We start from the raw sequence: 115,838 nt of genomic DNA, 5'->3' as shown, positions 1-115,838 counted from the left end.
TACACTTATCATACACAGGCAGTCCCCAAGTTACAAACAACCGACTTACAAACAACTGATAGTAAAGAGAGACAACAGAAAGTGAGAGAAATCTATCCCTAGGAAGGGAAATTCACTCATGAAAGAGTTATCATGGGGAAAAGGTGTCTCCACTGAAGCTTTATCACCAATCCTTGTTTCCACAACAAGCCTTTTTTTCTTCAAAATCCAATTATCACAGAGACAGAAAGTGAGGTGAAATCTTCTGAACAGCGGCAGAAACAGCAAAACAAACATGACAGGGGTGTTAGACCTTTCCTATGCTATCCAAAGCTTGTGTGTGTGTGTGTGTGTGTGGCTGAAGTTATGCTTAAAAATGCACCTGTTCTGACTTACATACAAATTCAACTTAAGAACAAATCTAATGTTCGTAATTTGGGGACTGCCTGTACATGGAGAGAATGCTTTCTGTGCTTTCAATTTCAAATCATACATGCTTCAAAGATTTGTCTAAAGCAGAGCTTTCCAATCATTTCATGTTGGTGACACACTTTGTAGACATGCATAATTTCACAACACAGTAATTCAGTTTTACTAGCAAACTGGAGGTTAATCCAACTCCTTAAAAGTGATATAAACAGATACAGAAATTATAATAACAAAGTGTATGGGGACACAAAATATCATGAAAACTTTTCATTTATATATATTTAAAATATATGATTGTGATGTCCCATGGCCCTCTGGGTCCCTACCCTGGCGCCATTATGGATCACAGCGATGAAGACATGGGATTTCTGCCATTTCAGCAAGAGGCTGTTCCGTTCCAGATGTCTTTTGTTGACAATTTTAGGCCGGAGCTCATTAAAAAGGACCTTGAACAGGAGCCTATTCCCAGCACCTCTCCCCCCTTTGCGAGAAGGGAGTTTTGGGAGGCTAGCCGCTCAGAAAAAGCGCAAACACGGAAAAGCGCCCGATTAGCAGCCAGACAGAGTGTTAATTAGCTCGTTTCCCCTGAGAATTTTCAGGGAGGATCGCATCTGGATGAAGATGTTGGTTCAGCTCTTTTCCCTTGGGAAAAGGAGCACTGGACACCTGCTTTGAAGAAAGATTTGAAGTTCTTTAAAAGTTCCCCGCACTGGCTAGTCCTCGCGGAGTCAACAAGTCAGTTGAAGGATTAACTTCGGTTCCAGCCTAGTGTGGACTGCGTTTTAAGTCCGCTAACTTCCAGTCTCATCGTGCCTTGCCTTGTCGTGTTTCTTGTCCTGTCTTGCCGTGTTTCCAGCCTTGCATCTTTGTGTCAAGAATCCAGTCTTGTCTTCAATTCCTTGCCTTGGACTTACTTTGAACTCTAGAAAATCTTGGACGTTTTCCCCACTCAAACTGCTTGGAAGGTTGAGTGTGTTTCGGTTTGGATTATAATTTTGAACTCTAATATTATATACTGGACAATATTTTACTGGACTATATTTGACCTTCCCTGGAAGGTCTAAAGCTGAGCTATATATTCTGCTTATTTTTGTTCTAATTTACTAATTCCTTAATAAAGATATTAGACTGTTATTGGCCTCTGTGTATTGGTTTCCAGTGCTCCGCTGCCAGGGCATGACAATGATTTTAAATATAACATACATTTCCAAGAAGAAGAAGACAATACAATCAGGAATCTTTGTCCACATAAGCTAATAATATGTCATAATAGAAGAAAGTAGACTTTCTGTATATATTTTAAATTTCAATATTAATGTCAAAAATACATAATATGATTTTAAATAGGCTATGTAAATAACACTTAAGTTAAAAAACCTTAAAGATTAAATAACTAAAAAAATAAAATAAGGTGTTAACACTAAAATAATCTGGGAATCTGCTATTGCAACACATCAAATGGAAGTCACTGCTGACCATCATCTTGAATTAAAGTAGATAAAGAAAAGGCCACCGCATGTTTGAGAAATAGATTTACTGGGACAAGAAATTAGTTTCATGGGTCAAAACTAAGCCTAAAGGTCAAAATGACATCAGAAAATAAAAATCATTAACACTACAAAACTGAGGCACACCCTAGGACCTCTCCACATGAGGAATTTTTACCCCAATTTGCCACTTTTATGAGCAGCAAGGATGGGGCCTGCCATGTGCCATGACACGATGCACAGCAGGCCCCAATGTGGAAACTTAGGATGTTGAATGAAAACCTGTATGGTATGTTCATGGAAATGTTTCATACACATACACACACAGCTTTACGTATCATGACTCATGTGTAACTGAAACTGGATTTTTTAAAGGTAATCTTACAAATGGATTGCAAAACAATCTTATCAAGGAGACTGCTTTTGACCTTTCTCACAACCTAGCTTAGAAGCCTTTCATCTATTATTTTTATAGCACTATCTGCAGGGCACTTTATGAAGAAAAATCTCTGTAAAGAACTCAGAGGTCAGCAATAGTACAATCTTTTTGTTTGTTAGTTGACTGTATTTTGCTAGGTTACAGTGACCTTTTTCTTTTGACTAGATTGCGTATATACTGAGGAACGAAAACCATCTCTGATGCACTTCTACCCCAGCTTCTTCATTTCCACAATCCTTCCATATAGACAAATTGGACTGCAGTGCTTACCAAAGGAAGCAAAAATTCAAGAACATACAAAAGAATCCACAGAATAAACAATGTATTTCAAAATGCTCCTAAGAAAGTTTCTTTATAATAGAAAATCCCATCATGGTTTGACCTGTGTGGGCTGTCCATACTAATGGATTCTACATTCATTGTATTCAACAAAACTTAAGCATCCATGGAGTTCGGTAACCATGGAGGGTTTGAAACAAACCATCGCAGATAGATACCATGGATCCATTGTGCTTTTAAGTTCTTCAGGGACTGTATAAAATGTACCAATGTAAGAATTATTTTATGTGATGTGATATGATGTAGCTTTTGAGTTTCTTGAGATGTGTCTCTTATTGCATCTGTTAACAAAGGACCATTTCAATTGTACTAAGCAGTTAATTGATATATCTATTTTAATTATCTCTTCATGAGAATGAGTGATTTTCTTTTGAACAGGATCTCCTATTGTTGTTGTTAAATGTTGCCAAGTCAACTTAAACTTATGATAACCTTATGAACCAGAAACCTTCAAGTCACCCTGTTATCCACACTGCTGAAGTTTTGTAAATTCAGGATTATGGCTTCCTTGACTGAGTTTGTCCAACTGTAATGTACCCTAGTCTTCTTTTCTTACTGCTTTCTACTTACCAGGCATAATTGTTTTTTCCTAATAGTAAATGTCTTATGTACAGGACAGCCTAGCATCCATTGACCTCGTATCCCTGGTTTCATTTATCCATGTCCAACAAAATATGTTCTCTCTCGGCATTTTTAGGTCCTCCAGTTGGTTCAACTCTCCTGGACCAGAAATCTTTTATGCACAATTTTACATATCAATGAGATCCCTGTGAAAGTATTCACCATGGAATAGTAGTAGTAGTAGTAGTAGTATTTGTTACCCACCATCCCTTATTTAGTTAGTTAGTTTACTTACACCCTGCCCTTCTCACCCCCGAAGGGGGACTCAGGGCAGCTTACAAACTATGGCAATAATTCAATGCCAGATTCAGACAATAATAGTATCAGTAAAACACAATGTTATAAAACTATAAAAACATATAGATATCAATTAAAATAGTCTTTCAACAATTAAAACATATAAAACATATCAAAAGTATAGACAATCTAGCACCAACTGAGCTTTGTAAATATTGAATCAATTGCTTCGCCGTTCCTTCATCATACTTAAGGATCATATTAGGCTTGCTTAAATAGCCAGGTCTTAAGATTCTTCTTCAAGTCGGGATACAACACAGTTAAAACAGCCACATAAAATGCAATACCATAAAATACGTATATTAAAATAAATATTAAATTTTTTAAAACACAATTCTAATAGATGTAAGTTTAAATTTGTAATTTAAAATTGACTGGGTATACCTGTCAGAAGTCATAGGTCTCTCATTGTATCTTAAATTTTGACAGCGCATTTAGCTGTCAAATCTCTTCCAGCAGGTCATTCCATAGCCATGAGGAGCCGATGAAAAAGGTCCTCTGGGTGACAGATGCCAGTTGGGTTCTGGCTGATCGAGTAAAAATTCCCCAGAGGACTTAAGTGATGGAGACGGGTCATATGGGAGAAAGTGATCCTGTAGGTAACATGGATCCAGACCATGTAGGATTTATTTATTTATTATTTATTTAATTTATACACCGCTCTTCTCCCCTGGGGATCCAGGTGAAAACCAATACTTTGTACTTTGCACAAAAACTATTTGGTAAACAGTGAAGTGACTTTAATCTGAGTGTAATATGCTAACTCCTAGATGTTCCTGTGATTAATCTGGATACCATGTTTTGAACTAACTGGATATTCCAAACTTTATCAGAGGTAGACCAATGTACAGCACATTACAGTTCAATCTTGAGGTGACTAGTCCATGCACTAATATCTTTAGGTCTTCTGATTCTGGGAAGGGGTGCAGCCCACCTACCTGGGCTGACATTTGGAGAGACAGATCTAGGAGCACTTCCAAACTGCAAACATAGTCTTTCGGGGGAGTGTAACCCCCTCCAGAACTGGTTAACACACCTCCAAATCCCTTGATTAATACCCTTGATGGCAAGCACCTTTTGTCTTATCTGGATTCACTTTCAATTGGTTTTTCTTAATTTATCCCATCCCATCAAGGCATCAATTCAGAATAGTCATGCTATCCTTAGCTCAGGCTATTTTGAAGGCATGCTGCTGAGAAGTCTAAAAAGCATCAACTGGTATAAGGAGTAAAGATGGAGATAACCCATTTAGATGACCATAGCAGATTCAACTCCGTATCCTGTTCTGAAGCTGGTTTGAAATGGGTCAAGGAAGTGTCATCCAAGACTGCCTGGAGTTGGAGGGCTTGCCCTCTCAGTCACCTCTCCCAAGAAAGGAAGATTGGACACTCATGTTTAATTATTAAGGTCCAGGGGATCTAGGGAGGGCTTTTTCTAGCTACCTGATACCGGGACACTACAGTATGTCCCAAGTACGATGGTCTTAGATTAGTCATCTTAGCTTCTAGGAAGCCCTCCCATATCCACCAGAATTCTGGTGCAAAGATCTATACTCTAATATATTCACTCATGTTCCAAAAAGTAGGAACCAGAGAGAAAGGGGTTTTATTATTTTGAAAGTGGCAGTTGGATGAACACTGCAAAGCACAGCAAAAAACCCATATGGCAACAGCTTTGAGCTGCTCAGTTTAGTCAGCCAAAATGGTTTGAGGTGCCAAAAAACAACACCCATCCTTCAGCAATAGGTAACAGGCACCGTAAAAAAATTCTGTGATTGCTTTAAATAGACCCAGCACCCTGAGCAAATAATCATCTTGCTACTTGTTGTACAAAGCATCATGTTTCTTCAGTAGTATCGTAGTGCGGAAGCTTAAAAAACAAACCAATAGTTTATGTTTAAATAACAATGTTTATGCAAATGAAATGACAATTGGCATTCAGACTGCACTATAGGCTTCTAATGAATCTATCACCCAATTGGCAGTTATTAACATTTTAACAGTTAATACACTGGGTTACATCCAAAGCTGTTTGATCTACAGCAAAAAGGAAACCACTAGTGGAACAGATTACCTCTTTCTTTGTTCCCTCTCCAGATATGCTCCAGTTGAACAGATTTTGGCAGTGATTGTGCTGTAGGGTAGGGTGGGATATAAACAAGGGAAACTCCACTTGGATGATACTGGAGTTGTGTATGTGCATAGTTAGCTTTGGAAAAGATATTCATCCCCAGCAAAGAACACAAGGAACCTCCAAGTTCATTGTGAATCTTTTATGTGAAATTTGCTTGCAACTGGCTTAGGTTCAGACTATTTGAAAGACTTTTATCTCCTTATAAGAGCCTGACCAAGTTTTAAGATGATCAGGGAGGGCTTTTTCTCCTACCACCACCCTAAGCATGTCTGGTGCAGAGGGCATTCTTGTTGGCTTCTCTGAGAATGGAATCCCTTCCCATGAGAGGCTGGGCTGCTCCTCCACCCTTCTGCTCTCTCTATTTAAACAGACTTTCAGATGTTAGCACACTGTTGCATGGCATTTAAGGGGTGCTGCATTTTTATCTATACAATTAAGTGTTTTTAACATGATTAAAATGTATTAAATTTTTAAAATTTTATTGTAATGCATGCTATAAGTCATCTTGGGTTCCACATTGGGAAAAAAGTGGAATATAAATTGATAATTGATTTTTTTTTAGTAAAATCATGCATTAAAATAGATATGAAGCATGGTTGTTTAGGGACTCGGGAAGAAGACAGGGATAGTAAGGGGGAAAAAAAAAACCATGACAGACACCTGCTCAGAAGCAGGAACAGCTAGCAGAGAGCCATTAAGACCAAGTTTCTTTTCCGGTCCTCAACTCCACCTAAGAATTACTTCACAAAGACTAGAAACCTGGTCATTGATACTGATAAACAGAAATGCATTGCCCATGACAATCCACTCCGATTTTGTTCTTCCACATTTCCTTCCTCACAGGCTAGAACAGAGGAATGGATCAAGGCACAAAGGCAGCCTAATTCTATCCATTATTTACCCAGATAAAGAAACAGCTGCCTCCCCTTGACAATAAAGATGAGCCCCCTCCACCAACAAACACTTGATTAGTTACACACACAATCGCTGGCATACCCAAGGCTAATACCCCACTTTGGAAATGGCAGCTGCTTATGAGTAACTGAATATATTTTGATGAAATTCTCTGCATAATCTTCATTTGGGAAGACACCACTCATTCCCTAAGACATCAGTTCCCTTCAATCAAATGCGAATCTACTATATCAATACAATGTGGTAAGGTAAAGGTAAAGGTTTTCCCCGACATTAAGTCTAATCGTGTTCGACTCTGAGGGTTGATGCTCACCTCCATTTCTAAGCCGAAGAGCTGGCATTGTCCGCACTTTTCCAAAGTTATGTGGTTGGCATGACAGCATGGAGCGCTGTTACCTTCCCGCCGGAGCGCTACCTATTGATCTACTCACATTTGAATGTTTGGTAGAAGTTGGGCTTAACAGTGGGAGCTCACCCTGCTCTCCGGATTTGAACCGCAGACCTTTTGGTCAACAAGTTCAGCAGCTCAGTGGTTTAACCTGTTGCAGCTATAGCTACTGCAAAGAATTTGTCCTGCAGCTTGTGTCATCACCACAAAAATATTCTGGGTATACTTCAGCTTTCTTCAATTAAATGTGGGGCCACCATTACTAATGATGGCTGCTATCAAATGGCAACATGCATGGATTTTCCCACTAACCCAGTTTCAAAACGTTAGTGTATCCTAATGTAACGTGACAATGGATGGACCCCACTTTGAATCGCTGATGTTGTTGGAAAGAACACAGAAACACAAGAGTCTTTGGGTGTGAGAAAAATTTACATGATTTACAGCCCATCAGAGGCAAGAACATTGCTTATTGGTATTTGAATAGTTTAATAAATGTTCAAGTGTCATTCAGAAGAAAACACAACATTGATAATTTCTAGGTCTTATTTCATATTTAAGAGGCAAACAAGTTTACAACACACGTGACACCTGAACACACTTTTTTGGGCTCTGAAACCTCTGAACAATTTCCATAAGATCCCCAATTTTTTCACATAATTCATATGTTCATGCCGTTTTTGACTCCAAACCCTTCAATGCATCAAAATATTCTTATGAGGTGGGGCACAATTCCCTTCAACATGAGAAAACACAACTACATTCCAACCCCAAGTACCCACAGTACCATACTATCTCTAATATCACCATTTTTTCCTCTGTAGTCCTCAAAAGGGTAACAAGAGACACATCATTTCCTGCAGAGGAAAACAAGTAGTAGGGTTTGATATGTGGGTGGTTGGCCCATAGGATGGTCTGTGGAGGGGATACTGATCCCATGTGTGAACACTCACCCCTATGATAAGAGGATTATGTTTAGAAATGAAACTACTAAAAATACAAATAAGACTCTACACAGCAATTTTATACTAAAAGAATAAAGATTTTTATTAAGCATTGTAAGTTGCATTCAATAGCCTTCAAATACACCACACCACAATCCATCTACAACCAATCAAACCCAACAGTAGTTCATTCTTGCACAATCCATGAGTTGGGGCAGAACTCCCTTCAACTTACATTAAGATACCTACTTAGCTCTTGCGGGCAGGGAATGGGGAATTACACCTCATTTCTGATCACTAATGTGTGATGAAGAGCATCAGGAGAATTATATGAAAACGAATATAAAGAAATGATTCTGATTTTGAAGTACATTAAGTTTGGAAACACTAACAAAAACATCAAAATGATACAGGTATATTTGCTTATACTAAATTCTTGATGGGAAAGTTCTCAAGAACAAGCCATTTGTTTCCTGCTACAGAAGGGGGGTATTTCTTGAAGATCAAAGCTTTTTTTCCACAGAATTTCATATTTGCTAATATGAAGGCATAAAACAGCAACAGAGAACAATAATGCATACAGCAATGAGTACACCAGGGTAACGTTGATATTCAAAACGGCTAGATAATTTTTTTGTTTTAGAATAAATGCAACAGAGGTCAATAATCACAAAATTTTAAGGTTAGAGCAAGATCAGTCAATGACTAAACATAGTTAACATCTTTTATAGGACTATTACTGATTATTAGCTTTTTTTGTTTTGCAAATGGGCACAGTACTTGTAAGAATGGAAGAAAGAGGACAATAACATGCATAATATTAACTACACACTTTAAAAATTATGAACCATGCAGAAGTTTAGCTCAAATAGTAGTACTAATGGTCTACGTCTGATTCAAAACCACATAGTTCATTGATCACGGATGCATGGTATTAGTCACAAAAAGTATCAGAACACATTGTGTGTATTTTGAAAAGGTCGTTTGCATCTTCTATGATTTTCAAGTTAAATCCATTTTAACTTGCTTGTAAAGCATGTATGATGTATATTTAAAATCAGCAGAACTCCAATATTACTCTATACTTTTTGATAGTTTGCACATTTTAAACATAAAAAGAACCACATCAACAGTGATGAAATTTAAGAAAAAGAAAGAACTGTGGTTGTGCCTTTCCCCCCCCATAATCATGAAATCAAAGCCTTAAAGAAAGCTTTGTGACACAGTAATGCAAAATCAAATATAATGGCATACATATGGTGCCAAGTACTAAAAATTATATTTTAAGCTATATATACTGAAAGACTGCCAAAATTTGTTTTTCTTTTAATATATTTCAAGAAACAAAAACTACCAAGCTTTTGTCATAACCAGTTTAAACTTTGTGTATACTTCATTTTAAGTGCGGGAGTCAAATGCTCTTCATTCTCTTTCATTTTTGTGTTGTATTGTAGCATTTTGACTACAACTGGTTAAAACTAAAAATGTGTTCTTTAAATCTCTGACATCCAAGAGGGATCCAAATTTCCAAAGTTCTCATTTTTCTCTTACGGAAAGGAAAAAATGTACGTAACTGTAGGCTCTCTTTCTTTCCAGATATTCCTAATCCTGACCCTTCCAACATCCTTCACCCTCTATAAAAAATAAGTTTACTCTTCTTTTTTTAAGACAGTGGCCTCAAGAGCATCATCTTTATGGCAAACACTGTCTGTATTTAGTGCATTTAAGTGAGGATTTGTATTGCACGTTTTAGAGTCATTACTCAAGGCACTTTCAGACTGGTTGGAAGCCCTGTCGTCTGCTGTATTCCCATTCAACTGGGAAGCTGGTTTCTCCTCGTTCACTACTCCGTTTTCAGCCAGGGATCCTTCTGAAGACACAATTGAGGATTTTGATTCCTCTGATTTTGACTTAAGTTCTTTGGCCACTTCTTCTGCTGAAGCAGCATAAGGAGGTTTACCCTATTTTAAAAAAACAAACAAACAGAAAAAGGAGGCAGGATATGAGCACAACTGAATAAATCACTGGTTATACAAGGCAATATTTAGCTTCAGAGTATTGTGAGTGCTTAGAAAATATTTCCCCAAGAATTTCTCCTTTTCTTGACCAAGATTCCAATTTCAAGCCATGACCAGGAAGGAAAACTTCAACACTCCTAAGTAGAATATGGTGTCCTACTCTCACAGATTTGTCCAGTCAGTTGGGGAAGGAACGTGAAATGATTAAGTGCTCTAACACAGATTAAGTGCTCTTTAAAACCCCAAGATTATTTGGAATATAAATAGCTTACATACATGCACATGCCAATTTTTCAACATCAAATGTTGAAAAAAAATCTGTCTCCAATTCACAAGATGTCTTCTGCAATTCTCTCTCTCAAACTCTTATACAAATACACACACAAAATGCATGTATGTTGTTCTGTTCATTATTCAGCCCACCTAGTTATCTGATATACATGGCATCTTTTGTCCTGATACATATGTGAACAAAACTGTTTTATCGTGCACTCCTGACAACTTCGTCTTCTAATGTTGGGAAATTATATTACCTACTTAATGTAACCTTCCAAACTGCTGACCAAATGGAATCAGAGTGCAACTAATAGAGTGCAGAAATGATGAAGTAAGCAAATCATATTGGCAGTAAACACTATGATGCTTTGGATACTGAGCTAAAAAACAAAAAAGGCAAGATGTGGATTACATTCTGCACTGTTTCTAGTTACTTCTCCACTTCAGAATGTAATTCACACCTTGTCCTTTTTAAGTTCAGTATCAAAAGGATAACCAAATGCAGTCCACAAATTATTAAGGAACAAGTAAAGAAGATGGGGAAAGCCGAACAAAACCACAATATATTTTTAGTTCTATAGTTCTTCCTATTTCATCCCTTCTGCTCCCTTGTTGACATTACCTCAAGAGATGTCTGTTAAGACTCCCCTTCCCCAAGTATAAATTGATCCAAGACCCATATACACGGTGTCTACTCAAGTTATTATCCTGGTCTCACCTAACTTTTAGAAGTTTCCAAAAGTATCAGTAAGAACATGGACAAAAGGGGATCTACTTGACATGGCTTCTCTTACGGACAAATAACAGGCAATGGAAAGAGAGGACAGGAACAAACTGTTCTCAGAATAAAAGTAATGCAAAAGATTTGCACAGGGACAAGTACTTCTTCGTGATCTGGAGGTACTGGTAAGCAGTGAGATGCCCAAATTTGCGGATGACACCAAATCATTCAGGTATGTGTTGGAATACTGGAAAATAAAACAACTTTTGTACAAGTCTCCTTCGTTATTAGTGTTGTTCAGGGCAGACAAAGCAAGTAGTTCCTTACAAGGTGTATAATCAAAGCTGCAGTGATAGTTACCAACTAAGACAGCTTTAAAACATTTCGTGAACAAAGCAACCAACATCTACCAATACTTAAACTAATCTTCAACCATTGCTGAATCTAGGTATTATAGACGAGGCTATTTCGAGTACCTGAATTGTTCCCTGGTTCTTGTAAGCTCTTCCATAGTATCTTCCTCCTCTGCCAAAAGTTCTTATCACTGGAGTGGAAATAACTCCTCTAGGGCGCCTAGATAGAACATGATGTGAGTTAAACATTTTATTTGTTACAATATCTCACTAGACAGGATCTCAAGGTAAATTTACGTTTACATTTAAAACTAAGAGGAACAATTTCAACTATAAAATATATTCAACAGTTTAATATTAAACCATTTATACAATTTCAGGCAAAATCATTATATCACACATAAATCTAGAAGAAAAATACTCTGTGTGAATATGGGATACAAAACAAAACCATTTCACATGAATCAATAGAAAGTTGTTAAAATATCTGGTTTTCAGAATAAAATCTATTTACACTATCCTTCTGTTTACATGTGTACCTTCTAGTCAAACACTAACAGTCTCATATATACAGGCTGTAAACTTGTTTTCATAACAGCTGTGAAACTGTCCTCAAAAGCAGAACATTTTCTAAGAATAGAAAGAACTGGTTTTCTCCAGAATGGGATTTGACATGATCATTTTAAACAGCTAATTTACTACTTAGCTGTCAACCTTACAAATCTTACTAATTAAACTACAATGATCTAGGCTTATGTGTTTCACAACAGTACTACTTCCCTTTACTAACTCCCTGAATGGAAAAGTCTGGCTTTGACACAGTGCTAAATCTTGGCTTGGCATTAGAAGAGTTGAATTCCAGCAGGCCTCTTTCAGCCATAAAGAATTATGAAACGTTCACTTCACTTTCAGATCAACTGCAGTCTGTTGTGTTGTCTACATTTGACTGTCAAGAACCATAGATTACTACCCTTTATGGTAAGCCATGTAAATGTATCTCCTCAGGGAAGTGCCTTCTCAATGTGACTCAGTTCCACCCAGTGCCCATGGCTCCGTCTGAGCAAAAGGAGGGAGTATAAATGTCTTTTTTCTTCTATTTGATCCTTCCCTTCAAGCAACAATGCCTGCTCTAGCGTGTCTTCTCAAGCCCAGTCCTGCTTTGTAAGTTTGAACTGAGATCCTAATTGCTCTTGATTTCTCACTCTGTACTCAGCAGATGACTCTATCAGGACCACTGCCCTCAGACCAGCCCTGACAAAATTGTGGTTTGATCTTAATTATATTTTGGGGTGGCAGGGAAGCTTTCAACTTTCTTATGGCACTGTTTTCCATCTGCCACTGTTAAAATTAATAGCAGTTCAGGGATCAGGCTGCAACATAAATTGCAGTAAAACCACAACTTAAAGGCGGAGACTTGTGGCAGCACTTGGGGAGAGTGGAGGCCAAGGCTGATGCTCCATAACCCGCTCCAAATCAGGGCAACATAGCTGTCTTAACAAAACAAGTTGTCATTTAGAGAACTAGTGATAACTGTTAAGACTAAATAATTGTGCAAGTTGACTTTTAACATTATAATGAGGCCAAAAATGACTGAGTGAAACTGCATCTATTTTAAGCCAAAAATTCAGAAATAAAACATTGCCAAATATCAATATTTAGAACAGGTAAATTCAAATTAAGGGAAAATGTATCTATTCTAGCACAAGCAACGTTGTCGCTGTTGCTGTGTGTCTTAAAGCTGATTCCAACTTATGGCATCCCCAAGACAAACCTATCACAGGGGTTTCTAGGATTGAGAGAGTTTGACTTGCCCAAGGTCAGCCAGTGGGTTTCCATGACTATGTGGGGAACTGACCCCTGTTTTCCAGGCATACAGGGTGTTTGAAAAAGAACTCCCTAGTTTTAAGTTAAAACACATTAAAACTAGGGAGTTATTTTTCAACCAAACTGTATTATACCATGCTGCCTCTTCTAAAGTAATTATGTGCAAACCCCCTCCCCCCCCCCAAAAAAGCAATGCCAGTTTTACCCTCAAATTGTAAATTATAACTGGTAAAACAGGATCCCCTGCTAATATAAAGGATGGCAACCAGGGAAGAACGACAGATAAGCAGATTATCTTTCTTCTGGCAAGCAGCTCCAGAACAATTTTTCCCAGAGAGCAACCACTTGGAACAATCTTCAATTTTATGAGGTGGAGTATAGAGGATTGGCTTTATATATATAATAGAGGATTTTTGAAATTGCCAGAATTGTAAAGGCTTTTATTTTCATCTGCCACCAAAATTATGGAGGATTCGAACTCACTACCTCTACTAATGCTGCCACCAATGTTATATTCAGGAACCTCCTCTGTAATTAGGATACTGAAAGAGTCACATGAGACACTTTATGTGAGGAAAACAAGAAGTTGTTGTTTATTTGTATTTGAGCAGTAAAGAAGCATAGTGGTTTCAGTAACAGTAAAGATGCGTAGTGGTTTCAATAACAAGTTAAGAGTTTTCTCTTGTAAAAGATGGCTTTATAACTTGGATTCTGTGTAAATATGTTCCTTCACCAAGGAAACACAAACAGGACAATTTCAACTTTTAAATCCACTTCCCCTGGGATTTAACACCAACACTCTAGACTATAAAGCCACAATATAGTTTTCAGTCCTTCCTTTTCTGAAGGCATTTAACTATATTCCTCAAAGAGGCTTCCTTTTCAAAACATAGTTCCCAAAACTATATCTCTATCTTCACATTTCAAACTCCAACCCCCAACTGAAAAAGAATTCTTTGGCTGCCTGGCTCTGTCACTTTGGCTTCCTCATTTGCATCAGCCAATCAGATTGCACTCACTGTAATGGCTGCCTGATCATCCCTCCCCCTTGATCTGCTGAGCTTTTGAAAACAAGGCCTGCAAAATGGCCGTACACCAGCCCTGTAAGGTAGGCAAGATCTGTTACATGAAGGACCACTAGAAATTTAAAAAATAAAAAATAACAATGACCTGATAACCTTAAATATTATGGGAAAAACTGCTAGGTGTGGATAATTTTTGTGCCATTTTTTTCTCATGCTAGGGAATTGCCCTAAAAAGTACTAAGGACTTACTAACTGCTACTAACATGAGATTCCAACAGGAAAGCAGCTAATTAGAGTAACAGGCCAGTCATGTATGCCTTAGATGGGATTAGTACTCTATGTGATCTATAAAGATCTATAAAGGTAGGCAAGATCTGTTACATGAAGGACCACTAGAAATTTAAAAAATAAAAAATAACAATGACCTGATAACCTTAAATATTATGGGAAAAACTGCTAGGTGTGGATAATTTTTGTGCCATTTTTTTTCTCATGCTAGGGAATTGCCCTAAAAAGTACTAAGGACTTACTAACTGCTACTAACATGAGATTCCAACAGGAAAGCAGCTAATTAGAGTAACAGGCCAGTCATGTATGCCTTAGATGGGATTAGTACTCTATGTGATCTATAAAGATTAAGTAATAGTTGGAGCTTGCAACTTGATTCAAAACAGTGCAGCCACTGACACAGCCAAAGGCTTCCTTCACTTTGACATATATAATTTTATTGTTGTATCAATATTAGTGACTTTTAATATATTGCCAGACTCAATTCAAAGTGCTAATGGTCACTTGCTTAGGCTTAAGGTATTTCAAGGATTAGTTACTACCAGGACAAACCATCAGAATGTCTCTTCTGCATATTCCTCTACCTTCAGTAGTAAAACTGGGTGGAACATATAGCAGACTCTCTTTATGGTAGCACACAAAGAGAGTATACTTTTGGGCTGTGGAAGCTCTTTTTCTGACAGAATTGGTTTCAGCTGGTGTCAGATATGCAGACATCAAACATAACTTGTGTATCTAGATGCTCTATTTCCCAAAGAGAACTCAGTAATGTAATCTTCATACTGATCAACAGGGGGGAGGATTTCTTACCAGTTACTTTTAAGTGCAGAGTCATATTTACCTTGTGGAGGTCGAGATGGGATTACTACTGTATTCTCCCCACCACCACCCATATGTTTGCTTTCTGTGGTTTCAGTGACCTGTGGTCAACTGCAGTAAAAAATGTTACTGTTATAGGATTAGTACTACTTGTGCTTTCAGGCATCCACAAGGGAGCTGGAAAGATATCCCCCATGGATAAGGGAGGGGGGCTATTTTATTATGCACTCTATTGGACCAACTTTGAAAAGTAGTTGCAACTTGCAGCTTAGTGTAAAACAGTGCAGCCAGAATCATGACCAAATCCTCCTAGCCCTCCATATAAAGACAGGACATCTTAGTCATTGTTGTAGCTGAGCCTGAGCTCGAGATTGGGCCCATTCAGCCAGTAATTGTCCCTGCACCTGCTTTGCCAGAGGACTCTGGATATGGGCCTGACATGCAGCCAGTTTGGGCCTGAGATACAACCAGAGTCTGTTCTAGTGGATTCTGGGACCAGAGACATAATGGTTGCAAGCAGGCATTTTGAACCACATTCCTCTCCGCTGCCAAAGCCAGTTCACCAGATGTCAGATGGACATTCTAGTTTAGAGGAGGATAATGTGTTTGACAAGAGGGAGGTAATAAGAACCAAAGGAGGGAAAGAGAATGTTTATGAAAAAGTAAACAACTCCTTTTGAAGCGCGCTAATGAATAGTTTTCTCATGAGAGAAAAAGTTTTCTCATGAAACAAAGACCTTGAATTTTCCTTAAATGCCTGGTCCCTCTCTGCTATAGCAGAGGTAGCAACATTGCAATTCAAGAGAGAAAGATCTTTGCTCCGTGTTCCTGTATATTCTTGCAGCCATGGATTTTGTTCAAGTTCCAGCCTTGTTTTGCCTTGGAATCCAGTTGAATGTTCCAGTAACTTTGCCGTTTAGATTTCTATTACCTTGGACTACTTTGGAGTTTAATCCTGCATTCTAGTCTTGTTTCCTGTAGTTCCAGTTTGTTCCATGCCTTGGAATTGAATCTTGTTGGACTATTCTTGATGCTTTTTGTGGGACTGTGTTTGATATCTAGTTTGGACTATGTTCTTTGAATGACTTTCCTAGACTCTTGCTTTAAGATTTTTAAGTACACTGTTCTTGTGGATTTAAACCCATTTTATTGAATCTGAACTTTATTAGCTTGTGCTTACTTATAACCATCAATAAACAGCTTGTTTGCTTATATTCTGGGGCTCTAGTGTGGTTTTAAGGTGCCTACGCCTAGGGGTGCAACAGTCATTGGGTACACCCCTGCTGACTGATGGAGACCACTGTCCAAGGCAACTATTTATTTATTTACAACATTTTTACCCCGCCTTTCTCACCCGAAGGGACTCAAGGCGGCTATCTTGTTGTCATTTGTGCATCCAGAGCAAGCAGAATCAAGGCTTCTTTCTGCTTACCCTCTCGCTGCTCCTCCAACAGAAACCACCTGCAAAGGAAACGGCCCTCTGCCTCCTCGACCACGTCTGCTTCCAGCCCAGTGGCCTACCACAGTGCCAGCTATTTCAAGCTTCCCTCCCTGAGAAGGAATAGGTTGGACACCTAAACAAAGAAAAACAACAACAGAAATGATAATTCTGAGAAATGGCACTTTTGAAGAATAGAATAGAGACCCATTAAACCCATTCACTCTGCAAAACATCTCCCCTTCTGAAAACTGATTTCTAAGTATTTGGATAAGGAATTTTAAAAAGTCTATGAAGACTGTGTAAATGCTCTTTGAGTATTATTTTAAATAATCAGTTAGATGATTTCAAGGTAGTTTTACAAGCATTGTAATCTTGTTCATAAACCCCAGTTTAGAATTAAATCCTATTGATATCAGTAGAGAATAGCTAAATGTGCTATCTTCATGTCAATTTATCTATGGTTAAAGTTAAGGATTATAAATTCTAAACTGGATGCTATACTGCAATCCAGGTTGAGGAAGGAACAGTTTCATAATGCAATGCATTTCTCAAGTTAAGGCAGAATGAGTACTTTCTAAGCTGTAAGGCCTCAATCTAAAGGTGTCTCTTCAAGACAGTGGAAATATGCTTTTGTGCATACAATGCAGCACAGATGAATTGTGGAGTCTCCTATTCTGTTTCAACTCTTTTTGCCCAGGAGCAACTTGGGCTGAGGACATGTATGCAAAGACCCACCTCTTAGCCAGGGAAGTCACACTGTGTGGTGAAGGTCCCATTCCTGTTGTAGGAAATGTGAGATCTGCCATTCACTTATAAACCAGGATTATTTATTTATTTCGTGTCAAAAGCATTGCATAACAAATACATTTTAAAAATGATAAAAAATAGAGGAAATCAATAAACCAGGATGCAATCCAACTATTTTAATTTTTACTGCCACCATTTGAAATGTATAGTAATCTTAAATAAAAATAGTAAAATTGTTCCAACTTGCTTTCAACTGTGCTGCTATAATCCATAAGTCCACATGTCTGAAGCAACAATTGTCTGGTTAATGTTTGAGCACTATTTAAAAACACTTGCTCTTTATTACTTTTGTATTTCACCATGCATTTCAACTTAAATTTTAATATTCACATGGGTCTATTTGTAGAGTAATGCTATCAAAGATCACAACAGTCATTTAAGACAAAGAACATTTGCCAGACATGAGCAATTAAGCTAACAGCAATGCAAGGGTTAAAAATAAGTAGAAGCAATGTGGTTACAAGTTATGCCAGAATCTCAACACATTAATTCCTACAGCACTAGCAAAGGCAGGGAACTGCATCCTTCTCTATGCTCTACTATCAACACACCAGATGCTTCATGAGGCTACTGAGATTCAGCAGCATTGGCTATTAGCCAGAATTTTGATATTAGAATGTGTTGGTATTAAATAAAGTGCAGGGATTTCCTGTTCTATTAAAAAGGAAGACCTTTGAATAACTTTTCATCAGGAGTTGTTTTTCAATATGAACTCCTATGAACAATGGTGACATAAAAAACCCACCCAAAACTATATTGGATATCACTCTATATCCCACTGATATCTACCACTAACCTATTTCCAAATATTTTCAAATAAGTAAAATTTCCAGTATTAAGTATACACATATTGCTTTGCTGATACAGAAAATTGAAATGTGATTTTAAACCAGAGGTGAGGACTGTGCAGTCCTCTAGATTGTTGTGGAATGCTAAATGATTCCTGCTCCTACTTCAAACCATTTTTAAAAATAACTATTTTTAGGGGCAGATGTGTGGCAACTGTACTTTGCTGTAGAAATCTTCTAGCCAAGTAACTGCAGTTAGTAAATAAGGTGACAGCAGTCTGCGGTGCAAGTTGCAGAGGATCTGGCAGCTGCAGAGAGTTAAAAGGGGGAGAAGAGGCAAAGGGAGAAGAGCAAGGAAGCTAGTCATTGGTGAAAAGCCTCTGACCAAAGTGAGAGGAAGGAGGCTGTTGCTGGAAGCTCTAAGAAAAGGGGATTGGTATAATTACCGCCCTGAAACTTGCTAGTCCTGTTGCTGTCATTGCCAGAGAAGCCTCCGGAGTGTCCTCCTGCAGCAGCCACCCGGAAGGCCCGATAAGCGCCTGTTGCTACTGTTTCCCCATAAGGGCCTCCAAAGCCATAGACTCCTGTGAGACCCGGGGTAAAAGAGACAGGGGAAAACTGTGAGGGGGAGGGGGACAGAGAGGAATTGCCCCCCAAAACAAGCTGTGGATGTCTTCTTGGAGTGAACACAAGGTGCCTCTTTTTAAAAAAATATCTTTGAGAATATGCTGGCTTTGTAGCCAAGGAGAAAAACATGGAAAACCCATCTCCTAGCCATAAGTGGCTTAATTCATAAAATTTGTGAACAGCTTATAAACTTACTATCCACTGCTGGATGCAGAAACTCTAGTTTGACCCCCCCCCCCCCAATTTTCTCTCACTACTGCAGACATCTTGAGAGCCAAATTCTACTACAAACTATGTTTAGATTAAATTGTTTTTTTTAAACCTGAAACAGCTTTTGCTGAATTTATATGATGTAACATCAAATACAATACTAACCTCTCATGTTGTCAAATGCATGGATCCATTATTTCATCAGAAATTACTATAACCTGAAGAAACTTGATAAAAAATAAATATCTGGGGAACACACAAGCCCCCTTTCTTCTAAGAGTAAAAAATATATAAGGGATAGTTCAATCTGTATTTTCAAAGCCTACACAATTTAATTCAGCTAAATGCTTGGTGTGGTTTTCTTTAACCTTGCATTTCAATTTCTTCCTACAGTTTTAAAGTCCACTTGTTCAAAGAACCGGGTTCAAATGTCATTTTATCAGCTTTATGATTAAGTTTAATTTTTTCTTCCAAAACACATGGCAGCATTCCCTTATGAAATTACATTTACAAATATGGTGTTGAATCCACACAAAAACTACCTTCTGCTTCATACTACAAGACTATGCATTAAAAATAAAACAAAATCAAGAGAACTTTTGTGCAACCCTTGGAAATGTAATAAAACAAAAAATGTTACAGTTCATGCCAAATACTACATGAAGCCTTATAAATGTGCTTGTGGAGAAGTTTCTACCTTTGTTGCTCACCATTACTTACTTTCAGACATTTGGAACAGAAGGATGACTTAATATCTCCATTTACTCTGATTTCATTTTCCACAATCCCTTAAATGTAATTTATTTGCTTATGTCAAATGTGTTGAATTCATGCAACACACTACTGCAAATGATGTAGTTATGACAAATGATATACCTGTAGGAATTTGTGTATGAATTACAACACAATACAGGGTGTATAAATCTCACATGTATTTGTACATGCACCCAATACTCATGAGATCTGTTCTGAATGAAATGCTACATGTTTCAACAGAGGCACACTTACCAGGAAAGCCCCTGCCCCTGCCCTGAGGTGGTGGGATTGGCCCAAAATGCCGAGGATATACAGATGCTGGATAGAAAGGCATAGCAGGTGGTGGTGGAAAAGGGAGCGGGTGGTTCTGCCTGGAGAAGTGTAAACCTTCAAGGATGCTCTGACGCATCTTTTCAACCTTGGCAGCCTGTTCAGCCTAAAATAATAATAATTAAAAACGGGACATCAATGTATTGAGATTATTAATGTAAAATACATCCATACATACACTGTATTAGTAATAGTAGTACTAGAAGCACCAGCATATTAACAGAGCCTGTGTAATGTTGATCCAGGTTTGAGTGTTTTTCTAGAACAGGGGTTCCCAAACTATGCCTTGGGGGCCACATGTGGCCCATCAAAGTCATTTATCCAGGCCCCGCAGTGGCGCGAGGGAGAAGGGAAAAGTGCACGCCTTTTCCAACTCCTCCCTTGCCCGGTGCACTCATTCTACAGCTTTGCTTGTTTATAATGGTATTTTAATTATCATTTAATTAATAATTAATTATTAAGGGGTGCTTTGCTAGTTCTTTTGGTGCACAAAGGCAGAAGAGGGCTGGACTAAATGGCCCAAGGGGCCTCTTCCAACCCTCTTTATTGTTGTTGTTGTTGTTATTATTATTATTATTATTATTATTGGCACAATGACGTATGACACAGCAAACAAGATAGGTATGCTGGATTTCATATCACAAAATCACAAGTCAAACACTTCCCAAGTGTCTAGGACTGTGTGATGTATTTTCGGATGATGCGCGCAGATCCCAGTAGGGTGGCCTTTTGCAGTTGGCAGATCGTAATTTTGTCAATGTTTATTGTTTCCAAATGCCGGCTGAGATCTTTTGGGACAGCACCCAATGTGCCCATCACCACCGGGACCACCTGCACTGATTTCTGCCAGAGTCTTTGAATTTCAATCTTGAGGTCCTGATAGCGGGCGAGTTTTTCCTGTTGTTTTTCGTCAATGCGACTGTCCCCAGGGATGGCAACATCAATGATCCAAACCTTTTTCTTTTCCACAACTGTGATGTCTGGTATGTTGTGTTCCAGAACTTTGTCAGTCTGGATTAGGAAGTCCCACAGTATCTTTGAGTGTTCATTTTCCAATACTTTTGCAGGTTTGTGATCCCACCAGTTCTTTACTGCTGGGAGGTGGTATTTGAGGTATAAGTTCCAATGAATCATTTGGGCCACATAGTGCTTGATGTTGTCCAGCTGTAATATGCCCAGATATTTATAGGCTTCTGGCTGGTGACACTTTATTGTTTGGCCATTAGGCATATTTATGCCCTCAGTTTCAATGATTTTTCCCTTCTTCAATGCCACTGTCGAACATTTGTCCAAACCAAACTCCATGCTGATATCAGTGCTAAAAATTCGTACAGTGTTAGTCAGAGACTGGATTTCAGTTTCTGTTTTCCCATACAGCTTCAGGTCATCCATGTACATCAGATGCGAAATTTTGTGAGATTTCTTAGATGTCTGATAGCCGAGGTTTGTTTTTTTGTAAGATTGTTCACAGAGGGATCATGGCAATAATGAAAAGCAGAGGGGACAATGAGTCTCCCTGGAAAATTCCTCTTCTGATGTTGACAAGTCCACAGCTTTCATTTCCAACAAACAGTTCAGTTTTCCAGTGCTCCATCATGTTTTCAATAAAGGTGCCAACATTTTTACTAATCCCGATGGCATCCAGGCACTTGATGATCCAGCTGTGTGGGAGTGAGTCAAAGGCCTTTTGGTAGTCAATCCATGTCATGTGAAGATTAGCTTTTCAGCTTTTACAGTTCTCCAGAATCATTTTGTCAATTAATAACTGGTCTTTTGTGCCCCTACTTTTCCGTTTGTTGCTTTTCTGTTCATCTGGCAAGATGTTTTTTTTTCCTTCAAGATAGTCTTGAATTTTGTCCGCTATGATGCCAGTCAGTAGTTTAAACATAGTGGGCAGACAGGTTATTGGCCTGTAGTTTCTTGGTGCTTCTCCTTTTGCTGGATCCTTTTGTATCAGGTTTATTATTATTATTAAGAATATTATCACAATAGAGTCCCAGTTAACTGAGTTCTGGTTAACTGAGAGTCATATTATCCAAGGTACCGCTGGAGGCGCCCCTCCCTCTCCTCTCGAGCCAAGGGAGCTCGAGAGAAGGAGAGGAAGGAAGAAGCGCCCAGGAAGTGCCCCACGATCGCTGCTGCAGCAGTGCTTGTGGGGTGCTTCCCTGGGCTGAGCCCTCGCCCCACTAGGCAGCAGCACTTGTGGGGTGTTTCCCAAGGGATGAGGGATCGCCAAGGGATGTCTCCCCGATATCCATCGGCCAGGCCATTGCTGGAGGAAACTTTCCTTCAGCAAGGGCCTGGCTGAGGGAGATCTGGGGAGATGTCCCTCGGTGAGCCCTCGCCCCTTGGGAAGCACCCATGAGCGTTGCTAGGCAGCAGCGCTCACAGGTGCTTCCCTAAACCAGATTGCCGGGAGGGATAATAGGGCCTCCCGGCAATCCGAGTGGTTCCAGTTATCTGGGATTCGGCCCGCTCCTTTATCTCGGATAACTGGGACTCTACTGTATTATTATTAACAACATTAAGGCTGGGTGGCCATCTGTCAGGGGTGCTTTGCTTGTACTTTTGGTGCACAAAGGCAGAGGGGATTGGACTAAATGGCCCAAGGGGCCTCTTCCAACCCTCTTTATTATTTTTTATTATGATTATGATTATTAACATTGAGGCTGTATTTGTTCCCGTTGTTTTTTTTTACTTCAGAATAAGATATGTGCAGTGTTCATAGTTTTTTTTAAAACTATAATCCGGCCCTCCAATGGCCTGAGGGACTGTGAACTGGCCCCCTGTTTAAAAAGTTTGGGGACCCCTGTTCTAGAGGTTCAGAAGACCAAGGCTGAAACCCATGGGGTTACCTTTGGCAAGTTATGCTCTCATATCTTTACAGCAGGACCTGCACAATCTGTGACCCTCCAGGAGTTTGTGTCTCCAACTTCCAGAAGCCCTAACCAGCTTGTCCAACGATCAGGAAATCTGGGAGGTGCAGTCCAAAACACCTGGAGGGTCACAGGTTGTGCAGACCTGCTTTACAGGAAGGCAATGGCAACTCTCTCCTGAACAAAACTTTTCAATAAAATTGAAGGAAGAACGCATGTACTAACGGGTTTTTTTGGTACTAACTTTGAAATGACAGCACACCTACCAGTAGCTAACCAACCAATTGCAAACTCTTGCTGCAAAATTCACTGAAAAGCAAACATTAAAATACCAGGGTCCCTATTCTAAAACAGGATATGACTATATTTTTTTAAAAAAATAAAACTTAAACTACCAATGACAAAAGGCTTTGTCAAAGTCTCCCCATAAAGTTTTGAGAGGCACCAACACAAAATGGAGAGGTTGTGTAAAGTCGTTAATGTTTTGTAACTGGGATGTGTGGTTGAAACAATACAAAAAACATAAAAGAATGACACTGAGCTCCAAAAGGAGTTTTCCAAACCTAAGGAATGAGCCTTATAAAGGAAAATATGATACAATACGAAGCGTAAAATGATATAGAATAACTTCTTGTATTCATTGGTGAGTTCTGAGTTAGCAGTGACTTGGGAAGAGATAACTCAATTAAAATGCTGATATATACCTGCAGTGAAAAACTGGAGATCGTTAAAAAATTGAGAAATAAACTACAATTATATTAATGCATTTATAAACATCTCTAGTAAGACCCCCACTTGAAGTACTGTACGAAGCTCTACTCGGAACTATAAAAAAAGATATTATAGAGCTGGAAAAATACAGAAAGGACCGTCCAAAATTACAAGGAAGACCCTAATGGCTAAATATTACAACATTTAGAAAAAAGACAAATAAGTGGAGGTGAAAGCATACATGTTGTGGAGAGAATGCCTGGCCATTTTTTTCTTGAGGTCTTGCTTTTCAGGCCTTTTCCTGGATTTGGGGCATTGATCCAGAAAATTTCATTGGATAGACTGCATCAGCTCTAGTTTCTTTGATATGGTTATCATGGCTTTCTATGGGTGAGCATATGTTCTGTATCTCAAAAACTAGTGCCATTTTTGGAATCAGCAGGTCAAATACACCCAGAAACAGGTCTAACATTTGAGGCATGAAAATGTGTTGGCCAGTGTAATCATTATTTTGTTCCATTTTCCTTTCCGGCTTGCTTTTGCTCATTCACTTGTTCATTCATTCATTCAGATTTAACTGCAAAAATCATAACATTTCTTCAATCCTTCATGGACCCCCTGTGATGACATTGCGGCCCCCAGGGGTCCCCATGCCCCAGGTTGAGAACCACTGCAGTACAGCATTTCTTAACACTGTACTTAGCCAAGTACGGACTTGTTACCACTAGATCTAGTATGGCCACTAATCTGTGTGGTTTTAACAAAACCCATTCATAGAGGATAGGGCTGTGAATGGTTATAAGTAGTTATGGCTAGATAACATTTCCCTATCAGAAAGACTCTCAATATCATTTGCTGGATAATATGAATGAGAAGATTTTGCCATATGGATGTCCTGCTGAGGACTTCCAGGGGCATTAGGGGAGTTACTGAAGGAAGACAACAGGGGATTAGAAATGATACAGCATGGACCTTCTTTTGTTCAAAAACAAAAAGGTAAATGATAGAACCATTGGCTACATACTGAATAAGAGGAATATGTTGCTTTTCCCTGTAAAAGGTAGAGTTCAAGTGATTTTAAATCTATCAGAACCAAAGGTATTAATTTTATTTTGTATGTTTTATTAAGGTCAACTTTGAACTTTCAGGATGTTGGAAGAAGACAACCCACAGCCAAATTTTCCTTAAAAAATAACTGCCCCTAGTTGTCACAGAGGGGAATCTGGACCAGTGAATAACAGCACATGAGTCAGGTTTTGATATATTGACATATTTCATAAATATTACACATGGTCTCTAGAGATTTTGAAGCAGAATTCTAGTTACCTTGATAAGTGTTCACTGTGACTGAGACTAATGGAAGGTCCTGTCCAATCTGGTAAGCACCAGGTTGCCTGCCTTTGATCCACATTATGAAAAATAATGTAGTCGCTTCTTTCAAATTCATTGAATACACTGCTGTACATAATTATTTATTGATTAAAATCAAGCCCTGACTAATGTTGTCAATTAATGAAAACAGGGGGAAACTCTTTCCTTTTGCACTTCAAGCCTTAAAAATCTACTTTATCAGCATCCAAAACCAGCTGTATGGGGGGGGGGGGGGGGGTAGAAATCTACATATTATCATGAACATCACACTGAATTAAAACCACTATCCTCTTAATTGGAATGAACAAATTACACACGCTGCTCAGCATTCATTTGTGGAAGTCTTGAGAACGATTCACACTCAATAATTGCCATTCATCATTTATACACACAAACTAATGTATTATCAGCTTTTCATCCACCACCAAAACTGAGTTCCATACAAAGTCAATTTACATATCGATGATACTGTATTTGCTGCTGAAGATCTGGAGCTAAATAACAGATTTCATTCAGGCCCAATGAACCTCACCACACACATCAGGGAGGAACATACCTGACCATCACAGAGGTCAATGAGGGGAACTTTTTCCCGAGTTGCTTTGATGAGCTTGGTCTGGAACAGCTTCCCATCAAAGTACATCCATGGACAACAATGTTCCCATGGAATTGGCTGCCCGCAAGCATCGTTTGCAAACAATGCCATGTCAACACCACTCATAAACAATGCCGACAGTTGAATTCCACGAGGATCTAGATTTTCAATCTTTAAGACAGAAATGAAATCTTAGTTGACAAAGTGAGCAGCTTTGAAATTTCTTATATATATAAAAAGCACTACTCAGAACTTATTAGTTGGAGAACTGAATTCTTAAAGAGATGAAGCCATGCATCAGCAGACAACCTCTCTGTTGCAGCAGCTCCACTGGCTGTCAGTCTGTTTCCGGGCACAATTCAAAGTGCTGGTTATGACCTTTAAAGCCCTAGATGGTTGAGGTCCAGGCTATTTGGCTGACCGTATCTCCTTGTATGAACTTTCCTGGGCCCCGAGATCTTCAGGAGAGGCCCTTCTCTCAGTCCCACCTCCATTTCAAGCTCGGTTGGTGAAAATGAGAGAGCGGACCCCCTCGATGGTACCCCCTTGACTCTGGAATTCCCTGACCAGGAAAGCCAGAATGGCCACCTCCTTGCTGTTCTTCCAGCGGTAGGCTAAAACCTTTTTATTCAGGCAGACTTTTACAAAAGGGGTTTTTTAAGATCAAGTCAGGGGGTGCTGTGGTTTTTAGCTTTTGATATGTTTTTATGGATTTTAACTGTGAATAATGTTAATAACACTTGAAGTTTAATTCTGTTTTAATGTTTGTATATTTATAGATTTTAAGTTGTATTGAAATGCTTTTAATGTAAGCCACTTTAAGTCTCCTTGTGGAGAGAAAAAGTGGGGTATAAACAAACAAACAAAATAATAATAACAATAACAATAACAATGTAACTGTGCAATAACCTAATTTTATTTAAAAGCCCACAGAAAGAGTATGTGAAGTAAGGAGCTCAATGTATATTTCTTTTTATTAAGACTTATTCTAATAGGCATGCATCAAAATCCCAGACATAAAACTAGAAGTAAAAGGCCACTGCTAATAAGCTACTTCAAGATAGTGGGCTTATTTGGATGCTTTCTACCCTCCCTTTTTCCCTCCAAGCTTTCCTTGCAATGAAATAAAGTCTGTGTGCTCCCACAATTACAAGAGAACTGAATAACCGAATCTAGAAATTTCACCACTGTCTGAATTCAAAGTCTCACTTGGCTTCTTGCAACCACTGACATTTCTGAAATGCTGTAGAAAAAATGCTTGTTATTCATTTCTCTCTGTGGTGATAGAAGCTGAAGTGGAGGAACTCTCCATGTGGGCAGGAAAAAACAAGTTATAAGTCTGAACAAGTTATTATAAATCTACCCTTTTTAAAAATGAAGATTTGATTAGTAACATGTATGTAAGAAATTAGATAGGCATAATTATTAGCCTAGTTAAGAGAATAGAAAACATCTGCAGTTAAAAAAGACATGTAGTTCTTATCCATGTTTAGAATATTAGCACTCAGAAATATTTAGAAATTAGTGCATGTCTTGATAATGATTCAAGGCTTAGTATTTAAAGAACAAAAAACTGGACGGGTTTTGTGGTGTTTGAATGCCCAGAATCCAACACATCCTAATACCATTTATATGCTCTAAGTTTCATCAACTTTTTGATGAAAGCAACATTAAAATCTTTAAAAAGAAGTCAAGCAGCTGCTGATGGTAACTAACAGCTGACCCACTTATCTGACTTAACGCTGTACATAAGAACTTAGTATTTTCTTTATTTAAAGAAAATAGCTCAAGACAAATTTTCTGTTATCTGAAAGTACTTGAACCCGTTACACGGGCTTTGCTTCAAAAGTCCCATGAATATGCTTACTAACAATAAGGAAAGGTTAAAGGGAGACTTTCTCCTTAACTCTCATTCTTCTGGGCTGAAAGTTGGGAGACCACACAGGAATACAATTAAGGAAAAGGAGCGGACTATGGAGTGAAATCATCATATTCTATTAGCAGGAATCTCTTCCAGATGGAAAGCCTGACTAAAAATAAAAGGGTAACTCTGGATTCAAGCCAGACAATTGTACAAAAATCCATTAGCATCAATGTATGCCTTTAAAACAGATGCTAGTTGTGCCATAAATATCTCAACTTTCTTAAATAGATAGGGTGTGGTTTTAGAGCAGTAGCATTTGAGTCAAATCTCCAGTGTGAATCTGATTTCTCTAATCAGAATTCATAAAACCATGCCAGAAAGCAAGCTCACATGTCAGATCTGCAATATTACGGCACCATTATGGCAATACAATGTTATACAATACTCACAACATGGCAAAACTATGATGAAGCATGCACTACTGTTGATGTAAAATAATATTCTAGTTCCTAGATTTTCAAAGCTAGGTTACTAGAATGATAAACAATTCTGAGGACAGTGCAGAGATTTTATCTAAATGCATGGACTTGAAAATTAAAAGAAAAACATGGTGAACTCTGCCCTTTATTCTTGATAAAGTAAGTGATTTAGTGTCATCCAGGTATGTTCTTTTCCAAGTCACTCACCTGTAATGCTAAGCTCATACTGATTTAACTGGGGCAATTTACATTCAGAATACAAATACTGCCTTACTGGGTTCTGGCCAATGATCAATTTAGCCCAGCATCCTGTCTTCAACTCTAGCCTATACCAGACGATAGAGTCATGGTGTGAGGTTGGCCTCCCTAAGGAAGTACAAGTTGTTAGCAGGGAAGCAGTGAGCAGTAGCAGAAAAAAAGAACAGCAAAGTGGGGGAAAGGAAACTCTACAGCAAAGAGGCAAGACAAGCAAAAAATGAAAAAGACCCTTTCAGATGGGACAGAACCCTTTATCAAAAAGTTTCATTGATCAAGAAGCTTAAACTTTTGTTCCAGAATTTCCAGGTATTATTGTTCTAATCTTAAATGTTCTGATAGGATTCTTTGCCTCCCCATTTGTATATTTTATTATCATGCATTACTTGTATGTTATTATGGTAGAATACAAAATCACCACTTTATTATTTAAATCCATGTTAATTGCCTCCACAAAGTCAAGTACTGGGAATGGTTAGAAGCTTTTCAGCCTTCCTGGGCGGTGTGGTATGAAGAGATTGAAATGCATTTATTTAAATATTTGTTTATGGCCTTTCATCCCACCAGAGGCCCTGAGGTGATTAGTAAAAAGACAAAATATGATAATTTTTAAAAGGAACGACTGAAGTCACTGACTTAAAAACAAGCTTTTCATTGGCAGTTCATGTATTTCCTCAACAGAAAAGGAACTAGTTCAACTAATAACTAAAGCATACAGTTTTGTAACTCCCAATATAATATTTATACCTATTTGGCACTATTTGAAAATCTTTCATCACAGAAGACATTATTTACACTACAGCCAAACATCAAGATGAAGGCAAAGGGCGCATCTACACTGAAAAATAAATGAAGTATGACACCATTAGCTGCCATGGCTCAATGCTATAGGGTCCTTGGATTTATAGTTTTGAGAGGCACCAGCACTCTTTGCAGGGCAGGCTAAAACATCCAGCTGTCACTATTTCAAAAGCACTAAGTCATGCCAGTTACAGTGGAGTCAAACGACATTAATTCTAAAATGCAGATGCACCTAAAGAAGGGAGAGAAAAGTAATGAATTTTGTGAAAATTCTCAATAAAGTGTGAAAAGCCTTTAGAAATCAGGAAATCTTTATACTTCAGGAAAGTTATGTCTACTTTCTTAAAGCAAAGTCCAACGGGGAAGAGTACTGTTTCTCTATAGGATAGGAAATAAATGCCAACATAAATGAGTTAACAGAATTATAGTTACAGGCTCTAATGCTGGTCTTCCACTGGAAATACAGCAAAATTCAGTAGAAGCTGGAAGTGATAGAAAGCTTCCCTTCATATTGCAGCTTCCCTTTACACTTCCTTTGTGGAGTTTGAAAACCTTCCAACCTCAGTTTTGGACAGCTACAAGGTCTGAAAGGGTGTGCAGAAGGGAAGTTTGAATGCTGCTATGCCAATGCCATGATGGATTTAGGGCATTTATATAATTATTTTGGAATGGAAAAAAACTCCAGAAATTAAATATTTAAAAGGTATAACGTAGGACACAGTCATCTCATATGGGGACAAAGAATAATCGAACTGAGGTACATGGGATAGTGTCTCCTCATCCCAGCAATGTTCTATATTTGAGTCTAGACTTCTGGATAATATACAGTGGGTCATTAGTATCTGGCTGGGGCTTGATTTCAGGACCCACATGGATACCAAATTCCATGGATGCTCAGCTTCCATTATATCCAATAGAATAGTAAAATGATGTCACTTATATAAAATGGCAAAATCAACATTTGCCTTTTGGATGTTTTTTTAAATTGGCTGAATCTGTGGATAGTAGACTTATGGATATGAAGGGCTGACTGAAACGCAAAACCTAGTATATTATATTTGCCTCCCAATATTCTCCCCCTGTGCAATCTTAACTTGAAAGTGTTTGGCAAACTGCCATGAAATGCAAAATTTACACTCAGATAAGGATAGGTGTTAATGTGCTTTATACTGAACTTTTGTTTTCATTTAGATAGTACAGCTGGAATTCAAACAGAATGAACAGAAAAATTCCATCTACATGAACATCAGTTTCAAAAAGGAGTAGTTATACCTAACCCATTCCTATGGTAGGAATGTAGAAAATTACTGGAAGATGCTTTGTGCTATATAACATCCTCTGCTCAGGCAAAGGACGGATTCACTCATGTTGGAGTGCAATTTCAGTTTTTTTCAGGTAAAGGAAATGTTCATAAACTTGTTTATAATACTTCACAGAATGCTCTTATTATATGCAGGGATCCTGTGGGTGACATGGAAAGGTTTCTCAGCAAAAAAGAGAGAGAAAAGAAAGAAGAAGTAACAAAATTAAAACGGGATGTAGGAAGGGTTTTTCAAAGACAGATGTTTGAAAGCCATTCATGTGAAACATAAAGCAATACCAAGTAAAGACTTTTAAAGCGCCAGTTGATATCATTAGAAGTTGCAATTCAAGAGGCGAGGAAGCCAAATACTTCAAGCCCACATCCTATTTTGTTGAACAACAATATATGAATTCAGAATATTAAAAAAGAACGACATTGCTCTACCATGATTTTGAATTAATACAAATTAAATGCCCCCACAGTTTAGAAGTTACCTTTAATTCTTGTAATTGGTCAGGTTCATAGAGTTTTGGAGATAAAGCTTGAGCCAGAAAGGCATCAAGTTCCTGGCGACGAAGTATTCGAACCCCAGGCCATTGCACCATATACCTATCAAGACAAATGATCTTGGATTCAATACTGCTTTAAAAGTTTAAGTATTATTATGATTTTTGTGTATAGAAGGGTATCACCAGGGTGACACCCTCAGGAGGGAGTGATTCCAAGCTACAGGATTTCTGTGCTCAAGGAAAGAGTCAGGGAGGAAGTATTTGCTGATTTCCTTTTGTCCTCGAGCCTTCGGGATAGGAAGTGGCATATGGGACTTCAGGGAGAATAGAATGTTGTCTCCCATCTTTTTCCAGCAGAAACCTTTGCCACACCTCAGTCTCATCTACCAACAAAAGGCTTTCCATTCATTATAGAAACTCAAGCCAATCTGCAATGAGTTTACAATATTTAACTCAACACAATAAAGTCAAAGTTTAAGTACATTTATGTTGCCCACAGCAAAATAGAAGTGTTTCTAATTTTATGTGTTATGCACATAAAATTAACACATAACAACATTCAAAATAGCTTCCATAATTTGTTTATGTATCTCTGTCACTTGTGACATAGGGAGCAAAGGCACGCAACGTTGATCAAATGCTTCTTGGGTTAATGTTGCATCAATAAAACCCAAGAATGTCTAAATCAATAAATGAAGTATGAAAGAAAATCAAGCAAGTTAAGGTTGTAAAACTAAATAAGCAGAAACAGGTGCATAAAATGATATCACTGCATTGTATTAGCTGAATGCTAGATTAAATCAGTTTACACTATATGGATTTGACTGATGTTAACAACTGGGCATCTCAGTTTAGATTTTAATGTTCCCTTCTCCTCAAGGAAGGGAGAGCATTTCCACTGATATCTCCTTCAATCTTCATAATATTCCCTGGTTATACATCATACCATTCCCAAAGATTTCTCAAATTTCATATTGTCAAGGGGTTGCAGAAGGAGGAACAAAGATGCAGAAATAGCCCATTGTGTGACTGGAGCAATCCCTGGGGAAATATAGAAGCCAAATCCAAGGATAGGATCTATAACACGATTTCCTTTCATTCCCTTGCCCTGTCAGTGGTCTAAAAAAATGGTACACTCTTCCACATAATTATGTGTCTTTTTAGAACATTTCTAGCTGCAAAATTTGGGGTTGGCTTTGCATTTAGTTTCAAAATTTGGGAAGCTTTCTGGGTTTTTAATGTCCAAGTGACTGTAAGGATCTTATAAACATAAAGAAAATAACACATAATCAATGCTTCTAGTCATCTACGAACGATTCATTATTACAATAGTAACAACAATTTCATCAGTAACTGTAAAGCTGCTATATAGCTGGCCTTAGGTGGAACTGATAGATGGCATCATTCCTTTATATTTTTGCTTGACATCAAACAAATTTAATAGGTCCTGCTTCTCATAAAAAAGTGGAAAATGAAGTATATCTTTAATTATGAGGCTACACAGACGAATTTTAAAATTATGTTCCATAAGGGAATAGTTGTTAAACAATCAAAATATAAGGATAATGAAAACTGAGAAGCCATCACTTCCACATATGTCAGAAGAATTGTAAGAAACTAGATTATATTCTCATTCACATGTAGTTTTTGTTAATTGTTGTGTTTTATGTTTCTTATTGTATTTGCCTGGGCTGTCGCCCCATGTAAGCCGCCCCGAGTCCCTTCGGGGAGATGGAGGCAGGGTATAAGAATAAAGATTATTATTATTATTAGACAAGGCACAGTTAAAACCATAGAGTACACTGGGTAAACTAATTTTATTTGAAAACCATGACGATTACAAGAATTAGGCAGATAGGCATGCATAGATAGACTACAGCCAGTCAGCATACTCACCTTAAAACACAACAGAGCACCATAAGGTGAGTGGGCACATTACTTGGGTTTAACATTGCTGGTGTATCTGACCTCATACAGGCTAAGAATGCCCTCATTCGCCGATTCTTGTCCTCCACTGCTTTCCCCAACCACAGCTTCTTCAAATTGGGACAGGTCCATTCCCTAAATGCAAGTGCTTCTACCAACTCAGGGGTCTGAGGAGACTTTCCTTTGTAAGCAGCCCATTCTTTAACTATCACTGGTGAAACTATATGGGGGGGAAAAGAAACCAAACACTTCCGGTAATTCTAGAAGAATTTCTACTTGCACTGATACAACACACACACCTTGCAAATCTCATAATCGGTTCTGACGCTGAACATATGAGCTATGCTTTACCTTATTGTTAACAAGCAGTTAACTAATACTGCTTCTGAACAGACGTATAGTCCACTAATTTAAATGATAGCGTTAAAGTTGGTACAACTCTTTCCAATTGAAATCAGAATAATTTGGGCCTCTAAATATAAGTGGACTTTTTCCAATCCAAGATTTCTGTGAAAAACGATACTCTAAAAAGTAGAAACCTCTTTTACCTACATGCATTAATGCAGGGGTCCTCAAACTTTTTAATCTGAGGGCCGGTCCACAATCCTTCAGACTGTTGAGGGGCCGGATTATCATTTGAAAAAAAAAAAAAAAACAAACAAATTCCGATGCACACTGCACATGTCTTATTTGTAGTGCAAAAACAAGAACAATGAAAAAACAATACAATATTTAAAAATAAAAACAATTTTAACCCAACATACATTTATCAGGATTTCAATGGGAAGTGTGGTCCTGCTTCTGGCCAATGAGATAGTCAAGTTAATTAGGATTGTTGTTGTTGTTGTTGTGTGCCTTCAAGTCATTTCAGACTTTGGGCGAGCCTAAGTCTAAAATGTATTTATTTATTTATTTATTTACTGCATTTATTTACTACATTTGTATCACACCCTTCTCACCCCAAAGGGGACTCAGAGTGGCTTACAAATTATATGTACGTACAATATATTCTATTATTAGCATAGCACAATATTAGCATTATATATTACTATATTGAACTATACAACTATACTGTAATATTATTAGTAATATTATATGTAACATAGAATATATAATTAATATTATTATATGGTATTATTATTAGTGTTATATTGTATTACATTATAATATTATTATCAATATTATATGTATATACAATATATTATATTATAAAACTGAGGGCAGGGGCCAGGTAAATGACCTCGGAGGGCCGCATCCGGCCCCCGGGCCTTAGTTTGGGGACCCCTGCATTAATGTGTGCTTTTATTAAAATTATTATTTAGAAGTAGGTAATGCTATTATGTATATAGATTCTCCTCCATTCTAAACAAAACCTTTGCTGTGTTACCTTAAAGAGAAGTTAAATGATTGAATATAACAGAGAAAAACAGCAGGGTGTAAATAAAAAGGAGGAAGAAGAGGAGGTGGTGGCAGAGGCAAAACAAGGATATCTGGAGTTTTATCTAAACTCCACAGAAACTAAACACTGGGATTAAGTTGCTCATCTGAACATGGGACTTGATTCATTTGAGTCACCCAACATGAAGCACATGAGATCTTTGCTTTCAGCATCGTACATTAATTCAGGTTTTCTCAAGCCAAAGAGAAATACTAGCTATGTTCAGCCAATCCTATCTTAATACATGAATTTAAATGAACCATATTTTGTTTCTCTCCTCCATTCATGGCATACCTAAAGGTAATATGGCAGCCCCCCATTAAACCATAGTTTTCTGTTTCATCCAAACCAGGAAACTGGTTTATTAGCATAAGAACAGACCAGGAACTTAAACCACAACCTCAATAGTTTATGATCCTGGGTTGTTCTAGAGCTAGCAAATGACAGCTAGCCATGTGGACAGAATTCAAAATTAAGATTTTATTTAATCATCCTACAAAAGAAAGGAAGGGCTGCATAGATAAGAAAAAAAGCTCACTGGCATCTTCAGTTATCAACCTAAGAGGGTACACTGTGGCCTTCTATGTGTAGCTTGACTGAGGGCAAAGCAGCTGTTCAACACTGGATAAAAAAAATGAAATTTCAGTCAAAACATGGTTTCTTTCTGTTTTGATTCAGTATGCACACTGATGTACAGCTTAGGTCAGCAATATCATCTCTGTGATTACCCTAACTCTCACATCTTCTTTTGGTGGGTATGCAAAATTATGGGAAATAGTATGGTGAATACATAGCCTTCTGGCTGAACTTTTATCCCTCATAATTTACTATGTTGGCAGGGACTGTAGTCAAACCAAATATGGAACGCCTGTGGTAAGGAGATATGGTGCAGAGCACTGCAAATATATGGAGGCAGCAGCAGAAAGTGACCCCACTTCTTCTGTAAGATTAATTGAAGACAAAAGCCAATATGTAGTTTTAACTGAAACCTGCCAAGGTCAGAGGCAAAGAATCCAAAAAAGCTTAGTTAATGAAATATTGGGAAATAGTAGTTTTTATTCTTCCTAAGGTTCCCCTATTCCTTTCGGCTCAAGTTTTTATAAAAAACTAGCTGTGCCCGGCCACGCGTTGCTGTGGCGAAGTCTGGTGGTATGGGAAATAAAGTATTGAGGAATTGGTGGTAGTTAAGGTCAAGGGTAAAGGTTTTCCCCTGACATTAAGTCCAGTCATGTCTAATTCTGGAGGTTGGTGCTCATCTCCATTTCTAAGCCGAAGAGCCGGCGTTGTCCATAGACTCCTCCAAGGTCATGTGGGATGACTACATGGAGCGGCGTTACCTTCCCGCCGGAGCAGTACCTATTGATGCACTCACATTTGCATGTTTTCGAACTTCTGGGTTGGCAGAAGCTGGGGCTAACAGTGGGGGCTCTCTCCGCTCCCCCAATTCAAAACTGTGGCCTTTCGGTCCAGAAGTTCAGCAGCTCAGCGCTTTAACATGCTGCGCCATCAGGGGATATTATTTCCTAAAGGTTGTGAATATACAATATTTCTGATTGGTTTTGTTTGTTTGTTGGAGGCAAGTATGAATGCTGCAATTAGGAAAAATGATTAGGATGTAATGGCCTTGCAGCTTTAAAGCCTGGCTGTTTCCTCCCTGAGTGAATTTTTTGTTGGGAGGTGTTAGCTGGCCCTGATTGTTTCCTGTCTGGAATTCCATTGTTTTCAGAGTGGTGTTGTTTGCGATATTTTATGTGCTTCTACTGTCTGTGGCCCTGAGAAAACAGAGGATTTTCCAGACTTTGATGATGGGAATACTTTGTTGGGAGGTGTTAGCTGGCCCTGATTGTTTCCTGTCTGGAATTCCCTTGTTTTCAGAGTGGTGTTGTTTGCGATATTTTATGTGCTTCTACTGTCTGTGGCCCTGAGAAAACAGAGGATTTGCCTGATTTTGATGATGGGAATACTTTGTTGGGAGGTGTTAGCTGGCCCTGATTGTTTCCTGTGTGGGATTCCCCTGTTTATTTACTGTCCTGGTTTTAGAGAATATATTGTTCTGCATTATTCTATCCCAGTAATTATTTCATATTAAAGAAGAATCTCACTTATCCAACATACGCTTATACAATGTTCTGGATTATCCAACGCAATCTGCCTTTTCATAATCAATGTTTTTGTAGTCAGTGTTTTAAATTCATTGTGATATTTTAGTGGTAAATTTGTAAATACAGTACAGTAGAGTCTCACTTATCCAACATAAATGGGCCGGCAGAACGTTGGATAAGCGAATATGTTGGATAATGAGGAATTAAGGATAACCCTATTAAACATCAAATTAAGTTATGATTTTACAAATTAAGCACCAAAACATCATGTTAGACAACAAATTTGGCAGAAAAAGTAGTTCAGTACACAGTAATGCTATATAGTAATTACTGTATTTATGAATTTAGCACCAAAATATCACGATATATTGAAAGCATTGACTACAAAAATGCATTGGATAATCCAGAACGTTGGATAAGCGAGTGTTGGATAAGTGAGACTCTACTGTAATTACAACATAGCATTACTGCGCATGGAACTACTTTTTCTGTCAAATTTGTTGTATAATATGATGTTTTGGTGCTTAATTTGTATAACGATTACCTAATTTGATGTTTAATTGGCTTTTCCTGAATCCCTTCTTATTATCCAACATATTCACTTATCCTGCCGGCCTGTTTACGTTGGATAAGTGAGAGTCTACTGTATATTGATAACCTTATATTATCTGCTCAGAACTGGATTATATGAGGCTCCTTCTTCACAGCTGTATAAAATGCACACTGAAGTGGATTATATGGCAGTGTGGAGTCAAGATAATCCAGTGGAAAGCAGATAATATAAGATTATAAATGGGTTATATAGCTGTGTTGAAGGGCCTTGAGTCTACACTGCCATATAATCCAGTGCAAATTAGATAATCTGTGGAAGAAGTCTAAGTGAGGCCTAAATCTGCCTGTCCCCGAACTGAAACCTGGCTGTCCCATGGTTGCTAGGCAACCAAGTGGGCAGAGATTAGCTCTCTAAACTGGCAGCAATTGGATAAAAAAATTATTGCTCTCCCTCTAATTAGGACTTTATTTTTCTTTTCTTTTTGTTGTATCAACCTTGAGGCGTGGATGATGGGTTGTGTTGTCAAATTTTGAGGTTGGGGGGCCTGTACTTTTGTTGTTTTGTGAATTGCCGTGATGCCATCACTCTTTTATATATATAGACTGGGACGTGTCTAGCACTACTGCCAACCTAAATTCAGCCTTGTCTAAATTTCAAGCAGTATCTAAAATGAAATGCAGATGACAGAAGTATCTACTCAATGAAAAGAAATCTGTAATATTTTTTGAAATCCAAACTAAGGCCAGATCTTTACATTCTGTTTCCAACTAACATTTATTCTGTTTAAAACAGCACCTGAAGGGAAACTGGCACTGAGAACTCGTGGACAGGAAAGAAGTGCATGCCTGTTTGCCTCTTTTACTTGTCCTGAAAAACATCTGGCATTTTAGGTGCTAAGATCCCTTTATTTCCAACATTGGCAATGTAAATGTACTTCCCTTATGTGAATTTGAAACACAGAATATTACATTGTTATGTAAACCTTAGTTCTCTGTGCCATTTCTTAGCTTTCTAGTAATAACATAAAAAGCAAGTTACAACCAACATCCAAGAATTGTATTCCCAGATTTAACCACCTACGGCTTGAAAATAGTTTCTCAAGAAATCCAAAAAGGAAACCTTGACTTTTCTATTTTACTACACTGTTGCATATAAAGGGGCTTGAGCGTTTATGGGTTTTTGTAACCCCAGCAAATACAAAATTGTTACAAACAATGTTTTAGACAAAGGGCAAGAAAAGTGTAGCTGCATGGGCTATATGTAATCTCCATGCTGTTCCATTTTTTCCACATATTTTTTTTCTTCTCAGAACACCTTAAATCTTCCTTGTTTTGGATATCTCTTTCACAATTTTAGGCCCAAGAGACTGCTTTATTTAACAATGAAACAAGCTGCACGTTGGGAACAAGATTTTGAGTAGTTCTTCTTTTACAAAAAAAGCAATGGCAGAAGACATGGTAGAGTTCATGGACAGAGGAATAACCTAGAAGGGTCCTTTAAGAAGCCAACGAGACCGCCATCCCTGGATTATATTAAGAATTCAGGAGATACTTAACAAGTGTAACTAATTGTCCCTCTTGGCCGGATGTAGCCATCATTTGATAACTTACTGTATACTGTATTCATGTATGAAAGTCTGTAAGTTTTAGTCAAAACCATTGACCTCAAAAACCTGTACTAGACCTTAATGCTGATCAAAAAGGGACCCTTCTCTTTCTCCGAGTACAGCGGTAAAAGGCAAGAGCTTAGTCCATTGGGGAAAACCTAAAAGAAGCACCGGCCCCCTCTAATCTCTCTCTGCTATCGCACCACTTCTGGCCTGGGGAAAATGGTGGCAGTGGAAGCCTAGGGAAGCCTGAGGTGGCATTGGTATGTCCCCTTCTTTGTAGAATGAGACTCAATTTTACCATAGGTCCTATCAAAATCCATTATCTGGGCCCCCAAATCTGATCTGACATATTCATGAGGTCGATTTAAACACAAGTATGTATGGTATTAAGAAACACTTATCATTTCAGAAAACAGAATCAATGCAATTCAAATGTCTTCTTTGTTTTTAGCTTTTCTATCCCTAAAAAAGCTATGGTAGGACCTGAGTATTTGAAGGACTATCCTCCCTCATACTAATATGCAGCAGTGGCCCTTCTCTGAGCACCAGCATATGTCTACTGAGATTATTTTCTTAGTGAGGAATCTCGGCTTGTAGAACCAAACAGGCAAAGGGGTCTCTAGCCATTAGGGTCACTGAGATGTCAAATGGAAACTACTTTTTATAAATGTTTTTAACAGTTAACTAAAATCAGTGGTGACCATAAATGTTTATCTGAATCTGGCTACTTTATGTTTTATTGCTGATATTGTTTGATGTTGATTGTTCCTACACATTAATGGGTTTTAAGGACTTTGTATTTTATTTTAACGATTTTAGTGTGAATTGCTTTGAAGTCTGTCAACTGGAGAATGAGGTATGGAAATACCTAAATACATACTGTACTTTGAAACTTTACCTGACAATCCCTTCAGGCCCAACCCCTTCCTCCAATAAACCAGAACTCATCTATGACAGGAAGTATTCAAGGAAAGCTCAAATGCTCACAAAGTAATAACTGAATTTAGACTTACCATACCACAATTAAGAAATCTTAACTGTAGTTTGACATAACATTTGAATTAACTCACTATGATTTGAGATAAGACATCAAATCATATGCAGAAACTATGATCTGAAGTAAGTTTGCAAATGACGGTTGGTGCATACAATGGAGTGGCATAATGCTTGAGCTGATACACCACACAAGACATTTCTTTACTCCGAGAAATGCCTGCAGTTACAGAAGATGAAAATATGAAAAAGAAAAAAGACAAGTGAACACAGTCACTCATCTGTAACCATGGTTTACCCGAATGTTCGGGACTCTATTCATGGTTGTGTTCTACACTATAGTTGTCCAAGTTCCTACACACTTTCATCACAGTTTGAATATACACTAGAGCAGTTATTTGGACCCCATTGTACACACAATGCTATTGGGCTTACTTGTGCAATGTGGATTAATTCTCCCATTCACTGAATCAAAAGAGAAGTGCATGCATGTGCCACACTAGGAACCACACTTATACTCTCTGAGCAACAAATTCTACGCTATCAGTGTCCTAACATAATATTAGGTTATGGCTTGGTAGAGTACCTGTGCTGAACTAATAGAAGCAATAATTGACAAATACATACATTCTGGAGGAAGTCTGTTCTTTCTAAAAGCAAGCCTCTCTGTTTTTTTCCTGCTTTCCGCCAAACTGAACAGGACTCCGTAAACATATTGACGAACTGGCCTATAAAGTAGAGCAGCAGGAGGCAGATCTTTGTTTGCTTCATCTTCAATAGAAACTGCAATTTTAATTTCACCCTGCGTATGAACAAAATGATTAGTAGGGCACAAACTTCTGAAGTCAAGCATTAAATTAGTAGTGCACTTTCTACTTGGTTTTGGCACCACCTCCATAAAATATACAGTAGAAAGAAAACACTACCACTTCAATTTGTAATACAGTTTTGAACTAAAGGCCACCAATAATTCAAAATCGAATCCTAAAGTTTACTGATAGATTGTTTCTATTTTATCCTGAACTTTTTCCAAGATGAAGCTTACACCATCATCATTTATGAAAACAGCATCTCTATGAGGCTATTTATTTTGTGTCTGGAGGGACTTGAGAAACTGCACATCACTTCTGGTGTGAGAGAATTGGCCGCTGCTCAGGGGATGCCCGTATGTTTTGATGTTTTACCATCCGTGTGGGAGGCTTCTCTCATGTTCCCGCATGGTGCTAGAACTGATAGAGGAAGCCCATCCGTGCTCTTCCCAGGTTGGATTCAAACCGGCAACCTTCATGTCAGCAACACAACCTTCAAGTCAACAGTTCTGCAGGCACAAGGGTTTAACCCACTGCGCCACCGGGGCTGGTAAAGCTGAATAATTGGTCTTAAAACATCTTGCTAAATTAAGAGCAAAGTATAACTTTGGATCTCTCATTTCCTGGTCCAGGAATCTAACCACCACATCAGCCTTTATTATTAGTGCTACAGCCTTAATTGATTCATTTATTTTATCCTTCCCCCAACTTTAATTTGTTAATCCTTAACTGATCCTAGCAGATTTCTAAAGGTTTAAAAAATAGTTTCTCAAGTAACTCAAACTGATATTGAACTAAATCCCTACCAATGTATAATTTTCAATTTAAGAATGAACCAGTGTGATTATTTGGAATGCACTATGTTGTTAATTACAACCCTGAGGCCATAGCATTTAAGGGGTACGTGAAATGATAAGAACCAAAAGAAGGAAATTTTCAAGAAGTGAAATGCAAGAGCAGGGTGAGAAATGAACAAAATGCATGCTGAATGGCTCTGCAATAATCATTTACTCCACAGGATCGTATGTGTTGCAACTAGAAACAGTGAGCAGCACAACAATAAATTGGATATTTATCCATCAAAAAGCACACAGTTATCACAGGGGCTAGAAGTGAGATTGTTCTTGTTCAACAGGATTTCAAAGTGACCCAAGTTCTGAATATTTTAGAAATAATGCATTAACACTAACCAATCTGGCTATTCTTCAGACTGCTATGGCTTTGTTTGCAAACACGTTAATTCATTGAAAACAAGAGTTGACAGCCACCATTCATTCGTGCTTTTACCCGCTCCCAAACCTCAACTGCTTACCTTTGTTAAAACATGAAAGATGTAAGGATACATTAACCCCTTTTTGTGCCTGTGCTCTGCCACTCGTAATACTTCAGGTGCTACAGGAGGTAATGGAGGTGTAGTAATGTCCATATGGTTCCTCGTGGGCATGGATAACAGGCAGGGGATTTGTGGAGTACTGGCTTGGTTCCCTTTAACTTCAGCTGCCTGGTTTCCTGAAGAAACAGTAGAGGAACCTTCTGCCTATAATATAAAAACAACAAGTTTCTCTAGCTTTAAAAATGAGAATTGTACCTGTAAGTCCCAAGCACCTTTGAATTATAGAGTCTCAAGTTTTCTTTGTATTTTCACCTGAATTAAAACCACAAAGCACAATTAAAACGATAAACACACTATTACTTTAAGTACTTAAGATTATTTAAAATTCACAGTAGCAAATGAAAATATGTAATCCCTTATAAAAAGTTTGTGTATTAGAGAAGTTCCTACTTTATTTGCAGGAATCATATGCTGATAACTATACTCGATTACTCGTATGACAGATGTTGGTTGAGCACACACAAATGTAAAATTGCTAGTTATATTGTGTCCCTATACATTTCATTATTACAATTTATGTATGTGTCCATATCTCTTATAAGGGGTTGGTTTAACCTCTGGTTTTCTAGTAAAATTGAATTACTATCACAAAATGATGCATATCTCAAAAGGTGTTCTTTTTTTAAATTGATGTTTTTTGGGGAAAAATTAAAAGTGACTTTATAAACCTAAATTGTATTATGTGCCTAATACGATACAAATATACAATTCTGTCTGACATCAGATGAAAATGTTTAATATATTAAAACTAGTCAAAAACAATGACAAACTTGATTATATTTTTTAATGTTTTATGCTATAAGGTTCTGAACTGTCAGGAACCTCTTTGACTTCAGTGCTCTGTTAAGGGAAGGAAATTCATTCTTTTTATGGGAATGAATTTTATGTCAATTTACACTGTGGAAGACTAGAAGAGACAAAATATTTTTCTGTCCTTCATTGATAGTGATGGTTTCTTTCATTTATATTGTTTGTGTCTTCTAGTCTTCCACAGTGTAAAACAGACATAAAATTCATTCCTATAAAAAGAGAATAAAATACACAAAACTGAGGATTTCTATGGTTGGTTACTACACATTCTCTCACATAAAAATCTTCCTAGTTTTTAGAAGTAATTTTGAGGGAGAAAATATATTAACATCTTATCTTGAACATTTTATTCATCATTCGAATTTCCTCCACTTTCTTCCAATTTGCCATATGCTAAATTAAATTATCGTCAGCACTCCATCATGTCATAACATTGCCAGTCCCCCCTTCTGTAGCCCTTTGACTGACATTTGAAGCACTATGTTCTTTTTGCCAAAGAGGAGAGAAGGAAGCTTTCCATTTTATGGGCAAATAGATGGAACTTTGCTGGTTTCCTGATTCCCATGATGTTCGCAGGGTTCATGTACTTGCATTCTCTTGATCAACATTCAAATAATATCCCCCCCCCCCACCTCAATTTACAGATTTATTTAGCGGATCTAGTCTACTCAACACACATAGCATAGTGCTAACAACATTACCTTTGTTTGGTCTCCTGGATCCCCACGCACTTGATTTTCTGACTGGGTTCCTGTTTTCTCCCAGCTTGATTTGTTCCCACCAACATGACTGAAAAAAAGAACATCACAGTTTTAATTTTCATAATTAGAGAAAGCAATGTTTCAGAAAATCAAGATTAGGTAAGTTAATACTAAGAATCTTTAAGATAATCCCCAGATAAAAGTCAAATGTACTTTTTTACTATCTAGGTCCACTTCAGATTCTGTGCAGCCCTGGATTTTTCTTTCCAAACTTTATTATTTTTATTCTGAATTTATAAAGTGCCTGTGAACAATGGGTTAAAATAATATGAAATGGCAAGGCCACAGCTGAGTGCTAGAACACATGGTTTCTTTGTATGCAGAAAGCTTCTGATTCAATTCAGGTCAGCCAGAACCCTTGCTTGCAACTGCCCATCAATGTTAACAATACTGGACTATTTTAAATAAATAATCCCCTAGAAAAGCACCATGATCATTCTGTGCTGAATGAATTCAATTTTATGAGTACAGCACAGCTCACAGCATGCCAGTACTATCTAAACCAAAAATATTCCCCAAATTAACTGAAGAATCTTCTGGAGCAGGGATGTGAATCGTACATCCCTCCAGAACCTGTTGGATTGCAATTTCAAGTTAATGATGACAAATGCTAGGAGTTGCCATTCTGTAACATCTGGAAAAACATGAGATCTTCTCCTTGTTCCAGAATATATTTCTCAGGAACCTCTATGCTTCATGTTAAGCAATAAAATTGAAAACTAATTATGAAAAGCAATAGGGCTAACTGCATATTGCTCATGCCAGGTTTCAAAATCTCTTCCCTCACTCTCACCGTTTTCATCAGACTGCTTAAGCTGTACAAATCCCTCTTTTGTTAATTTGGCAATGGGTAGTGTAGGACAATTCATTCCTATACAAAAAGCATGATTGTCTCTCTCCATGCATTCAGTACGATGCAACTGTCTAAACTACCTTGTAATTAAGATTGGCAGACTGAAAAACCAGAGAACTCCTGTGCTATAGTTTCTCATGCAACCAGGTAAGAATAAGGACAGGTTGCTTACCTGTAACCATGTTTCTTCGAGTGTACTCTGTGAATTCACACTAATGGAGGCTGCGCCTGCGCAGGTTCCAACGGAAACTCTTCCCAAGCTGAAGTTTAAATTTTGGCGGTAGCCACGCCCCTCCGTCCCCGGAGGGCATATAAGGCAGCCCTCGGCGCCCGCTCCCCAGTTCCTACGCCGCTAAGGCAACGAGGAAGGAAGAGGGTTTGCCAGAGGGGAAGGAAGGGCGGGCTTGTGTGAATTCACAGAGTACACTCGAAGAAACATGGTTACAGGTAAGCAACCTGTCCTTTTTCTTCGTGTACTCTGTGAATGCACACTAATGGAGACTAGCAAGCTTAGGTCTCGGAGGCGGGCTAAGCAAACCCTGACAACGAGATAATGTCCAAACATATGTTTATTAAACATCAATAACATGGTCCGAAGGACCCATTGAAGTATTGCATGAACACACGCATAACACCGAGAGCAACCCGGTAAGGCATGATATAAACAATTTAAGAAAACATGTGCAAGTAAGGCGCATCATTCTCCAAAGGAGGAAGGCAGTGGCAAATAAGGCACAATTTGTCAGAGATAACAGTGCAAACATGTACTGAACAGGAAATCGACAAAAGGATGGCATGAAAAAACATCCACAAAATAGGAATACATGAAGGGGCCTTTCAGGACAAGCAGGATGACAAAACTGCCCTAGCAAAGGCTGAATCCTTTAAGGTTTTCTGGTCTACCCTATAGTGAGACACAAACGTAAGTGGGTTGGACCAGATCGCTGCCCTGCAAATAGAGTCCAGGGGGATACCCCTTAGGAAGGCAGTCGACGTGGAGAGGCCCCTCGTCGAACGCGGGCGGACCGACGGAGGGGGTGGGCGTTTGGCCAGTTCGTAGGCCAATTCAATAGCCTGAGCAATCCAATGAGACAGTCTCTGTGAAGAAATAGGATTGCCCAGTTTATCTGGAGCATGGGCCACAAAAAGTTTTGGGGTCTTTCGAATGTCTTTAGTACGGTCCCGATAGAAAAGGAGTGCCCTGCGCACATCAAGGAGGTGCAGTCTCCGTTCAAGGGGAGACGAGGGGTCTGGAAAGAAGGCGGGGAGGACAATGTCCTGGTTAAGGTGAAAAGCTGAGACCACCTTAGGAAGGAAGGTGATGTCCGGGCGGAGAACGGCACGGTCATGATGAAAACGGAGGTAAGGTTCATCAACCCGAAGGGCTGCCAGTTCCGAGGGTCTGCGCGCTGAAGTTATGGCCACCAGGAAGGCAACTTTCCAAGAAAGGAGACGTAGGTCGGTCGAGGCCAAAGGCTCGAAAGGGGGGGGTAGTGAGCTGGGAAAGCACGAGCTCGAGGTTCCACCCCGGAGTAGGAGGCTGAGACGGGGGGCAGATGTTATTGTATCCTTTTAAGAAGGTTTTGACAAGGTGATCAGAGAACAACGACGGTCTACCATGTTGTTGAAAACACCAGGATAGGGCGGCCAAGTAAGATTTCATAGAAGCAAGAGAAAGTTTTTGGTCTGCCAGAGACATAAGAAAGTCTAGCACTATCGGTACCGAGGTTGGGAAGGCAACAATTCCTCGGGAGCGAAGAAAGGAGCGGAAGCGAGAAACTTTATAAGTGTAAGATCTGGTTGTAGCTGGCTTGTGAGCTGCGCGGAGGACCTCCTGCAGGTTCTGCGGGAGGGAGGTCAGGCGAGAATTCTCCAAGCAGTGAGATGTAGAGAGGGGAGATCCGGGTGAAGGATCTGGCCGTTCTCCCTGGACAAGAGGTGCGGGAGGAGAGGCAGGGTGACGAAGGTCGCTCTGGAGAGATGAAGAAGAGCCGGGAACCAAGGTTGGCGAGGCCATGCTGGAGCTATCAGGATCGCCGACGTCGGTATCGACCGGAGTTTCTGTAGGACCTTTGGTATGAGAGGAAAAGGCGGAAAGAGGTAGATCGGTTCCGCTGACCAGTCTAGAAGGAAGGCGTCCCCCAGGCAGCCTGGAAAGGAGGACGGGGGAAGTCTCGCCCCGTACCGAGGCAACTGTGCGTTCTGGGGAGAAGCGAAGAGGTCCAGAGTGGGAAAGCCCCATTTGTGAAAAAGAGAAAGAAGAGTCTCGGGATCGAGCATCCACTCGTGGGAGGAGGTCGTCATTCTGCTGAGGGCATCCGCTAAATTGTTCTGGATCCCGGGAAGGTGAATCGCTGAGACTTGAATGTTGCGGGCTATACACCAGTACCACAGCTGGGAGGAGAGAAGCATCAGCTTCCTTGAACCCGTGCCGCCCTGTTTGTTGATGTAGAAGACTGCTACTGTGTTGTCTGATTGGACGAGGACAGATTTTTGGGAGATCAGGTGGGAGAAGGCTTTCAGAGCCTTGAAGATGGCAAGAAGTTCCAGAAAGTTTATGTGATTGGCCTTCTCGGAAGGAGACCAGAGGCCTTGAACAGTGAGACCGCTCATGTGGGCTCCCCAGCCGAAATTGGATGAGTCCGTGGTTATAGTGGACGAGGGAGGAGTCGGGTGGAACGGAAGACCCTTGCAGACGTTGGAGAGGGACTTCCACCAGAGAAGCGACCGACGAATGTGGAGTGGGATGGAGAGAAACCTCGAGTTGAGGTGGCGAAAAGGCTTGAAAACGTCTATAAACCATCTTTGCAGAGCGCGGAGATGGAGCCTGGCAAACGGGGTTGTGAGGACTGTGGAGGCCATGTGGCCCAGCAATACCTGGATGGACCGAGCCCGAACCCTCCGGTGGGTCTCGCAAAAGGAGATTTGTTGACGAAGGGCTAGGAACCTGTCGAGCGGGAGAGAGACAGTCCGAGAGATTGAGTCGAACAGGGCACCGATGAAGCGGATTTTGTTCGACGGAGTGAGGTGAGATTTGTCGGGGTTTAGCTGGAGACCGAGAGATTCTAGAAGGGAGAGGGTGTATTCGACGTGACGTCGGAGGAGGGCAGGGTCGGATTCGACCAGAAGCCAGTCGTCTAGATAAGGGAAGACTGTGATCCCCTGGAGCCGGAGGTGGGCGGCCACGACGGCGACGACTTTGGTAAAGACCCTTGGGGCCGTGGAGAGGCCAAAGGGTAAAGCGGTAAACTGGTAGGTTTGGTCGAGAACTTTGAAAGAGAGGAAGCGCCTGTGGGTTTCTCGGATCGCTACGTGGAAATACGCGTCTCGTAGGTCTATAGACACGAAGTAGTCCCCGCGTTGAAGCATCGGGAGGATGGAGGCGATGGAGACCATCCTGAACTTGGTTGGACGTATGAAGGCATTGAGCATGCGTAAGTCCAGAATTGGGCGGAGGCCCCCACCCCTCTTCGGGACCGTGAAGTATCTGGAGAAGAAGTTTTGAGGGTCCTGTATCGATGGAGAAGGCCGAATAGCCCCTTTGGCGAGGAGGGCGTTGACCTCTGCAAGAATTTCTCGAGAAGGGTTGGAGAGAAGAACTTGTCCCGTGGGTGGGAGCTCCTCGAACTCTAAGGCATAGCCTTCTTGGACAATCTTGAGGACCCAGGCATCTGAAGTGATAGATTTCCACCGGTGAAAGAAGGGAGCCAGGCGGTCTAAAAAGAGACCATGAGGTTGATTTGGTGGAAGAGAGGGGTGCGGAGGAATGAGAACTGCATCGGTACCGTAGAAAGAGTCTCTGGAGAGAGATGGCGTCAGGAACGCCGGTGGGGTTGACCAGCGGTGGGGGTGGTACGACCGCGTTGTCTTTGCGGTTGAACAGCGCGTCGAGGCTGTTGGCGGTTCTGGTTGTTCGGTACCGAGGGACGCCTGAAGGATTGATGGCGGTAAGAGGGAGGCGGGAAACGCCGAAAACGCTGAGGAAACCACTTGGTGCGGTGGGTTTGGGGTTGGTCACCGCATTTAGTGGCCAGAACTTTAAAGTCATGGTTGGTTTTGAGCTTGTCGTCAGTGCCAGAGTTGAAGAGGCCCATGGCGTCGAAGGGGAGGTCTTCGATGACTTGCCTGGAGGAGGAGGACAAACCGGACGACCTCAGCCAGGCGTGGCGACGAATGGCAATGGCATGGGCGATCATCTTGCCGGCCGTGTCGCCTGTATGCTTAGCCATCTGAATTTGATGATGCGCCAGCGAGTCGGCCTCTTGCTGGAGGGTGGACAGAACCGACCGGTCTTCGTCGGACAACTTCGCGAAGAAGGGCTGTGCTTTTTCCCAAATGATCTGCTGGTAGGCCCCCATACAAGCCCCATAGTTCGCCATTCTACAAAGTAGAAGGGCCCCGAAATAGAGCTTACGACCGACCGCGTCAAATCTCTTGCCCTCTCTATCTGCAGGGGTAGTGGATTCACGACCGGAGGTTTGAGAAGCCTTAACGACCATGGAATTTGGGTCGGGATGGTGTTTAAGCCATTCTAAGGTGTCGTCATCTGTACGATACCAAGATTCGATTCTCTTCGAGGTAGGAGGAATCGAGGAAGGAGTCTTCCAAGATGATTGGATGACATCTAGAAGGTACGGCAAAAACGGTAACAACGTGGCTGGAGGGGCTTGGGCTTGGACCCGTTTGAAAACCGGGTCAGACACCGCCTTGGAAGTTTGTTTGATTTCCAGACCCAGGGCATCAGCCATTCTAATCATTTGTTCAGAGAAAGCCCGAATGTTGTCGGTAGGCGAAGGAGGGTCCACCTCATAAGCATCATGAGGAGGAGAGAGATCGAGGCCTAGAGATACCACCGAGGCCGAGAGAGCGGAATCAGGGCGATCGACATCAATCTCATCATCCTCAGCCCCTTGAGGGGACTGAGGAGGAGATGACAACACAGTCTCTGGTGGAGGCAAAACCTCAAGAGCAGGAGCAATCTGTGGCCGAGTTTCCTTTGAGGCCGAGGCCTGGGCCGCTCGAGCCAGACGAGTGGTTTGTCTACCCCGCTCCGGTGTCGAGGTCGGGGGAAAAAGCTGTTGCCGAGACGGGCGATGTGAGACCGCAGGTCGAGGAGACGGCACCCTGACCACTGTCTGAGTGGAGTGGTGGGGTGAGTCCTGTAACTCGCCATCAGAAAGTTGGTGAGGAGAAGGCTGACGAGGCCGCTGAGCGGGAGCGATGGGAGAGGACTTTCTAGAAGAAGTCGCCGAAGAAGGGACGTCCATCTTGGAGGAAGCAGAGGAGGAAGAACGTTGGGTCGCCCTCTTCTTTGCAAGCGGTTGTTTTGATGGAACCCTCATGGATTTACCCGGTGTGGGAGGGACCATTGCTGAGTCGGATTGGGTCCAACGAGCTTCCTCATGAGCCCTTTTAAAGGCGATCTTCATCGCAGAGGTCGACGGAGGGGACCCGAGATGGGATCAAACCGAGGACACGGAGGCCACCGAGCTCGATGTCGAGGAAGGGCCGACCCGACCGGAACGAGTCGACATAGTAGCCGTGGTGAGTGTGCACGGCGGTTTGGCGGCTTTAGCCGTTTTGGAGGCTCTGGACGCCCTGGACGAGACCGAGGGAGCTTTAGCTGTCGGAGCCGACATCGATCTCGGGTTGAGCGACGGCTTCGTGCCCGAAGTCGACGGAACGGGCTCAGGGGCAAGCGATTTTTCGTAGAGCGCCGCTCTAAGCCTCGTGGCTCTATTCTTCCTAGCCTGAGCCGTCAGGGCTAGGCAGAAACGGCAGGTACCGACGACATGTGCCTCCCCGAGGCAGAAGAGGCACTTGGCGTGGCCGTCGGAATCAGGAATTTTAGCGGCACACTGAATGCAGCGCTTGAAGCGAGTTGTAGACATGAGAGTCCGAAGTGAACCTTGCGGCGGAAAAAAAGGAACTGGGGAGCGGGCGCCGAGGGCTGCCTTATATGCCCTCCGGGGACGGAGGGGCGTGGCTACCGCCAAAATTTAAACTTCAGCTTGGGAAGAGTTTCCGTTGGAACCTGCGCAGGCGCAGCCTCCATTAGTATGCATTCACAGAGTACACGAAGAAAAAACACCTGCTGAAATTTTGTTAATTCCTCAAAACATGAATGGAGTGAGATGTGAGTAAAAATGAAGAATTCTTGATACTTGAGCAGAGATCTTCAAAGACTGGAATATCTGCTCATATCACATTTTAGGAATCTTCCTCTTTTCCCCTGACATCAGTGGTTCTCAACCTGGGGTCCCCAGATGTTTTTGGCCTACAATTCCCAGAAATCCCAGCCAGTTTACCAGCTGTTAGGATTTCTGGGAGTTAAAGGCCAAAAACATCAGGGGACCCCAGGTTAAAAACCATTACCTTAAATCAAAGGCCACCCCTTTCAGCAGATACCCCCTACCCCAAGAAGGGCTTTTCAGGGGGTGGGAGGGCAATATGGTAGTTCCCTTCTTACCACGCATTTCAGAGACTTTTCTCTGGGCGAATGTATTCAGTGACTTCACCAAACCTGTCTAAACTATTTTGTGTACTTACTTCACAGTACCCCCGCTGCCTTCGTCATTGTCTGAGGAAGATGATGTTGATGAGGCAGGAAAATAGGTTGAATCCACATGATTGGGGCTTCCACCCTGAGCTGGGTTTATGGGAGAGGATCGTTCGTACAATGGTGTATGCTTTCCTTCGTGAGGAATGTTGCTGTAATTGTTCTGCTCAGAAACACTTTTTCCTCCTGCTTCCAAGGCTATGGCTGGTTCTGAGAGGGTATAGGGGTATGGACCCTGGCCTTGGGCATTACCTTGATTAGCCATGTGCTGTGCATAAAGAGAGGACATATGATAAATTAAACTTGACTTTTCCTTAATCTGTGTAGACTACATGAGTTACATGAAAAATTCTTAACAAATGTCAGAGGAAGAGGAAGCATCAAAAAGAAAAGGGTGAGTATACTTACCACATGTTTTCCTTGCACAGGGGGATGTGGAATGTTAAGCATCTGAGGAGAGACATACGGTGGCACCATACCCGGCATTCCAAACTGATTGGGTCTGGCTAAAAATGTAAAGGGCGAATTTTAAAAATTATACTGGCCATAAACCTGTTATAGATACTGTCTGGCAAAAAGTACATTTTTCTGACTCTCAATCTGAGTTAATAAAGAAATCACATAAAAACACATGACTAATGTTAAGCTTTTGTGCTTCGAGAAAAAGATGACATCATTTCCTCAATCACTGTTTATTTGTTTTTGTTCTACTTCAATATCCAGGGTCTGTGTCAGATTTGCTTTGTTTCTACCCTTCTCCAGAAACACATTCTTCACTTTCCTCTTCTCTGCCAGTTTATTTTTTCTTTCCAATCTCTCTCTATTCTGTCGCTTTACATTTGCTCCCTCCATTTTAATCTCTGTTGTTTACTTTCAAGAACAGGAAGTTCAGTAGCTTGGTCCTGCTTACTATTCTGAAATCAAATTTGCTTTTAACACTCCCAATTCCATGTGAAACCTCGCAGCAGCAGTGGAAACAAGAAATCCTGGAAATCTTCACTCAGTTCAGAAAATAGGATTTAAAAAATTGTAAAAAAAAAAAGTGAAGCTCATTTTATAAAATGCATCCAAGATCAAACAGTACATCACAGTCCTTGATATCTCTGCTTCCAATTAGGCCAATGAAGATAGGCTAATTAGTATTTATTCAGAAAAAGGAGAAAAGATTGCTCTTTTACCCTTCAACTTGGCAAACAGAGAAGTTAATCCTTGCTACAAATCAAATCTCTGCTCTTTGACAAGATAGTTTATCTCCAAATAAGCAGACTATTGTATAATTAGACATACCTCTTAGTACTTATCGTCATCTATGAACAAGCCTCAATTACTGTGATTTTCATTGCATACTGAAGTGGCAAATACTTCAGTACAAAGAAAACCCACAAATATGGATCTGACATTTACCCAGATGGTGTTTTGCCCGTTTCAAGCATTTTCTATCTTTAAAACCTGATTTGCTATTGCTAATGCAATCTTATGTTCAATGAAAACTCCAGTTTTACATTTCCATATGGCTGAATGTGTATACCAGAACAGCTGCTTTGTCAAAATGACAAAATAGTATTCTATTTGTATAGAGAAGCAGAAATGTCTTTGGGTTTTTGAGTGGTCATCCAGGCCCGTGTATTAACTGGATATTGTTTTGAATCTTGTACTTTTGTAACACCATTTTGCTATAGGTAATCTTGCCCAATGATCCAAAACACTCACTGGCACACATGTAAACAACTACAATTTAATCCATGCATATACATGTCTTCATTGATATCCAAGCATCATGGCTGCTACCTATGCAGATTAACAAAACGAAGGAAGATTTGCTTCATCCAGGAATCCTTTTTCAACTATTAGGCTCCACATAAATGGCAACAATACCATCATTACAAATCTTTATCAAGCATCCACACACATACATGAATAATAGTCAGGGTTAACTCAGACCCATATAAGAAAGGTCTTGAAAGGGCAATTTAAATTCCACTCCAAGTGTGTAGAACTCCTTGGCCACCTTACAGAAGGGCTGTTGAATTATGACCACTGTTGTTGTTGTTGTCATCAATGCTTACTCCCCATATAAAAATTAAAAAGGGATGTAAACATTTTAATTTTAATAAAAATCAACATTCTCACAAATACCCAAAACTGACATCAACACTTCATGATTTGATCTATATCAAGATGCCACGAAGGGTCAAAATGGTAGAGCTTCCCTAACACCTGCAATTTCCTCCAATCATAAAGGTCACCAACCATTTTTAACTGAAACCATAATATGGTACTCAGAACATCAATACTCACCTAGGTAGTGTGGTGGATGAAATGGCATAGGCTTATTAGTTGCTGAATAATAGCCAACTGCTCTCTTGAATCGTTTAGCTTTGTCGTCCGTTCTAGACTAAAATAAAATTTAACTTCTATTATTCTTATTCTTAGGTTTATTTATACCCCACTGTCTCTCTCTAAAAAAACACTCAAAGCTACTTACAGTAAAACCAAATGAAATACCATTTAAAGCCTAAAAATATAAAAAAAATTAAAATAGAATTAAATATTAATGGTATTCAAAAGTAAATAGTTAAAAATTATTAAAATATATTCAAAGCTTTTATTACATTTGTGCATAAATAACTATAGGCAATCTTAACAACATATGAAATCAAAGGTTCCTACTGCAAAGAACACTTCTAAGTGCACCCCAGGGACATCTGGGGAAAACATACACACTCACTAGGGTGTGTGTATGTGTGTGTATAAAGACATGAGCACAAATGCCCACATACAGATATGCATACACATAAATATCTGTCAATTTACTATTTATCTGTGCCATAACATATTTTTAACAAGAGTAAAACCATACAATTTTATTCTTTTACCTGTGAGTACTGAAAAACATCCTTAGCTATGGCATCCAAATCAGAGGTGTCCTGAATATTTCGAACATAGTCAGCTACCGCTTTGATCACTACGTCACAGGGTGGTAAAACTAACTGGTGTGCTCGTACCTAGAGACATAAACACAAGTTAATATTCTCTAACCTGAATCAGCTCCCTACACCAGCTCAACTGTGCTAGGCTTGGATTTAATTCTACTCTACAATAGGCTAATAAGCAATTCTATTAACACAAGCAGGATTTATCAGCATGACTATTTGAGATATTCATCAACACCTGGAGATACGTTAGAAGAATAAAGGTACTCAAGAAGAATTTTAAAAATTGAGTAAATATTATTCTAATTCAACAAAATAAAAGCCGTCTGCTGTGCATGCAGCAGTTATTTTAGTAATTAAGTGGCAGCCACTGAAGGATTTCTGTTAGGGATATATGTGAGCATAATCAAGTGGAAGCCTGTTTTTTAAACCTGTTGGTAACAAGCAGGGAGAAGAAACATCTAAATGTATTTTGATATGGAAATATGGGAAGAGCAATTTAGGAGTTTGCAAAGTGGATAAAAATCAATGGCCTGGCTTGAGCAGACCCAATAAATAAATGAGATTTACCTATATGTTGACTCATCCATTCAACTTTTTCAATGGGACAGCTCTATCTGAGTCTAACAGGATTTCAAACCAATGATTTAAAACACGTTTGCTACCTAGTGCTTTAAAAATTCTTTAAAATGAGACCTGAATACAAAGCAAGCTATTTCTTACTTTAAAGTGATTTAAAGACTACAATGAAAAATATGTTAAGGCTATGATTGTTCAGGAAAATGGCACAAAATGTTGTATGATATACTTGTAATCCTATTTTTTCTGGTAGTAGACCCAAGGTTTATCCAGTCAGCAATAGATGCTAGAATCCAGGGCATGTTATCTGGCATTTTATGTATGACTACAGCACAAATCGTATGAGTGATCATATATACTCTTATTTTGGGACCTATAGCAAACATGAAATGTTCAATGCATTCATTTTCAGAATTATGAACATTAATAATCAAACAAAATGGTTATTTTATCTCATAGAAATGCTGCTTTATTCGCTACATACCAAGCTGACTTCTGGATACTTGCAGCTTGATCCAATGAATTTATCCAGTAGCGAAGGTCTAACTTTGTTCAATGAGACTTGTTTGCAAGTTAATTGTGTGTAAGAATTTAGCTGAATACAACTAACCAGATCCTAACCAGATTCTGCAGGTTATTAGGGCTATATAATCAAGGATTTCAGTTTCTATTAGACTGCACAGATCTTAGATAGTTGCAAATGAATATTTAAACTGTTATACTATTAGGCAGTATGCTTTAGCCTGCAAATATATTAACTTTACAATGAGAAGCAATATTGGGGCTTTGTTTTGTGAAGATAACTATAACACTATGGGTATTTAGTAAAAGTTAATATTTTAGGGATCAAACGGGGGAAAAGACACGTTTGACATTTATCAATATGTTTTAAAGCCAAACACATGCCTTAGAATGACAGAGTTGGAAATGATTTTTCCCATTTTGCATATAATCCCAACATCCCATCTATGGATACCTGCTAGCAATTCTATGCACACTTGTTATTGAGATTAATTGAGCTTACTTTTAAGTGTACAAAGGATTATAGCTTGGCACGTTCAGAAAAGTTTAAGTAAAAACGTTCTCTAAGTTGCAGAAATGTCTTTCCAGATACAAAACCGCAATTCTCAAAAAAGCCCATGAATCAAAATGCCCAGAACAAGGTTCTATAAAACAGACAAGCACTAAACATTTTTGAACTGTCACCATGATCATATTTGAGGCTTCTTTTCAATGATCCTATATAATGTGTAATAGTTGGAGAATGGAGAAAGTTCCTTTTCTGACATAGTACTTACACTTAAGAAGGCTTGCCTAAATGTAGCTTGTCAGTGACAAAAAGAAATCTTTTTATTTTGTTATTGTTTGTATTTTATTAGCTTGGATTTTCATTTCTATGATATATTTCTATTAAATCTGGTGTTAATTGCCTTGAAAAAAAGTATTTTCTCATCAGGATGTATGCCATTATTAAGGAAGAACAAGGTAGCCTTCAAAATTTCAGAAGTTTGAATTTGTCTTTTAACTATTTCAATCACCTAATATCATCCATTTCACATACATTTTCCTGGAAATTTATTATTGATTTCAGTGAATTCTTTCTAAAGAAGAATGTTAAGCTTCAAATTATGACTGAAACCTCTCTTTGTTGGTGTTATCTCTCCAATTAAGTTCTAGAAATATACCTAGCAGTCCTTGGATCAGTGGGTCTCCACCTGTAGGTCCCCAGATTTTATGGCCTACAGCTCCCAGAAATCCCAGCCCGTTTACCAGCTGTTAGGATTTCTAGAAGTTGAAGGCCAAAACATCTGGGGACCCACAGATTGAGAACCCCTGCCTCAGATGAATCCTGATTTTGTTTATGATTTAAAGGAAACAAATAATCTTTTTGGTAATATCTATAATCTTGAAAATTAACAAACTAAGACTGAAAAATTGATCAAAATCAGATTTTTTTTAAAAAAAGTCACAGTTTGGTGATTTCTAGTGTGATCAAAATTCTTAATTATGAATTTTGATCACACTAGGTATTACATAAAGGCTGATGACTCTGCAATCATCAGTTCGGATTTGTGAAACAAAAAGACAGGCATATTAAAAATATATAATACATTTTTACATTCCTATCCTGAGAAGTGTTTAAGACAGTTGCCTAAAGTATTCTAGAGCAGGGGTTCCCAAACTGTGTTCCGCAGAATCCTTGGGTTCCATAAAAGCACTATATGGGTTCTGCGAAAAATATTAACAATCAAATTTCAAACAGATTCTAAAATAAAACCATACGCACCCAACTTTTTGATTTAATAGCTATTTTGTACTACAGCTATTGCTATCAGACATGTAGTTACTGGCTTCACATTTCAACATTTTATTTGCCATCTGAATAAGTGGTTTAGACATGGTCGATTTTTCACATTGATTCAACATTTCTTTTTCTTTTCTTTCTTGTACACCTTTTGAGATGTAAGTTTACATCTGGGATATTGGTAGATTGTTCATAAAATATCAACACTGAAATTTACTCCAAAACTAGATAATATATAGGAAATTGGGAGTATGTGAATTAGTGTAAAATGATACAGAATATGTATTTTGATTAAACAAATCCGGGATTGAATCAGAGTTCTATGGAAAATAAGGGTTCCATGGCCAAAAAGTATGGGGACCACTGTTCTAGAAGAAATGTTCCTAAACATTGAAGACTAGAGTCAAAAGTCTGGCTGGCATAATTTCCAGAAGCTTAGTTAAATTCCGTTAAAATTGGAGAATTAGACAGCGCTCCAGAAATGGTTGGACTGCCAATTCCACAATTGCTGACATGAGACCCACCCCCAATTTAAACTCGGTCATCTTATATTCCAGGGGCACAGAACCAGGCAACATACTACAACTGATGTAATAAATCCCCATTGTCTTAGCCCTAATCTGTAAAAGCCAGACCAAATGAAAACATCTTACAATGCTTCCGAAAGGTCCGTGGGCTTTAGCAAGTCTCCAAGGGAAGAAAGCTCCATAATTGGCTGAGTTGCCACCAAGAATGCCTCTCTCTGCATTCCTGTCATATGGATTCTGCACAGAGATAGTATAGTGAGGTGAGAGCTGAAGATTAATTGAACAAATTCTAACATGACATGGGGAATGTGGCACTCTTCATGATAGACCCAAGACATTTTGAAAGCTTTGTAGGCCAGGCTTACAATCCAACTTAGGATTGAGAAATAAAGAAGCAAGTGCAATTGAATGCACTAGAATAAATGTGCTTCAAATGTCAAGCAACCATTAAAGTATAGGCTGCTGGCCTTTGCACCAAGTGCACTGATTTCAGTAGCAGGTCTACAGAGTCAAGAGCCATGGTTGAATAGACCACATGCTTTGCCTACCAAACACACAGGATCACTTTCCAGCACCTCTAAGCGAGAGGACCTTATTTGAAAAGTGCTGGAAAGGTGCCTCCCAAAGACTTTGGAAAGTTATTGTCAGTGCAAATAAGTAATTTAAAATTACATTCAGAATGTTAAACCCCAAAACATTCAAATTTTGGACACGGACAGACTATTGTACATTATCCCCATGGCTAAAATCTACGGAGAGGAGTGGTACTAGAACTTTTTTGGACTTTCAACAGAAAACTATCCTAATAGGGAACATCAGACAAGAGTTTGTGTTGAAAGACAAAGCATCACATCTAATTCATATTAAAACTGAATCCATTTTTAAAAAATCTATTAGTGAGGCTAACAAACAAGAGTTAAAATATATTGACCAAGTCTCATCTTTTCTCATACAAGGGATCTAGATAACAGTATCCGGAAAATATTCATGATTGGGTCTAGTATATATGTACTGCAAGATGGATGACATAAGAAAATAATAGGTCTATAAATTCCCTAACTCCATCCCTATGTGATTTGTCTTTATATGCAAATGATAGCAAAATGAATCCCACACTCGCAAACTGTTTTTCTAAACCCAGATTAAACCAATGTTGACATAAGCTTTTCCAACAATATGCACTATGTTTTAGAGACCACATTTTTCAAAAATCCTGTAAGAGAAATTCCATATGGTAGATTTACTTTAAGGTTTGGCTTACACACAGACTATCAGGATCTTGTTGCATGGCTACGTCACCAACAGGATGGCAACTGCATCTTAAGAAATTATTATTCATACCACAATATGAGATCAGAAATCACCTGAAGAGGGACAAATATTTTCAAAAGTATATATAACTACAAGGAATGTTAATGTTATATCATCATATGCAACAACCTTTTAGCAAATCAGTGGAGGGAACATAGTTTGTGTACATATGTGTATGTGCACAGAAGACACATATGCAGTCTGACTGGGATAAGTCATTAGTTTGAAGCAACATGCCAACAAGATAGTTTTAAAAAATAAAGAACAAAAATAATCACTAGCACACAACCCAAATAATGTGACTTTAGCTGTACATACAATGACTTGCAACACAGAACAATGCTTACACAACTCACAGCCCTACTAGCAATCTGCTACCATGTGATTTAATGAAACAATGTTTAGATTTTTATTGGGGATTATCATTTCTGTAGCATAATGGATAAGAGAAAAAGTCATTATGCAAGACAGTGTAAATACAGCATGCAAACCATGGCCAAGAGTAACCCTTTTGGCCTTACTTTCTGCTGGAAAAAAAAGTTCAGCAAAACATTTACTCCGATACACATAGACATAGACATAGTAGGCATTTGCCATCATCTGACGACCTATGGCGACCCCATGAATTTCATACGGGTTTCCTTAGGAAAGAAATGTTCAGGTGATTTTTCTAGTTCCTTCCTTTGAAACACAGCCTACGGCATGTGGTATTTGATAGCTGTCTCCCATCCAAGTACAACTGGAACCATATTAGAACTGAAAAAAGCCAGCAGGGACTTTGGAAATCATCTATCCAAATTACTGTTCACTGAAGTCTCCAAAACACAGGAAGTAGCTAACATTTATTGTTAGACCAAGTTATGTCTAGATCTTCTCCAATAGCATACAGTTTTGAGATCACATTGCCTTTACTTGATGAGAAAACAATCCATTTTATTTTCCAGTGTCATCCACCTACCGTGTTTCCCCGAAAATAAGACCTCCCCAAAGAATAAGACCTAGCAGGGGTTTGGGGGGATTGCCAAATATAAGGCCTCCCCTGAAAGTAAGACCTAGCAACTAAGGCTGCAGCAGAGTTCCATTGGGAAGCATGGCTGCAGGGCTAAAGCAGCACTCATACACACACCGGAGGGAGGGAGGGAGGGAAATTGCTTGCTTTCTGTGCCTCCCTCCCTCCCTGGCTGGCCTTGCCTTGCCTGTCCCCCAGCCGCGGCTTGAAAAACCTTCTGTGGCTGCTGCTGCGCTGCCGTTTCTTCCTTCGGAGACAAGGCCATGCTGGCCATGCTCCCTTGCTTCCCAGAGGCTTCTGATTGGCTCCTGGAGCCCGGGCAAGGGAGGGTGGGAGGGAAGGAAGAGGGCTTTTCACTCGTCCCCAAGGCTTCTGCTCCTTAAAGGGATTCTCCTCTCATCCTTATTCCTATCCTATGCCATGAAACTGATTATTTTATACTATTATTCTATTGCCATATTATTATCATCATATTCTGTTACTATTATTATATCCCATTATTATATTATCCTAATAATATATTTTAAATCATTATATTATATTTTTCTATTATTATTATTATATCCTTATATTATTATTCTATTATTATTCTATTATATTTTCATATTATTATATTATTATTCTGTTATTATTAAATTCCATTTTATATTACCCTATTAATATATTTTATATCATTATATTCTATACTATTATTCTATTATATTATCATATTATTATTTTATTATTATTAACATATTCTGTTATTATTATTATATTCCATTTTATATTATCCTATTAATATATTTTATATCATTCTATTCCATTCTATTATTCTATTATATTATTCTATTATTATTATATTATTATGCTATTCTGTTATTATATCCCATTATTATATTATCTTATTAATACCATATTATTATCATATTCTGTTATTATTATATCCTATATTATATTATCTCATTAATATATTGTATATCATTATATTATTATTATATTATCATATTATTATTATAGTATATTATATTATTCATCATTCATGACTACATTGAAACTAGAATAGAGAGAAATCAGCATGGAAACCTTGTGAAACCTAAATTGCAAGAGGTACCATAGATTGTTGTACATGTAAATAATGGTAGTAACAAGAAATTCTTGATAGGATTCATAGTTCGTCTGGTTATGCTGGTTTATGATGACAACTACTTTACAGTATATAATAAATGTTCATTTTGTTGTTCAACAATAAATGTGAGCTCTTCTTCATGGAAAAATAAGACATCCCCTGAAAATAAGACCTAGTGCATCTTTGGGAGCAAAAATTAATATAAGACCCTGTCTTATTTTCGGGGAAACAGGGTAGCACTCCTTTGGATATACCTAAATATTTATCTCATCCCAAACTTCTTAGCCACTACAGTAATTGTCTGATTCCCTAAACATCACAATATTTATTCCTTAAGGTTAAATTAAACCCCTAGGCTACTTCCACTTGAGTAGTGAAAAATATGTTTGCTTAGTGGTTTTGTCCACCTAGGTATTTAAGACAAAGCATCCCTATATTTATTTCTATCACACTGGCATTTATTTCTACAAATTATATCACTGGTACACTTTTATTTCAAACTATGGATATCAGCATCACCCACAGCAGTGGTCTACAGACCAATCTTAGTGAGTCGTCAGCTGCCAGTTCCCAGTGAGTATTCAGGAATGAAAAAAACGAGATGTACTCAATAGACATAAAAATAGTGTACTGATCCCTAGCATGTTAGGAAAATGAAGTTCACCCTGTATCAAATAACATGAGAGAAGTACTGTTGTACAATATTAGACCACTATAAATACTGGTCCTATTTTCCTTATATTAGATCTTTTTATGGGAATGAATGTTTTATATCCCCCTGACGCCATAGAGGACAAGAGGAGACAAGATCATTTCCTTTGTTTTACTGATAATGGGGGCAGGGGTCTTTTGCCTGTACTGTTTGACTTGCATAAACTATCAAAAGGAGAGTTCAGTTGTTTCTTACAGTTTAATACTGTGCAGCTTAATTTTAAAAGGACAAATAAACATAAATTCATTTTGTAATTATTTTCCAAGTAATTTGCATTTTTAACATACGAAACACAATAATCCCAAGCCAAACAAAGTTACAGATGACACATTTTGTCTCTCAGAATAAGAAAGTGACATTTAAACTGTAAGGGATGCTAGAATTGCATTTTCTTCCAATTTTCCAAAACATTTCAGGTTCTTTTGGAGGGGGAAAAATTCCAGCTTAAAATGTTTTCCCCCATGCTAGGAATATTTCTGGAAACTTTACATATGTATGGAAATTCCTTTCTTGGGACTTCTAATAACCAATTTGGTCTTTATTTTAATAGCTAGTGTTAGAAAATACCTTCAACGAAGCCACCAGGGGGCACCTCACGAAGCCAATGGAGAGGAATTATTTTTTATCAATTTCAGGAAAGAGATAAAATATAAAGGGCCCTGAATTTTAAAATCTGCACTACAGACATGATTTTTAGGGCACCAGAAACAAATAATCTCAAGAGAAAAAAAGGTGAAAATCTGTGTGAGGCAAGCTTCATCTCAATTAAAGTAACAAACCTGTTATACATATTCTCCCAATTACTCTTTTACTTAGCCTCACTGTGCCTAGGAGGAAATCAATGTTGTGAAAGAACAGGACTCCCTTTCAGGATCTGCCAACAGGTTTTGCTTTAGAAAAAAAAGTACCACAACTTTCCAGAGCTTCTCTAGCTTTGTTGCATTACGTAATGGCCAGGGCCATGAAATTAATTTGTCTCTCACTCCACTGTCTTCCACATGTTGCCATGAATGTTTGCAAAAAGAAGCAAACACATCAGTGGATCTTCCCCAAAATCTGGAGCCCCATTCACATAGGGAATCTGTTCATGTCCATGTCAACATAGGACAGAGCACAGCCCAATTCTTTAACCAACTCATGGAAGGGGTAGTGCAGCATATATAGGCACACATCAGTTAACAACGCTTCTGACAAAGACGTCTGGGTTCTTTTGCAAATTGTTCCTGCACCCAAACTTCCTGGTATTTAGCAGCACTGACATCAGAAGGAGGATGAGGGAAGACAGAGAAATACAGACTTGGTTTGCTTTAACATTCCCAGGCAAACAAGGCAATAAAACTTGATCTGGGAAAGAAAATGAGATTCTATGGCTACCAACCTTACTGTAGCCGTATGTGTAAAGGCAAGATCATCAGTAGCTGCATCCAGGCTCCTCTGCTGAGCATGCATGGATAGCGAACAAAAAGGACCACTAAGATTTGAAGCTTTAATGTGGCCTCTGTAAGGTTCAAACTGCTCTGGGAGGCTTATGCAGAGCTCACTTGACTATGTTTTATTTCACACTGCTAGTTCTGAATAAAAACATGTTGAACCCCTCAGAGCACTCGATCGCGCAGCAGGTTAAACTGAGCTGCTGAACTTGCTTACTGAAAGATCAGCGGTTTGAATCTGGGGAGCGGGATGAGCTCCTGCTGTTAGCCCCAGTTTCTGCCAACCTAACAGTTCGAAAACATGCAAATGTGAGTAGATAAATAAGTACCGCACCGGTGGGAAGGTTACAGCACTCCATGCACTTATGCCAGCCACATGACCTTGGAGGTGTCTACGGACAAAGCCGGCTCTTTGACTTAAAAATGCAGATGACTACCAACCCCCAGAGTTCGACTCAACTAGACTTAAAGTCAGGGGAAAACCCTTACCCTGAATGCCTCAACTTCTTTATCCCTATTCTATGCTATTTCTGCCTCAGTTACTAAATTTTATGTTAAAAAGTAATGCCCAAGAACACACTAGTACATTAACTTTGAGTGTTCCTGTAATTAAAGTGATATCATTCTTTTAAAGAGAGGTCCGTGTAGCTTTCTTAATCAGGGTATTTCATTGCACTGTAAAAATGCTCCTTTTGGGGAAGGCTTCTGGATCATTTTACTGCCACTGATGCTGTTTTGCACATTTGCTAGATGTTCTCTCATTGTTATTTTCATTTTTGAGCTATTCTGTAGCATACTTTCCTCTGTGGCTTACTTCCATGTTATTTTATGTTATTGTCAAATTCTTTGAATTCTTTCAGAGGTCAATAGGAATTTAAAAAATTAAATGCATGAATAAAAATCACAGGACCCCTTTTAAGTCTGTTAAAATGAAGCTTCTCCAATCCCATCTGTTAGAATCAGAGCTGACTTCTATTTAAAATGCAAAAAACATTAAACCATATCTGATAACACACACTAGTCAATTTAAATTTCAGCTACATTTATTTGCATTACAACTCATATTAACACTTGGGTATGCTGGATAGTGCTTGAAGAACTATACTCCAAAACAACTTGGTGAACTGAGGTTGGGAAAGGTTTAGACTAAAATCTCTTGAGGACAGGAGGCCTACTTTCAAATCTCAGGTAAATTAATAGAAATGAAGGAAAGATGACAATACATGCTGAATGCCAATAGACCATATTATAATCTCTGGCATGTTCATTTAAAAGAATCAGGTAAACAGAGAAGTGAAAAGATCAACTGTCCATTATGCACAAAGCAGTTTTCTGTGATTCTAAGTCTTCCTGTAAGGACAAATTTGTTGGAGTGGGGTCATTCACTATCTGTAAATTAAAAGGAGTACCACAAAAACATTGCTATTTATTTGCTTCATGCCTTAAGTTAAGAGAATGTGGATGAAAGTTCAGCAGAGCAGTACAATATCTGAACAGTAAATGCTTCAGAAGGCTAACCCTGAAGCCTCAGATAGCAGCATAAATTTTATATGCAAAAATCTCCAAACATAAAACAAATCAGTAGATAAACGACACAAAAATAGTTTTAAAATAGTTTTCCTGTGCCATTCGGGTGTAGGAGGAGAACGAATATGAAATTCAAGAACAAAAATATTACCTGAAAAGCAAAGCAACAGTAGAGACCATTCAGAAAACTAGATGGCAAGGCAACCACTATTCACCCTGAAGAAAGGAATTCTCTGTAGAAAACAGCCTACTGTAAAGGCTGCATTTTAAACAGCTTAGTGTGTCTGTAAAATGGTTTAGTTGCTACAACGTGAAGCCAAAGGCTAAAGGAAAAGGCTAGTTGCTGTTAATAATTATAGTTGTCAACATTTTAATCTTTTATGATCACCAGAAAATTGCCTCATGTGGGACACAAGAAATACAAACCTCTAAAAGCAGTTTTATTAAGAAGCTTGCAAAGTTATTATGGAGAATCAAAACTTAAAAACCAGTGTTTTAAGCAGCTGTATTTCCCTTCCTATATTGAATGCTGCCAGATAATTGTTTGATAGTTTGCACACTAAAAAGTTTTTAAAGAACCAATTATTTTTGTCACCTGTATCTGTGCTACAACTGCATACCCTGATGCAAGCAATCGTCTTGCCCAGTTTAACCTCTACCCACAGCTCACTTTATTGCAGGGGTGGGCAATTTGTGGTCTTCTGGACTACAGAATCCATCATCATCCTCCACCACTTACTATGCTGGCTACAGCAATAATCAGTACCTGGAGGGCCACAAGTCTCTCTATCTCAGCAGCATAATCCAATGATTTTTTATATTTTCTATGTGGAGAATTCTAACACCCTACTATTTCCACTAATCACATAGTTACTTACATAAATAACTAACTTGAGTGTGAAACGTAAGTAGTTCTTATGATGTGATTGTTTGGCTCTTCAAGCTGTATTAATAAAATCATAGAAGTTCCACAACAACCATAACATTTAGCTTCCCTAAATAGACTTAATCAGTTAGTCAGGAGGCCTGCCTTTAGCCCTCTGGCTGTGTCCGTGTGCTTACTTATAGGGCTAAACTTAGGTCAGGGGCTTGAGGGTACACGATGAATGGAAATGCCAATAGAGTCCAATTCCCAATGATAGCATCTCAACTTATACAGCTTCCTTGTGGCTATCAAGTGAATGTTGCTACAAGATCCTATCTAGGCCATTGTGCTTAGTTCGCAAGATTCTGGGAAGATACTGGATACAAAGCAAATGGTGGGGGGAGGGAGACATTTATGTATGTGCCTGCCCAGCTTACCTGTCTTTTTCCAAAGAAGCTGAGTCTCAGATTCAGTATCACCTAATTATATTACATTTCTGAAATTTGCTGATTGTTTGGTGGAAAGAAACACTTGTCAGACTTGAGATAAGTGTGAAGAACATCTGTTTCCGTAAATACCACATCTAAAAGAAGCAAGAGCCATAACTACCAATTAGACTGGACAAGCTAACTGAACCACAGTGGTTGAATGCATTCATCTTCAGTTGGATCTCCACATTTTTAATCTATTTTTTCAGCAATAGAGGCAGTCCCCAAGTTACAAAGAAGAAAGGTTCTGTAGGTCTGTTCTTAAGTTGAATTTGTATGTAAAACTGAACAGGTCCATTTTTAAGTGTAACTCCTGCCAAATCTATCTATCTACATCTATATCTATAAGCTTTGAATAACATAGGGGAAGGTAAAACCCCTGTGGTGTTTGTTTTGCTCCCTGTGCCCCTGTTCAGAATATTTTGCTTCACTTTCTGTCCCTGTGATAATTGGATTTTTCGGCTTATTGTGGAAGCAATGATTGGTGATAAATCTTTGGTTGAGACACCATGATAACTCTTTCAGGACTGAATATTCCTTCCTAGGGGTACATTTCTCTAATTTCCTGTTGTCTCACTCCCATTCTTAACTATGAGTCATTTGTAAGTTGGGTGTTTGTACTTCAGGGACTGCATGCGTAAGTATTATTATACAACTAGCTGTGCCCGGCAACGCGTTGCTGTGGCGAAGTATGGTGGTATGGGAAATAAAATATTGAGGAGTTGTTGGTAGTTAAGGTAAACGGTAAAGGTTTTTCTCTGACATTAAGTACAGTCATGTGTGACTCTGGGGGTTGGTGCTCATGTGTATTTTTTAGTTGAAGAGCTGGCGTTGTCCTAGACTCCTGGAAGGTCATGTGGAATGAGTGCATGGAGCGCCGTTACCTTCTCACCAGAGGAGTACCTATTCATCTACTATAGTTTGCATGTTTTTGAACTTTAGGGTTGGGAGAAGCTGGGGCTAATAGTGGGGGTCTGTCCGCTTCCCCAATTCAAACGTGCGACCTTTCGGTCCAGAAGTTCAGAAGCTCAGTGTTTTAACACGCTGCACCATGAGGGGATATTAATTCCTAAAAGTTGTGAATGTACAATATTTCTTATTGATTTTTTTTTGTTTATTGGCGGGAAGTACAGTAGAGTCTCACTTATCCAACATAAACGGGCTGGCAGAATGTTGGATAAGCAAATATGTTGGATAATAAGGAGGGATTAAGGAAAAGCCTATTAAACAACAAATTAGGTTATGATTTTACAAATTAAGCACCGAAACATCATGTTGTACAACCAATTTGACAGAAAAAGTAGTTACAAGTAATTACAATGTTATGTTGTAATTACTGTATTTACGAATTTAGAACCAAAATATCATGATGTATTGAAAACATTGACCTCAAAAATGCATTGAATAATCCAGAACGTTGGATAAGCGAGTGTTGGATAAGTGAGATTCTACTGTACATGTAATAACTTTTTAATTGATTCAGAATGTATTGTACAATTTTATATATGTGTTTTATTGTAAGCCACCCTGAGTCCCATATTGGGTGAGAAGGGTGGGATATAAATATTGTAATAAATAAATAAAATAAATAAGTATGAATGGTGGAATTAGGGAAAATGATTAGCATGTAAAAAAAAAAGGATTTGTCAGACTTTGGTGATGGGAATACTTTGTTGGGAGGTGTTAGCTGGCCCTGATTGTTTCCTGTGTGGAATTCCCCTGTTCTCAGAGTTTTGTTCTCATAGAATCATAGAATAGTAGAGTTGGAAGAGACCTCATGGGCCATCCAGTCCAACCCCCTGCCAAGAAGCAGGAAATCGCATTCAAAGCACCCCCAACATATGGCCATCCAGCCTCTGCTTAAAAGCCTCCAAAGAAGGAGCCTCCACCACAGTCTGGGGCAGAGAGTTCCATTGCTGAACAGCCCTCACAGTGAGGAAGTTCTTCCTGATGTTCAGGTGGAATCTCCTTTCCTGTAGTTTGAAGCCATTGTTCCGTGTCCTAGTCTGCAGGGCAGCAGAAAACAAGCTTGCTCCCTCCTCCCTATGACTTCCCCTCACATATTTGTACATGGCTATCATGTCTCCTCTCAGCCTTCTCTTCTGCAGGCTAAACATGCCCAGTTCTTTAAGCCTCTCCTCATAGGGCTTGTTCTCCAGACCCCTGATCATTTTAGTTGCCCTCCTCTGGACGTTTTCCAGCTTGTCAACATCTCCCTTCAACTGCGGTGCCCAGAATTGGACGCAGTATTCCAGGTGTGGTCTAACCAAGGCAGAATGGAGAGGGAGCATGACTTCCCTAGATCTAGATGCTATACCCCTATTTATGCAGGCCAGAATCCCGTTGGCTTTCTTAGCAGCTGCATTACATTGCTGGCTCATGTTTAACTTTGTTTAACTCCAAGGTCTTTTTCAGATGTACTGCTGTGTAGCCAGGCGTCCCCCATTCTGTATCTTTGCATTCCATTTTTTCTGCCGAAGTGAGGTATCTTGCATTTGTCCCTGTTGAACTTCATTTTGTTAGTTTCGGCCCATCTCTCTTGTCTGTCAAGATCGTTTTGAATTCTGCTCCTTTCTTCTGGAGTGTTGGCTATCCCTCCCAGTTTGGTGTCGTCTGCAAACTTGATGATCGTGTCTTCTAACCCTTCGTCTAAGTCATTAATAAAGATGTTGAACAGAACCGGGCCCAGGACGGAACCCTGCGGCACTCCACTTGTGACTTCTTTCCAAGATGAATACGACGCATTGGTGAGCACCCTTTGGGTTCGTTCGCTTAGCCAATTACAGATCCACCTAACTGTAGTTTTGTCTTTTTTTTGTTTGTAGTTTTGTCTTTTTTTGTTTGTAGTTTTCTTTATTTAGTGTTCTGATTTTAGAGATTGTACTTTTCTGTTTTATTATATGACAGTAATTTTTATATATTTTGATTTTAGTGTTTTTGAATAGTTGGAGGTAGATTGTATTTATTTTCACGGTTCACAGTAATACAATAATAATAATAATAATAATAATAATAATAATAATACGAATAATAATAGTAATGATAGTAATAATAATGACTTTGGAAATATAGACTGCTTCACTCCCTTCTCAGCTGGTTTGTGGAAGAATCCTTTCTTAGGAGGTGTTAGTTGGCCCTGATTGTTTCCTTTGTGGAATTCCCAATTTCCCTGATTTCAGAGTGTTGGTGTTTATTTACTGTCTTGGTTTTAGAGATTATATTGTTCTGTATTGTTCTACCACAGTAATTATTTCATATTACAGTAGAATCTCACTTATCCAACATTCGCTTATCCAATGTTCTGGATTATCCAACGCAGTCTGCCTTTTAGTAGTCAATGTTTTTGGAGTGAGTGTTTTAAATTCATTGTGATATTTTGGTGGTAAATTTCACTTCACTTCACTTCACTTCACTTCACTTCATTTTATTTCTTAATTAGTTGCTCTCCACCAGAGTGCTCCGAGCAACTTACAATTTTAAATATCATTCCACAATATAAAAACATTCAACATAAAAACATTCAACCTAAAAACATTCAACAGTGACTATTTGGCAAATTATCTGATCTGATCTGATTTACTTAAATGCACAACCAAACAGCCAAGTCTTGAGCGCTTTTCCAAATTTGTAACTACAGTAATTACTACATAGCATTACTGCGCATGGAACTACTTTTTGTGTCAAATTTGTTGTATAACATGATGTTTTGGTGTTTAATTTGTATAATGTTTACCTAATTCAATGTGTAATTGGTTTTCCTGAATCCCTTCTTATAATCCAACATATTTACTTATGCAACGTTCTGCCGGCCTGTTTATGTTGGATAAGTGAGATTCTAGTGTATATTTATAATCTTATATTATTTGTTTAGAAGTGGATTATATGAGGCGCCTTCTGTTATAATAATTATTATTATTATAGCCTTGAGTTATTATCATTGTTATAAAAATAACTTACTATTATTAGTTCTTATTATATTGTTGAATGATTACCAATGTTATAATAATTATTATTACATTTGTGAATGATTATCACTGTTATAATAATAATAATTTACTATTATTATGAATTGTTAATACATTGTTGAATGATTATCAGTGTTATAATAATTATTATGACAGCCTTGAATGTTTATTATAGTTATAATTATAATAATAACTTATTATTATTAGTTATTATTACATTGTTGAATGATTATCACTGTTATAATAATAATAACTTACTGTTATTATGGATCATTATTACGTTCTCGAATGATTATCAGTGTTATAATAATAATAATAATAATAAATTAGTATTATTATTGGTTATTATTACATTCTTAAATGATTACCAGTTATTATTATATTAATAATAATTATTACGCACAGAGAAGGGAAAGGTGAGGGCAACAGAGCTTGTGAAGGAAAAAGGGGGGGCTCCTGAAGCATTTGAGGGGTTGTAATTTGTGGGTGATAACAACAACAACAATAACAACAGAAAAGGGTGGAGCTCTGCCTGGGCCAACTTGGGCCTTCCCTTGAGTTGTTTTGGGTGCCAACTTCCACCCTTCCTGGTCTGAGGCTCTTTCCTTTTAACCAGGTGAGGGGGAAAAGGAAGGGGCCTGAGGGCGGGAAGGGTGGGAGTTGGCGCCCAAAACAACTCGAGGGGAGGTCCAGGCCTGCTTGAGGGCCATGCCCTCCTCTTCCCCCCTCACCCTGAAGACCTCCGAGAAGAACCCAGCAAGAAGTCGTCGAGGTGGGCCAGGGTGGAGACGGCGCTGCAGAGGGCCCGGTACTAGGAAGGCCGAGGCCGGGAGAAGGACAGAGGGTGAGGGGGGGGGTCCGCGGGGCCTTCCTCGCACTGAAGGGAGGGGAGAGGGACGGGAGGAGGGGGCCTGCGCAGCGACTGGGGACCCTCCATGGCCCCTGAGGGGGGAGGAGATTGAGGGGGAGTGGGCAGAGAGCAACGTAAGGCCCGCACACTGCCCAGCCCTCGCCCCCTGCATCCTGCGCCCACCAAGGAATCCGCCTTCTTGCCTTCCTTCCTTCAGCCCAGGCCCAGCTCTGAGGCTAGGTGTTTGCGAGGCCTCCTTGGTAAGGATGATGTGTGTGTGCGCACGGGAAGGGATGAGAGGGTGATGTGCGCACAGGCGCACATCGCCTGTTGCGGTTTTTGGCCTTTAGTTGGCCCTGTGATTGTGTTTGTCATGTAATTGTGTTGTATCTTACTGGAGGCGGGGATGATGGATTGTGTTGCCAATTTTGGAGTTGGGGGGGGTTGGGTTTTGTTGTTTTGTGTGTCGCCACAATGCCATCACTCATTTATATATATAGATTTATAAAGAAAACAATTTTTCCCTATATGACATATATCACTAGATAGGTATGGTAAAGGTTTTCCCCTGACATTAAGTCCAGTCGTGACCGACTCTGGGGGTTAGTGCTCATCTCCATTTCTAAGCCGAAGAGCCAGCGTTGTCCGTAGACACCTCCAAGGTCATGTGGCTGGCATGACTGCATAGAGCACCGTTACCTTCCTGCCGGAGCAGTACCTATTGATCTACTCACATTTGCATGTTTTCGAACTGCTAGGTTGGCAGGAGCTGGGGCTAGCAGTGGGCGCTCATTCCGCTCCCGGGATTTGAACCTGGGACCTTTCGGTCTGCAAGTTCAGCAGCTCAGCGCTTTAACACACTGCGCCACCACCAGGGCCCCTATATCACTAAATACATCAATTTAAATCAGTTTTCCCCACCCACTCTATTGAAAAACAATAAATGAAATAATAACAAAAGATTAAAATGGAGTTTCCACCTTAGCCCTCCACATTTGTAGGTTTAGCATGTGATGTTTTGAATATTCACGGCTGATTAATATACTCTTGCTAGGAATTTCTAGGTCAACCAGCACTTCTCAGTGGTCAACTCCCAGTAGAGCTAGAGGAGCTAGAGATTCTTAGAGAACACTTCTCTAGGCATGTGTAGGTTCTCCAGTGTGATCCCTCCTAGACCTATCCCCCAAACTTAGCAAAAATTTCAATCCCTGGGATTTGCTCGCTTTTGTGGTATGTCTTCTTGAAGCTATATGATTTTTTAATCCTCTCTTGTTGGCAACCAAAATGGCTTTTAGAGCAAATCCCCTACTGAAGATTACATTTATGGTTGCTCAATTGTAGGGAAAGTGCAAATAAGCAGAGATAAATAGTATACAGGCAGTCCCCGAGTTACAAACATCCAACTTACAAATGACTCATAGTTACAAATGGGGGTGAGACAACCGGAAGTGAGAGAAATCTACCACTTGGAAGGGAAATTCACTCCTGAAAGAGACATAGGGGAGAAAGGTTTGGATTAAGCTTGTGAAAGCTGTTGGAAAGAAGGCAAAAACCCCTGGAACAAACTTTTTTCATAGCAGGAAGAACTATGGTTACTAGGCATGAGCTCAAGCACCGAAAATGGTTTCCTTCCAGCACAAAAATGGTTTCTTTCCAACATCTATGAACAGCGGGTGAGGGGCTTGCACAAAAGAAACTGAAAGAACGGAAAAGACAGCAGTATTATTGTTAAAAACAGTGAGGAAGCACAGTACAGGATTGTTCTGAGGAGCGAGGTTGTGTTTTCCAAATACAAAGGATTTGGGAAAGAGAATAGTATTTTATTTCTAAGAAGTGTGAATGAACTTGGCTCTGGGTGAAATCTATGGTCTCTGCTTTACAAAAATCCATTTACTTAATTATATGTGAGATCAAACAAGGCTTCAGTTTATCAGAAGTAAGAAATGTTGCTCTGTGCTTATTAAAAGGCAATATTAACATAATCTTGCTGGCAACCTAACTCAGATGCAATCTTTGAACGACTGAATCTCAACAAGTGGTAGGCCTTGATCCAAAATCATTAACTGCACTAAGGGGAAAAAAATCAACTGACTGAAACCTGGTGTCAATCCATCCTTAGAAATCTGAGGTTAAAAATAATTTTAAAACAATAATTACACATTTATCTTACATATTGCTACATTTTTGGACACTTTTGTCTTTAAACAATGAAAGGAAATCAAAATAAAGAAAGGAAACCACCATTTAAAGAGTAATGATATCTCCAATGTTAGGATTGAAAAGAATGGACCACACAGAGTTTGATTTTTTTTCTATTAGAAATGAAACTGATTTTTTAAACACCACTTTAAAATGCTCACAGCTTTTAGAGGCCCTTCCAATTTTAATTTTAAAGTGATGGCTGTATTTTTGTCTATAATTACACTTTACTAAACTGCAACATCAAAACTAAGTTCAGATGTACTGAATGACAAAGATTCTAGGTTTCTTTTTATTAATTAAATAGTAAAGGCTGTACAAATAATTCTGAACATACATTTCTAATAGAAATGAAAGTCAGAATTCATGATTACAGTTCCTGCAGCCAAAACATACAAATGCTTTAACAAAGCAGTCAACTGCATGTTACTCAGTTACAAGACACACTCAAATGGGTACTGAAGACTGTATTTTTTTAAAAAAAATTAAACTGGGTAGCACTATAAGTATGGAGGAGGAAGTGACATCACACCTGTAAAATGGAAGTTTGAAAGGAGAACTCTGCAATCCTGGAGAAGATTTTTTTTTTTACCCAGTAACTGGAACCGAGAAGTCCACAAAAGAAAGTAGCAGCAGCAGCAGATTAAGTGGCTGAAAAAGACAGGCAGTGAATAGTTTTATTCTATAACTACTAGAAGAAAAACCTCAAACACTTCTGCTAGAACAAAGAGGATGCCATGAAGTTACATAAAACACAAATACTGGAAGAGAGGATTATGTTACAGTGCAGTATCCAAAATATTAATGAAAGTATGTTTGTAAAAGAACATGGTTACAGATTCTTTCAAAGACAGAAAAGAAGGAAAAGAATCAAGAATATGAACTAATGTTCAGGCTTAAATAGATGGTGGCAGAATGAACGTTAAACGTTTAATACGTTTAATAAAGTTACTAGAACATCTGCAAACTGATCGTTATGAGATGTAAATGAAAAGGGGCGAAGGTAAGAAATTTCAACATAGACGAGTCAGCAACATGATAACATGAAAAGCAAAGCTAATTTTAAACTCCTTTTATGCAGATGAAGAGCTGAGAATGACTACTTTTGCCAAGTTTCCAAAGGCTGAGTGTGCCTTTATCAAGATCTAAAATTCAGAAATTCAGTCTCTATTTCAAAAGCTCTGCACATCATTTTCCAGATATGACTATTAATAATGTCTAAAATCAATACTTCATACAGATTGGTAGCCCTGAACAGCTGCATCTTCACTTTGCAGAAATATAGAGCACAACCAACAATGCCCTTTCTTAAATGTTCTTTTATTATCTTATATTTACAATTTAAAAGGTCTTAGCATGCCTAAACAATAAAAGACTTTCAAGACGATATTATGTTGGTGTTCTCCACCTCTACACTGATAAGAGGATTTGTGGAAAGCAATTCAAGGATGAAAACAGAGTTATTCAGAGATAACCCAAGATTTATTTACTCTGCATTATCGATTAATTGATTATTCTCTATTACTTTGTATTCCCTTTACTCAGAATTTCACCTGTTTTTAATCAAAGTCAGATCCTCAGAGCAATAAAGAAACCTGCTTTACTGGACTATACCACTTCAAACTAGAGATGAACACCATTCTGTACATACACAATTGAGGTGTTAGGAAATAGGTTCTAGATAAGCATGCTTTTAATGTAATTTGGAACATACAAAAATGCATTCTCCCACCTGCAGTCTGAACTGCTACAGTCTAGCAACAGATTCATATCAGTGATCTCAATAACCTGCATTTCCTCCCAGATTGTAAATTCATGGGAAGAAACCATAGCAATCCAGAGATTTGCAGTATTATCTCTGAAAGTCATTTCCCAGCAATGGCACTATTATGAGAAGGAAGACTATAGTGGAGAATGTGTACTATAATATTGAGTGCACAAGGGACAATAGTATCAAAAGACTGAGCAAAAGGAACTATGGAAAATAAATGGTAAACAGATAAGTGGAAGGAAGAGAATGAATACACTGGAAACACAAGGAATGTCTAAATAAAACATAAAAGAGGGAGCCAATGTAAATCATAGAATACTATTACTCTGAAAAGAAACAGAAAAATAAAATTACCCCCATATACTTATGCATAAGTCTAGACATTTTAGTCAAAAAATCAACCACAAAAACCCTAGGTCAATTTTGGGGTTTTTAACAATAAAAAAAAAGAACCATACCTTCTCTGAGTACAATGGCAAAAGAGAGGAGGTTACTCGACTCTCCAACATGGTTATGCTTCTGGTATTTTTGAATGCCTTGGTGGGGAAAAATGTTCATCTCCTGTGAATGCCAACAATATCATGGCATTGATGGCAGAAGGGAGAGGCACAAATATTCTGACCTCCTGTGTGTTTGTAATAAGGGTACTGTTCCATTATCTGGGCGAAGGCCACCAGGGGCCGCTCGAGAAAGAAGGATAGTCCATTTTATGGGAGGAGAGGGTGAGTTGAAGGAGAAAAACCATTTCCCCTTGTTTTCCTGTTATTTCCCCCACCCATATCCCCATCATGGAAACAACCCTTCTTTATGACATGGGAAATGGGGAGGATGCATAACCAGCGAAAATGAGGAAAATGGTTTTCCTCCTTAACACCCCCCCCAATAAAATGGACTATCCTTCTCTGTCTAGCGCCCCCTGGTGGCCTCCCTCTGGATAATGGAACAGTACCGTAATGAAGTCTACTTGCTAATTTCTGGCAATGCTGGCATTTTTATAAATAGTTATGTACTTTTTGTGTTCACTGAATAGTTAACATACGCCATGTTATGATACTCTAAACAAACTGGTCTGCAAAAGAAATTCTACAAGTAATGGGGTAAAGTTTGCCTCACAAATGTGATGTCCATTCTTGTCTCAGAAAAGGAAAGAAGGAAAAGCACTAATAACTGAAAAGCACAGGAGTGACATCAAGTTTCTTAGTTTCAAACTTTAAACAAAATTACATTCATGAGCAGCTCTATAAACATATTGACAACAAATCAAGCCTACAAACAAATCAGAACGCGCATGAAAAAATTAAAGACATTTGCACTGTTCACAAATAACAAACAAGAATGTGACAAATATTTTGCCAAAACAGAAAGGATGAAAAGTCCCTCTGTGGTTACTGTACAGAAGCATGTATAAATGTAAAATTTTAGTCAAAAAATGACCCAGAAACCTTGAGTCAACTTTTCCACAGGTAAGGGTAAGTACTGTACTTTAACTCTATTTTTATTTTTTGAAAGGAACCATTCCCTTGTTTAAGGAGAGTAATGAAAGGCAAGAGATTAGTCTGTATCTGGAGAATCTAAAACAAGCATGAACAAACTTCAGCTCTCCAGGTATTTGGGACTTCAACTCTCACAATTCCTAACAGCCTTGGAGCTGGAAAGGAGTCATGCAGGTTGAGATCCAATGTTCTATTACCAAATGCCCCCCTCCCAAAAAAAACAACACCTCATAACCTAGAAACAACAAATGGGAGAATTTTCTTGAATTTACTGGTGTGATGGAGGTAGAAGCAAATGCCAAACTACAACATGAATGCCTTATCAGTAGGAATAGAATTCAGCATTCCAAACAGGAGGAAAAAAGGCTATTTTCAATAGCATGTCTGACAAATAGACAACATGAGTAACATCCACAGTCCAAATCCACAATCACCAAGGAAACCCATTGCTATAAGTCAGAATTGACTTGAAGACACATAACAACATTGATATCTAATTTTGGTTACTGTATTTGTAAAAAATGCACATTCATGGATATGAAGTGTGCCAATTCAAATTATGTTTGAAATGAAGAAATAAGTACAGTAGAGTCTCACGTATCCAACATTCGCTTATCCAACGTTCTGGATTATCCAACACATTTTTGTAGTCAATGTTTTCAATACATCGTGATATTTTGGTGCTAAATTAATAAATACAGTAACTACGACGTAGCATTACTGCATATTGAACTACTTTTTCTGTCAAATTTGTTGTATAACATGATGTTTTGGTGCTTAATTTGTAAAATCATAACCTAATTTGATGTTTAATAGGCTTCTCCTTAATCTCTCATTATCCAACATATTTGCTTATCCAATGTTCTGCTGGCCCGTTTATGTCGGATAAGTGAGACTCTACTGTATAACAAGCAGATAACAAGCCTATTCAAAATAAGACTGAAAGGATACAAAATATATGTAAACTTATTTTAAAATTTCAGATATTATCTCTAGAGAAACCTCTTTGGCTCAACATTAATTGTGGACCCAAGAAACCACTGCCCAATAATAAACTTGCATAATGGGAAGTGTTCATCCTGTTGTGGATTATATTCCTACCTCAATAGGGAGTACTCTTAGAAGTATTGTGACTCCTAGTTAAGCGCTTTAAAAAAAAAAAACAGATTTAGATAATGTTCCAAAAGCAAGCTAGACAGACAAATATCTCCTGACTACAGTTTACCCATGCTGATGCAAGTTCATGGTTGAACTCTTGCAATGCATTGTGTGAGACGTTGCCTTTGAAAATCTTGGAAACAGCTGATCTGAAACAAAGCAGCAGCAAAACTGTTAAACAGAAATGGATGGGATGATTGTATCACACCAGAGCGTTGTGAGCTCTGCAGGAGCTTTTAGTTCATTTCCAAACCCAGTTCCAAGGTGGACATTAACCTTTAAAGTCCTAAATGACTTGCAGCCATTGAGGAATGCCTTTCCCTTTAAATACTTTTGTGGACTTAAGATCATTATGTGTCTCTTCTCCAGTTGCAAGCACCAAATGAGGAGAAATGAGGATGGCAGATATAAATTTTTCCTCAGAGACATTTCTTGGGGTCAAGTAATTAAAAAAAAACTTCCAGTCTTTTCTGTTTTAAAAAAAGTGTACTCTATGTTTAGTCCATGGTTCTTCATCTACATAGATTTTACAGTGCTTAACATTAACATTTATGTATACAGGCGTCTCAATTAACAAAACACCTGATTTTCCTGTTACTTTTGTTTAGCTGGAAGAATTTTAGCAGCACTGCCACTAGAAGAATAGTGAAAAGGGGCTGAAGAAACACAGTTTTAAAGTGTCGGCTTGAGCAGCACGTCTGTTGTGAACAATGCAACGAAGCTTAAGATGAGAAAAAAGTGGAATTTTAGCCAATCCTACTGTAGTTGTGTGTAACTACTTACAACAGGGAACGTAAACAGCAGTTCTCCCCAGAATCCCATACTGAATATGCAAGGAATGCAGAAGGGGAGAACAGATAAACCTGCCTTTACTATATTCTCCCCATGTGTAGGTAGGTAGGTAGGAAGCTAGCTAGCTAACTTAAATGTGTAAGTTTGGCAACAAAATAGAAATTATAAAAAAAATTGTCCCTGGCTGCATTTTGAAATAAATTTGCAGGTCTCTAGAAGGCTGAAAATAGTTTTGCTTAGATATGCAAGGCTAACTTAACCTGGTTGTTTCATTGCAAATGTGCACATTGTTTAGCTTTGAATTAGGTTTGATAATTCAACAAAGATCAGTTGATGTTCAGTCGATCTTTCTTGTGCCGTAGGAATGCATTCCTATTCTCTCCACATTATTTCTGCCTCTGGTCCCAAATTGTCTCTTAAAGAAGTAATATCCAGGAATGCCTCTATTCATTAACTGCAATATTCCTGTATTATCAATTTAATTTACTTTTGGTGAATGGCCCAGAGAGCTCCAGAAACTTAAATAGTACAGACATACAGTTTTCAACACTGTAACACAAAGGATCTAAATGTTTCACAGCAGAGCTTATATATGATTATTTTAAATCATGCATTTGTGAAACAGAGAGCATCAGGGCAAGGAATGTAGACCAGCTTGCTTAAAAGGACTGGAGGAAGTTGCTCCTAGGTGCAGAAAAGAGGCAAGAATAGGAAGAAAAAATCCCCACCTAAAATCAAACATAATGAGATTGTAAACTTAGGAAGCAACTGTCAAATCAAGAAATATAAGTAGTTACTTGACATGGTAAATGTTTTGCATAGTATTACCTAAAATGAATGATAATTTTATTATAAAATATCATTTTCTGCCCATTCTGTCACCCCCAGAATATAGTCTTCTTGTTACGCCAAGAAAGTTAACAAAAGTAACCCCTAATAAAAATTTTGAATTGTCAACGTTTTTTCTTCATTAAATAAGTATATATCTCATATCTCATGCAGAACAGGTCATATGAAAGTACAGTTTGAGATAAGAAAATTACAAATGTATACAAAATAAAATGTGTATTTTATCACCTTGTTTTTTTACTCCCCTACCACTAAGAGCTGACTAACAAAAAATAGTTATAATATCCCCAAGCTTTTAAGTAGAAGTCAGAGAATGAAAATTCTCATTGCATGTGTTTAGAATGCTAATACTGACCAAATCATGACTGCATTTACACAAGTTTTCATCTCTTCCCCAAGAAAGAATGATCCAAAGAAATTCCCTTCGCCATGGCTTCTAACATTCTGAAACATGTTATTCCTCCATTCTTTCACCATCAACACTAGTCTCCATGACAAAAGGAGGAATTTCAATATGCTGCCAGTTATCTCTGTAAAGGAAAACCCAATTCCTGCTTTTACAAGTGTTGATAAACATATACTAAGCCCTCTACATACCATGGTATACTTCATTTATGTTAAAACCAAAACTGTATAGGAACCTCAATGGGAGGAATAAAACTCCTTTAATAGATTAATCCATTCTATTGTGAGATTGCCTCTCCGTTTTATGCTCTGAGAGGGCCGATACTTCAACAACACATATTCCTGGCTCTTTCACAGCTTCTTTAACCATGAAGTTACTACAATATGTGTCTTATATCAGATTTGCTAGTGAATTTTCAACTGTTTTACCAATCTGTGGCTTGCAGGATTGTGTGTGAAATCAGTTCTAGGCCTTGGTAGGAAAGGCAGAGCCAGGCAAGGGAAGGAGAGATCAGGTAGCTCCATATATGGTAGTGGAGTCTGACTGGTTGATGGAGTTGGAGGGAGTTGCCTAGCAACAGGAGGTAGGCGGTGCCAGAGAGGCAGAAAGAATTAGGCAGTCAGAGAGAGTTAAGCAGCCAGGGAGTGGAGTTTGAAGAGAAAGTAAGGAAGAATGTGCGAGCTGTTTGAGGAGCTCAAGGAGAAGTGCTAGATATTGAAGAGAGTCTCTAAGGGTTAGAGTGCTTATGTTTAAGAGACTCTGGAAAAGAGGTCTGAGAGGTTATAAAAGCTTATTTTGTTCTCTTGTGAGGGAACATACTGAAGTTCTGAGAAGCACAAGTTAAAGAACTATTTTATTTTAAGTAACCAGCTTGTTATTGTTCTGTAACCAATACGCAACCTTTTTGTTCAAGTTCAAATAAACATCTTAATTGTTTTTACTTGACCTCAAGTCCTCAGTGTGTCTTTCTGTTTATTAATTTAAGGAGGTGGCCTGTCTGCTCATTAACCATTGTTCTATATGTTAGAATTTCTCGCCATTTTTGAGTGGCTCTGTGCGCTGGCTCATATGTTATAATTGGTGGCAGCAATGGTACATATAATATTTTCAGTGGCAGCACATGGCTTCACCTGTTAAGACTCAGCTTACCTGCTTGGCCACTTGGATGTTTTATTTGCCTGTCCACCTAACCAGGTAAAATTTGTCCATAAAGAGGATCTCCATCCTGCCTGAAACCTTCTTCTATTGCTATCTTCAATCCATGTGAAAAGGTAAGAGGCTAGCTATTTAAAGCCTAAAAAAGTGATGTATGGCAATGGCCTAGTCCTTTGCAGTCCAGGAAATTGTTACGTTGCAGTCTGTTCCTGAACATGGGCTTGATCTGCGCTTTGTACACTTGATGGGGAACTAACCAAATCAGCAAGAACTATATCTGGCTTTTTCTAAATTGGTAGTTGGCCTAAGAGGCAGGAAAAAGCTTCCTCACTTTTGTATCGGGATATGTAACAGGAGCTTAAGACACAAACCAGCACAGACATTGCCTTTGAACCCCCTACAATGCATTTCCAATGGTCAGTTGTACTGAATAACTCTGGCGAGACTATGTGAAAATAAAACATACAAACATGCACACTAAAGCAATTTGATTCATGTTCCAATCAAATGGTAAATGACATGACACTACTCACAGTATTTAATATAAAGTGAATGAAAGTGAACACCAGCAATCTACATGCAGATTCGTAACAGCCTATCTCTGTGTGACAGCTTTGGATATCATGGGTCGTGATGCTGCAGGTTGGAGAAACCAAGGATGGCTGTGTTCCAATTTTTTTTATTTTAGAGATGATTGTGAAACATTTAATATAAATAGTCACTCAAAAAAGAGGGGCAGGGAGAGGAGAGAAAAGAATAATCCCAGCACCCTGCAAAAACCACAGGGTTGAATCAACCTTCAGTTTAAGTCTACAATCCCAAAACACGCTTAACTGAAAACATGTTCCACTAATGTCAGCAAAACGTATTTTAAGTAAACAAGCTAAGGCCTGGGCTGTTAGCACCTGATGGTTTCTCCCACATCTACTATCTCAAAAGGAGTCTTGATCAAGATGCTTTTCTAGAGAATACACTCGTTCATTCAACCAATATGAAAGCATTATACAACTGCAATGAAGGATAAGGTGAACTTAATTGGTCAAAAATTCCTGTTATGCCTTTACCCTGATATTAACTTAATTGCAAGGACTGTTTTCTATAATGTGTTTATACAGGCTGACAAAGTGACATGATGTAATAAAGCCAGGAAGTTATTTCTCATGCCTAGATAACTGTTTATAATTTCTTAACTTTCCATCATTGATGCTTCGTGAGATCTGATTATGTAGTACCCTCACAAAACTAGTTTTTGTAGTATTGACTAAAAAAATTCTGCCATGTAGCAAAGGAAAACAGTCCTAAGCAGATCTTTCAAGCTATCAAAGTAAGTTTTTAGGTATGCTTGTCCTTTTTAAATCTTACAAACTACAGCTCTCCCCAGAGAAATAGAAGCCTAAAGGCACTTCCGGACAGGCCCTATATCCCATGATCTGATACCAGATTTTCTGCTTTAAACTGGATTATAGGAGTCCGCACTGCCAGATAATCTGGGATAAACAGAAAACCTAGGATCAGATCCTGGGATATAGGATCTGTCTGGAAAGGTCCTAAGGGTGTTCTTTTTCATACCTAAACCATCACAAACTGTACAGAGGATGTGAAGGTAGAACTCTATTTAGCATTTTTAGTTCTTCAGAAAATGAACTGTACAACACTGTGCTTCCGAGTAGAGGTGAGGAACCTTTAGAGGTAATTTCCAGAAGTTGTAGCCAAAATGGCCAACAGTTAAGGGTTGTGAGCATCGTATTTCTCAATATGTAGAGGGCCAAAGGTTCTCCAACCTATTGTCAAATACAAGGGAATATAAGATTAAAAGAAATGCCATTCCCTCAAAGCTAACTAGCAACCAAATGAATATGGAGGAAAATACAGTAAGTTCTGCAGCATATTACTACGATAAAATGAAAAATAAAATAAAAAGTAGGAAATATGTTACTTCACCGATTCGTATCATTTGTAATCTAACATGTTCCTTTTGAAGTTTTGGAACTATGCTGTAGATTAAGGGGGCTGTGGGTCAATATTTATCTGGAGCCAACCCTGACTGGGACCACCTTCTACCTGGAAACCAATGTCCTCACTGTGGAAGAGTATGCAGGTCAAGAATAGGTCTGCACAGCCACCTACGCATCCACCACCAAGACACTACCCTTGGAGAGTCATCATTTTTGGGCTACGAGGAATCATCTAAGTAATTAAGGAGGCACCCTATGTTAAACGTGGGAAAGATCCAATATTTTTAAAATGGCCAACATTATAATGACTCATATTTATCCTATCTTATTTGTTTAAAGACCTGATGTTGTATTAATGTTATACCTTAAGGGAGGCTAGTGGATGTTCTGGACCCAGTAAACTCCAATGAAATGAAGCCAAATCTTCATCAGGTAGAATATGATTACCTAAAATATACAAAATGTAACATTTAAGACTGTATGCTTTATATAAGCACAGATATCATATGCTTATTGTTTCACAAAAACACCTTGAAGCAGCACTGGCATTAAGACAGAGTTAAACATTAATCACATTGAGATTTTACTTCCAATTAGTGAAGTTACAATTACAGAATACAGTAATAAGCATTATATGTATATTTTCTTAGTAACCTCTAATTCAGAAGCATGCTTATCAGAAAGCAACTTCTCCATCTCTCCCTTAGTTGTGCTGCTAAGCAAACATTTTCTAGTACTGTGGCCCTATTTCGGTTACCTTCCTAACCATCTGGTTATTACTCACAAGTAAAAGTCCTTGGCGTCAGGTAACAGATATGGATTTCTTGCATTAATTGTACTTATATATACAATGAAACTCACAGGGTTAAATACACAAATCACTGGTGACAAATATCTCATAAATATGTATAGAAAAACACAGTCTTTCAAGTAACACCTTTTAAAGATCACTTTAAATGTGGAAGTCCATGTGTCATTCCACCTACCTAAAAGAGCAGCAAAAATAGGAAACCGATTTGGATTCAGGTCCAGTTGCTTGGCAACTTCATGCATCAGGTATTGGCTTGTCGTGAGGCTTTTTCCATTACGGCTCAGTTTTAGGGCATGGGCACTGAAATAGTATGGGATGTTGCACAAAGCATAATCTGAATCATATGCAACCAAGCCATGGAAACCCTTTTCTCGGCAAAAAGCAATTACTTCTTGATGGTGATCTTCAATGCTCTGTGCAACCTATGTTTAAAAAATAAGGGAAGGGAAAAAGAATACACAAAAAGTTAATACCAAACTGTATAAATTCCTGAAAAGTATGAAGTTAACATGTTAAAAATGCTAATGCCACTAGGAGAAAACCTAGTTAAATACAAAGAATATGCAGCCCTAGCTTAATGAACCCTATTTTAGTAAAGCATTGGAATGCTGCCTTCATTCTTTGGTGTTTTTCTGAATACCTGCCCATCTAAACATATATGTACCCCAGAGAGTCTCTCATTGAAATGAACAGTGTTTCAAATTTGTTTTTTTCACACTTGAATGTGAAAGGAGGCACAGAGGTTTGGCAGGTATTCCTGATTGTGTCATACACCTAAAAGGGAAATAAAAGAACAACCCAGATTCCCTACTTCTATCCCTCCACTCCATTTCAAAAACATACATGTCAATTTATGCAAAGCAAATATTTACAAGAACATATACTTCCAAATAAGTAGCTGCTAAGAGGGTTAACAGTGTCTATTTTAACCTTCTGCAACTGGGAGCTCAGCAGAGGAAAAACCAACAACAACCCTTCTCCAGGAACCTGGAATTTGATTATGGTCAAAAGTATATATCATCTCTACTACTGCATACCATGCTTTGTGGATTTTTAATTTTAGAAAATCTTAGTAAAAATGGAAGCAGGTAAAAACAGTAGAAAGTAAAATATTGTTTGATGCAAAGGTATTTTCAGGAGTATCATAGTTTTGTGGAATTATAGTGGATTTGGCTGAGATTTCCAAGACTCATCACTTGCTTTTATAATTTAATTGATGTGTTTTTCAAATGTACTCTACTGAAAGGCAGCAAAACGATATAACAGTAATAAGTGTATTAAATTATATGTAATATATAGTAGGTATTTGGTTATTCACCCAAGGACTGGGCTGTGGTGCAGGCTGAAAAGCAAGCCAGCTGCAACAAATCAACAAATCACTCTGACCAAGAAGGTCATGAGTTCGAGGCCAGTCCGATGCCTGCGTCTTGTCTCTGTCTCTGTTCTATGTCATGGCATTGAATGTTTGCCTTTATGTGTGCAATGTGATCCACCCTGAGTCCCCTTCGGGGTGAGAAGGGCGGAATATAAATGCTGTAAATAAAATAATAATAATAATAAAAAAATAAAATACGAGTAATTGGTGTTGGTTACTATATTGATTTAAATTTAAAAAAACATTTAAACTTAAAACAAGTTTTCAATTTGAAATGCAAATATGTTCAAGCAGACCTATTAACTAGTTGCTATAGCAACGAACAGACTTTAGGGCATAGCTTTCATCCAACATAGTAACTTAATTGAAAGCCTTTGGAAAATCAGTACAAGTGCCCTTTGAACTACAAATTATTTAGACTTTCATTTGCCCCTTTCAGTATATTTCCTAGAATACTAAGCAAGTTGCTACAAATATGCACTTTACTGTAGGTTGGTTTTGCTGAACAAAACAGCAGATAAGACAAGACTGTGGCTTATATCACTTCTAAAAGCAAAAAAAAAATGTTATAGTGACCTACATAAGCTGAAGTACAGGCATATATCAGTCAATAAACAATATGATAACTAACTTCTTTCGCACAAAGCCTTTTCAGGTCCACCCAATCCCCTTTCTCCTTGTCCTCTATCTAGCTTTCAGTTTTTTTAGAACCACCAAAATTGGGAAGATGGAGAGATGGATACAAAAAGAGAGACTTCTAATGTTGGATTGCAGAAACATGTTTGCATTAAACAATGCAAAAGACCTTGAGTTTGGAAAGAGGGGAATACCACCCTAACAGATCCATGTGTGCCCACTTGCAACGGATAAGTTAAACAGCAGTTAAAATCTCTTTTAAGCATATCTGAAAAATTAAACACCAATAAAAGAGGTAATTCCACCTCCACAGCTCCCACCACAGCATTTTAAAAGTACAGGTCTATAATGATGGCTACCAAAATGGAAATCCTACAAAAATATAAGCCGGTGAAAGAAAAAGCCATTCTTGAATCTATTATGGAAGGATTTGTGAAATGACCTCTAGAAAGTTCGATGTTTCTGCTGACTTTTTACAAAACTTACTTGATCTCTTTTTTCATTTCACTTGTGCATATTGTTAGTTATGAATAAAGAGCTCACATAAAAGTTCACATTGAACTTCTTTATTATGGTATTATTATCACTTCTTCCTTTATCATCATATTTAATCGCATAATCGTTGCCCCAACGTAATGGTCACATCCCCCTTTGGGGGTGTCAAAAATTGTATTTTTGTTTTCCCCATATAATAGTAATGCCTGCAGTTGACGGGTGTGCCTTTATGAAAGAAGGTGGGATTATTATTGACAGCTCAGAGAGGCATGCAGGTGAGCCAGTCAGAATTCCAAGACCACACCCAGCTGGCTGCAGTCAAAGGAGGCCTCATAGCTCTCCCGCAGATGGCTTTGCAGTCATGGGGTTTCCTTCAGCTGGCAGCTGAGGGAAGCCCCATAACTGCAAAATTGTTTCCCAACATAATAGTCATTCCCCCCCCCCCGCCCCCCAAAAAAGGGGGGGAGAAAGTGTGGCTATTATACAGTGAAATATGGTATTGCTATATTACATTTCTGTTAAAACATTAATGTCTAGGAATGCTTCATTAACTGAGATAATACCTAGGCAACCTCCCATGTTCTTTGGTCAATAGAATAATGAACACAATTAATTTAAATATAACAGTTTAGTTTAGGTAGTACAAGATCATCCATGCAGATCTGCAGATGAATCTAGCAAAATATAATGTAACATACCTTAGATTTTAGTGTCTGATGACAATTTGTAGTTCTAGTGACAAATTCACAAAAATAAAATTTAGAATAAACCTGTATCTATTCAAAAATCCCACTGAGTTCAAAGGGGATTATTTCTAAGTAACTAGATGTAAGATTGCAGACTTAGCTTGTGCACTTAAGCAGGGATGAGCAACAAAAGACTTGCCTGCTTCTGAAATCCTGCCAGTGTTGACACCAAATCTGCTTCTGGACTTCTGACCATTGAAATTGGGCAATGATGAAGCAATTCTCTTTTTCAACAAACAGGTTGTCTTGGACTTAACTGCGCTACCAGAACGTCTCTGTAGATGGCCAATTTTCTCACACCAGAAGTAACTTGCAGTATGTTCTCATGTTGCTTCTCACACGATAAAAAAAACCCTCTGAGTATAGTCACAAAAGGCAAAAGCATAATCCATCCTGGGAGAACCTAAAAGCAGCATCAATCCTTTGAACTCTCCCCCATGACTGTACCACCTCTGGCCTGTTTGAATGCTGGGTTGGGAAATGATGATGGTGTTCAATTGGCAAATGGCCTCCTGAGTTGGCACTGGTATTTTCCCCTCATTATGAAATGACCCTCAATTTCTCCACAGGTTATATTAAAATCCATAATTTTGACCCTAAAATCGGCTCTCAGTTTATCCAGACAAAACAGAGGTGCTTGCCACCAAGGGTCCTAATCTGGGGATGGAGGTGTGTCAACCAGTTCTGGACGGGGTTATACTCCCCCTGAAAGACTGTGTTCACAGGTTGGGTGTGCTCCTGGATCGCTCTCTCCAAATGTCAGCCCAGATAGATAGTCAGGAGTGCTTACTATCAGCTTTGGCTGATACCCCAGCTGCACCCTTCCTAGATTTGGAGGACCTGAAGATGGTAGTGCATGCACAGGTAACCTCAAGGTTGGACTTCTGCAATGAGCTTTAAATTGGGCTACCTTCATACCAAGTTTGGAAACTCCAGCTGGTTCAAAATACAGCAGCCAGATTGGTTATAGGAACTTCTAGGAGTGAGCATATTACACCTATCCTAAAGTCACTCCACTAGCTATCAATTAGTTTCTGGGTAAATTACAACGTGCTGGTTTTGACCACATGGTTTGGGTCCAGATTACCTAAAGGACTACCTTTTCCCATACAATCGGCCTCGAACAATGAGGTCCTCTGCAGGGTTTCTGCTCCAACCAGCCAGAACCCAACTCGCAACCACTACCCAGAGGACCTTTTCATCGGGTGCCCCATGACTGGCAGGCCAACCCAGACAGTCTTTAAGCATGAATTTTAAATGCGTGTTCTTTCTCAATTTCTATTTTGTGTAATTTAATATGTATTTTATAGAAATATGTTTAATATGTAGCTTTTATAGGAATACATTTAATACGTGTATCTGTAGTATTTTTGTAATGTTTATATGTTTTAATTATTATGTAACCCACCTCTAGCCATGAGGAGAGGCAGATAAGAAATAAAATAATAATAATAATAATAATAATAATAATAATAATAATAATAATAATAATAATTACAGTAGAGCTCCACTTATCCAACTTTCGCTTTTACAACACACCGTATTATCCGATGCCCTGGGCACCCTCCCTCCCTCGCTTGCACAGGAGAAGGAGGATTGCTGGGAGAAGCAGCAGTGACAGCCTGGAAGCCTCCTTTGGGGGCTGCACTGTCCCCACCACTTGTTCTCCTCCTCCTCCTCCTCCTCCTCCTCTCTCTCAACAGCCAGGCTGCCAAGGGAGAGGAAGAGGACGAGGAGGAAGAGGCTCCTTCTTCTGCCACCCTCCCTATTATCTGACAGTTTAGCTTATCCGACTTTCTGCCCACCAGTTTAAGTCGGATAAAAAAGACTCTACTGTATTATTATAATTTATACATGAAGTTGACCTATACACAACAATATACAGCATACACTCTCACTGTACTTTGTCTTTAAGGAAAACTTTTTCTGTCTTATAACTACAGGCAGTCCCCGAGTAACAAACACCCAGCTTACAAAGGACTCATAGTTAAGAACAGGGATGAGACAGCAGGAAGGGAGATAAATCTATCCCTAGGAAGGGAAATCCACACCTGGAAGAGTAATCATGGGGAAAAGGTGTCTCAACTGAAGCTTTATCACCATTCCTTGTTTCCTTAATAAGCAATTTTTTTTCAAAATCTAATTATCACAGGGATAGCAAGTGAGGTGAAATAATCTGAACAGGGGAACAGACAACAAAACAAACACTACAGGGATGTTACCCTTTCCCTATACGATCCAAAGCATGTATGTGCGCGCGTGTGTGGCTGGAGTTACACTAAAATAGACTTGTTTTGACTTACATACAAATTCAACTTAAGAACAAACCTACAGAATCTTTTTTTTTTTTTGTAACTTTGGGATTGCCAGTACACTTAATGATTGTAGCCCAGTAGCCCACTCTTGGAAATTCCCTATCCCTGCTCTAAGCCATAATTTTACATAATGAATAAGAGTTACCTCCCCAACCGCTTTATTAATAATAATAATAATAATAATAATAATTGCAATTATTCTTTGCAAAATAATTAATTTTGCAAAGAATCTGAAAGATTCCACTTCCAGTTTACATTAATCACAGTTAGCCATGTTGTTTGAGGTACATGAACTGTGATGATCTCTTAAACCACAGATTACTATGAAAGCCCTTTTAAAAAACTAAAGTTAACATTAACCACACTTTACAGAGCTTCATCATCACATCAAACCATGATTAATTAAAACTGGAAGCAAGCATATCAAAGTTCTCCTTGTTGTCTTACAAGAAGAGCATGAGAGTTTGAACAACTTGAGGCTGGATGTAGCTCAGTCTCATCATACAGGATGGCTCTTGCCCTTATGTGAGCAGGGTCACAACTTCCAAAATTCCACATAACAGTAAGAGTGAGGGCATGTTGGGAGCTGTATGATCGTGGGAAAGAGAATGTAAAAGAGAATTTATTCCTATACTCCGAACTTCCCAGGACAATTGGATTCCCATAGTTGTCAAAAAGTTGGATGGAGAGTCAAGGATAATACTGAAGGCACCACCCTCTTTCCCAGTAGGATTTAGCTGACTGGGAAGCAATACAGTGTTGACATCGCTTTAATTGCCATGGCTCAGTATTATGGAATCCAGTGGAAGTTGCAGTTTGGTGAGAAACCAGCACTTTTGGGCAGAGGAAACTGAAGACCTTATAAAACCACAGCTCTTGTGCTTCCATAACAGAGCCATGATGTCAACACTGCATTAATTCTACAGTGTAAATGCACCCTGGGAGAGCAACCAAGTTGAATTCTCTGCCTCACTGGCATCCAACTCACCATCCAGCACGTGGACTTGGGGGTCATAAAGAATGTCCGTGATATAAAATGATGCCTAAATGCAGTCAGTATGTTATTTGTATGTTATTTGTAATCCTAAACCACACAAGTCATTTATTTCTTATCCTTGGCATGTTTTTCTATTTCACACAGAAAGAGGCTTAGCCTAGTTTCAGTTTTTAAGTGTAAGTCTTAAATTAGGTATCTTTTTATATGTTATTTTTGAGAGTTTTTTTTAAATGAAACCTACAATTGAGTTTTTTAAAACATTACATTTGTTAAAAATATCAAAGTTCAGTTTAAAGGTAGACAGATTTTACCCTGCTTTTTGACTGCTTGTGGGAGTTTTCATACAGTTCACATCGATTACATCAAGAAGTGGTAAAACAATAATTCTGGCAGAACATCAAAACGCCAAGAAAAACTCATTATACCTCCCACATTAGAAAATTTCATACTTGATCATAACTGAAAAGCCATGTCACATGTCATAGCCAAAACAGCCTTTGGTGTCAAAGAAATGTAAAGAATCTCTGATGATCATCAGAGGGATGGGCAGGATCATGTACAAGGGGGCTAACCTTCGTGTAGCCTAATCCCAAAAATGTTTTGCACTTGGTGCAGTTTCCACACACACAAACCTATCATTTGTGGGCCTAGTCCTTCTTGCTTGCTCCTTACACGTTTTGATACGGAAAAAAGCAGTTTACTCATTTGCACACTTCAGCTACCATATATACTGTGCCAATGTACTAACACCTGATTTAATTTTCACATCCTACATGGCTCAAATATATGCAGAAATGGCAAATAAAACCGGAGTAGAAGAACAAACTTTATAGGCCAGGTTTTCCAAAAAAAAAAAACCAAAACAAAAAAAAGTAATACAGACAACATAATTCAACACTACAATGTCTTTTATTAAATGTATGCTACCAATAGTAAAGTGATTCTTGTTTGTACTTTTGTGAAACGTTGAATTAAAAAAAAACAGGATTACATTATATACAGACATATACAGGTGCTATGTGTTGAGTACTAAGCCAGTTTACTACCATTTCATAATCTGAATACGTAAATAAAAAAAGTAAATGTGCATAATCTCCAGTTTTTCCAATAAGCATGCAATTCAAAAGAAAAGGCACTTGAAACTTCTAAATATTTACTCCAAATTACCTCTCACTTTACTTTGCAGCACAGGGATCTATTCAGTATATATACATTCTTACTCCAGTTGTAAGCCTGACTAAATGCATTTTATTTTTCAATAAACTATAATTTTAAAGTTTTAATTCCATCTTTTATTCGCAGGTGATTCATGAAGTGATTCACAATACTAATCAATAACAGAGTGACTAAATGCTAACACCATTTCTCCACAGTACTCATAATTTTGTCAGAAGGCTCTGATATGAAAATATAATCTATATGGAAGAATAAAATTGAGGATGACTGTGTTCTGCCCAAAATAGTTCAAACTACAATATCTATGCAAGCTAAAAATAGGGCTTATATCAAAAAAGAAGTAGTCCTACTATAGCTTTCATATCTTTGAATAAGAATAAAGCAGAGCTTACTAGAATTGCAAATACAAATATTAAAAAGAAAAAGACAACTTTTGACAAGTCTCATGTAAGAAGACAAAGAGAAGCAGAAAATCCAGTCCAGAAAACAAAGGCAATATTTGGATGACAAAAAGGCCTTAATCTAGGATACATTTCAGCTATATAAACAAATCATGTTCAACTTAGGTTTTATTATGAGTTGAGAAACAAAACTCCTAACTACCAAAGCTTCAATTTGACATTACAATTTTATCTAACAATCAGTATTACACTTTTTATGTACAGAAATGTGGGGAAAATATTTCAGTCTGTGAGGGGAGTATGGAAACATTTGCTATGTATTTTTATCTTCCTAGGCAAGAATATGAATTATGTGATGAAAAGGCCTTTCCTCCAGTAAAATTTCTGATCAACGTTCTTTCTAACCAACCAGGACCGTTTGTCAGTGAGCATTGTGAATTTTGTGTGTGCATGGAATACTGTACAGACAAGTTTCTAACCTCCACCAGTCCCTCCTTTATTAGAAATGCACGTCACATCTGATTAAGTTACCCGAGAAGAGTGTGGTTGCACTTAACAACTCTCCACTTCTATACAGAAGAATTTAACCAGCCGACACGAACAGAGCAGTCTAACTTGTTCACTGCCATGCTTCACTTCATGTCTGTCACTCCCATAAGCCAATCACAACACTAGATCTGTCAACTTGTACGCTTATGAAATTTCTTACCAGTTACAACTGAAACAAGGGGTGGGACTTCCACTATCAACTTAGTCTGAAGTATCACTGCCTCTCTAAAATGCACAATGACTTCTAGGCCTTAAAGGATACTTTCCAAGCCACAAAAAAGTTCCGCAACTCAAGCCCAGGGAGGGGAAAAATGTGTTTTCTTTCATTCAATTGAAATGAACTCAGAAAAAAAATCTTCAACAGCTATTTTAAACTATATTTTCTCTCTCCCACCCGATACAGAAAAAAAGTTCTTTGTCCTAGTTATAGGAATGGTTTAATCTGCCAAAAGGACAGTATAAAAGTCTGCTTACATTAAGCTCTGATTACAGGGCTGTCTCTGAAGGTCACGTAAAACTTATTATACTATGCATCGGATCTGACAAAAAGTCTCCAACTACTTATGAATGTGCTCAACACTTTTATTTCTCATTCATGAAAGTTTAAGTGAAATAATCCACAAGTTATATGAGTTCAAGAACAGATTTCACTTCGATGACAAAAGTGGAAAGAATACTAGTTAAAATTTAATCATAGAAAACTATTGCCTAGTTCTTTCAACTCTAAAAAATAATGCTCAGTCATAAAAGGGGCCTGGTTTGACATTAATATAAAGACAATCAAGGCTAGACAGTAATCCAAGTAAAACTTAAAACTGTTATCCCTGTCCAGTTTCACCACAGCAGTTGTATTTGCTTGTTTTTTATTTATGCATATAGAAAGATATATGAAGAGTAGTTTTTCTGAAATATGAAAACTTTAACCAAAGTATATTCTACTTATTCATGGCCAGGCTTTCATGGGAATTCTAGATTTTCAGCTTGAATGGTGGCTGAAACCACTTTTCTTGCAATATACAGTTGTTAAACAACTTGTTGCTGACTCTCTTTTCCTTAATAAATTTATGTCCAGAATTTCTCCATGTCTAGTTTGAAGTGAGACAAGACGCAGAAGTAATTTATTTAAAAAACACATTTATTTCTAGAAGCCTAGTAAGGAACATTTTTAAAATCTTATCAGAACAATGTCCCTGGAACAACATGGAGTTTTTAAGATAAGCAAACTGCAGTCATTTCAAACATTAACTAGGCAGATATGGAGAAGAACTCTTGCAGATTCATTTTGCTACCTGCTCATATTCTAACTCTAAATCAGAAATATTAAATAGTGAGCAGCAAAGTTCTCTCTGCACTACCATAACCACAGAAATAGGATTCTAAGAGCCCTTCCACACAGTCATATAACCCAGAATATCAAGGCAGAAAATCCCACAATATCTGCTTTGAACTGGGTTATCTGAGTCCACACTGCCATAAACTCCAGTTCAAAGCAGACAATGTGGGGTTTTATTCAGCTGTGTGGAAGGGGCCTAAGATAGTGAAAAATACAGATCTAAAGGTCTTGGGCAAGTAGGCTCAAGGCTAAAAATCAGATTTTTACATATAAAAAAACAAAGTGGAAATACAGCTTTGAAAACAGTAAAAAAACAAATGCTGGCTGCAGCACCCAATTTAGTCCCACAAACTTATTAGGCCACTTCAGATGGTGGCTGAGAGGCTCCAGGATGTTCCAGATCACCCTCATCTGGTTTTCAAAGCTTGACAGGTATGTATAAATAGAAAAATCCCTGTAGAGATTGAGGACATCGAAGTGCTTACTAAACCCTTGCCTTGGCTAGCTATGGGCCCCCTGCAGCTCTGGAGTTATTAAGGAGGAGACAAAAAAACTACTATGGTTCAGCATCTCTGATCTGAAATTCCAAAACACTCCAAAATTGTCCACATGGGTGGCTGAGATAGTGGCACCTTTGCTTTCTGGTGGTTCATTGTACACAAATGTTTCATGCACAACAATCATTTAAAATACTGTGCATAAAATTGCCTTCAGGCTGTGTGAATAAGAAACAAAAATAAAATGTATGAATAGACATGGGGGGGGGCATCTTCAGGTATTCCAAACATGTTGAAAAATCCAAAATACTTCTGATCCAAAGCATTGAGTATGCCTTGTTGAGTACCCCAACAAGGGAAACTCGACCTGTACTTATGTCCTATTTTGATGGCTGGGAGGTAGGCAGAAAAACAGAGCCAAGTCCCCAGCCAACCTCAAAGCAACCTAAACTTTTTGGCCACGCCTGGGCAACCATTAAGAGCCGGCAGTGAGCATGCCTGTTCCCAGCACCTCCTCTCCCCGCCCAAGCTGCCAGCTTTTGACGACATTTTGCAGATCCAGGGAGAGAGAAGTTCTCTCCTCGCTCTGGGAATCGGGAAAGCCACCAGCAGAAAGGGCAAAATCTGCTGCCATCTTAGGAGGGCTGCTCTCCTCATTTCCAAAAAGAGGAGAAGGGTAGCACAGAGGCTTCCTTGCATGAACAGCGGGACACTGAATGGCGCCTGGGCAGCTCCCAAACCTTCCTTTGCTTCTCCCCCCCCCCCCCAACCCCCCATCCCACCCTGGCAAGGAAAAAGGAGGGAGGGGAGCCTTGGCAGCAGAAATATAAAAGGGTACAGAGGAGGGAGAAGGTGATCAAGTGTGGTAGGGGATATGGCATAGGAAAGGGGCCAGCAGTGGAAAGGGGTGGCAGAGTAGATCAGGGAGTGGGAGATGGCACAGGAAAGGGTTCGTTGGTGCAATGGATAAGGCAAGAGAGAGGAAAAGGGGCCTACAGTGGAAAATGTGGGGGAAAGAATGGTAAATTGGGCTTGTGGGTGCATGATGGCAGAGGAAAGGAGTCGACAATGAAAAAAGAGGGGGTAAGGATGGCAAATTAGGGCAGGAAGTGCAAGATGGCACAGGAAAGAGGAGCAATGAGACAGCCGTTAAAGTGGTGTCAAACTGCATTAATTCTACAGTGTCCATGCAACCAAGGTTTCCTCAGGCAGGAAATCTTCTGATGTGTTTTTGCCAGTTCCTTCCTCTGGAAACATAGAATCACAGAATTGGAAAAGACCATAAAGGCCATCCATTGGCAGCCTTCCATCCAAGGACTGACTACGGCTGGCCCTTCTTGGCAAAGGGGGGGGGGGGTGGAAGAGAGGGGGGGCAAAAGGCAATGGTGGATGGGCATTATTTCATGACAGAGCACTAGGGCAGGGGTGCACGATATCAGAGGAACAGTTCCTGCAGTGGGAAAGGGGGTGAATGAGCGACAGAGAGTGAAGCAGGGAGAGCAAGATGGCACAGGAAAGGGGACCACTGAAATCTGGCGAATCAAGCTGTGTCCAGCTGCATGAATCCTACAGTGCTGATGCCACCAAGGAAGGATTTTGCCAGTTCTGAAAAAGAGAGCCTACAGCACCTGGTATCCATTGGCAGCCTCCCATCCAAGTACTGGCCTTTCTGACTAAGAAGTGGGGTGAAAGAGAGGGGGAGGAGGCATTAGTGGGTGGGCATTGCCTCATGCCAGAACAGGGGGTGCAAGAATGCAGAAGAAGGGGGGAACTGGTGCAAGAGTGGCATGAGCGAGGGGCAGCAGTAAGGGGGGGGGGGAGAAGGTATATGTTATTGCTGTTTTAAATTGCTTGTTTTATGATGTTTTATACTTATTATCAATGTATTTGGATTGTGGTTTACATGATTTTAACATGTTGTAAACCACTTTTGGTCCGGTGAGGGAGAAAGGCGGAATATAAAGATTTATTACTATCGTCATCATCATAATCATCACTATTACGTGGCAGAGTGGGGCAGGGATACAGAAAGGAGGACACTGGTGCAATGAGTGGTAAAAAGAGTAAAAGACAGGAGCAAGAGACGGGGGGAGCAATGGTGGATGGGCATAGAATGGAAGATGGCAGAGGAAAGGGTTCAGCAATGGAGAAGGAAGAGAGAAAAGAATAAAGTGGAGTAAGGGGTGAAAGGTGGTACGGAAAAGGCACAATGAGTGGGGAAAATGCCTGGGGAAAGAGAGGCAATGATGGGAATTCTGTCATGCCAGGGCCTAGCTTGGGAGATGGCTGAGAAAAGGGGCCAGCAGTGGAGAAGGAAGGGAGGAATGGAGTGGGGGGAAAGGCTGGGACAAGAGAGGCAATTATGGATGGGCATTCCTTCGTGCCAAAGCATTGGGGCCTGGCATGGGAGATGGCATAGGAAAGGAGCCAGCAATGGAGATGGAAGGGAGAGAGTAATAGAATGGAGCATGGGGTGCAAGATAGTAAGGAAAAGGTGCAATGAGTGGGGGAAAGGTTGGGGCAAGAGAGGCCTCAATCGATTGATCGTGCCAGAGCACTGGGACCTAGCGTGGGACGATGGCAGAGGAAAGGGCCCAGCAGTGGAGAAGGAAGAGAGAGAGAGAGAGCAAAGGAATGGAGTATGGGGCGCAAGATGGTACAGAAAAGGTGCAAAGAGTGGAGAAAAAGCCTGGGGCAAGAGAGGCAACGATGGATGTGCCCATCCATCCATTCCCTCATGCCAGAGTACTGGAGATGGCAGAGGAATGGGACCAGCAGTGGAAAAGCAAGGGAGAGAGTAATTGAGTGGAGTAAGGGGTGCAATGAGTGGGGGGGGGGGGGGGAGCTGGGGCAAGAGGCGGCGATGGATGGGCATTCCCTCGTGCCAGAGCATTGGGGCCCGGCACGTGAGGTGGCAGAGGAAAGGGGGCGCTGGTGCACGAGTGGGGCCAAGCAAGGGTGGGCTGTCATGGCCTCGTGCCAGGCGGAGGAGAGCAGGAAGCGGGCCTGCTCCTGTTCCTCCTCCTGCTCCTTCGTGGCCTGGCTCTCCTTCCTCCTCCTGCTGCTCCTCCTCCGGCCGCCTTACCTTGATGTGGAAGCGGATGAGGGCGAGGCGGATGCAGTGGGCCATGCAGACGGGCGGGAGGAACCAGACCTTGGGCGGCGGGGTGCCCTTGTTCTGGACGTGGGAGACGATCTGCTGGGCGGTCTGCCGCTCGTTGCCCTGCCGCTTGACCCACTCGTGGAGGCGGCCCTTCTCGAGGGCGCCGTTGAAGAAGACGAAGAGCTCGATGTTGCCGTGGAAGCAGGCCTTGGCCAGCGCCGCCAGGTAGCCCAGCATGTGGTTCCACTGCCCGCCGCTGACCCAGTCCGTGTAGAAGCCCCCGTAGAGCCGGTGCAGGCAGTTCTCGGCGTCCACCAGGAGCCGCAGCGGGGTCTGCGGGGGCCTCTGCCGCCCGCCGCCCACCAGGCTGCCCCGGGCCAGCTTCTGCAGCTCCACCGGCACCACCGCGCTCGGGCAGTGCTTCTCGATGTAGTCCTGGAAGCCCTGCACCCCCATGGCGGCCAGGGAGGAAGGAGACGGAGCGGGGAGACTGGCCGGGCTTCTGCCTTTCCCTTCGGGGCTGGCGAGTGGCGGGGATCCGCGATCGGGGTGGGGGGGTGGGTGGTGGTGGCAGCAGGAGTTCCCTTCTCCTCCTCCTCCTCCTTCAGGGGGGAGTCGTGTGCATTTGTGGGGGGCTCATGGCTCCTGCTGCCGCTCCCGCCATGTGCTGCTCCTCTCACAGAGACATGGCTCAGAACTGCTGCTGGCGGAGGGAGGGAGGGAGGGAGAGAGAGAGAAGGAGGGAGGAGGAAAGGAAGGAAGGGGAAAAGGAGCAGGGAGGAGGAGGAGAGAGCCACACAGGAAGCCAACCCACTTTATTATTTTTTTCTCTCTCTCTCTTGCGGAACAGGCGGGACTTGGCTACTTCGGGAGGGTGGGAAAGGGGGGCAGGGAGGGAAGGAAGGAAGGAAGGGAGGGGGGCAAGGCGGGCCCCGCGGCTCCCTACCCCTCCGCCAGGCCCAGGGGCGCCTCCTGCCCTCCGCCCGCCCGGCCTGCAGCACCCTCCGCGGCCCAGCCGCTTCTCTTCCTCTGGCTGCTCCCGCCGCCGCCGCCCTGCAGCTGGGCGCCGGGCCTGTTGCATAACCCGCGCATGCGCCCTCCCAGGCGGGAAGGAGCCGGCGGCGAGGGGGATTGGACCAGGAAGGGCCTCCTCCTCCTCCTCGCAAAGCGGAAATGAGAGAAGGAGGGGAGTGGGCTTGCAAGAAGCGCCCTGTGGGGCTTAGCGGGCGCCTCCGTGCTTGCAAAGAGGCCACACGTCTGCCCAGCTTATTGAATCATAGAGTTGGATTGGCCATCCAGTCCAATCCCATTCGGCCAAGAAGCAGGAAAATCGCATTCAAAGCACCCCCGACAGATAGCCATCCAGCCTCTGCTTTAAAGCAAAGAAGAAGCCTCCACCTCACTCCAGGGCAGAGAGTTCCGCTGCTGAACAGCTCTCCTAATGTTCAGGTGGAATCTCCTTTTCTGTAGTTTGAAGCCGTTGTTCTGTATCTTAGTCTCCAGAACAGCAGAAAACAAGCTTGCTCCCTCCTCCCTATGGCTTCCCCTCACATATTTATACATGGCCCTCATCATGTCTCCTCTCCGCCTTCTCTTCTGCAGGCTAAACCTGCCCAGCTCTTTAAGCCGCTCCTCATAGCGCTTGTTCTCCAGACCCTTGATCATTTTAGTCGCCCTCCTCTGGACACTTTCCAGCTTGTCAACATCTCCCTTCAACTGCAGTGCCCAGAACTGGACACAGTATTCTAGGTGTGGTCCGATCAAGGCAGAATAGAGGGGTAGCATGACTTCCCCGGATCTAGACACTATACTCCTATTGATGCGGGCAAAAATCCTATTGGCTTTTTAAGCCACTGCATTGCATTATTAGCTCATGTTTAACTTGTTGTCCACGAGGACTCCCAAGATCTTTTTCACACGTACTGCTGTCGAGCCAGGCGTCCTCTATTCTGCATCTTTGCATTCCATTTTTTCTGCCTAAGTGGAGTATCTTGCATTTGTCCCTGTTGAACTTCATTTTGTTAGTTTCAGCCCATCTCTCTAGTCTGTTAAGATCATTTTGAATTCTGTTCCTGTCTTCTGGAGTGTTAGATATCCCTCCCAATTTGGTGTTGTCTCCAAGCTTGATAATTCTGCCTTCTAACCCTTCATCTCATTAATAATGATGTTGGACAGAACCGGGCCCAGGACAGAACCCTACAGCAGTTCACTCGTCACTTCTTTCCAGGATGAAGAGGAAGTGCTGGCGAGCACCCTTTGGGGTTTGTTCACTTAGCCAATTACAGATCCACCTAACTTGCCCTGCAGCAGGCACCTCCTGGGTTTGTCCTTTCAGGGAGCAGGTGCCACATGATCTTGGAAACTAAGCAGGGTCAGCCTCAGGTAATACTTCAGTGGGAGGCTGCCAACAGACACCAGGTTCTGGAGCAGGCATGGGCAAACTTTGGCCCTCCAGGTGCTTTGGACTCCAGCTCCCACAATTCCTAGCAGTCTTAGACCCCTTTCTTTTCCACCTCAGCTGCTTAAACATCTGGAGGGCCGGAGTTTGCCTATGCCTGTTCTAGAGGAAGGAACTGGCCAAGCCATCTTCAAGGAAACCTTGGCCGCACTCATATGACAATAAATGCAGTTTGACACCACCATGGCTCAGGCCTAAGAAATCATGGGAGTTGCAGTTTTTATAATGCTTGTACCCTTCCTTTGCAAAGAATGCCAGCTATTCTCCAAACTACACCTCCCATGATTCCTTAACACTTAGCCATGGCAGTTTAAACAGCATTAATTCCACAGTGTAGATGCAGCCCCAATAGAAATTCCTAGGATTACCATAAATCAACAGGCAACTTGCAAATTACCTACGCACAAAAATATGTGTAGGGCTGCTAACATGCATCTGGTGCAGTGGACTCTAGGCCACAACACCGCAGCCACAGCCAGCCTTTCAAGACACTAGAAGTCTTCATTTGGCTTTTAATATAAATTAGACTGCATTTTATATTAAATGGTATGTGTGTGATCTAGATATTGCCAGGCTCCCAGGTTCTGGCAGTCCCAGGCAGCATATCTGGTGTTGAAGTTGCCCACCCTAATATTAACCCATTTGAATGTTCCATCTGAGGAAGTAGATTCAGTCTACAAAAGCTTATGCTACCAACTTCATTCTCTTGGTCTCTAAGGTGCTATAAGATCCCTTTGCATACTGATATAATGTTAGGCTTTGCCCATACCACTCTTCACCATGGTACTTAGTGCCAGGATAATGTTTGAGAGGCAAATTCTGTGCTTCAGTGCACAACTAACTCCAATAGGGTAGGCACAGATACATTTATTTAAACTTTCATACCATATTCGGATCTGAGGATAACAAGTGAAACAATAAAATACATGTTACTAGTGTTGTGTCAAATAACATTTAATAACCTCAATAATAAAGCTCCGGCTTGTAAAATAAGGCTGAGTGTCTGCTAATTGAGAAGAAGACCAGAAAGTCAAGAAATTTGTGTTGAGCAAGAGGTTTCTGCCCTATAATCAGGCCAGAAACCAGACAGAATCAGATACTCAGGGCTGAAGTCATCTTAATGCTCATCACGAAATCTCACCTTTGCATGCATGGCCCAAACCCATAGGGTTCTTTCATAAACTAACTTTAGGAGAACGCCCTATAATTTAGAAGTGTGACAGGTGTTATGTGTGTAATGTGAAATGGCTAACATTCTAGAAGACAATAGTAATTTTCACCCTGTATTAAACAGGTGTGCAAATTAATATAATAGCTTTCTAGAATGTGAGCCATTTTATTTATTTTATTTATTTATATATATGGATTATATGAGTCCACACTGCCAGATAATCTGGGCTAAACAAAAAACCTGGGATCAGATCCTGGGATATAGAGTCTGTCTGGAAGGGCCTATAGACTATATTTTAGAGGACAGCAAACAACCCATTTATTTCTTGGTCAAGAAAGTGCTATGAAATTCATGGAGTTGCCATAAGTTGACAGGTGGCTTGAAGATACATATGCATGCATTAAAGAGGTAGCTGTCATACTCCAAATTTAAAACTATTGAGTTCCTTGTTCATTAGTTATACTGTATGTTTAAAAATACTTATTTGCTTTGCCTCCAGAAAAGGAATTACTCAAGGTAGCTTGCGCATTAATAGCAAACACACAAAATCCAACAGTCAATAAATAAAATTAAGCAGCAGTAAGGTCAAAGACTCACTAGCAGAATACAAATAAAGGAGATGAAGGTCAAATACTCACTAGCCAAATACAAATAAAAAAGGAGATGAAGATCAAAGACTCACTAGCCAAATACAAATTAAAAAAGAGATGACGTATCTTCCTAGGGCAAATAATTCCACATGCAGACTTCTGTCTTGAAACATTGTATTTTTTGATCCTAGCCATACTTCCAAAGAGAACAGCACATACAAAACAACCTCCACAGGTAGATAAGATCTTCTCAAGAAATAACAAAAAACCAACAAGAGTATCCAATCTTTGGACTTTTCTGGATCTTTAGGCTAGCTCTTTCAAAAATACAAAGCAACTTTTCTGAGCGACCTAGTCAGATGCTGAAGAAAACTTGCACATCCTTGTGTAATTTTAGTTTACCCACATTTTGAATTTCATGTTATTGCATGGACTGACATAGGTGCCATATCTACAAACCACCTAAAACCTAGTTATCTTACTTATTCTCAGAGCTCTCCTGCATCCTCCACGAACTCAAAGGTAACTATGCTGGAAGTCCAGTGATGTTTACTGAATCTTGTTTCTCCGTAATAACCAAGAGATAAGAGCAAGTAAGCAGGGGCTATAACTGACATCTAAAAACCTTATTACTAAAAATCAAAGCACCATCCAAGAGTACATAAATACTGTATGTATGACTGTAAAGTTATACAGAACTGCCCAGTAGTGACATAGCTATTCAATAAGACAATTCTTTGAGGACATAAATAGTTGATTTTGTCTAATACAGCATTCCAACAATCCACACACAGGTGTCACATTAAAGCCGTTTTTAAAAGGCCTCAAACATTACAATAATACAAACATGAAATGCATTGGGATACAAAGATAATGAACATGATTTTTCAGCCCTTTGAGCACAAGTGTCGATAGCAGAATTCAACAGAAGTTAATAGTCTGCTTCTAGGGGGACATAGGTGAACATTGTTTCAATAAGCACAGTTATATCTTAACTGCAGGAGGACTTGCCTTCATACTTTTCCTGTTGAAAGAAATGAGACGTGAATAAGCTTAATTGGCTAGATTGTGCCCTTAAATTTGCTTGCTGATGCAGTTCACTAGAAGGCACAACTAAGACTTTGTGTGCCAGCTGTGCCCTTACCTTGGCAGGTCTGACTTGGCCACGGTGGTCCACGCTCTGGTCACATCCCGATTGGATTGCTGCAACGCGCTTTACGTGGGGCTGCCTTTGAAGATGGCCTGGAAGCTCCAATTAGTACAACGAGTGGCAGCCAGATTAATAACTGGGGCGACATACAGGGAGCGTACTACTCCCTTGTTAAGCCAGCTCCACTGGTTGCCAATTTGCTACTGAGCCCAATTCAAAGTGCTGGTCTTGGCCTACAAAGCCCTAAACAGTTCTGGTCCAACTTACCTGTCCGAACGTATCTTCCCCTATGAGCCCATGAGAACCTTAAGATCATCTGGGGAGGCCCTGCTCTCAGTCCCACCCACCTCACAGGCGTGGCTGGTGGGGATGAGAGACAGGGCCTTCTCGGTGGTGGCTCCCCGGCTGTGGAACTCCCTCCCCAGTGACATCCGGCAGGCTCCATCCCTCCTGGGGTTCAGAAAAAAACTGAAGACCTGACTATGTATGCAGGCGTTTGAAGAATAGTATGTGTTGGCTTCGACACGGTCTGAATTAAGGCTTTTGTATAAGGTCCAGTGGATGAATGGCATAAGCACTTTGCACTGTTTTAAACTTTGTATACTGTATTTTATGACTGTTTTAACTGTTTTAACATTTTAGTTCATTGTATTATGGTGTAACGGCATTAATTGCCACTTGTCAGCCACCCTGAGTCCCCTCGGGTGAGAAGGGCAGGGTATAAATGATTGAAATAAAATAAATAAATAAGGCAAAGTGACATAAATGGGGTTGCCATATACAAGATTCTGAACCAACAGAGTCAAATACTGTATAAATCAGAAAGCCAATTATTTATTCTATACTGGGTTTGTAGGTTTTTGTAGTAGCTAGCTACCCCTCTTCCCCCCCCCCCCCCCCCCACACACACACACATTGCTACCATCTATCAGATTTTCTCAAGGAAGAATCAATGGAAGTCATTATCTTAACGGCTTTTTGACTTAACAGTGACAGCATCAGATACCAGCTCTAGGGGAAAGGAAACATACTGATTCCCACCTTAACAGACATTTATTATGGCCCTTGGTTAAGATAGGTCAGTGAAGTGGTGGAATGGAGACCAGATTGGAAAGGAGCTATCTAAATTAATAGAAGCACTTTGTAGCACATCTGCAGACCTCGTGTTGAAGGAATTAAGGTAAGAAAACTGGTTACTAATTAAAGACATTTGAGGGGTTGGGTTGGGAGGAGGCAGGGAGAGAATAGTCAAGCTTTAAATTTAGTGTCACACTGTTTTTCTCAAATCTTTCTATCGAAAGCCTCTATCTGTATCTTATTTTTTCTTCCTCCTTGTTATATTCACAGTTTGGATTAGGCCTTCCTGAAGTTGCTTCAATAAATTTAATCTGATCACACATTTAAGACTATCTTCTGACTTGGCTTTGAGATTTACTTCCACTTAAATGTGCTTAAGCTTGTGGTGGCAGCATATGTTAGGGGTTGAGTTGTATTTCATTTTCCCAAAACTGATTAATTTACATGGAAACAAAAACTTTACACCTGCTGTGTGTTTCCACTACCAAATTCATTATCTATATAGAAATCTCAAACTGACCCTCACCATTTAACAATCACCTATACCATGGTATTTCTGATATATTTCTATTGATGTAAAAAGTTGACAAACAAGGAATCTGAGAAAAAAAAAGAAAAGGAACAATTTATTTGAAAAGTGGTGCTAGTGTAAGTTTTTGGGATACCATAGACTACCAGAAAGCAAATAAATGGGTCATAGAACAGATCAAGCCGGAAACTAGAGTGATAAAAATTCAAAATAAATACCAAAATAAAAGCAAAATGCAAAGCTAACTCAAGATATACACACACACACACATACATTCATGCATACACACACACACACATACATTCATGCATACACACACACACACACACACACACACATATATACACACACATACATACTCATTTTAGATCCTCATGGGTTAGAAACAAGGTAACACAGGAGTTGTAAGCTGTTGATGGAGAGAAAGCAATTATGTTGGTATCAGTTTCTTGGAAGAGAGAATTCCACAGACTGCAGACAATCATTAAGAAAGATCTCTAGCAGCCACACGGGGCTTCAGAAAGTGTAGACATTTGAAGCAATGTTGATGACATTAAGGCTTAGAAAAGCATATATACTTCTTGCATCAGATGCCAGTGTTGTGTACTGTGAACAAAACCAATGCTTTTGATTGAAAATGACATGAAACCAATGAAACTCATAGTTGAAATTCTTGAGGTTCCATTTTTTCTGCACCACTTGTAGTTTCCAAACCATCTTGGATATCAATCTCATGTTCAATATATTGCAATAATTGAGATGGGAGATGACCAGGCTATGAATCACCACAGTTAAATGAAAGGCACAGCTGCAATTCCAGCTTAAAAACTGATAAAGGACACTGTGCACCACACAAAGATCACCAGAGCCTTTAGTAACAATGATGATCCAAAAATACTCCCCAGACTATAAAGTTATTCTTTAGGCTGAGTGAAACCTTTTCCAAAAACAAACTGCACCACTTTTATTTAAACTTAGGGCGGTTCCACACAGCCCTTTAACCCGGGAGCAATTGGGGTTGATAAACCTGATTGCGCCTGGGTTAAAGTTCACACATGCTCCAGAAAGTGTGTGCTTTTCTGAGGGGGAGGGTGTCCACATGCTCTGCGGGACTTTTCGGCAGGGCACCAGGACACAAAACAACCACCCCTCCCAGAAAAGCCTTTAAAAATAAAATAACTTACCTGGCCACAGTCCTCCCTTCTCTCCTGGTGTGTAGAAATGATGAGCCAGGAGAAGGGGGGGAGGAGGAAAATCACTCCTGCCCCCTTTTTCCTGGTACGCACTAGGAGAGCTCAGGAGAAGGGGGAATGGCAGCCGGGTAAGTTAGTTTCTATTTTAAAGGTTTTTCTGGGGGGTCTTTTGGGAGGGGTTGGGGGCTGTCTTGAGTTTCTTGGCCTCAAGGAGCCCAAGAAACCCGAAACAGATGTGTAGATGTTGTTCCGCGCGATCCTCGGGCCCATCTACACAGCGCCCACAGATGGAAAAACATGGATCTTTCCAGCTGACAAATTACCTTGGGACAAAGCAGGGTTTTTCTCTTTGTCCCGAGTGAATTTGTTTTTATGTGAAAATGTGGAAGCTCGCGCTTTTAAGGGGCTGTCTGAATGCACCCTTAGGAACTGTCTATCAATGTCTCTCTCTCTTGTCTGTGTTGCATCTGTTAAGTCTTGAGTTCATGATTATTCATTTTTAAAATCATCCTGCCTTCCTCCTAGTATAGGGCCCAAGGAAGCTTACAAAAATACAAGAAGGCTTACAAAAAAAAGTACAGCTAAATCATATTTGATATAAAGAAATTTAAAAGTAAGATTTTCTATCAAAACACTAAACCAAAACAGCTGAAAACTTTCAAACATAGTAAAAAGAACAAAATCATAATATGGCACATTTAAAGATCCTTCTGTCACACCAAATTAAGAACCAAAGACCTATCTAAATAAAATGATATTGCCTACTGGCAGACAGAGCCAAACTGGTTATCCATGGGAGAAAATTCAAAAAGTAGAGAGTGGCTACCGAAAAGCTTGTTCTCTAGTCTTCACCAACCACACAAATGCCATGTAGCACTTTGAAGGTCATCATCAGTACTGAACCATACCCTAAACCGACCTATTGTAGAAAAAGACAAAATCATGGAGCTTAGGCATGTCCAATACAGTCACTGTATTTCTTAGCTCTGAAAAGGAGAAAGAATTGTTGGTCAACAGCATGCTAATGATAAAATACTCTTGATCACTAAATTATCCTGCTTTAGATCAGGCTGCGCAATATGTCAGCCATATACATAACCAGGACATTTTTATGTTTCAATGATGCCGGCTGCTACTGCAAGAGCAGCAGCAAACACAACTGTGCTTTCCATGTAATTGGTTGCCTCTGCAGCATGGGAGCAAATGTGTTCAAAAGGCTTTTAACAATCATGGTTGCTTCTGTTTTAAATCAAGGAATGGTGAAGCACCTCTGGCTCATGAACTGACTTCCAAATTGAAACTTTAGAGTTCGGACAGAACTACGAAACTCCAAATTAAAGACAACTCAAGAAGGAGATTTTCACAATTGGACCGAGATCTTAAACCAAAACCTTCCACAATAGAAAGTACATTCTGTGTCCCCTCTTTTAAGAAGAGCACTGAAACCACGTACTCTATTTCAAAAGAACACCACACATGGATTTCTTCCTTAAACTCAGCCTGCTACCCCTTTCTTGGCACATGTAATCATCCACGAGAAGGAAGGATCAAGCACATGCGCTGTTTTTCAAAGTGGGAGTCATCCAACAATATTGGCATAGAAAGAGCTCTGGAACAACTGCAGATCACACAAGCTTCAGTGACAGAGTTGCAATCACAGCAATTTTATTCTCAAAATATCTTGCAAAACATCTTAGGATCTCTTCCTACTGAGGCATCTATTGAAACATGACAAAAGTTAGATTTTAGAATGTTTTTAATTATTCAGAGACCCTCCACTAGATAACACAAAGTGGATGCAATGGTGTAGAGAAAAGTGCTTACTTATCACGATCACCACAGGATAGGGTCAGTAATGAAATCATAGTAGGGTTTAGTGTATTTTTATGTGTTTCTAATACCTCCCGGTGTGTTCCATTATCTTCAGCTGAAAAAGTTAGTCTCAGGAACTGCACAGACACTGCTAAGGACTAAACTATTCTGGAGCAATCAGGTCAACCAACTTGCTCATCTCTTATCTCACAGATCGACATAGGCTAGCTAGAAAATGCCACTGAACTCAATAGAACCCTCTGGAATCCATCAATTACCAAGTATGGATCCACTCAACAAATTCAAGACCTTTGAAAAGTGAAGACACAGTGAGTTCAAAGTTCAACAGTAAATTATTTAAATATATTAAGAGAAAGTTGTTTGGAACATGTGATTTTTTGTTTTTATTTTTATTAAAACTGCACTTTTAAACTGCTATCTTGTTGTCTAACATAGAGAAACACATTCCAGTGTGAACTGCTGTATAAATTGGGCTGATGGCATGTTTATAGATCCATGTGATGGGCATGGAGTCCTGATATACTGGGTCTGGTGACCTCAGTGTGATTGTCAGGGGTTCCTCAATACCAAATCCTAAATTGCCTGCATTGCCTCAGGCACAGAAACTGCTAGGCAACTGTTTGGATAGTTGGGTTGTTGTGAGCTTTCCAGGCTGTATGGCCATGTTCCAGAAGCATTCTCTCCTGATGCTTCGCCCACATCTATGGCAGGCATCCTCAGAGGTTGTGAGGTATATTAAACTAAGCAAGGGAGGTTTATATATCTGTGGAAGGTCCAGGGTGGGAGAAAGAACTCTTCTCTGTTGGAGGCCAATGCGAATGTTGTAATTAATCACCTTGATTAGCATTGATGGCCATGAATGTTTGAATAGTTGTGTTAATGTTTGCCAAAAACATTGCTAATTTGTCCTGTTTGTGTAACACAGAATACAAACTCTTCCGCTTGGCTCAGAGAAAAAGAAAAAAAGCCCTCTTAACCTCAATGACATCCGCTCCCCAGCCCTTACATTGCTGGACTGATGTTGGGGGACACAGCAGGGGAAAACCGGTACCCCTGAGTGTCTCTCTTACATTTTGCTCATACAGGGGCTCCTCGTCCACAATAAAATCATGAATAAGGGGAATGTTGTTATGAACCAATCTAGCATAAAACAAGGGCACCTACATGCCCAAAGGAACACTGGAAGAAGAGGAAACTTTTGATCCTATGATTGGTTGGGGAAGGAGAGATTGAGGTTTGGAAAAGCTTTAGAAAAAAATAAATCCAATGACATTGTGGACCCATGTTAGCTTTGGGGTCTAATAGCATAGTAGTTTGAATGTTGGATTACAACTCTGAACAGCAGGGTTTTCGAATCCCCACTTGTCCATGGAAACTCACTGAGATATACTTAATCTCAGCAAAACCCGTGATAGTTTTACCTTAATGATCTAGAGGTTCGCAACAAAAAACTTTGGAGATAATTCCATTCCATTTTTAACTCCACAATTTTGTATAACCCATTCTATTTTTCTCTGCTTGCTAAAGAAATCACAACGCTTTGTAGTACTGTAGTCTTTTAACTTCAGTAGTAGCCTGTCTCCTTTTGTCTCACTATTTTTTTTTTACTCCTGTTCAGATTGCAACTATTAACGTTATTCTCCTTGCTAATTAAACCCAGTTTATCAAATCTACTCTGGACAGATCTTATTGGTTATGCTTTCCAATTGCTATAATGCAAATTAACCTTAATTATCTAAAAAATCAATATCTGGAAAGCCATGTCTGCCACACCCTGTCTTAAAGAAACCAGTTTTTTAAAAACATATTCTAGTAGGTATACTTTCATTTCAAGAAAAACAATTCTCATTTCTACCAATGGTACTTTATAAACAATAAAAGTAATACCTGCTACACTCATGGATAAAACCCATGTTAGACCTGAGAAATAGACCAGTCTCATTTCTGGATGAATAATGGCATTTCAGTGATGCCAGTGATGGATGCCAAAGTCAGCGATAGCATCCTCTCGTGTAACTGCTTCCAATATCATGAGTGATAACTTTCAACCACATGGCCCAGATTTAGCTTCGGATGCTAGCCGGCATTGCGGTAGCACACAGTTTATCCTGTAATGTCAACATTGTGTCTTTTCCCCCTATATGCTACACATCTGTCTAGAGTTGCCCTAGACTAAATATTATTTTGCTAAAGAAATAGTCATCAGTGTTATTCTCACAGAAGAGACTATACCATTTTCTTTTCCTCCTCCCTCACTCCCAAATTTAGAGGCTTCATAGATTAACAGTATATTCAACAGCTTTTCTGATGAATCACTTTGAAAAACAAGTCTATGATGACATGCTACTAATTAGTATTTCTATCAGAGTAAATACTTTTGAACACTCTCATGAAGTTGGGATAGAAGTGTTTGAAGAAATACACATATAATTGCTTGTCCCATATAGAGGATGTGCTTTGTACACTTAAGAATTTTAATTTTCTAGCTTTGGATTTGATCTACCAAGGATAGGGGAGATCGAAGTCTTAAAAGGTAAGCCTTCAGCATTTAGTTCACAAAGTATGCTATAATAGGTAGTATAAGAATCTACACTAATGTAAATGTAGGTAATTCTATGGGCATACTCTAGTTAAGAACTGTGATATGTCCTTTGTTTCCTTACTTCTATATTACTTGGAATGAATGTTCCTACCTTTCCCTATGGGATTCTTAAGTTTACCTTGGACCCCCTTTAAACATCTTTTGTTGCCACAGACCACCAAGACTCAGCTCAAGATTTAAAGCTCTAAAGAGCATTAAATATTTATTTAAAGTCTTGCGAGTTGGAGAGAAGGGAGAAATAAGTAAGTGCACACACTACTATTACAATATTCTTACTGGAATGATCCCATACAAATGATGGTGATGATAGTAGTAGTAGTAGTAATATCAAAACACTAAACCATGGCCTAATATTACTTGTTAATTTAATTAATTAATTAATTAATTAATTAATAGCAGAAGCTTGTATTCTGAGTTCTGATTCAAGATTTCTATTTTATTGGATTGAGTCCAAAAAATTCCAAACTGAATTCAGGCCTAGTTTGAAACACTGATTCAGAGTCTGTACTGGATCAAGTGTGATGGCTTGCACAGCTATATTAAAATAAAGTAAAGTTAGTAAAGATTAAGTAACGAGCTCATTTTGCTTTTCTCTTAACTTTTAAATATTAGTTTTTAATGGCCTGATTTTAACACATTACTTGCAAAGTCAAATGTTCCATGCTGTCTCCCGTTCTCTCTACATGTGTTGTGTGTTTAATTGTACACATGCAGTAATGCCATCAATATATAGCAGAAAGACCAAGGCCAAAACGCATCGCTCCAACATCAACAATTACACACTTAAAAAGACAATTTTTGAAGCATCTTTCCATATTTTAATGTAGTACATAAGGGAAAAAAGTGTTGTGGTTATCTCTGAGCAGTTAGACTCAATTTAACCCTCTCTGGGGGAGATTCCACCAAAATCAGCAGAGTAGCAAAAGCAAAGCTTTCAAATGCAACAGTTACTTACACTGGCGAGCAAGAGAAGCCTTTTTAGGATTGCAATGGACTGCAGAGTCTCAATAAAAGTTCAAAAAGTATTTATTTAGGTAAAAAGAACTCCATTGTAGATAGAAAGGCTTGGGAGCTGTCTAGATTAGTATAGACTGGTTTCTAAGGAAAAATAAGTAAGGAAAAATAACAAACATCTACATAGTTACATCTTGCCAGGAGAGATGGCAGGATGCTGCTTGTTAGCTTGAAGAACAAAGGGAGAAGAGGGCCAAAATAGTTCCAACCGCATGGTCCAGTTTATTGGGGCCATAAAAGACACTCTGACCAATTGGAAGTTAGTGCCCCTAAAGATTCACATTTCTACCAACTTCAAAGTAAGGGATGTGACGTAAACAGAATAGAGTGAAACACAGTAAAGCCTATCTAGGCATGCTTTGGAAAACAGGGAAAGGATTCCCTCAATCTAACACTATCATCTATCTAACTACATTTGGACTTGAGTAGTCCAGGATGATTTCCCAACAAAAAGAAACGATAGAAGGGAGCCTAGACACTTACCAGTTTGAATATCTACATTAGAATTAAGAATGATTCCAGAAACATATATGTGAAAGGGATGATTATCCCCAAACCACACAGGTTCAAATGTTCTGACAATGTTTCAGGTCAGAGTTACATCATATTTGGATTAATGTCTCTGTATTTCAGAGATCAATTGTGAGCTTTCTATGAGATTCTATATTTTTTATTTTGTGGGTTGAATTTCCTGGATAGACAGTTCTGTTGAAACATTACCACATGGAAGTAATCACAGGCTCACTGAACAAAAGGTATTCCATGAATTCCAAAGGGTGTGCTACTAACATTCAGGGTAAGAGAGAATTTTAGAGAGCAACTGGACTTTTCCTGTACTCTGCTTTACTTCTGACAACAATTCCTGTCATTATTTCTTTTTACAAATAAAGCAATGCCTGTAGAGCTGATGAAATATTACAAAGAATAGTCATTCAATAGATAACTTATTTAATCAATCTGCTGCCAAATGGTATTTGATAAATACTTCACCAATTGCTGATATAGCAGAATTTCACCGCTATTCATTTTGACAATAAAGATGAGAAGTATTCAACACCCTTTCTTGATCTTGAAATAGGTATTACAATTCAAGTATATTACACCATCAAATGTAATGCACACCTCAATTTTGAAAGTGTACATTACAAAAAAAAAAAGGATTTGCTGTCGAATGTAGTGTGAGGTACCAGTGGCTGCAAAAACAAAAACAAAAACAAACGGTGAGAAGTTGTGTCCCTTCATCAGGACTGGTAAGATGCTGGCAGTGGCCCTGAAAAGGCTGGTGGGAAGCTGCACTTATCCCACCTGCTCCATTGGGCAAGAGATCCTGACTAGGAACAGAGGAGTGAGAGGTGGTTATGGTTGCAAAAAAGTTGGTGGGAAGTCACACACCTCAGCCGGCTTCTCACCAGGCCTGGCAGAGCGACATAGTTTCCCATCAGCATTTTCATGGCCACTGCCATCTCTCCTTCCTTTGTCCATATCCGGGATATCTTACCCAATGGCATAGGATGGGCTTACGAGTGTTATTCTAATATGCCATTATGTTTAATGCGTACCTCAATTTTGGCGATGTAATTTTGCAAAAAGTGCACATTAGACTCGAGTAAATATGATATCTAGTTGTGCTTACATCCATTTGCAATTGAGTATACAGGGTGTTTCAAAAAGATGAACCTGTTTTGAAATCACTATATCTTTGCTATCATGAATTGCTCATGAATGATGCTCTTACCTCTTGAAAGGGTGGCACATAGAGTTTCAAATTATTATTGCTAGATGCCTCTCCTGGTGCACAAACAGCCCCTAGCCTCAGTCATTCCAAAGATGGCAACCTCACAACACAATTTGCAAGCTTGGTTGGTGGGAACGTGAGAAAGGGCCTTCACTGCCTCTCTACTTTGGAACTCCTTGCCCTGGGGAAGTGAAACCTGTATTAAAGACAAACCTCATGGAAAGCCATTAATCATGGTCACCAATGACAACCAAAATAGGGTGGATGACATGATTTATGTAGTCCTGTGCCAAAAATAGCAAACAGTAACAGAATCACTGGAAATTTGAATCACTGGAAATAATAAATAAGGGAGGCAAACGTTGTTTAAAACATGCATAGAGCCATCCAGCATCAAATTGTCCTCCTAACACTTCTGTTTTCTATTGTGGGGCAGAAACAGTAGTGTTAGTTGGTAGTAGTAGAGAGCACAGCTTTCTTTTTTGCAGTTTTCTACCTGAAATGGAACATCTAGGAGAAAATATATAATTTGATCTAGGTTCAGTCTGTATGAGGACCCTACTGTCCCAGTTGAACCTAGCCGGGCTTCAAAGAATTTAGAAGAGATCCTCTCATAGTCCATCTACACTGCAGTTTGACACCACATCAATTGCCTCTGCTCAGTGCTAGGCTAAAGACCTTCTGCATCTTCTAACTCTCATGATTCTCATTGGGTCATGCCAGTTAAAGTGGATTCAAACTGAATTAATACTACAGTGTAGATCAGGGGTTCCCAAACTAAGGCCCTGTGCCAGATGCGGCCCTCCAAGGTCATTTACCTGGCCCCCGCCCATAGTTTTAGACTTAGGCTTGCCCAAAGTCTGAAATGACTTGAGGGCACACAACAAAAACAATCGTAATTAACTTGACTATTTCATTGGCCAGAAGCAGTCCCACACTCCCCATTGAAATCCTGATAGGTTTATGTTGGTTAAAATTGTTTTTATTTTTAAATATTGTATTGTTCTTTCATTGTTGTTGTTCTTTTTTGTACTACAAATAAGACATGTGCAGTGTGCATAGGAATTTGTTCGGGGGTTTTTTTTTTTCAAATGATAATTCGGCCCCTCAACAGTCTGAAGGATTGTGGACAGGCCCTCTGCTTTAAAAGTTTGAGGGCCGCTGGTGTAGATAGATACACCATCAATCTCACAGGCACATCTTGTGAGGATGAATGACAAAGACTTTTTCAGTGGCTGCTCCCAGCCTGTGGAACTCCTTTTGTAGACCAACTAGGTAGAGCTTCCCTGTTATCCTTCTGCCTGCAGGGAAATACCTTTTCATTCAGGTGGACATTATTCAGGTGACAGGTAGCTGAGGAAAGGGCTTTTAATTGAGTAGAGCTATGTTATTCAATTGCTGTGTTTTTAAAAATCCAATAGTGTTTAATATCTTTACTCATTTACTTGTGCTCTGACATTATAATTTCTGTCTATTTTCATCTGTGTCTATTTTAACCCTGTGAAGTACCCAGAGTGCCTGTCCTGGGAGAAGGTCAGGATATAAGCAAAAAAATATTGTGTTAGTTTAATAGTGTCTTAATACCATAATTTCCTTCATAATATTTTAACATTATAAGCCTTTATTTCTGACCTGTGTTTTATTTTTATCTATGTTGTGAACTTGGACCGCAAGAAGATCCAACCAGTCCATCCTCCAGGAAATAATGCCCAACTGCTCACTGGAGGGAAGGAAATTAGAGGCAAAGATGAAGTATTTTGGCCACATCGTGAGAAGACAGGAAAACTTGGAGAAGATCATGATGCTGGGGAAAAAGGAAGAGGGGCTGACCAAGGGCAAGATGGATGGTTGGTATTCTTGAAGTGACTGGCTTGACCTTGAAGGAGCTGGGGGTGGCAACGGCCGACAAGAAACTGGTGTGGGCTGGTCCATGAGGTCACGAAGAGTCGGAAGCAACTGAACAAATAAACAACAACAACATGTTGTGAACTACCTCAAATTGCCTAGTTCTAGCAGAAAGGCAAGGTATAACTCAAATAAATAAATATAAAATTAATATTCCTAATTTGCTTTATTTCTAACTTACATTGCATCATCAGATGCATCAAAAAGAGGTCACAGTCACTAACCATATTCTTTATATGTTGCATAGCATTCTTAGGTGCGAAAATAGAGGTACGTAACTCTTGGGAGCCTGACCATAGAAACTGTATTACTGTACTGCTCCCATTAAGTGAAGCTTAAACAGCAACTATTACTGAACAAACGTCTAAATAGATATAATAGGAAAAGCTTTCCTTTACTGGAGTATATGGGTCTTAGTTTTCCTGATGGACCCTAGACATAGGTCAAACTTTGATCCTCCCTGCTTCATAAACATCATAGATATTTGGAGGGTCTCTCTTTAATTTCATTTATAAAATAAATCAGAACTGTGGGCACCTTTGATCTCCTCCTCAGGAAAGTACAGAAGAGAAGAACATGTTGCTAAGCAACTGTGTGCAGTAGAATGAAACTTGTGGAAATCGGGAAGAAGGCGGAGGGAGCAATGAAGGAATGAATGGTCCAAAATTGCAAAGAGAATGAAGCAGCAATATATGCAGCACAGCAATCACTTTAAAAAAAACTTTCTAAGAAAATAAGAAGACATGAAAAACACGAGTACAAAAATCTCACATCGGTACAACCTTAGCCTTACACTCGAGGAAAACAACGACAGAAATAAAACACATCAGGTTGTCTCCACCACAGCTTTCTATCTGCAGAGGAACCCGTATTTTATTTTAGTTCTTTTTACAGTAGGCAAAAGTTATTTTTAGCTGAACTCACAATTGTTCAGCAGCGTGAGTGTCAGGCCCACACGCTGAGATGCTCCAACATATGCGTCTAGAGACTTTGGCTCAGTCACTGTGTTATCTTTGATATTTTATGAAACATACTATAATACCGTAGTTCCTTAGGCATGTGATGGGGCTCTCTAGGAGAGTTTAGGGCAGGCATAAATGCTTTTATCCTAGAATTAGGCAGAGCGATGTAGCTGCTTCAGGCAGCAAATTTGGGATGCCACAAAAGGATAGCAAAATAAAAATTCCATTTGTTATTACTGTTTGTGGCTGCCAAAAATGGCATGAAAGGATTTTGTTCTGCCACATGGCCAAAAAAATTATGCTGGCTTTTGTTATTATGCACAATTTCATTTGCAGCTTCATCTGTGGCAGCAAAATGTCTTGTGTCAATTCCGGATTTATTTTATCCCGTGTTTACTTATTGCCAATATGCTAGCCTTCTTCGTTCAGGCCTCACCCAATAATTCTGTCCAGCAGAGTTATGTTCTTTTTATTTAATTATTTTTCCAGAGGATTATTATTATTATTATTGTTCCTAAGATGCAGTCTTAAAGAATGTGTGAGGCCATACAAGGCTTAGACTGCAAGGTTATTCTTTTCATCTGAAAGTACAGGTCACTGAAATTAATACAAAGTATTTCAAAGGAGTCATGTACAGGATTACATGCTGGGATTCCCTTTGAGCTATTTTCCTCTAAGCCAGGGTGAACATGCTCTGGATCCCAATGGCCCACACAAGCTAATTTTAAACTTAATACAGGGCTCTTGAGGACTAGCTGCACGAACGCCATTTTGATGGCAAGAAATAACATTGAGCCATTCCTAGTTTCCTTTTTAAAAACTTGGGGGAGTGTGTTTTTCTTTCAGGTGGAAGACTCCCAGGACACTATATTTAAAGGTACTTAAAGTTTTTTTCAGCCAAACATAGGGGGGGGGGGGTTTCTAGTGAAATGACAGGAGTAGTGAAGGCATAGACTTCCACAACGAGGTCTGTGGCT

General features: G+C 39.5%; 1 protein-coding gene and 1 long non-coding RNA gene across 3 annotated transcripts; one reads left to right on the top strand and one right to left on the bottom strand.

Moving 5' to 3' along the window:
• Positions 1-8,048: 8,048 nt before the first annotated feature.
• fam120a (family with sequence similarity 120 member A) lies at positions 8,049-97,345 on the bottom strand. 2 transcript variants are annotated; one of them, XM_062969953.1, is made up of 18 exons: positions 96,625-97,341; positions 83,195-83,441; positions 82,573-82,655; positions 53,701-53,829; positions 53,123-53,219; positions 51,233-51,330; positions 50,815-51,092; positions 43,353-43,440; positions 41,761-41,985; positions 40,267-40,441; positions 32,915-33,164; positions 31,004-31,118; positions 25,769-25,978; positions 20,177-20,360; positions 18,778-18,915; positions 16,728-16,869; positions 11,463-11,559; positions 8,049-9,932 (listed from the first exon to the last, which is right to left on the bottom strand). In XM_062969953.1, exons 1-18 carry the CDS (start codon positions 97,096-97,098, stop codon positions 9,621-9,623), a joined length of 3,342 nt encoding a protein of 1,113 aa, XP_062826023.1. In that variant the 5' UTR covers positions 97,099-97,341; the 3' UTR covers positions 8,049-9,620. The 2 variants fall into 2 exon arrangements, with proteins under 2 accessions (XP_062826023.1, XP_062826024.1); XM_062969954.1 differs by lacking the exon at positions 18,778-18,915 and having other exon boundaries at positions 96,625-97,345.
• Positions 97,346-97,739: 394 nt separating this feature from the next.
• Positions 97,740-114,050, top strand: LOC134296061 (uncharacterized). The gene is made up of 2 exons (XR_010002632.1): positions 97,740-106,951; positions 113,669-114,050. It is a non-coding gene; the product is annotated as an uncharacterized LOC134296061 (long non-coding RNA).
• The last annotated feature ends 1,788 nt before the right edge of the window (positions 114,051-115,838 follow it).

This window comes from Anolis carolinensis, chromosome 2 (genome assembly GCF_035594765.1).
Source record: "Anolis carolinensis isolate JA03-04 chromosome 2, rAnoCar3.1.pri, whole genome shotgun sequence".
Lineage (NCBI taxonomy): Eukaryota > Metazoa > Chordata > Lepidosauria > Squamata > Dactyloidae > Anolis > Anolis carolinensis.
Note: the sequence above shows the minus strand (reverse complement) of the source record. Positions and strands in the feature narration are given on the sequence as shown.

What these genes read in the sequence shown, in the direction of transcription:
- fam120a (XM_062969953.1), bottom strand. Translation starts at nt 97,098, where the DNA reads ATGGGGGTGCAGGGCTTCCAGGACTACATCGAGAAGCACTGCCCGAGC. An exon ending in ATCCACTAGCCTCCCTTAAG is followed by an intron (nt 53,830 to 82,572) that starts GTATAACATTAA and finishes TTATGTCTCTAG; the next exon opens with GTACGAGCACACCAGTTAGT. An exon ending in ATGTTTTTCAGTACTCACAG is followed by an intron (nt 53,220 to 53,700) that starts GTAAAAGAATAA and finishes ATTTTATTTTAG; the next exon opens with TCTAGAACGGACGACAAAGC.